This window comes from Diplotaxodon limnothrissa, linkage group LG19 (assembly GCF_057381915.1).
Source record: "Diplotaxodon limnothrissa isolate DT_005_m linkage group LG19, D_limnothrissa_male_GT1.1, whole genome shotgun sequence".
NCBI lineage: Eukaryota > Metazoa > Chordata > Actinopteri > Cichliformes > Cichlidae > Diplotaxodon > Diplotaxodon limnothrissa.
In genome coordinates, this window is record NC_140614.1 from 22,538,392 (window position 1) to 22,660,588 (window position 122,197).

Below are 122,197 nucleotides of genomic sequence, written 5' to 3' on the forward strand. Positions count from 1 at the left end.
TTTCAGCTTGTACATATTTAGCTATAGGTGACCCAACAGGGAAAATATTTAGCTCCAGTTAGAGAGAAAAATAAAACTTGCCTTTTAGACACTGTCAGCTGATATTGTGGCTGGCACTCTGCCCGGTGTCTTTGCAGTCACCTTCAAAAGGCTTTTGTGGTTTAAACCATAAAACTTGGGGAATTACACAGCAGATTCTTTGCTAGAGGCTCGGATTTCAGAGCATCGCTTAGAAACACTATGAAAAATATCCAACAGTCTGTCTTCATGTAAAATACCCAGAAGAGGGGGGGCGAGGGGGGGAGGTCCAGGTGAAGGGTAAATGCTGCACTCATGTGGGGAAAATGAGCAGCGCTTTTTTTCTTCTTCCTCTTTTTCCTCTGGAGTCATATGACAGGACACGCGCATCATTAAGTGTTGCGTTCAGTGCTGACGGAACGCTCACTTCTCTATGAGTCGCAGTTTGATGCACAGTAAAGCCACAAAGAAAATTGATTAGCAAGAAAGAAAAATTGAAAGCCAAGTAACTTCACACAAGTTGTATTATCTCGTGATTTTGTTAAATCAGTATACAGCAGCTGAAAGATAAACACAGACAAAAAACACAAGTAGTTTAACAGTTATATTTAAGTCAACTTTTCATGTAAAGTTGACTACCTGAGAACTAGACTACTTTTTCAGTTTTAGATTGTTAAACCTATAGGGAGAGAAATAATGCATGCCGTGCCTCAAATCATTCTGGGCAACACGTGGGATGCAAGGTCCATTGAAAGTTTTGAGTTTTCATATTTCCGACAGCATTTGAAAGCACCATCGTAACTTCGGACAGACAGCGGAACCAGTGAAGGAATTCGGGAGTTGCCAGCGCCAAGTTCACATACCGTCAAGAAGGAGGAGTTTTCAGGTCATCTTTTTTTTTAAAAAAACAAGGAGGGTTAACTGTAAGTATTTACTCCCTTGGAAAATATCTATCTACACTTTCCTCTCAACACAGCTGTTTCAGTGTTAGCGTTAGTTGACAAGAAAGCGGAACTAGCTAACTAGCAGGCCAGCACGTACATTAGCCTGTTTAAGAAATTACCCTCTCGGATTTTACCCTCTTTGCGATAGCTGAGCACCACTGCAAGTTTTCAGACAATGTAAGACAAGTTTAATTCGCTTTGATAAACTGTTTGACATTTGTCTCTTCCTCTTTTGTAACTTTTTCATTGCGTTTAAGAAGTTTTGTTTTGGAAACCTCTCGGCCCCAGTGATAGTGTAATGGGTGTGGGACACTGCCTGAAACTACGGGGGTTTCTTGTAATGCTTTTTCACCTGTTTATCAAGTGATCCACGTTACGTGGCCACTTGGCAGTTAACCACAGTCAGGTGTGTGGATACGTGTTACAGCAGGAATCATTAACCACATGTCGTATTTTCCTCAGTCTTCTGTCTTGAAGAATGCTTTTATCGTTTACAAATAGTTGAATCAAATGTCGCAGTTTAGGCTTTGCCTGTCTGGTATGATGTCATAGGTCCCCTTGTTTGTTATTAGTCAACCCTCCTACCCAAAACATGACACACTTTCCTCCTCGGCATAATAAATAGGTTGTCTTTATTCAAGACAGCCTGTAAGGACAAATCGTTGAACAATAGCTTCTGTCTGATTGTTTAAAGAAAATAAAACATCAAGAGTGAAATGAGGATATGTGTTCAACGTGATTGGAATAAGACGCCACCTGTGCTCCAATCAAATCTGGAGGAACAGGTTTGGGTAGAAGAACAAGAAACGCATTTCCCTGTGTGGTGTTTGCCACTTGTGCTTGGTCAAGTGAAGAAACTGCAACATGAATCGGTATGTTCTTTAGCCTCGGTTGTATTATTTCCTTTGTTCCTCTGAACTAACATTTTTCTGTTTGTATTAACTGTGGAATGAATTTAAGGGTTGGGTACGTAGTTTGGGGTGCAAATAAACAAAATATAATATTTAAGTCATATACTTAGTAAATCTAGTCACATATGTGGCTAAACACAGAGAACATTTGCTATCAGTTTATAAAAAGCTCTGCTTTTACTGTCACATTTATTATGTATCGCTGACATGTTCATCTGCCCTCATCGTGGCTATCTAAAGAGTGTAGGTGTGTAAAGGAGTCCACCTTCATTGTTATAGTTGTAAACTCACATCAGTGTCTTGCCAAGTCCAATAATCGGTCAGAAAAGGCAGTGAAGCCTGAGTGAATAAAGTGCACTCTTGTCCAAAAAGCAGAGTCAACAACATTAAATCCTCTGCACTGTCTGCCAAGTAGACTATCCGTATTTTGTTTTTTCTTTTTTCCTTTTCCCCTCAGGATGTTTAGGGGCTGCAGGTTTGAAAGGGAACTTGAAGTTCAGGGGTTATTTGCAAAACAGGAAAATGCCACTTGAATGTTAACAAGGAAAAGCAGATGACAGGAAAAATGAGGGGGGGAAAAGCAGCAGTGTTTGCATCTAAAAACTCTAGCCTTGGAGTAAATGATTCAGCTTTGTTTTTACAGTTTACTGCTTCTGCCCTTGACAGTACAGTGATAGGAAAACAAGCTTAATTCTTTGGTTATGATGAGCTTTATCTAATGTTGCCTTGTTCACCAAAGCTTGTCTGAGGCCATTACGCCAGTCATTTTTAGCATATCCCATGATACGAGACTGCATGAAGGTCACCTGACAAAGTAATTTTGTTTGGATTGGATTTGTATCTGCTAAACTCCTGCACGAGCTAACATCACTCATTATGTGATCCAAATTATAACTGCAACAATTAACACACTTTGTTCCTCTAAATGAATTGTACTGAAATGCACAATACAAGTTGGGAGACAGCTTGTTCCTTGTGTATCTTGTTTTTAGATCTCTAACAAACATAAGCATTTTCTTCTGATCTGTTTTCATCTGTCTTGTTTTGACTGAACTATTCATACTCTGCATTGTTTGAAAACTACAGAGGGCACAAAAAAAACAGGCAGTTTTCACACTTTCTGGGTTTTAGTTGCTAGACACGGTCAGCTCTTCCTGCTGCTGTTCACAGCTTCTTGATGATACTGCCTCATCCCTAGCCTGCTGTTTTTACAAATTGTGCATGATCATGAAATCTGAATGTTGATCTGAACAGAGCATGCACTGAGCTGGCAAACATGGACTTGTGCATCCTGATGTGACCAGCTCTGGAAGTTAATCACATCCAAGATTATAGCAGTAAAACTGGTAATGCCTTTGTTCTCAGGCATTACCAGTTTTTGGTGACTGAGTAACTGACAATGAAGCTTCTTAAGAATTCAGTGTTTAACACAGAGGAAGGAAAGTTGTTTGATTCACATTACAAGGCACCTTTTTTATGGATATATGACAGGACATGGATTTTATGGATGTTATACTGTTCTAATTAAGTTGATTTAGTGTTTCAGTACATATGCCGACCATAAAGATACTAGTGAGTGCACAGCCTGTTATCTTATAATCACATTTTGTCATTAGTTTCGTGTTAAACCAACCACAGAGAGCATCTGCTGTTATATAATTATTCTAATGTAGCAGCATAGCTGTGTTTTAGGTATTTATGCACTTCATTTTCACAGTTCTGTGTTAAAAGTAGCTCTGGTACTGACTTAAGATGTAAAAACTCACTTTTTATTTTGTTATATCAGTTTATGGTATCATGATTTTTCCTTTTCCAATTTTATTTAGTGATGTACACTGCATCTGTTTCATGCAGCGGGAGGTTGATGCATTTTGAAAATTCTGAAGAAAATCACAAGCTCATCACTTAGTTGTAGTCGAATAAGTTAACAAATGTAAATACCACCGTAAACCTCTAAATATTCCTTAAGGACTTTATTTCATGTGCTTTTTATAAACTTTTACTGGTTATTTCACTGAGCTGCAACCTTAAAATGTCTAATAATAACCAGTGATTTAAATTCACTTTTATGTATCGTAGGCAGGCACGATAAGTGTTTCCTGCTAGTTGTCACTATCCAGTCTCACGCCTCTGATTTCCATATCATAAGCTCCACATCAAAGTTCCCTCATTGTTGGCATACATGATTCTACTAGCCATCCCACTGCTAAGCTTTACATGCCTTATCACTAAGCCAGCTCTGTGTCCAGACTCGCAACACTCCTTCAGGGGAAGGAAAAGAGCCTGATTTGTTTGGATTTTGCATCTTTTCTTTCCCTCTCCATATGATGGATACAAACAAGGTGAACATTGATTGCACATTTAAATGCTTAACCTTTTAAATGCGTCCTCTATTTTTAGTAATGTAAAACACTGAGCCTTTTTTTTTCTTTTATTTTGTGGTCTTTCCAAATCTTAACAGATGGATTCATTTATCCTTATTTTTTAAAACATTAATTGTTCTACATTTATGGTTCACTGCTGTAAAAAATGTTGTCAAATCAGATTTGATAACTTTGTAGCGGGTTGTCAATGTGAGGAAACTTTCCACCACAACTTATCACAGTTTTTCTGGTAGATTTATCTACGAACAAGCCAGGAAACAAAGTAGACCGAACATTTAATGAGTTGTAATCTCTATAAGCACACATCTGTAAGCACAATATAAACAGTATCTGCAAGCAACATCATTTTGATACCTGAAAATATCAGGTTTCCACTTCTCCTATTCAACAGGCTTTGGTTAAAAGGTCGGAAACCATTGGTTTGTTTTGATAATGACTGGTGAACGGGAAGTGTGGCCTTGATATCCTTCATCTGCTATTGTCGATATTGTGGCTGCATCAGAAGCCTTGATATATCAGCTGTTTTATTGCAGGAAATTCATGTAAAAGAAGCTTATTACATATTATATAAGTTACATATTATATAACCATGTTTGTTTTTTGTTCTTTAAATTTTGTTAACACTTGCAAAGTTCACATGGCAACTGTGCTCAACTTAAAAAATAAGTTGCAATTTCATGATAATTGATGCACTCTGATGCTATTTAGTGACCTTTGAACTCTGCCCCTCTTGCAGGCCTCAGACTATTGAGCTCAGTAAGACGGGAGGAGCCTCCAAACAGGACACCAGCAACATGGATGACATGACTGTGGAACAGATGGCGATTAGGGCCAACCAAGTGACTGATGAGGTACTGACTCCTAAACAATGCATACTCACATCCATTGTGTCATCATCTGTCGAACTGTGAAACTTCCTTAAAGTGAGTTTGTAATATAGAGTTTGTAAATGTACGAATGTCATGCAGGGAAATGGATTATGCTGAAAGGGAGGCACTTCATAAGTTTGCTTATATGCTCTGTATATGAGCTTTTCAGTATAAATTTTCCTAGACGCGTCAATTTAATTTGGCTACAAGGCAAAACACATCTGCTGAATGTATTCCATTTACTTACCAGTATAAAGGACTAGTATATGTATTTGTAGGGTTGGGTAGGGTCAGTGTAGTATAAATGGTAGAAATCTGCCTAGAGACAAGCCAAGTTTATATAAAAATTAAATTAGTAATGAATGAATGTTTACTTGGATTCAAACTTAGCATTTCATTACAGCAGCCAAGAATTCCTAATAATTAGTTGTAAATCACATAATTCTTCAGGAAACTTCCCAATAAATAATTGGGTAATGACTTAGAAATTGTTTATCCCCAGACAGCATTCAATAAGTGATCAGTTTGAATATAAAAAGGGATTTTCATTGAGTGTCGCTTGATGACAAACCAATGCTAGGCATCCAGAAGGCTAGCATTGTAAGTCCGGGCAGCTATTACGTCCCGCATGCAAAACCACAGTTAGCTTGTGTGCAGGAGAAATAACCAGGGTCTGACTGAAGGTTAAAACTATCCACCAGCTAGCACCTATGAAAGTTGGTTTTTGAATCCTTAGAAAAGAACATAAGCTATAGCTCCAAATTTGGCATAAATACCCGAGAGAGATATTGGTCATCTTATTTTAACTCTGGCAGGAAAGCTCTTGAATATTTTATATAGTATTCATAAGTATAAGCAACAAATCTGAAATATTTAAACCACTAACAGTATTCATAGGAAGTGTGCGCATGCATGTGCCTGTGTGTGCGCACGCGTGTGTGTATAACTTTACGCCTAATTTAACCTGATAGCTCCCTTACCCCTCTGGTTTTGACAGTTTAAATGTTATCAGCTATATCTTAGTGTTTTATTATCAGGGAGATAATTGTTTAATCAGCACTTCAGGGTATCATATAATCAGCCATCTGAATCAAATGGAAGCAAATTAACCTGCTAGCTGGGCTTGTAGCTGTGCACTTCACCTTCATGTAATTTTTACTGTACTAATTATATGTGGCTTTTGTTTCTTTTTCTCTTTGTGTGCTTTCTGACTTAACCTGCAATCTTCTTTTAATCTTTCTTCTGTCTGCTGCTGCCTGGTTGACGTAGGAGAAAAGAGGAAGGGACAGGGCTTGGGAGGGTCCTTCTGCTAATGCTTACCACTCTGGCTTTGGGTAACCACTCATATCATACCTGAAACACTGTCATGCAGGGACTGGTAATGTGTCAGGGCATTACAGGAATTGGTTATAAGACCAGATTAGCTTTAGGAAGCTAAATATGAGGTGTCTTTCTAATATCACGGCTGTTTTGCAGTCAAAAAAACTAGGTTTAAAGACCCTCGAGGCTGTAAAATTAGTTAAATATTTGTGATATTTTCTGATAATCCTGACATATTGCAGCCAGTTAATACCCATAAGCAATTTTCTGCTTCTCTGTGTGTAGAATAACAACTGTCATGCACCTCACCTAACTTTACTTTCAATTAAGCCATTCCTAACAAATAACAGAAACACCTCAGGATTCATCTGTTTCTCAAAGAATTGTCGCAGCATCCCGATCTGGAAAATTTGGCTAAGACAGTGGTTTCAAGCTTAATTAGCCAAGTTCAAGGATTTTGGGAGACATAATGTAATGTTTATCCACCCAAGTGATGTTCTGGCTAAGCCAACAGAAACCTGGCTGAGCTCATCATATCCCTCTCGCCAATTCTGTGTTTGTCTGTTTCTCAGCTCACTGATTAATGTATTCAGAGCAAACATAACACAGAGAATGAGGAATCTGGTCCTCGCGCTCTCGTTAGCAGTTCATTAGTGATGGTAACAATGAAGTCGCATATGTGCTTCAGTCCTCCACTCCTCTGGATGCTCTGTTCTCTTCACTGCGTTTACTATTAATAGAGAAACAAAAGCTGTAACTCACCTGAACCGACTGCATTCCAGTTCACCGCCGTCACTTTGTGTCTGTGGGTGTATTTGTATTGTTGTCCACGCTATCCTTGGAAATCTTAAGCTTTTTTTTTTTTTTTTTTGTAAGCGTTATCCATCTCACCAGATGAAGGACAATTAACATATATATATATATATATATATATATATATATATATATATATATATTTATATTTATTTTGATTGGGTGTGCACATTAAAAAAGTGACGCCAGTATACCATGTCAGGATGCTCAAACATTTCAATTAACAACATACGACAGAAATACAGCACATCCTCACAACTGATTGACTGGAACAAGGAATGAGTTAGTTTTTCTTTAAGAATTAAAAAAAAAAAAGCCATAAGTTCAGAGTTGTCAGATTTAATTTTGTGTTGAAGGAGTCTGAGTGAATCAGTGTTCACTATCAGCTCTATTGCTGTTAGTGCATACACTTCTCCCCCAATGACTGCACAGTGCTGAGGAGCTTACAGCTGAGCAGTGCTCTTAGAGTGCAGGGAAATTAAATCAGACAGTATACCATATTAACCTACAGCTCCATACTCTTAAATGTGGTTTTATAAATTTGCTGGTATCTACTTTCATTTATCTGTGAATATCAGATGTGTAGCATCTTCCCTGTTTTGCTTATCACTTGCATCTTTCCACTTTCCTGATTTTCTCTCTCTCGTTCTCTCTCTCTCGTTCTCTCTCTCTCTCTCGTTCTCTCTCTCTCGTTCTCTATCTCTCGTTCTCTCTCTGTCTCTCGTTCTCTCTCTGTCTCTCGTTCTCTCTCGCACAATAATCAGTGTATCTGTTTACATTAGCAGTTAAGCAATCCAAGTTTTAAAACTATATCTATACTTAAGTTCACAGAACACTGCCCTGTTAGCTGCCTCTTATTTGTAGCATGGGATTGCACACTAATTGAGCCAGATAAACCAATGCAGCATAAGAAGTCTTAGGTGTAACTACAGTTACTACTTGAGTTTTTTCAGTCTGTTTACAGATTACTTTTAACTAGAACCTTGAATTCTCGTTACACTCTAATGCCTTCTGTTTGTCTTTTGTTTTAAAGTCACTTGAAAGCACACGGAGGATGCTACAGATGGCAGAAGAGGTGAGACTTTATTGATTTTGCTCTTGCCAATAAACCACTGTGATATATTCAGTGGAGTCTTGCTGTAGCAGCCAGACAGGTTTTGTTTTTCGTTTTTGTCGTAGGCCATTACCTGAGGTGGGATCAAGAACTGTGGCTTGATTAAGCATCCAGATTTATATTTTTGTTAGTATTTAAATGCCCAAACCCTGATTGGAGATGCCTAGACTGTGCTGTTGCTTTAGCAAAGCATTTGTTACTACCTGTCAGTTTTTTGGCTGAAACCAGAAATGTTGGTCCTTGTTCTGCTCTCTGAGAGAGGCTGTGTGAGCTGGAGGGTTTGTGTGCTTGAGCTGTAGACCAGAACAAGGACACAAGATAAAATGGCCACTTCCCTTTTATCCTAATTCTGAAATCTAACAAACTCTGTCAGTGCGCCCCAGGGCAGCTGTGGCTACAATGTAGCTTGCCATCGCCAGTGTGTGAATGTGTGTGTGAATGGGTGAATGACTGAATGTAGTGTAAAGCGCTTTGGGGTCCTATGGACTAGAAAAGCGCTATACAAATGCAGGCCATTTACCATTTACCATATTTTAAATGCATAAATTAATTTGTAGACATTTGACTTTTTAACTTGTTTTTCAGAGCAAACAAACAGGCGTCAACACAGTGGTGATGTTGGACCAACAAGGAGGTAGATGAAGATGTTTTTTTTCTGTTAAATATTTGTGGTATTATCAAGACAATTACTGGATGCTAATGATTAAGTTTAAGGAATTGCTGAGTCATTTGTTGATTTAAAAAGAAAAAAAAAATACTTGGTAGTCAAAATCAGCCAAAGAGCATAGCCTTTAATGACAGTTTTTTTTCTAATTTTGATGATTTAAGAGTACAGATTTCCTGATTAAAATTTTATTTATTTATTTTGCACCAAAGGAAGTCAAGATTGTACAAAATTTTTGGTATTTAACCAAAACAAAACATAAATTGCAAGAAAAGAATGTGTAAAGATGCTTGAGAATGTTATGCCAGTAGAAATATTTACTTTCTAGACATGAGATGAATTAATTTGCACCACCAACAGTGGCTGCAGGCACGCTATAGTGTTGTGTTAAGTTGGGGGGTTTACACATCTGAATTTGCAGCATCCAGGCAAATATATTCATTGTCGTACTGAAATTCACCATTCATAAAAATTGGCCATTGTTATACTTTTTATTTGAGTAAGATTTGCTTTAACTTTCGAGTGCTGTTGCAGGTTTATGTTCCATGCTAAACAATTGTGTATTTGTATTTATTTATTGCACTAACTGCAGTATTTTTACAATATGCCTCTTTTCTGCTGCAGTGGCCCAGTTATTGACCCAGTTTGAAAATTCCCCCAGGGATCATTTAGTATAATTAAATCTATTCTAAAAATGAATAAATCAAGGTGATATTTAAAACACAATTTACAACCGTTTTCTAGTGCATAGCAAGCAGAGTTTGACATGGTGTGCTGTGCCTGTCTGTTTTAGAACAGCTGAGCCGTGTGGAGCGAGGCATGGATCAGATCAACCAGGACATGAGACAGGCTGAGAAAAACCTTACCGACCTCTCAAAGTGCTGTGGCATCTGTGTCTGCCCCTGTGATAGGTATAGTGTATACTTGGAGCTGCCGAGAGATCTAAATCACTGACTTTTGGATCCATAACACCTTTTTTTTTTTTTTTTTTTTTTTTTTTTTTTTTTTGGTTTGTGCTGTGGTGGCTTGTATGTTCATTGTGTGTACGTGACTGTTTTTTTATGGGGGTTCACAATGATACAAAGCAAACACACAAGCAGTCTGTGTAAAGCTGAGAAAACTGCATTTTACAGTACAACCTGTTATTTTTATTTTGGTGTTGTACAAAAGTAAAAATTGCACTAATTTCTTCTATGCATGTTAAGTGACAATTGAATTACTTTGCTACTGTTTGCATTGACATAAAACCTTTCAGTTTTGCTCCTTAATACAAAAGCTGGACTTGGTTGCAGAATATTTGGTTGAATTTTTAAAAATTCAAAGCAATGCAGGTTGTTTGTTTTTGTTTGTTTGTTTTTTTTAGAATGAGAGGGCAGCACTTATCTCCCAAGCAGCATTTCTCCCGAGAATCTATAGAGTATTCTAAGTATTAATCCTTTAAAGGATACTAAACATTTACGTTTACGCTCTGGACAGTCCTGTCTAGAGCGTAAATGTATGTAATGTGAACTTTAAACGGCTAAGTTGTGAACATGGGGCTTTATTCATTCACATTTTCAAGGAAAATTAACAAGACCCTCAGAAAATGTATGTTTTAGCTTTGTGACCCTCTTGCTTACAACTCTTAAAATATTGAATATTATTTGCTTAAAGATCTCCACAATATCAGTGGTCAGTCAGGAACATTTCTCACGAATACTTGATTGGCTGCTGTGGCCCAAATGTGGCTCACAATGTCTGTGTGTGTTGACATAAGGAGAAAAAAAACTCTCTGCTTGGCAAATGTACATTTCGTGGTGAGAAGATTGCTGATTAAATTTGTGAGCATTTCCAATCATTAATGGACAGATAGGAAATGTGATGGTGTTCCAGCCAACTTCTTAATGTGAGCCGCATACTCATCTGGGCTAAATGCACTTAAAATCCTCCATGCAGCGATGATTTTGGAGTGTCACTTTGTGTGCACATTGAGATCCTATGATGGTTTTAACATGCAAAAAAAATCTTCCCAAAATGCTTTCACTTTGGAGAAGAAGATTCTTTGATTATCAAGATATAAGGTAGGGAATCCTTTGAGTTTCATGGCTATTACTGAACATATGTAATTGTTGCAGTGACTGAATTTAAGTACTTCTGCATTTGTTCGTGCATCCTGACACGCTGTTTTTTTGTTTTGTTTTTTCGCTCCAGAGTGTCATCAATCGAGAATGACTCACGGTATAAGCGTACCTGGGGTACTGGAGGAACTGAAGGTGAAAATGATGCAGATGGCTCAAAAGTGGTCTCAAAGCAGCCTTCAGGCGTCCGCAATGGCCAGGCTGCCCAGGTTAATGCTGCGGGACCATCAGGCCCATACATCCAGAGGTACTGTCCTGGTTATTTTATATTGCTAAAAGTCTTGAACTTTTTGGTGTTGCCAAAACTATTGCAGTCAATTTAACAGAACATATGTATACTTTGCATATGTATAACAGAATAACCAATGATGCACGTGAAGATGAAATGGAGGAGAATTTGGAGGCGGTCGGCAGCATCATTGGCAACTTGAAAAGCCTTGCTGTGGACATGGGAAGTGAGATAGACAAGCAGAACAAACAGATTGACCGCATCAACGACAAGGTAAAAACGGCTTAAAATCACATGAACCTCTAGTAAATGTGAAAAGGGGTCCAAGTAAATTTACTTTACTGATCCATAAAACACTTAGTTGCTGTTTTTTTTTTTTTTGTTTGTTTGTTTGTTTGTTTGTTTTCTACACTCCCCCCTAAATAATTTGAATTGTATGTAGTTGATGCTCATGTCTGCGTCGACTCATTGCTTCATATGATGGGCTGTTACCCCCTCATGTATATCAGATTTTTGTAAAAACATTCACAAACATGCATATGTTCTTACAGAGGAAGAGAATGGAAACTTACTCATAAAAATTTACAACTGATAATAAATTGCTACTTGGGGAAGGAAAAACAGCTGTATAACTGCCCCTTTCCACCTGTCTGTGTCTTTAGGCGGACATGAACAAGCTGCGCATTGATGAAGCAAACCAGAGGGCCAACAAGCTCATCAAATAGATGAGAAATCCCGCTTCTGCTAGTTTCATCAACCTTGAGCCTCTCTCGCCACACACACACACACACACACACACACACACACTGTATATTTGTGCGCATCTGCAAACATACTTTGCAAGTAAAAAGAAATTCTCTCATGAAGAAGTTTTGCCAGTAGTGTGCCTGCCCTTATCGCACTAAGTTGTACGTAGAGTGAAGACAACTTCTTGGACTGTCCACCACTATTCACACCCTTTTACACACATGCCTAGTCATGCTGGACCGTGAGAAACAGTGTGAGATACTTCAGTAAGTGGCTGACTGCCTATCACTGCTGTTTGATACCAAACTACATGCATGTAACCTTCACAGGGAGGGAAGTGGCACATTTGCTGCTTTCCGTTTTGTTGTTTTGTTTTTTGTTTCTCATCTAAGTCAAGAATGAGCTGTTTTGTTGATGTGACCGTTAACTCATCAAAACTGATGAGCTGTTGTCTCCATAAAGCCTCATGTAGTTTAAAAGGAAACATCAACTCTGGTCTGAAATGAATCTTACTCAAATCCTTATACATACTCCTTATCATTGTGTAATTAGGTTTATTGTATCATGTGTAATGCTTTGATATTATTTGCTTATTTAATTACTCATGAAGCAGAAATGACTTGCGAATAAAGTTCTCTTTAACACTTTGTTCCCATGCCATTTATGCCTGTTCATATAAAAGGGCTATTTAAAAAAATAAAAAATAAAAAAAATCTAATGTTGTACCTGAATGAAAGAATTTTGATGTTGTTACTACTTAAAATTTCTGATAGATGGGGAGTTAAGGTCATTGTAATTACTTGCTACAAAGAGATGACCTGTGGTTAGAAACATTGTATAGCAATCACTCGTTCTTCTTATGAGAAGGAAGGTCTGCAAGGATCATGAGGTCTGTTTATCATTACCTGCCCTGAAGCAATTAGTTTACTTCACAATAACACTGAACTTGGGATATGTAACAGTAGGTGAACTGCTCTCTTCTATGTTCACCGTTTCTTCACTTTGATCACAGTGTTGATGTAAATACTGTTTAACAGGATGACTAGAGGCAATTAATCTAATTTCTTAACTTTGTTTCCTCTTAATGGTTAATGGAGATTAGTAGCTTACAAGAGGAGACATAACAACCTGTGCAGGGCAATTTGATAATTGTGGAACTGTTCAGTTCTGAACCACAGATGAGCATTGTTTAACCTGTTGTGAGGTCTCTTTATGTGCTAGGTTCAGGCCAGTTGGTTACTAAAATCTTGGCATTTTAAAAACAATAACCTATAATAAAAAGTGGTGAAATCTGTAGGAACCCAATCAATCTTATACACGATGTACGGTTGTGTTGTAACAGCCGCTGCATCGTAAAATGCTCCTCTTACATGTGTAAATAGTTTTTACAGCACAGCTATGGTACAATATCATCTGACGATTGAAAGGAGAATTTAAATTTGTGTTGTCGAAGCTGTAGCCAGGCTGAGAAATCGTCGCTGGCAGCAAAAATGCAAAAAGTATACATGTAAGTGAAAGTTGTTAAAGGGGTAAACACAGAGGCACAATAAGTCCTGGTGGGTTGTATTAAGGCTCGCTGAGGAAAATTGGCCATTGATAAAGGGATACAATGTGCCCAAAGTATCTCTCGTATGAATCTTCTTATTTGTTTTGAAGAAAAATGCTAATTTGCATGCTGTGCTGCAGGCATATACCTACTCAGTTTGTAAGGATTGAAATGAACTGTTTTCAGGGCTTTGTATTGCTATAAGTGATCATCCTCAGCCTGTTACGTATGAGCTCGGATCTAATTAGTCTATTCTAAAGCTGCCTTGCTGTCTGGAAGCTGTTTATTCATTGTTTCACCCACAGCCACTGGAATGTAAATACAACAGTTTTGTGTATTTTAAATATGTTCATATGGAGCTCATCTTATCTGAAATTAGCTCGGTGAGCGGATGACTGCTCAAAGTGAAAATGCCTTCTGTTTCACGCTTGCCACTGTTGAATTGTTTATACTCAATAAATCTCTTCTGAAATTCAATTGAATGCACTTTTTTTTTTGATGTAGTGACAATAATTAAAGACTGCATTTGTTTAAAAAACAAACAAAAACAAGCTTGTATATTATCATAATTTTAATTTAACTTTATTTCAAAATGGTTTTTTTGTGTGGTTTTTTTTTTTTTTTTTTGTAGGGTCAACATTTTTGGATATTTTACATACCTGGAAAGTACAAAATGCAATTTTTAAAAACCACTAAACTGAAAAGGCAGGTAGGGAAGGTGTGAAGGAATAACTGTGGATGAAGGTGACAAAGTCGAAGTGTCAATCTGTAGATATATCGACCAACAGAAAGCATAGTGAATCTGTGGGATGCAAGTCTCAAAACATTTTGAGGTGCTAAAAAATTTGAGTAGCATGGTCACGATGTTCTGCTGGCACACGGCGCACAAAAGCTTCTGTAGTTTGTGTTCATACAGCCACAAGAAGATCATGGCTTTAACAATTGCTTTAATCTGTAGACAGAGATGCTACCATGTTTACTAGAAAACACTTGAGCTGAACATTTATCCTCCTAGATTTGACTTCCATCGCTTCAGTGAGGTCACTTGAGTTGGATCATAATTCGGGGACAAGGCAAAACGGCAGTGAGACTGACAGTCCCCATCCTGGCATCAAAGTATAAATGCAGATCCATGTACTGTACATACTTTTAATTGAAATGCTGATTTCTGTAATGGCTTTATTGTTGGAAATTCCCATATGAACTTATTTCCACTCCTTACATTCATATTAAAAACACATTCCTTCAGCTCCGTACGGCTACTGTACGATCCTTGGTTGGGGAGCATGCCTGGTCCTGTTGTGTGGTGTGGAAAAGCAGGAAAGGCTCATGCAACCCTTTGCTCTTCTAGACTTTGGCTAGTTCTATAAAACTTCAAATAATGATGCAGGCTCTTGTAAACTGCTTTCGTGAATAACAGCACCTGGTTTAAATTCTAGTTCATCCTGATGCTAACATTTTGTCGTCTTTTAGCATTTCTATTTGTGTAATGAATAAAGTCCAACTTGCAAGACTAGAGGGGTGTTTCATAAAGCAAGGACTGCTGGTTGAAGGTGGTTTTTTTTTTTTTTTTTTTTTTTTTTTTTTTTTTAAATAAATCAAGAGAGGCGTACATGGACATGAACACATAATGGGGGTTCTGGGGCAAATACAGTACATGTAAAAAGCCCCTAACCTCCCATCATGTTGTGCTGCTGCATGGTCTTATTTTCATAGTTGTTTTGCACCTCTGTGTAGTCATTTACCCCCTGTACTTTGTCTTTGATCGTGACCCATTTGTCAGATTAAATACTTGGCTTGTGCTTTTTTGTCTTCTTGACCCATATTTTTATTTAGCCTTATTTGGGTCAGCATGTTTCTGTAATTAAAAAGTACAAACCTGAAGGCATTTATCCAGTATCATGTTTTCACAAACCAAGTAGTAAAATTCAAAGATGGAGAAGTTCTGATTTAAAAAAAAAACATTTGCTTTTTATATTTCGTTACAACAAAACTTGAACTGCACTTGAAGTTTTAGCTTGAACTGCACAAAGAAAAACTACTCTCATGGGAAGCCGTGAAGTCATAATTACAGGTAAAGCCCTGCAAATGAACAGTTCAGTGTTGCAGATTTGATCCCTATTTTGTGAGTCTGAGCTCATCACTGACCTACAACTCCATAACAAAAGCTGTCTTTTGTACATGGCAGTGTTTGTGCTTATTTCTGCTTTTTTTTTGTGCATTTTAAAAGGGTAATTAAGATGATCTGTGACTGTAAATGCTATTGATTCTTGATGCATGTAAACCTGAATAACTACTGCTTTTCTGAGCCACCTTTATGAAGCACCCCTCAGATATTCCAACACTTTTTACGTGTGTCCCTACAAGCCAAATTTGAAGACAAACAAGGTAGGTCAAGTTGGTCTTGTTTGAAGTTTTAAGAATATGACAATAGCACCATATCAAACTAATGTATAGCATACTTCATGCATCTGCATATATATATATATGTATATACGGTATATGTTGATGGATAGCTCTGAAATTTAAGTTTACACAAGTGTTAAATATATTTCAAGCTGACAGACTGCCACAGTTCAATTGAGAATAAACCTGAATGGGTCCTTATTCAAAACTGACACATTGTGGTGTCACATGACCGCTCGTGCAATGTTGGTAAGCAATTTCAAATCAAGTCAATCATTCACAGTGCATAGAGCATTTAGTTTGCATAACTGCAGATATACTTGGAGAGTGTGTGTGTATATACTGTACAGCACTATGCTGAGGTTTTCTCATCCCCAAATCTTACATGCCATTTACAAAGCTCTTTAAAAAAAAAAAGAAAAAAAAAGGATTATTAAACTCTGGTTCTTTACGTAGCATTTAGTGCTCCAAATTCAAACAGCACAGTATTACAGTTCACAACCATTTGATAAGGCAGGTTATTAAAAGTACTTTTCAGTACTCTTGAGTCATCTTCATTACAGGCCTTCATGTTATACATGGCTATATCAAAGCATGCCTTAGTGAAACAAAAAAAAAAGACAAAAAAACTTCAGCTAAATTATCAAAATGAAAAGTTTTACAAACATTCTTTGGTTGTGTGTGAAGAGGAGCATTCCTGTGCTTTAATTTAATGCTTTGAATTTGGCTTTTCCTAAAAAGAACAAACAAAAACGGTGGACCATTGTAGACATACACTGGCTTAAATACAGGCAAAAGAGTGATGACTTTAACTACAATATTTATGGTAATTCTCACAAAATAATATAGAAAATCTAGTGACAAAAAGCATACTTTGATTGATTGTACACATAATACTTTCTCTTCCCAGGTTGCCTAGACAACCCCCTCCTCCTGATGGCCTTCCCGTCTCTTTCACTTCTTCTTGGCAAAGCGGCTAAACTTCTTCTCCTTGTCTTTCTTGGCAGAGCTGGGCTCAGGGAGTGCAGCTGAGGAGGAGGGAGGGGGCAGGCTCTGGGCTTTGGCCCCCGAGGGCCCCGATGCCTCCTCTGCTGCCAGGGGCTGAACGGCCTTTTCCATGGCCTGGCTCCAACGCTGGAGCTCTTCCTGAAATTAAACACACGCACACATCGCAGCAGCTTAGAAAGGCAAGTCCACCTCCAGAGGGGCAGTGAGTGTTTTGGTCTCCCAGTCTATTAGCATAAACAAGCAGAGGTGGCCACGCTTTTAACAATGAAACTTGAAATGCTGGTGAGGTTAAACTGGGGTAATGTAGATAAAGACAAACTCACTGTCAGCATTCTTATTCTGTGAGGCTTAATGATTCCCGTAGGGTAAATTTCTCACTAGCTGATAGTGATTCAGAAAGAAACACGAATAACCTCATTTATGTCACATTCTACAACCTTGCCAAATTACTTAGACATGGACAGCAATGCTAAACGGAAACAGTTCGGAAAATTAAATGCAAATGCGTAACTGCTATCTGTAGCATTGCAACCTGTGATTACTGCTTTACATAGGGTCAGCCATTATATAAGATGCCTTTTGACCAGAATAATTCAAGTCCAGGAGAAAGTCCGATGTAATTCAACTCACCTCGTCTTTACACTGGAACAAAAATTCGCTGCCATCTCCAAGCCTGTAAAAGGTTAAAATTATATAAATATTAGAAGCACTTATGTTTTACATTAAAATCGCCAGAATGAAATCATGTTAACATCCAGACATTTCCCTGAAATTGGCAAATAAGTGAAAAACTCTTTTACTGCGTGCCAAGTTTTGCCTGTCTGCGTATTTCTTAACAACCACTAGATGTTTGAGTGGAAGTCATGTTATTAAAGCAAATGCATGCTCTTTATTGCACATATGGTGCAATGAACCATGGTGTCAGATATTGCCATTTTGTCAAAGGCGCTGGCAAAATTAAGATTATGCACCAGTTGTCCAACTTGCACCTGGTTTAGCCAGTAATGATAAATAATTATTTATGGATGCTTGTAAAGGTCACACTGGGTGACCTTGATGTTTTCTAGCTCTAGAGTTGATGCGAGGGGGGATATTTTAATTCACACCATGATCTTTTACCAAACCTTAGCAATTACTTTTTAGTTGCTAACCTAACCCAGAAGCAAAAATAAAACAGTGGATTAAATCAACTGCTGCCTCATGGATGTCAAACTCCAAAGCCACCTCTTGATCCTTATAACACATGCTCTTCAATACTAGACTATTATTTCTCAACATCTAACAATGCCAGAGATTAATGTTGTAAAGGGGCCCATATGTCCCCAAGGCATCAGTGCTGAAGGCCACCTCGAGAGCAGCAGTATTTGACGCCCTGAGACAAAAACATTCGTATTCAGAATTTGTTAATATCAGTGCAGTGTTTCCTGCCAACGACTACCACACCACCCTAAAGCAGAATATATTAAATCCCATGTTTTACAGTTGCCAAGGTGCTTTTTTTCAGGCTTCTTTGATTCAAATAGGACTCAATCTTAAATTGATCTGCCTAGTTTATCCCTCTGAGGACTCTTCTATGTGAACCATGTTTGTGCATCAATGCTGTAGTGTGAAGCAGATTTGTAGTTTTGTTTGTTTTTTTCTGGAAGTTTTCTTGGTCTCCCATACTTTTTAATGTCTTCCACAGTTTGCCTTAACTATGATTTTCTTTTTTAATGGCTCTTTGGGTTTTGTAAATTGCAAGCTGAAAGCACATTGATATATTAGCTGCTTTGTAGACACCAGCAGTCTTTAGTTTCAGAACTTCAGTCAGCTGCTTAGGACAACCCATGGCTGTTGAGTGATACCAAAACTTTAAAAGTCAGAATTTAACAAACTCTGACAATTCCTTATGACAATTAATATCTAACCAGTTAGGATCTAAGACCATTTTATCAAAGAGCTGAGCAGTGCTTATATTCATTTGTAATTTGCATATAAATCTGTCTTGGCTGCCTGTTTTTTCCTTCATGAAAAATCAAGAGGCTGTGGTTGATTTTTAAAAACCAGAGAACCACACCAAGGTAAAAACTTGCTAAAGTAAACCTTCAGTGGTACAATCCATTCTGAGCAGAGAATTTAATCTATTCAACTAAATTCAACGTGTATTGATTAAGACTTGTATGCGTGAGGAATGTGAGTTTGCATTTAGCTTCTATCTCTTATCAGTTTAAAGGGAGCTTTGGGAAATGTTTTTTTTTTTCTTTTGCTCCCTTTGCAAATGTTAAATGGTAATACCAACATCCATATAACACTGTTAAATATAACACTGCAGTCAGAAAGCGGTGAGTTTAGAAACAGCTTACCTCTGTCCAAAGGTAAAGGAAGAAAATCCACTTTTCCGTATCTCTAAATCTGTTTGAATAACTCCCCATTTGAGTAATGGTTACTAAGCTGAAGAGGTTTTGGTGACAAAGGGCTATTTCTCAGCTGTAAATAGGACCGGGGGCTGAGGGGTGTATTCCCGATGTCTCTACTAACTTCCAGTAAATGTAATGAAAATTCAGTCGGATGAATTTTTATAGCACCTTTTGCTTCTCAAAATAAAGAACTCTGGAGAATACAAGTACAAACCACCTTTTCTTGTTGCTCTTAATAAGTCAATTTAATAAGGTCTTATATCGTATATTTACCTTTCCGAATAACATGACTCAGGTAAACCTATGATGTAATTCTTACCGTAGTTTGGCGACATGCTTCTTTTTCTTGTAGTTGGTGAGGATCTCCCAGTTGGCGTTGGTGAGGGGCAGGGGATCCTCGCCATGATACGTCGTTCCGTGGCCAAAGCTTCTGGCATCCTTATAGACTGAGAGCTGACCGGGCTTTAGCACACAGTACAAGTTGTTCCATGACCTGACAGCGAAGAAGAGGCAGGAGCAGGAAAAAGAGGGACTTTAACATCATTTCAGGTTAATTTCTGGCAAGAACACGAAATGAATTTCATTTAATCCCCATTAAAGAGCAGCTACCTCACCAATCCATCGAGACTTTATTTTGTGAACATTCATTTTAAATAAGCACTTATTGCAAAACAGTGGGTTGTTCTATCTTTAAATAGGAGTAATAATATTTTCTTGTAATGAAGCCCTGCAAGATCCCTGACAAAAAGCACTTTTATTGTAGGGCTACTTTTGGCGGCTTGTCTATTGAAAAATTGATTTAAAGCAGAACTGATCCATACTTTGAGTTAAAGTATAGATCTCCCTTTGCTGTTTTAACAAGTTTCAAACTTACTCGAGTTGGTTTTAATCCATCACAAGGAACACAAATTGTGCTGAATGGTCGGTTTTTTTAACGCTTTTTAGGTGTGGTGTGATTTCGAAAGCACTGTGGTCAGTAAAATAAGGAAAAGTCTCGATGTTCACCGTGACAGATGAACAAACATAAGCAAGTAATAATAGGCTCATAGATTTTCCCAACATAAAGAAAGGAAACAATGCCTGGAATAGTCAAAGGCCATATTAGAGACAAACACAGTGCTGTGGTCCATTTGTTATCTACCTATTTGAAGCTTTTTTTCCTGAGCCCTCTACATCATGTTTGCGGCTCAACATGCCCTCCTGCAGCACAGGCTGGCCTCTGAGGGGGTCCGAGGGCATGGTGGCTGCTTTCTCTGGTTCCTTTGGGGTCACCACCGAGACAGAGGGCTCCAGCTCCAGGGAGGCACTCTCTCTCATTTCTGACTCTAAGGGCACTGTCGAGTCACCGGCCATCCCCTCCTGCAGACCCGAACTAGGCTCCGCTTCACCAGACTAAAGCAAAAATAAATAAATGAGTTCATGAGAAAGTGAACTTGTCTCCTTGGAGAAGAGATGAGAGCTGAGTCAGTATGCTGAAACAGAGTTGACAACATTATAAATACAGAAAGCTTGTGCTGATTGAGTGCAGTACTAACCAGAGTCTGTTCCTCAGCAGTATAGAGCTGTGAAGATTCTTCCACAAAGCCCGTGTCTTCTCTCCTAAAGGAAACAGGGCAGCATGAGAGGACTTTTAAGAACAGCAGGTGTGGAAGTGTGTATGTGAAAGAAAGAGAGATCAAATGCGACTCATTGAAAGTCTGCAAAACATTGCATTTGGCTGCTAATACTTTTTTGCTCTGCACAATTTAGGGTATTAATATAAATACTTTCATTTTTAACAGACTAATTTCCTTTAACAGATGCTCACTGCAGTTTTTTGTATTTCTCTCTGGGGCTTAACAACAGAAGGATTGACTTAAAATTACACTGCCTTTATCACCAGACTTACACTTTGATGACACTGCTACCAATTAATACTATGCCCTCATGCATATAGAGTACGAACATGAAAGCCAGTGTGTTGTATGTTTACCTGCTTTCTTTATCTGAGCGTTGCCCATCTTTAATGAACTGCTCCACCTCCTGCTGCTGTTTTCGCAGCTCCAACAACTCCAACTGCAACACAGTGGCGAACAAGGATCAGTAACCTGGCTAGCTACAGGGTAAATGAAACACGTGAAGTAATCAAATTACTGTAAATCACGTGTAAGATTTTTGCATACCGTAGTGAGGCGTTCCAGTGCGGAAAAGCGTTCCTCCCAGGTGGCGGTGGATTTCTCGAAGGCCTCGTGCCTCTTGAGGAGCTTCTCAACCTCGTCCACGTTTTGACCCAGGTCTTTGCTGGTCACGTAGGGCTCTTGAGCGATCAGCCACGCCTCCGCCACAGAAGCGTCTCGCGCAAACTGACAGACCTCCAGCACTAGACGCAATGAAGCCACGTCATCATGAGAAGTTTAAGATATAAAAGTCTTTCTTTTAGATGTGTTCATATTATGCGGCGATCCCTCACTTGTAAGGTGAATGTTATGACTGGGGGGTGCATTATGTGACAAATTGGGGCATTGTTGGAAGTAAGCAACTATTTTTGTATCCTTGTTGTTAATGGAGGCTTCTGATGAACAAAAGCCTGGGAGCTACTTTCTGAGCTGGGATTTATATGCATGAGCTTTCACATATTTTAACCATATGGCCTTTGGGATATAAGTAAAGATTTTTTGTTTTTTCAAAGAGATAATGTATGTAAAGGGTTAGGGTATATTTTCTGGGTTGAAGTATAAGATAAGTGTAATATTACTCACAGAGCCGGAGCCAGTCCCATCTGTCATCCCACTTGAACATCATCTCCTTTCTTTTTTCCATCAGCTGCACCAGTTTCTCTTTGATCTGACACAAGTAGTATGGTCTCAGTTACATATCAGTATTATTAAACAACTCAGCCCCAAGACTGCCCATTATCCTCTAAGAATTAGTATTGTGGAGTAATTAACCAAATATTAAATTCAGGCCGGGGTCAATTGCTCATTTAAATTCTTTTAGCTTTTCCATTTCTAATTAGTGTTTGCTCTATAGTCTCCCTGATGAATGTAAGATGAGTGGAATTTTTTATTTCACGGCAAGCCAATTGGTTCCATTGAGCCAGACAAGAACAATCACTCCCAGAAAAGTAATTAAAGCTAATGAAAGCAGCAATTTGAAGCCCAGCTGAGGATGAAAAGGAGCTGTCTTTGCTGTTGAAGGCTCACCTCAGCAGAGTCTCGGTGCTTGCGTGTCAGCAGGGCTTTGCCGAGGTCGACGCAGTCAGTGAATTTGGCTCCCCTGGCTTCAATCTCCGAGCGGATCCCCTGGTGGTACTTCTGCAGGAGCTCAACGGATGAGACGTCCCTAAAGCAGAGAAATGATGGATGTTAAGTGATAACAGGTAATGCATGAAGTTTACCTACCTCTGTTGGTAACAACTGGAACTGCATTGTTGCAGTCGGCTCTGGCAGACTTCCAGTGTTCTCTATTCTAGAATATTATAGTCATGCTGAATATCTTTAGGAAGATGAATTGTGTCACATAAATAGGACAGAGCTATTATCTCTTGTGAACAAAGTGCCATTTATGAAAAATTAAAGCTTTTCTTCTAAAATCAGACAATAAAATATATCTTGCCGCATATCTGAATATTCCTCATTAAGATGATTCATCCAGAAGCGAATTAATGTGCAACACAAACAAATCCATTTGGAGCAAATGAGTAAACAAAGTAAATGTAAAATGCAAATGTAAATAGTAGCAGAAATTGTTTTACAAATATATTAAGTGAAAGACATACTTCATAATCATTAACTAAATAGATATGTTATTACTTAGTTGAAGTTGTTCTGTTCTTTTAACTAAAAAGGAAATACATGTGCAGAGATAAACCCCAGGAAAAAAAGCTCCACTTCTTTCCTTCCACCTCCTAAAAACAAATATTGGCACAGTTTTTGGTCTTCAGCTACCACAATCAGATTTTATCTCTTGTATACTTTATTTTCTTCTTCTACAACAAACATGCTACGGCAAGGGGGGGCCAGGACGCCAGGTCAGGGGGGAGATATCATCTCCTCCGAAATATCCGGAGACAGGCTCCGGGATTGGATATCAAGTCGAGTGTGAGAGGAACTGAAAGATCCAGCACAGCTAACCGAAGGCCAGACGGTCCTCATCTGACATATTTGATCACCTGGGCTTCTCCTGGGTCTCTATCTGCTGGATGATGCTCTCCATCCAGGCCATCAGGTCTCGCACCATGGTAAAGAAGCGGAACTTCTCTGCTGTGTCCACCAGCTCCGCCCTGCGTCCGTCGCTGGCATCCAGCAGACCCTTCCAGGCTTCCACCACCTCCCTCTCTGTAGTCTGAATATCATCTGCCTTTTCCCCTGCGTACTGGGCATGAAGCCTTGAAGCGGTTTCCTGGAACTGCTGAACCTGGAGTGAAGGAGAGGGACAAGTCAAAACATGGCTTTAGGGGTTTTTGTTTCCCTGATGTGAAGAGAATCATGTCAGAGAAAAATATTCTTTGCATTTCTTTTTAATTTATTATTATTTTATTTATGTAAAACTAGGAGGTTGAATGACTAGGGAACACTTATTTTTACATTGCTTCTTCTCTGAAATTAAGATTTTTTTATATATGAATATTTGCACAGTACGTTGAGGGTAATGCTGTGACTTTTAACGTGGTCAGTATTATAAGCAGTTTTTATTGAATTTTGAGAGGCTGTGACATTAGTTGCTACAGTGTGGTGTTAACGGGTTAGCAAACAGATGCCTATTTACACATCTGACAGACGCGCAGCAGCATTTGCATTCATTTGAAGTTGTGTTTGGAAATCTGGAGAATCCAGGCAAAATATCCACTGCTTTTAGCTCTGTTTTTATCCTCCACCAACTCCCGGGGGGGGGGGGGGGGGGGAGTACAGACCTTTTTAAGCCAAATCCTCCACTGTATTTACCAGTTTTTGTAACTTTGGATACTGTTTCCAAAGTTAGTGCTACTGAACCAAATAGAGGCCAAACTAAAACAGAAAGGCTTTCCTTATAAAATAAAATAATGTTTCTTTTATCTCCTCACTGTCTTGTTTATAAAAGAGCAGTTGCTGATGTCCTGCAGCCAGCATGAAACCTTTTAAAATCACAGCACGTCAATTTAAGGACATTACATGAATGATGTTTATGAATGCTGGGAGCCCCTTAGCTGTCTTCAAACCCAAATTATGCAAAGGTGCAAAAGATTTCAATGGCGTCAAAAGGGATACTGCTGAATGAGGCCGTAGTTCTGAGACACCTTTCACGTTACATAGATCGGTCTAACGTGCATAAATATTTTTATTCCTAGACCTTTAATTGTTATAGTCTCCTTCTTTGCAATAAGTTGTGGGCAGGGATGGCAAATTTAAGAATTACTATTTGCACAGCTTTTTCATTGATTCTCACCTTTTGAGAAAACTCCTCGCAGTTACCCAAACATTACAGCACTCTCTTCCCCCCTCTAGATATGAATCATCAAAGTTACCTTCTGGCCACTGCCTAGTGCGTTCCCACTGAGTAAAAGGCCCCTTTGTGTGTATTACCTGTTTGCCTAGAGTGGTGATGTCTCTCTCAAACGCGGCGTGCATTCTGTGGAAAGACTCTGCTTTGCTGAAGTCCTCACCCACATCTTCAGGCAGCTCTTTCTGCTTGTCGTGGATCTGAGCCACCAACTCCTTTCCATCATCAAAGTACCTTAAAGAAAACAGATCGATGTCTATCTCTTCAGCTCTGTGTTTATCATCCTACTTAAATATCAGATGTAGTCATCACGTTAGGTTTAATTCTTTGTGACGCTGTTATCGCATGCATATGTTTTGATGCCTTTAGTCATGCCACAGTTTAATACTGCCTAAATCAATCTATATTCACTTATTTGGGCATGTGACATTACAGGATTAGACACAAAAGCTTCTGTTTATGTCCATTCAGATTACTGGACATCTTTCAGCCTGTGGAGCGGTTTGTCAATACTGTTTTTCTTACTTGAGCAGTTCATAAGATGCTGTCAGGAGCTGGGCGCGAGTGTCGATGAGCTCCAGCAGATCAGCCCAGCTCTCATTGATGCCGTCCTTCCACTCCGCCAAGGTTGCCGCCTCACTGTGCCCGCCTTCGATCAGCTCGTCTATCGTCTGGTTGACCATGTCCACTCGCTCCTGACCCAGCATTCCCGTCTCCCGCGCAAAGTCTCTGAATTTATCCCTCAGAAGCTGAAGGAAAAAGATTGTTTTGTTTTAAAAAAAAATCCCAAACAACACAGAATTTATATGTGATTAAGTGATTGACTTCACTTCACCTAAAATCACTGAAAATGAAGTCAGTAAGAATGAACAAAAACTTTGAAGCTGTGGCAAAAAAAACCCCAGTATGATCAAATATATTGCACAGCTTAATAAATTCAATCTTTAACTTGATCTTCAGATTTAAATAGAAATTCTCAAACCATTTCACACAAGGCAAGTGAAAGACGTTTTAAATCGCTGTGAACACGTCCTTATGTTTGGACTGAAATAGGTTAAAAAAAGGTTAGCACTTAAGCAGAAAAGTTGGGGAAGACCACATGGAAGTGCGCTGCACTAATCTATCCCAGTGAGTGTAAAAACGTCCATCTGTGTCACTTGGATGAAAATCTTTCCCATTTTGTGGCCAGCCTGTCTCCCAGTTTCTCTCCCTCTATGTGCTATAATTCTTTGTATATAAAATACCGTGACGTGATCCAGGTCCTGGCCCATCTCCTGGGAGGATGCCACCACGTCCCTCTCTGAGATCCACTGCTCCAGGTCCTCCACCTCTCGGCTCAGTAGGAAGTGATTGAATGTGAGGTCCAGTTTCTTCCTGCGGTCCTCTGCCAACTCCTTCAGGCCCGCATACTGCTTATCTACCTGGCTCTGTCGCCTGATGATCTCTTCACTGCACAAAAGGTAAAGGGAGAGAGCAGAAGAAAATGAGATCTAGGGAAATTAGAAAAAATAGCTCACAGAGATTGAATTTAGGTTTACTCTAGATGAGGCATATGATTAAAATACCAATTTTGCATGGTTGTCATTCTTATCACACTAAACCACAACTGACTGGGACAACATGAGTGAATTAGCATCCTGACTAAGAGTTCAAATGATTTTCTTCAGTGTGTACAAACCCATCAGGGTGCTCCTCTCCAAACATCTTTTGGGCACGGTCAGCCAGCTTCTGAATGGAGTCAGCATAATCATCTACCGCCTGCTTAAGGATCACCTGGCGTTTCAGCATCAGCATGGCGCTTTGTTCATCCTAGAGAGAGAAGGAAAAGAAGAGTATGTTATAGTACTCCAGATGAACTCTCAGTGCAGGCTGCCACTTATAAAAAGTATGCCACCTTAATTAAAGGAAACTGAAACCATGTAATTATGTTAATGGATGCAGAACTGCTTGTCTTTTTTAGCATAATATGGCTTGTTTTAATTTAGATCATTAGATCAGATTTGTATATATCTGTGGTCTTCCTCTTAGCCTCACCTTGGCTTTCTCATCAGCGATCATGTAGAGCTCCTGCTCCCCTATCCAGGCTTCAGCCTCATCAGCGTCATTGTAGTACTGCTGGGCCAAGTTGGAGCCATTCAGCCGCTCTCGGCGCTTCACCATCTCATCCTGCAGCCGGGCCCATGCCTCCTCTAGTTCCTTCAGCTGGTCCGTGATACGTTCTGCCTCTGGTTTGCCCTCTGCGCCGGCGGCGATGGCCATTCTCCTTCCTCGCTCTAGTACTTCATCTACACGGGGCTGGTGGCCTTCGATCTCCTTCTGCAAAGTCTGAGGGACAAAAAGGAGATTGTGGACCTCAACAGGGCTTTTTGATATACAGAAACAAAGACTTGATATATTGTGCAGCCGACAAACATATATTCAGAAATATTCATCTGAAAATTAATTTATTACATATTATGCACCAAGTATACTGTAAAAACAAAGCAGATGGAGCTGAAACAATTAGTTACTTACTTAATTATGCCGAGATCTATGGAAATGATTACAACTATTGAGATAATTTTCAAGTTGCTGAGAGTACTTGTTGCTTTTCTTTTATCTTTGACCACTGGTAGTATAACATGACTAATTTTACCATCTTGCTTTGGGGCATTTTCCCTATTTTCTGACATGTTATGGAAGCTGTGATTTATAGACTAATTAAGAAAGTAAATTAATCAATGAAATGAATCAGTGTTACAATTTTTTAGCTAACCACAAGTTATTATGCAGCTATAAATCTCTACCTGGTTCTTCTTCAACAGCATTTGCACAGTTTGAAGATTGTGGCCATGTTCTTGTGACATTGCCAGGGGCATCCTCTCCTCAATCCAGAGCTGGGAGAGAGAAAAAAATAAAGGAAAAGTAGGTTATGATAAGAGGACAGAACGCAGCTGAAATTTGTGAAGAGATTTATAAATCTATGATGTATTTGTTTAAAAAACATCCATGACCAAGTGACTTCTATTGAATGTTTAACCCTTGACCAAATGTCTTAAACAGTCAAAATCCTTTTTTAAGCTCTCTTCAGCTGACTAGAGTGGATTAAGGCAGTGCAACCCATGAGGGATTAAACTGTTCTTTACACAAATTCACCTTAAGAGGAAGTTTCACTGTGAGAGCTAGTAGTTTTGCTAGTTCATACTTTAGGTTTGCAAATTTTAGCAAAGAAATAAACCTTAAAGTTTACGTTATGATAAGGTTTCAGCTTTGTGCGAACACAAATGTAACTCTAGCACTTAACGGCTTTTATTCTCAACTTCTGCTATCGGTCATTTTGTCAGAGTAGTGACTTTGAACACTTTGCTGTGAAAATGGATCCATGCTTACGAGCTCATCAGCCAAGTCTCTGTAGAACTGATGGACAGCTTTGGCGGCTTCAAGCTTGCCCTTGCGCTGGGCCAGTGGGGTGAGGAGCTGCTGGAAGTCTCTCTGCAGGGCCTGCTGCTCAGCCTCCAGTTCCGGCTGGTCCTCCCTGCCTCCGCCGTGCTTCCTGACAGCCTCCTGGAGTTCCTCCAGCTCCCGAGCTTGGTCACGGACCTGGTTCTCCATCATCTGGCATAGGAAAAAAACATGAAGATGAATAACCTTTCAAGCTACTAATCAGGATGTAGCAGTCGGTAAAAGTTAGTCATGCCATTTATGTATGAAACTGAGCTCAGACACAGTTTTTAATTCATGTAAATTTTCTAATATAAATTCATAGTACAGATCGCGCTTATGTTTACAATTTAGTATTTAGTGTAGCTTGTGTTCCAGTTTTTCTTTCAGACAAATGCAAAGCTTTTTGGAGTTTGTTGTGTTTAGATGCAAATAGTAAACACAAAGATGATCACACAAAATAAATCCTAAAGCTATAAAGCCTTCATTCCCAGTTATTTAATTCTGTTTAGTGGGGTGCTCGTGTGAAGAGGAACTGCAAAGAAAAGGCAGCATACAAATCTAAAGTGTGCAGAGCATGGTGCATTAAGAGACAAACCTGATGGTTTTTGAGCAGGATGTTGGCTTTAGTCAGGTCTTTAACATCCTCCTCTCCACTCTGTAACTGCTGTTGTAGCTCACCCAGCCACTTCTTCATGTCAGCCAGGCTCTGGTCGAAAAGCTCAGAGCGGTTGGCATCGAATAGCAGCCGTGCCTTCTCCTGGGTGGTGGACTCCAATTTGTCCCACAGCTCATGAAGTTTGGCCAGCTCCTCCGTCACAATTGGCTCAAACTCTGGTTTGAACTCCATCAGCTCCTGACCTTCCTGTACTTGCAAAAAACAAAGACGAATGTTTCTGTGAAGGAAAAACACTGTATGACTTTTTTTTAAATAAGATACATAAATTATCTAAAGCAAGTGGAACACTTAGTACATGAGTATATTAGTACCTGTGTACATTTCAGATTTTTATATGTTGACATTCAAAGAGAGTGAAATCTGCACACTCTGAGTGTCCTTCTTTTATCCTTCATACTTCTTTTCCTTTGCTTTAACTTACATCCTTTTTATTCCAATTAAAGTTATTTGTTGCACACTAGCTCCTAATAGCACATCACCCTGCGCTTCACTGAACATATTCAATTAGCTTGTGACAGATAACATTTCTGAATGTTTAAATTTTGCAATCACAAAGTGATTTTTGTTGCTATTTTCAGTGAACCGACCCTATATACTATATGCAAAATCCATCCATCCACTGGATAATATCTTCAGCATGTCCTGGCTATACACTCAGTAGGACATGCCAAAAACACCTCACTTAGGAGGCATTTTGATTCATTTCCTCTGTGTGAATCACCACCTTATCGTGGTGGAGGGGGGTTGTAGGCCCTAGGAGCTATGTTGTTGGGGCCGATCTGACCGTGGTAGTATCTCCAATGGCAAATTTGTCCTGGTTCAGGTGGCAGATGAAGAGCCATTCAGAGAGGTCATTCTGGACACATGCTCAGGGTAGTAGTGAGCGTCTGGTGACTGTCCCTTAACCCATGGCGCCTAGCCAAGCGTAGTCCAAATTATGTACCTGGGTTCACCCTCCTGTGGGCCCACCACCCACAGGGGGAGCTGTGGGGGTTCAGTCCATTGTGATTTGAGCAGCAGTCAGTCATCCTCATCTTCTAAAACTGTACATGTAATATAAGTAATATGTGATGCTAAATAAATAAAACCTAATTTCTAATCTGTGATAGGCATCTTACCACTTACATTACTTATTTATTGGAATAGCCATGACATTCACTGACTAAAGGAAGCCTTAATTAGTTGTTGTAAAATGCAATTATAAAGAGATTGAGCAGCTCTTAAGCGGAAATCATAATAGTTCAGTAATGAGTAGCGTTTAACTTTTACTGACCTGATCTACTTTGTTGAGCCAGTCCTTGTTGGAGGCCAGCTCGGCCATGAAGGCTTGATGTTTCTGCCACTTGGTGTGCAGGTTCCTGGCCTCATCGTATGATGTGTCTTGCGCTGTCAGCATCTTTTCATTGATCCATACTGTCAACTGAAGCAAGAGTAAGAACATCTAAGATCCATGCAAAAATGCCCACTATACTCTGGAAAGTCATCTAAACATTAACTATTGACGTTTATGCAGAAGCAACTTTACACAAGCAGGATTTACTTCATTATCTTTACAAAACACAGCATTTACCAATTAGTAAAATGGGACCTCAATTCTAAACATTAGGACAGGCAAAAGCACAGCGTTAGAATAAGCACAGCAGGATGTGCTTGGCAAATTAACTCAAATAATCACGAGATAAAAAGAGGAAAACACTGTGATGTCAAGTGCAAGTGAAGGAATAATTAAGCTAATAATTAATGTGCTAATTGATGTTTCCCAATGGCCAAATAAACTGTAAACTGACAGTGAACTTACATCTTGTGTGTTTTGCAGGAAGTGCTGCAGGTCACGGTTATCTCTGAGCTTCTCAGACACCTCCTCAGCTCTTCGTTTATTCTTGTCATGCCTGAAGTAAAAAAACACACAAAAAAAAACAAGAAAATGCATTAAACATACAGTATTTTTTTTCTCTAAGAAATCCCTCTGTGACACACTTCAAACAAGATGTAACTCACGTATCTACATGAGCTCTTCCTCCACCAAAAAAAACGGCTTCTCTGCTACACTGTGAAGAATACCTCTGACTTAACGATCAATATCCATTACTGCAGGTGCCCATCTACCAAGCTGAATTATGGGAGTTAATGGGAGTCGCTCCCATGCCCTCTATACACCGTCTTGTTGATGTCTTTTAATTGCTGATCTGAACAGATTAGATCAGTACCTGTGGTTATATTTTGAAAATAGGAAAATCCTTCACATTATAATCCTGCTAAAATCCTGAATTTCACATTAGATTTTTGCTTAAGTATCCATTGCTTTTCTGTACTTGTATGACTTTTCAGACTGAACTACATTCATTTAACATTCATAGTCACTAATTACTCTACAGATTAGGATTTTTAAATCATCATCAACTCCTTGATCCCTTCTAGAATTGCTGAAATCACGTGAAGCTCAAATACTATTATATCAAAACCGTATTTCTCCAATGCGCTGCCCTTCTGTCAACACTTCACTTGAATGAATGCTGACCAAAAACCATGCTGACTGACCTTTGCTGGATCGAGCCCATTTTCTCCTGAACTTTCCCAGAGTACAGGTTATTGTTGTCCACCAGTCGCTGTCCGCCCTGCAGCGCTCCGTCAATTTTGTCCTCGTTGGCCTCCATGGTGCTCACAAAGTCTTCATGCTTCTTCAAAGCCTTCTCTGCCCCGGCCAACGTGTCAGGTTTGTCTATGTGGGCTAGAGTGTACTCCTGCAATAAATCCGAAATAATTGTATTGGGAAAAAATAACCAGAAAAATGCACGACCTTAAGAAAGGCCGTGTGTCAGCACTGGGCGTTTGAACTGACCGTGTCCCATTCTTTCATATCACAAACTTTTAAATACTTGTAGGATCACTAACCCTTCATTAGCAACTCATCCCATGTGGTAACTGATGACTGTTCCACTTAAACACAACATTAAGACAAGCCATATTATTTATGCATTACCTGGTTGTTGAGGATCGCCTCTACTGCTTTGCCATCTCTCAAAAACTGCTGGAAGCCCAAAGCCTGGTCCAAAAAGTTCTTGCGGCTGTCCCACATTTTCTGGAGTTCATACCAACCACGGTCCATGCCCTTTAGCCTCTGGTCGAGCTGTTGGTATTGAGGATCGTCCTCCTGACCCTGGGTAACCTGAGCGCCAGTGTCCCTCACATGGTGAAAGTCCTCTTCGTGGTTGTTTATGTCTTCACGCACAGCATCGTGAAGGCTCAGCTGCTCCTCAGCCTCTGGCAGCGTGGCGGGCATCTCCTCTGATGCAACAGCTTTCTGGGTCTTGAAAAGCCAGGACTGGAAGTCATCCATGTCTTGAAGGAAGGTCTGCAACTTGCTGACCTCACCCAAAGAGTCCTCTCTGTCTTTCAGGGTGTTTTTGAGCATGTCCCAGGCAGCGTCCAGCTTTCCTCTGCGGGCCAAAATGTCTGCTGCATTCTCCGGGTGGTCCTGGGCCAACTGGTCAGCTTCTTTCCGCAAGAAATTGAGCTTGTCGTCGATGGCGGCTAAATCTCTCTCTATACCGAAAAGTTTCCGCTGGATGGTCATAACAGCTGCCAGGTCATTACCCAAGTCCTGCGTGGACTCAATCACCCGTGTCTTGTCTCTGATCCAGGCCTCTGTCTCGTCACACTCCAGGCCGTAGTTGTGCAGACTAAGAGCAGAATCTACTTTCTTTTTCTTCTCCTCTACCATCGCCTTGAAAGCCTCCCATCTAGGAAACAATATTTTATATAACAGAGGTTAATACTCCGTGGGTCACTGTTGTTATTAAAGTATCTTTGATAATGTTTAGTTATGGATGTGTGATTTCTTAAAATAAGGAAAGCTCATTTGTCTGTAGACAAATTTCTGCATGCCCATTTTTGCAGTGGTGTGCAGAGCTTGTTATAAACTAAAAAAGTAACTGGAAGTGTGAAGAATTTAACATTGCCTCTGTGTTCAAGTACTAAATTAAAGACTTCTTTTCGGAAATTTTGTTGAATGTCATCTTTGCATTAAAGTAATTTCAAAACCTTATACAGTATTAAATGCTTCAGATATGCATCTTTTAGCTTACGGCCATACCACCCTGAGCACGCCCGACCTCGTCTGATCTCAGATATGCATCTTTTTTGTTATTTGTCTCAGGTATAACTGTGAACTTCGTTAACGGCACCTCTTATTCAGTCGCGTCTGACATTCCTTGACTTCTTTGGTGCGAGGGTGTCTGCTGTCCTCGAGCTGTTTTGCCGCTCTGTTGACATCATCTACTCGTGACTGGAAATTTCCCATTTCTTGAGCTAAAATACTCAATCTGAAAACAAGAAAAGGTTGGTGAAAACAACATCTGCACAATCTACTGGATAAAAATACACGATTAGTAGATGTAATGCTATTTGCAAAAAATACACAGTTTTAATCAGACATGCAAATCTAATTCAGGAGTGATTAAATGCTTAAAATATAATTTGTCTGTGCACCTGTTCTGTACTACTTCCAAATCCTCCAGCTTCTCAGGCACCTCTAAATCCACCAACCACGTCTCCTTCTGGCCCATCCAGAGTTCACAGGCATCTGTCTCACTGAAGATGGTGTACAGAGCCATAGTGTCATCGAGCTTCTTCTGCCTCAGGTCAGCCAGGGACATGAGCTCCATGTAAAGGTCCTTGATGTCTTTCAGTCGTCTCTGGATATCTGGGGTGTTTTGCAGCTCCTCTGGTAGTGCGTTGGCCTGTTTGGACAGAGCATCAATAGTGGCTCCATTCTTGATGGCTTCGTTTTTCAAGTTGCCGTGCTTTTTCAGCAGCCGCTGAGTGGTGTACTCGTCGTGGCCGACGTCATCGCTGCTCATCTGCCTCTTAGCGTCCAGCAGCCAAGCCTTGAGTTCATCAGCATCTCCCTGAAACTGGAAGAATGTCTGCGTGTCCTGAAGGCTCTGTTTCCTAAATGCAGCCAGCTCTTCCAGCTGCTGCCACTGCTGCTTTAAGTCATCTTTGCATTCTTGAATCTTCGGGGAGCCAAAGTGTTTGGCCTCAATCATTTTATCTCCCTCAGCTAGGACCTGCTCAAGATGGGCACGGCGGGCTCCGAGCTCATCTTCAAAAGCACTGTGTTTGCTTTGGAGAATCAGCACGCTCGTCAGGTCTTTGCCATAATCCAGGGAGGAGAAAATTTGCTCCTTCTCCCTGATCCAGCTCTCCAGCTCTGTTACCTCCCACAGGAAGTTCCAGAAGCGGCGAGACTGCTCCAGGCGAGCTCTTCGCTGGGCAGCTAGAGCACAAAGTTCCTGGTAGCACAAGTCCAGGTGCTGCACCCTGTCCCTGATCACCTGGGGATCACATGGCTTATAGCCTAAGGAGAGAGCGAATGACAACATAAGTGTCATCTATGTCTATGTGCATCTATTTCAGCTTGTAAGTACTAACACATATTGCATGCCACTGATATTTATTGTACTGTGTCCAATCCATCTTATTGTCAAGTATATCTGAGGAGGATAAGAAGAAGAAGATGCAGAGATGAAGAGTAAGAAGAAGAAGGTAAAGATGAAGAAGCATCATCAAGGTGAAGAAGAAGGAGAAAATTAGTGGTTGGGTATTATTTGAAATGAATACTTCATAAAAATACCTTCTGCACACTTTCTCATGTTACTTTTTAAATAGTTTTGGACTTACTATCTCCATTGGCAAATTTCAGAGCAGCAGCACTGGCATTCTGTACCCTCTCTGCCTGCAGAGCAATGTCATTCTCCAACAGAGCATGTTTCTGTAACAGGTCTTCCACTTCCAACAAGTGTTTCCCAAAGTCAGGAGAAAGCAGACGGTCCTGCAGAGGAAAAGAAGCAACTTAATTCACTTAAACTTTTAATTTTTACTTTCTTCCTTTAAAAATCTTTTGCTCTTACCTTCATCTCATCCATCCAGCTGATAATGTAAAGCATCTCCTGGAAGATCCTCTGCAGGGTCAGATTCTTATCCAAACGTCCCCTTCGAGCCTTCAGTAGGTCCTGCAAATAGTCCCAAAGACGCAGGACGTTGTCTTTTCTCACATCAATCCGTTTGGCATCATGATAACGCTCCGAATCCAACTCCTTTGAGATGTCCACCAAGGCCTGAACACGCTCCTCGTATGCAGCGATGTCCGTCTCAATAGCATCATGCTTCTTTTTAGCCGCTTCCACCGCTGGCAGGTCATAGCCGAAGTTATCCTGAGGAGGAGAGAATGGAGGGTGCCAAATTATGGACAATTTTTTAACTAAAACGAACTAAAGACTTTTGGATTTAGACTGAAACTTCCGAACAAAAATCCACCATGTCACTCCACAAAACATTTCATAACAGCTTTAGTTCAGCTGCTGTGGGTTTACCTGGGCCACTAGTCTTTGGTTCTCCGCGAGCCAGGTCTCCCTCATGGCAGCCTTCCTGTCAAATCTTCTCGCCATCTGTTCCAGCTTCTCCTGTCTGATCAGCTCGTCTCTCAAGACACGCTCCCGCTCATGCTCCGCCCTTTCCAGACGCTCCCAAGCCTGCACATAGATGATGGGAATCATCATGAGGATTTGCAATCTGCGTTAGTCGGTCATCAAAACAACTACAGCAATTTCATACTTTAAGATCTGAAAATGAGAAAGCTTTCCTCATTTTCAAAGAGTTTAAAAGTGAAGTTCAAGTTCAGAGCACCCCTCCTGGAGCTGGTACGCTTTAAGTATTATGTGTAATGGCACTACAGGGTAGATATCTACTGATACACCTAAGAAATCTTCAACTTAGTTCAAACCAAGCTGTGCTTTCCTTTCTGTCTCAAAGTTCTTTTTTAATTTTCTTCAATAAAATGGCTTTTATGTTGTCATTTAGGAAAATACACAACAGGCTTGCAGGGGTAATTAATTTCATTTGTGTTTTAATTGTTGCCTCGAGCATGAACTTAGCTAAATTAATAAACTCTGTCCACCCAAGCAACCCCAAACCACAAAGATAATCTTCCTGTTACAGTTGATCTTCTGCATTCTGATTTGTCTCCAAATGGCATCCAGGCATCTCACCCTATTGATATCTGCAACCAGGGCTCCCTCTTTAGGTGTGTAAACTCTCTGGTTGTTGGCTCTCATTCGACTCTGGATGGTGAAGAGCAGCACTTCGAGGTTACCTTTCTCTTGAAACCTGAGAGAAAACAAGAAATTAAGTAACTGCACAAAAAGTACTATTGGACATCAGAGACTCAAAATGTGGTTTTAGTGTCAGGGTTACAGCTAGGGAAATCATTATGTACATTAGACGTCCTCACTAAGACATGAAAAATAGAGTGCAAGTGTGTGTCTGTGTGTGAGTGTGTCTTGAGCTCCTGATCCAGTTTCCACTGCGACTGTAATGCGTTGAAGCTGTCACTGACTCACTTGGGTGGCTTCTCTACAGTGCGGTAGGTGTTGAAGGCCTGAAGCTGCTGCTGAACGCCGCTGAGAGAATTTGCAAGTTTCCGGTTGTTCAGCACGACAATGGTCTGCTCGATCCACATCAACAGGTCTGACGACAGCGTCTCGTACTTTTCGATCATCTTCTCCGTCTCGATGGCTTGATCCAGAACCTGAAGAATAAATAAGATTAAGTAAGTGAACGGGGCAAACTCGCATAAAAAATGCACACCACACCTTCCAACTCACCTTTCCTATTCTCTTGCCCTCAACAGCGAGTTGTTTCATCTTGGAGAAGTAGTGGTAAAATGCCACGACGTAAGTGATGATGGACTTCTCATCTGGGTTCTCTGTGAAAACATCTATAAAAGAAAATGGAAAACAAGTCAAATAAGTCATTCCCGGCCAAACCAGAGACAATCACTCGTCTTCTTTCCAGGAAGCACAATGTTCACAGTCACTCGCCTTCTGGGTCTAACAATTTGGTCACACCAAGCTTCTGCTCTGCAACGTTGAAGGCGTTCTGGAGATTGTGGGTCGGATTGGATCTCTTTAAACTGTTATAGTCAACCAGATCAGGGCTGGGAGAGAAATATAGAGGGTAAGAGAGTATATTGCAGAGAGTGAGAGACTGAGCAGACGGATTTCATGTGTGTTTACACTTTAAAGCTGGAGAGAGTGGCTTTGCTATTCATCTCCCCTTACCGATGTTTGTGTATGAGAGCATTGAAGGCCATGCCATCTTTCCAGCTGGTGGTGAAGTTTGTGATGTTGATGCTGGGATATCTGTAAAACAGCGAGGAGACGTCACGGACTGAACAGGAGGAGGCTGCTGTTTAAAATCAGCATCTGGGTTTCATCCCACTTCTCAAGCTTTTAGTTCTGCAGTTTAAAAGCCTTGAAAGAAATGTGCTTTCTCAGAACGGCAGCATCTATTTACTCAAAAGATCACACTTTTTTTTAAGGATCTTGACAGACATAGCGACATAGATTCAGAGAATAACAGCTATATGCTAATAATAGCTGGATGCTAATAACCATACTTCAAATGAACATCTTTTGGGAGATACATTTGTTTTAAAGAGACTGCTCCCACTCGTGCCTCCACACCAAAAATGAAGACAGACACTGATTTGCTTAGTTTGTAAGTCGCGGAAGAAGAAAAGAGGTATCTGAGAACAAAGGTAGCAAAATCTGTCTACAGTGTCTTTTACACCATCTCTGTTAACTAGGCAGGGGGGATTTTGTTAACTTCTGCCATGTTGGGTTTCCTTTTTCCGCATCTACTAGTTGGTATAGACATGATTAGAGTTACCAGTCTACTCATAAAACAAACATTTAATGAGTATATCCAAAAACATCAAAGTACTCCTATGAGAAATATTATTTGTGGCTTAATTTAAAAAAAAAAAAAAAAAAAAAAAAAAATGAACTATACACAGCTGCACATTTATCTACTTTAGGTACTACTTGGTTTATTTTATTTTAAATATTTATTTTAAATATTCAAGGAGCAAATATTTGGTCATTTATTTAAATTTTGGCTGTAATTGTTTTATTATTCATTATATTTTTTCCACTGCTATAAAAAGAAGATTACTTTACATTTTCACTGTGCAGATGGGACATTACAATGAGCATTTGTAATTGTGCTTACTTATGTCAAACACTTTTTAACCGTAAAAAAATTAAACAAGAAAATCGTAGCTTATTTTTTCAGCTTTAAAGACTCTTAAGGACACTTTATGTGTCAGTTGTGAAATAAATTAAAAAAAATATGGGGAATTATAAGATTTTAAACTAATAAAAAGTCAGAAGCACATTCAGTTATTCCCAAAGGATATTTGCAATAGTTTGATGATGCCAGGAGTCACATGTAGCTCTTACCCTGCAGTTTTCATCTGACACCAAAGAAGAAGAGCATCCTTGGCTGAGCGTGTCTCCTTCTGGTCCGCCTGGCCCGTTTCCACAATGATGTCCTGGATCTGAAGAACAGCAACAAGCACAGCTGGATGGTAAATAATGAAACTTAACTAATGTGTCATGTTTGCAATCAAACAAGAACAAACAAGAAATCTGACTAATATTAATATCTTGCTAATGGGTTGCACCAGAAGGGAACAGTTTGTCAAAGTGGCACAAATATCACTGTGAAATGCATCATTTATCACAGCTTTAAGGGGGGGGAAAAAAAGAAGGGGGGGGGGGGGGGGGGTATTTGTGGAAAAGAAAAAAAAATAATGTAAAATGATACATCATCAGTGTTGCTGGCTGGATTCTCACAAAACTAGACATCGGTAGTAATTATTGAATTTCTTATTTTCCCACACAGTGGGCCAGTAATTAGAGCAGTGATGTGATCTGAGAGACAGGCCCTGAGAGAGGGGCGGCTAAATTTAGCCAGCTTTGGTTCTCCTTGGTTTATGCAGACTTTAAGATACAGACAGGACTGAGTCAACTCTTTTCTTTTCTGTTTCCTGTTCTTTTTTTTTTTTTTCTTTTTTGTCCTTTTGAAAAGGCTGAATAATGCAGCGGGCTATATTGTTTGAAGTAACATCTCTAAAAATAGAAGAGTTGCTGCCAAATTAAAAATAAATATACAGCCTCTCCAAGATGATAAAAGAGTCAAACAGACATGTTCTGATGCTTTGGATGCTCCTGTAGCAGCAGATAATAATGGCTGGAACCTGAAGGCACGGTTCTGAGGAAAAACAGATACTAACAAAAAAAAAATATATAACATTGCAAGGCAGCCAGCTGAAACTATCTGAGGCTGTCTGTATAACGCTGCATGCTGTATATGCTGTACACCCTGGCTTCACTTCAGTGCAAATGTAAATGTGATTAGAATGTAATTAAGATTCATTTAAATAAAAGAGACTGCACGCTGTTAGTCAGTGGTAGCATAATTAGAGTATAGCATATGAAGTACAATAACATACTTGAAGTGATTGTACTACTTATAAGATCAGCTAATCAGGTTTGATGAACCTTTAACATGCATGCTGAAAAAACATGAAGATTACGTGATTGCTGAAGTGTAATTCAATTTTTTTTACATATAATAACATAAAAATAATGATATTTTTATGATGTTATTATATGAATTATATAAGTCTTTCTGTCGTATAGTATACATATTAATGACACTAGTATTTTATATATATGAATATATAATAATTGCTGCCTTTTTTTGCGTTCTCTGTCAAAATGATCCCACACTGCTTCAATAATATTAAAGTCAAGATTCTGGGGAGGCCAATCCATGACTCAGTGTGTTCGAAAGTGTATTTTCTGGCATTTCATGAAGGATCCAAATCTGACCAAACTTTTCTGTGTTCATAATTCCATCTGTTTAGACAAGACCAAGAGTCCATAACACCTGTTATCACTGATTTTTAGTCCAGTTCTTGTGTTTCCAGCTTTGATTTTCCTCAGATGTTTAAGAGACACACTGCACACCATGCTGAGATATGACTGATAGTGCTTTGGGAATCATCTCGGTGGCACAAAAATGTTTTTTATGCCTGTCAGTCTGTATTATCAGTGGCATTGCCCGTGGATTCAACTAAAGAAATGAGAAGCATTTATATGCTTTTGTGATAAGCTGTGTTTACATTTACAAAGAATTGGTCTCTGTTTTCCTTTTCTTTTTCTTTAATCTCAATGTACACAGAAAGAATAGTCTAAAACAACATGACACAGACAATCACATATCCTAGGTTTACCTGGAAACGCAAAATGATGGTCCAAATGAGTCCGAGGATGAGGCGATGGTTGCCATCAACAATGTCATGGGAACCCATGTTCTCCAGGTGGACCCTTTGCTCTTTGAGGAACTGAAGAGCCTTGTCCACATTTTCCAAACAGTGGATACGCATCCTGCCTTTCGTTGGTTTGGGCTTTAAAGACCAGAACAAAAAAAACGATTTTAGGAGAGCATTTCAAAGAAAAATGAATGACTACAAGAGAGTTTTGAGTAATACACAGAATATAAAGAGGAATATAAACTGAAACAGAAATGTTTCTTACCAGTCGTTCACCAGACAGCACTTCCAGCAGTTTAATGAGCATGCGTCCATCCCGCAGGTCCAGGTAGAGGTCAGAGATGCGACAGCCAACCCGGGACAGAATTGAGTTGACCCATTTAGTGAAGGTCTTCTTCTGAACCGCCTCTCGCTCGTCTGATGAGAGCACAAAGTTAAGAAAGAACATGAGCCCCATGAATAATGCAAAATCCTCAGAGGTACAGAGGAGCAGCGCTGGAGCTGGTAGGGATTTACAGTCTTGCACAAGGGCACGTTAGACGAGTGGAAGCCTGGGAGGCTGAAGGAAGAACCTGGCAGGAGTTACAGAACATCTGCAAATCTGCTCCAGAGCCACAGAAATCATGCAAGTTAAATAAATTCTTAGTATAGGGTAAAGCAAAGGTGTATACTTCTGCTTCACTGCTGCTAAAAAACATGACGTTAGCATTGTCTGCAGCCAGCATCCACTCAAATTGTTTCCAGTTGTTAAATTCATCTCAGCTAATAATGTTGTTTCACACCGTACATCAAATCTGCCTCCAGGAAATATTATTACTTCAACAGCATAAATGACTATAAGACAATGAGACATTTAAATGAACTTCAACCCCTTCCAAATATTGGAAACACCACCAGACCTAAATTCCATAGAAAACCATTGCAGTTTTTTTAAACAGAACTATTCCACTTCCCCCTAATTTATATTCCTTCACCAACTTTACTGTATTTTAATTAAATGTGATTGGCAGACAGAATTAAAAGACCGATCAACCGGGTGCAAAACACTGTGAGCACCAACAAGAAATGTCACTTCAAAGGAAGAATCAGGCTCTGGGCCTCCAGGCCTGTGACCCGTATGCCGGTTCAGTAATCCATCAATATCCACCTAACAGAATCTTCATTAAACAATCAATCTCGTCAGCATGCTGCCCTTCTGGAGAAGACCTCCTCTGTATGACACAGCCAATATTAAAAGGCCAGTCCTATTATCCCCACTGTATTTGTACAGTGCATCTATTTTATTAGAATCCGAACAGCATGCCAATCAAACCATCCATCAAGCCTCTTAAAATGCTGAAAAATCTAAATCTGGCAGTTTTGACCTTTTACTTGATTATGGAGCAGATATTAGCGGTCACTTCTGCTTAAACTGGTAAATAGCATGACTGCTCATATGGCTTCATGATTTTTTATATAATGGAGGCTTGGTGTCTGCTCACAAGGGAAAAGCTTTACTGTAACTATCAATGCCTCCTCAGACATGATGCAGCGTATTTATGCCACGTGTTGTAATTTTGTTGAAAATGCTCCAAAAAGCTCGGGAATGGCAAGGCAGAAAGATGAAGATAGCATGAGCATCGCACACTGAGAGGTTTTTGGGAGGATGAGCGCTGCCCACATGGTGACACATCACGCTCACGCAGACACGCGCGTCATATTAAAATGTACGGAAGATATTCCTCCTACTCGGCAGCAAAAATAAAACCAATTTTGATGGGACCATATGGCAGAAAGACCCAATGTACTACACTCTGTTTATTTTATTTGTGGCCAAATGCACTGTGAATGGAGATGTGGGAGGTCTGAGTGGGTGTATTGCTATAAATGGGCATTCAGTGTGTTTCTATAAGACCTACCTTTATGACCTAAATATGACATATTACAGTGTTTTTTTTACATATTCACTACATATTTCAGTGTTATTTATAAAACCAACCAACTAACAAAATGTAGAAGCAGTGTATTAAAGTACAGTACACGCACCATGATTCAGTAGCTTGTATAACTACCTTTATCAACATTAACATGAAGTAATCATTTTCTGCATGACTTTGTAAGTCTCTCACATCATTTTAGAGAATTTTTAGCCAGTAATTCTTTACAATTTTGCTTCAGTTCATGCACTTTTGCACACAGACAGTATAAAAATGGATGTGGCCTCTGGGTCAGAAAAATGAAGCCAATGTTCAAGTGCCTTCTGCCGGCATTCTGTCTGAAGGCCCCTAGATGGCAATGGTTGTGGTTGCAAAAAGATTAGTGGTCCTATGCATGTCTATGGGAAAGGGGCTTTCTGTCATGACCTCTGAGAACACTTTTCTGCCGACTTTACCGACTCAGTCACTCGTTTTAGGCCATACTAAATAAAAATAAAGTCTATTTTGTAAATTTTTGTCATACTGTGCCATGTTTAAAATGAATGATCTGTGGTATGAAACCACCATTGGCTAACAAGTTATCAGTCACAAGCCATTATGCATAAGTCACAATCTGTACTTTCTCATCACATCCATTTTTTTCCAACCAAAACGATGATGGCGGAAATCCTCAACTCAAGGCTTCTGAAATATGGCTGAAATTACTCTTATACACTATGTGGGGTTGCAGGCATTTGTTTATGCATGTGTCTCTTAAGAGCCCACTACAACATATCAATCAGGTTGAGGTCTGGACTTTAACTGAGTCATTGCTGCATCTTGATTGTTTTTTCCTTTTTCCTTTTTCAGCCATTCTGCTGTAGATTTGCTGCTGTGATTGGGATCTTTGTCCTGTTGCATGATTCAGTTTGGAGCAAGCTTTAGCAGTCGGACATATGTCCCCACATGTGAGACTAGAATACTTTGTTATACAGAGGATTTCATTGTTGACTCAAGGACTGGAAGGTGCCCAGTATCACCCCTTCATCACCGTGCTTGACAGTTGGTATGAGGTGTTTGTTGTCATTAGGCTGTGTTTGGTTTTGTGTATTTTGGCAGACATCTCCATGGTGGCCTTGTCTATCCAAAGGGCATTGTTCCAGACGTCTTCTACTTTGTTCACTTGTAATTTCGCAAAACTAAGCTTTGCTGGCACATTCTTTTTTATTTCTGGCAACCATTCCAAACAGCCCTTCAGGTTATTTACTTCAAGATTTATACAAATCTGATATGTAGCTTTAATTATTTTTGCAGTTCCTCTGAGCACTGGTTAAGAAAGAAGATAGATGGCTGTTAATAAGTCACCACTACTGGTATCAGTACCAGTACCAGACAATGAAAAATTAAAACTAAGATAAGGATAAACGGACAAAAATGTTAGCAGTTATTACTCCATGAAAAATAACCTAAATCAGAAACTTTTGTACAAATTACTTTGCAGCAGGTAATCCATTCATAGTATAACCAAATACAACAAAGATTAAATGGATGTTCAGTGCATGAAATTATTTCAGCTATTGAGAATTTTATTATTTAAAAAATAGTCAAATTCTGCGAGAGTAAAAACCCCAGAGTCAAGTCAATTTAAAATTAAATCTTGCTTGGCATCACAATAGAAGTTTGTAAAAGGATAAATTGATTTAACACAGAGGATTTAATTGAAGCTCAGAGACCTGGTACACTAATTTAGACTGGATCAAGTAAAGCAGAAGGGTGATGCTTTTTGATTATACTGACCTTGATTTTACTCACAACTCAGTACAAATCCCCACCTCTCCCCTGCTTTTGTTTTATCCCACACATAGCTTCCTAAACTTTAGATCAGTGATGAGACATTCTCTCCTCAAGTCATCCCAGCTTGCACCACATGACTTCCCTTTGGCATGCCTGCTGCAGATCGCCCTGTTTATTCCCAAACCCGAATACAGCTGCAAACCACGGAGTGCAAAGGACTGCATCCTTAAGGACTGGTGTAATAAATGATTCAAACACTGAGGTTGTCGAGAACAAGTAAAGAACAGCTCAAGAGGAGGAACAAAAGAAGAGGTAGTAGAGGGAAGTTGTTAAAGATATTGATTTAAAGGTTAAGAAGGACAAAGAGGGGGGAGACAGGGAGTCTGCTAGGTAAACCTGTCAAGAGGACGAAAGGAAAAAGAGGGTGAGTCAGATCTGAAAGAAAGTAATGGGGAGAGTGACTGCAGTGTTAGGTTTAGTCCAAAGAGACCCATCCAAGAGAAGAGACCAAGACACATCACCAGCAGCATCTTCCCTACTTTTAAAAACCGCCCAGTGAGCAACTTTGAAGCAGCAGCTCGGTCTTTAGCATATCAAAGAGAAGAAATCAGGCGTTATTGTACGTAAAACACAAGGCGCAGCGGAGTACTGTAAATAAATCATGCTTCATTCTGCTCCTTTCAGCAGAACAACAGCACACACCGCTCGGCTACATCCACATGGATAACTGCGCCATGAAAAAGTAATGACAATTAAAACATGCAAAGCTCCATTAGTGGTGTCAGTGTTGATTTAGCACAAATGGTCACATCATTATCTGTCAGCAGCACAGAAAGCAGAGACACACACACAAAAAGGCTCGAATAAAAATAAAAACTGTAACAAATCCTTTCTGAACTATTTGGAGTGCTGCCTCCAGAGGGTTTTAGAGAGGAGAGGACAATTACAGTGCATCCCTGCGACGTGCACAGAGTTTTGCCGTATCACTTCACATCGGGAGACCTTGAGAGGGGACGCAGCCCACATGGATGCTCCCGGCCATTTAGGAAGCATGGGAGGACAACGGGGGAGGGAAGATGGGAGGGGAGTGTGTGAGGGAGGGAAGCTGTTGTTTGCATGCACCCCACTGAGCTGTCTCCAGATGAACAGTTCAACAAGCTCAATATGACATAAGTGCTCTGTAAAAATAAAAAAAGCCTTCGGCCCTCTTTGGGAAACTAAGTTCTGTTTAATCCCATAAACTCAGTTATGGGTTTTGTAGAGCAGCAGAAAATTATAATTTTAACCTGATTACTGACTCATGATCTGGTTACATCTGTGATTTTAATATTCGAGTATTGAGATACATATAAGAGTTTCTCTTTGCTGGTCTCAGAGCCGATTTACAATGTAATAAAAATTTGGAGCTTTTGCATTTATATCACAGAAAGTCTGCGTAGCAAATTACACTGAACAAAAAAAAGAAAGAAAAAAAATCAATCACATCAATTAAAAGTAATGAGATATCTATTGCAGATCCAATTAAAATTAATAGAGCCCTCTGGACATTTCATAGTCCCACAGTTGTTGAGTGGTTAACTAGAATTTACATTTCAGATGAAGACAAAAAGGACACCTGGGGTCAAAAATTACTAAGGAAGAAATTTAAAGTGTAACTGAGGGTATGAAATCTGGAGGGTGACTAAGACCAGATGGCTGTATAATAATAACAATAATAATAATAATAATTTAGTGTCACCACTGATGATTTTAGAGGCACTTCACTTTGAGAATATGAGGCCACTAAGCCTGCTGAATTATGACCTTCAAATATTATTTAAAGAATACGTGATTTAACACCATGAATTGCTGATGGAGAGCAGAATAAATTTGTAAATGTAAGTCAGGGGTTTCATACACTTGAGAGTACTTAATAATAGAGAGCTCAAATAGAGCGGTTTGCTGCTACATACAGGTTATTGGATAAGCTTCAATGTGCTTGCTCTGGAACCTTTTACCACAACACTTCCTGTAGCTTTTTGATTTCCTAGTAAATAAATATGGAAATAATATAACATATAGTTGCTGGAAGGGATGCACTTTTATTCTGGAGAGACCACTCACATAAGGAGGAATGTCACCGAGGACAGCGCTGTATTGATTTGCAGTGATCCGAACCATAACGTTGCATAAGAGAGCCTAGCTAGACACCCTAGCTCTACGGGTCATAGGTTTGGGTTTTCCATTTGCTTTTTGATCTTCTATATTTAACACGAGACAAAGATAGCATTTCTTCTTAAGTCCAAAAGTTTTCTTGGCTCTCTTGTTTCAAAAATAAGACGTCAAAATAAGGCGAGCTCAAACTCAGTCACAGAAAGGAGCAGGAATCGGGACACGCCTCCTCTGATTACTTACTAATATGGAATATGTTGTTATTTGTGTTAAAGCTATTGAGATGTTTGTCTGCGCCGTGTTCAACGACACGCCAACAGTAACATCAACTGAGGTCTGGTGGACTCACCAGGAAAAAGAAGACTGGAGCACCAAAATCCATGATTTTATGAAACTGAGCTGGAAGACGGTTTATTGGTCATTAATTCAGTTTTTGATTAATATTTCATTTTAACATTATTTATGTAGTTCAGCTTAAAAATCTGTGAAGCTAGTGTGAAATGCAAACGTATCACAGTTTGTAAACTGATCAATCAAAGCTATTCGAAAGCATTAATGTTGGATGGAAGTGAAACATGAACATTTAAGTCCAGCTTATAAATATAAAACTGGCTGTACTAATAATTTGTGATACAGGCTGAGTATAACCTTACTGTTCAGCTGTTCGTCGCCCTGCTGTTGCCATGCTATTAAATATTAAGTGTAAGTGCAGCAGTCATACTGTATGTCCAACTTCTTTCACTTCGCTTTCATTTTTTTTCCACTGGACTGCAGCTGCGTCTTGTCACGCCTGCATTTTGTCCCTTATCCAGCCTCCCGCCTGCTATCAGTGCAACCTTACTAAACACTCCTCTGTTTCACATGCTTTTACTTTGTAATTTCTCGTCCACTCTTTGACTCCAGCGAAAGCCCGATGACTTATTCATGCTGATGGAGTTTCCCTGTATAAAGCTTGATCCGTCTTTTCCCACAGTCAGCTCTTATTGAGTTTGGCCCAAAGGTCTTAGAGCACCCCGTTACATGACTGAGTCATGTCACTGCCAGCTTAACCTGTCCCGCAGCTATCATACTGTGCTTTATTAACAAGACTAACCAACACTTACCTCCTATTATCACATATTTGTACCACCAAAAACATCTCTAAATGTTGGATTGGGCTAAAAGCAGGCTATACTTTGGCAGATATATTCTAGGCAAGGCAAGGCAAGGCAAGGCAAGTTTATTTGTATAGCACAATTCAACAACAAGGTGATTCAAAGTGCTTTACAGAGACATTAGAAACAAGAACAAATAAAAAGCATGATTTAAAATTGAATAAAACAAGCAAATAAACTAACTAACTAATTAACAAACAAACAACAGTATATAAAATCAAAACAGATAAAATCAGAACAGTAGATAAAATCAGTAGTTAAATGTAAGTTTTGAAATTTAAGCTTAAAGTGTGGATTTGGTGCTTTATTCAAATGCAGCTGAGAACAGGTGAGTCTTCAACCTGGATTTAAATAAACTGAGTGTTTCAGCTGATCTGAGGCTTTCTGGGAGTTTGTTCCAGATATAAGGAGCATAAAAGCTGAATGCAGCTTCTCCGTGTCTGGTTCTGACTCTGGGAACTGATAAAAGACCGGATCCAGATGACCTGAGGGATCTGGATGGTTCATACTGGGTCAGGAGGTCATTGATGTATTTTGGTCCTAAACCATTCAGAGCTTTATAGACCAGCATCAGAACTTTAAAGTCTATCCTCTGACGGACAGGCAGCCAGTGTAAGGACCTCAAAGCTGGACTGATGTGGTCCACTTTTTTGGTCTTAGTGAGGACTCGAGCAGCAGAGTTCTGAATGAGCTGTAGTTGTCTGACTGATTTTTTAGGTAGACCTGTAAAGATGCTGTTACAGTAATCAAGCCTACTAAAGATGAATGCATGGACTAGTTTTTCCAGGTCCTGTTGAGACATCAGATCTTTTATCCCTGATATATTCTTGAGGTGATAGTAAGCTGACTTTGTTATTGTCTTAATGTGTTTTTCTAAGTTTAGGTCTGCATCCATCACTACACCCAAATTTCTCGCCTGGTTTGTGGTTTTTAGATGTATAGATTGAAGTTCTCTGGTGACCTGTAATCGTTTTTCTTTGGCGCCAAAGACTATTACCTCAGTTTTGTTTTTGTTTAGCTGGAGAAAATTGTGGCACAACCAGTCATTGATTTCCTCAATGCATTTACCAAGAGCCTGTACAGGGCCTCGGTCTCCTGGTGACATTGTGATATATATTTGTGTGTCATCTGCATAGCTGTGATAGTTTATTTTGTTGTTGTTTATAATCTGTGCCAGTGGGAGCATGTAGATGTTAAACAGAAGGGGTCCCAAGATGGAACCTTGGGGAACTCCACATGTGATACTTGTCTGCTCAGATGTGAAGTTACCTATTGATACAAAGTATTTCCTGTTTTCTACGTATGTTTTGAACCAGTTTAGTACAGTTCCTGAAAGACCTGTCCAGTTCTCCAGTCGTTTGAGTAATATGTTGTGGTCAACTGTATCAAATGCTGCACTGAGATCCAGTAAAACTAGGACTGACATTTTTCCACTGTCTGTATTCAGACATATGTCATTAAACACTTTGGTCAGAGCGGTTTCAGTGCTGTGGTTCTGTCTAAAACCTGACTGGAAGGCATCGTAGCAATTATTCTGTTTTAAGAAGTAACTGAGCTGTTGGGAAACTGCTTTTTCAATGATCTTACTTAAAAACGGGAGATTTGAGATCGGCCTGTAGTTGTTCATTTGTGTCTTGTCAAGATTGTCCTTTTTCAGTATAGGTTTGATTACAGCAGTTTTTAGTGATTCTGGAAACACACCTGATAATAAAGAAAAGTTGACGATCTGTAACAGGTCTGACTCTAAAGTCTTTGAGACCTTTTTGAAAAAACTTGTTGGCAGGACATCTAAACAGCAGGAGGAGGAGTTCAGTTGACCTAAGATGTCCTCCAGGTCTTTGCTGTTAATAGGTTGAAACTGTTTCATGGTGTTTAAACAGTTTTTTGGTGGACACAGTACATATCCTGGATCTGCTGTTGATGTACCAATTGCTTGTCTAATTTTTTGGATTTTTTCAGTGAAGAATTTGGCAAAGTCATTGCAGGCCATGGTCGAATGAAGTTCAGCTGCCACTGACACAGGAGGGTTTGTTAGCCTGTCAACTGTAGAAAATAAGACCCGAGCATTATGGCTGTTTTTAGTGATGATGTCAGAGAAGTAGGACCTCCTTGCATTCCTCAGTTGTAAATTATAATTGTGAAGTTTCTCTTTATAAATGTCATAATGAACCTGGAGGTTTGTTTTTCTCCATCTGCGCTCAGCTTTCCTACACTCTCTTTTTTCATTTTTCACCAGTGTGGAGTTTCTCCATGGAGACTTTTTCCTTCCAGAGATAACCTTCACCTTAATGGGAGCAATAGTGTCCATTACATTTAACATGTTAGCATTGAAGCTATTGACGAGCTCATTGACTGACCCTCTGGGCAGGTCAGGTGTTAATGGGAAGACCTGGTTAAAAATTGCACTACTGTGTTCAGTTATACACCGTTTTGTGATCACTGTTGTTGATATATTTGTGTGGGCTGAGATTTTACTTTCAAAGAAAACACAGTAATGATCAGACAGGCCCACATCAGACACAGTAACCTTTGAAATGCTCAGGCCTTTGGAGATCAGTAGGTCAAGAGTGTGTCCTCTATTATGTGTGGCCTCTGTTACATGCTGAGTCAGCCCAAAGTTGCCCAGAGTGTTACTCAGGTCTTTAGTCCCTTTGTCCTGAGGGTTGTCCACATGAATGTTAAAATCCCCAGCAATAATTACACAGTCAAAATCAACACAGATCACAGACAGCAGTTCACTGAGGTCATTAAAAAAGTCTGTGCAGTATTTGGGAGGCCTGTAAACATTAAGAAACACAACTTTGGATGGGGCCTTCAGCTGTAAAGCCACATATTCAAAAGACTGAAAACTTCCAGGAGATAGCTGCTTACATTGAAATGATTCATTAAATAGGATAGAGAGAAGCAGTCAGAGATGGGATCTAGGTGAGTAGGTTAAATCAAGCAATCAGTCTCAATGCAAAAATAAGCTTTTTTTTAAGTAGATATATAGCTGGTTAAACAATGTCTATGTGAGATTTGGTACATCTACTAAAGCTTGACCTTTCAACCAGATTTTACCCTAAATATCTGAGCACTACACTACTACAGATGTCTTCTAGACATCTAACTGACTAAAACATTTTGCTTACTGGGCAAGTGGATTGTCTGAGTCTTCATTACATGTACTTGGCAACTGCTGAGCATCATATTAATGCATATTTGATGCTCCCAGGGTTTCTTGATGCGTTCTCACTCAAAGGTATTTAGAGCAGCTGAAAAAGAAGCAAGTGAACTGTAAAGCCTGGCTCAAGCTTAAAGAAGACATTAAAAAATAATCTGAGAATCAATCCAATAGTGAGATTGTATTTATAATTAGAAAACAGCAGAGGATTAAGGGCTTGGAGAGAGGTGCATACACCACTGGTGAAAACTAAAAGGGTTAAAGGTCAGTCAAACAACTCAAAGACTGCTTCTTGTAACCTCGGCGGCAGACATACTTGACAACAGCGAGCATGTGTACATTTCAAAAGTAAACCAATAAACGTGAAACACAAATCTTATTCTGCCCAACTGCAGTCTTGGCCATATCTCCCTAATAGCAGGTAAATAGGAAGTAAAGAAAATATCATGGCGGATCAATACACATCTCAAGACACATCCCTGATTTGGGGAGGCTTCAAAACTTTGCTGCTTCACGTATCAGTTGCCTCTGCAGTCTGCAGAATCAGTCAATACTTGAAATCTAGCAGAGGCAGGGGGAAAAAAAGCATTTCCCCTCTCTGTTCCTGCATCGTCTCCTCCATTTTCTTCCACTCACTAATGCACTCCTGTCATCGGGGAGTTGGAGAGCATAGTGCAAGCTAACAAAAATCCACTGTGACGGCAGACCTCTCTTTTAAAACCTTAATAACACGGGCAGGGAGAAGGTAAAACCATCAGAGAAATTGATTGTTTTTTAATACCACCATTGCTAGTCATTCAGGGGAAAAGGAGGTTAGGAACGAAACGCACTCATACTTTATACTTAGGAAGAGTTTATAAGTGGAAAGGGCCGTACGGAGAATAGGTGGCACAATGACGGATATGTTTCTTGTTTATAAATAAAAAACAGGGCACATAAGAATGCGTAACAGTAGCCAGCCATGAATGGCTTTGGAGGGAAAAACATCACAACCTTTTTAGGAGTTTGCCTATGAATTATTCAAAGTCAAGTCAGTGAACAATTGGGGCAGAGCCACAGCTTCCTGGAAATAAATAAATTACAACCAAATACATTTAATAAAATGGCAACTGCTATGAAGTTTGCACTTACTTGCTGCTGCCTTTTTCCAGTTCTTACAACAGGATGACAAACTAGCCTCACACTTACTCAACTCGCAGCTCGACCTCCCTGCCATCTCACCCCGGCCTAACAAGAAACCCAAGTTGGGTAAGTGAGGGGCATAATTGGAAAAGTGTCTGTGAGGCATAAGAGGGTGAACAAACACACACACAAACACACACGCACAGCTCTGCCACCAGGACCCTGTACCTTGCAGCTGCCTGAAGCGCCCGTCCAGGATGGAGTTGAAGCAGATGTTAGAGGTGCTGTAACTCAGCCAGCGAGCTCGCTTCATACTCTTGGCCGAGGAGGAAGAGGAGGAGGACGAGAGGAGGAGGGGGGTGGGGGCAGGGGTAACATGGGGGCGAGAGGGCCGCTGACGTCTGGAAGTGCAGGAGGAGGACGAGGAGGAAGATGAGGAGAAAAGGGACAGCCCCGTGGGCGCCACGCCAAGCGGGACATGCAGGATGGTGCCGTTCTTTTCCGGGTGGTGCTCCGGCTGCTGCTGCTGCTTGCAGGTGCTTCCCCCTGATGACTTCCTGCTCTCGGGTCTCTGGGCCCTGTGGACCGGCGGCGTGCTCCTGCTCCGGCTGCTGCTCACGCTGACCCGCACAGGTGCTTCCTTTTCAGGTGGCATGTAAGAGCGACTGGAAGCCTCCTTGGCCCCTCCGCTGCTGCTCCGAATGGCTGTAGTCTCCCTGCTGCTGGCCTTCACGCTGATCTTGACCTCTCTGAGCCGGGGTTGGCTTATAGGGGCAGTGCGCAGCAGGCACGGGCTGCTCATCTTGACCCCCAAACAACAACAACAGGAACACACACTGCCTCTGGAGCCAGCAGAGGAGCTTGGCACACCACGTCTCTCTTCTTCCCAGTCTCTTGGCTCTCTGTCCTCCTTTCCAGATCCCTCTCACGTTCACTCCTGCTCCCTCCCTCCCTCCTCTTCCTCCTTCCACTTTTTCACTCTCCTCACTGCTGCCGTGGTGATGCTCTGCCTCCACTCTCAGGCAACACCAGAGCTCAGGCAGCCTTCAGTTCAGATCTGAGTGGTTTCTCCAGCTCCAGCCGCGCATACACTATGTTTCAATACATCCACGTGTTCCCACAAACCCCCTCCTCCCCATACCCAACACTCCCACAAAGTCGTGACATCGCTGAATGTTAACTGTACACATGGAGAGGTCGTTTTTTTTGAGCCAATAAACCATCATGAAACTGAAGCGTATCTTAAAGAAACGTGTCTTTTCTAAGCCAAAGTAAGACGCAGTGTAAACTAGTGTATATTCAGTACGGCCTGTATGTTCTTTGATGGCTTGCTGAGAGCATATTTCTGAGCTCACAAGCTGTAAATCAGCAGCGGGTGTCATTCACAGCCTCTCTCATCTCTTGCTTCTCTTATCACTTTCCTCCCTCCTTCACTCTCTCTCTCTTTCTCTGACAGGAAACACTTATTGCATTACAGCAGCAGCACTCTAACACAACATCACCAGCACCCACACAGAAGCCTTCATCACTTAAAGAGACAGCAGGAAAAGTAGTGCTTCTTTATAAACACAAAAAACAAAAAAAACAACAATCCTGGAAAGGTGGAAAAAAACCCATACTGGAAACCCAAAATATCAGCCGGCATCAAACCTGTGGAGTTTGTTTTGTCCATCCAGAGTATCAAATATTGAAAACTACTAAGATATGGGAGTTACTGAATCTAAGTTCAAATCACAAGTAAAAAATTTTCCACAGATCCACCGATGTACTGACATGTGCCTGTCGGCAAAAAAAGATGGCTTTGATGAGAGCGGTTGATGTTCATCGGCAAAACTGCTACTTTAATTGTTGTTATCCAGCCGAATTTTACAGAGAATTTGCCTTCTGTGTTTGCCCATTTTCTGTTTTTTGTCTGGCGCCTTCACTGCTTGAAGCAAATGGTTGTAAAATTGTTTGTAAATTTTGTAAAAGGAGGAAATTGGGTTAGACTAATGAGCCGCAGCAGTGAGAGAAGCAGCATTAACATGATTGAACATGATGACGGTAAAGCAGCTAAGTGACACCAGTCATCTGTGTCTGCAACATAATTCTCCCTAAAGCGGTTTTCCTTGTTGGTCGGTGAGCCCAGTTTTTCCACACTGGACTCAAATTGTATACCCACCCATAACCGCCTCACAGGAAACCATGCATTCACGCATAATAGATATCACACAGAATGTAAGAGCTAGTGTGTGCTTACACAAAATCCAGTCACAAGTTGAAGTTGTCAGCTTTTGTGTCAGTGATCAACTACATTGATCTGTATTGTCAAAGCCATTCTATTAAATATTTATTTTCTTATTATAGTGGGTCAGATTGCTAACTCTCCAAATAGCCCTCAGTTTGCTGAGATAAAAGGATCCTTTTAAATGTCTTTAAGCATATTTTTTGCTTTTATATCCTGCAGATGTTTTGGTTCAGCCGCTGCTGCCTTTGTATGACCGCCTGAAGTAGTAAATATTGGACTTGTGTTGGTCAGGTGGATCCAAAGATGACACAGGGAAAAGCTAATGTTGCTCAGTGTCTGCTGGGTGTCATTGCCCACTAACAGGTTTGTCATTTAAACTGGATGTGGTGATGATGTGTTAAATACTAGTGTATTTGACAACATTTAACATTTAAAAAATGCTTTTGTTCAAAGTTCATTGAGGACTACGTTTCAGTGTCAGCATCATTACAATCTCTTTAAATATCTTAAGCCCTTCCAGAAGTCTGAACTCCACAGAGATTAATTTGTGTCCTATCATCTCTCTTGTGCACCGACCATGGTGTTGACCCTCCATCACTCCCCTTTTGTGATTCGCTTCCTGCTACCACAGGAACACTGCTATTTAAAAACTCAGAGCAGCAGGCCCACAGGTGGGTCACAGCTTACCAGCTTAGCCAGAAATCCCAAAGATCTATGCTATGGGAGCAAGAGAGACAGGGCAGCTGTCCAGATCGGTCAGACACTGGACATTCAGGGAATGTGCAAGTGATCCCAGTTATTTGCAGAGGGTGTGGAGCAGTGTCAGGGCTCAGCTGCTGGTTGGGTGTAACTGTTAGATTCATCCATACACAACCAACCCTGGAGAGTGCTAGCAAAAGCCGTGGAGTAAACTCAAAGCTGACCTGCGGTGGGAGTTTTGTAATTTTTGTAACAGAAATCTGAGTGAAGGTCACAGTTTTATTCAACCCAACTAAAGTTAAACAGGTGCTCACCCTTTACAGCTCATCCTCTGTGCCCTTCTCTTTCGCTTTTAAAAAGACTGTCATCTCGAAAATCTGTCACCGAGGACGCAGCCTGTTTACTATGCAGGCACTCACCTGCGAGGGCCTTGATGCGCGAGCGCTCAAACAGCCTGGCAGAGCTGTTGTCATTGTCTAGTTCCTCATCAGAGAGGTCAAAGCGGGTGTTGATGTGGCTGTACTGCTGCGTGATCTCCACATTGTCAAAATCTGTGGTGGAAGTCATGGCGGCAGCCAGGGTGACGAGCGGGCGGGGGGACGGCTGGCGGCGTCCTCAGGTGGTCTGGGTGAAGAGGGAGATGAGCAGATGGAAAAAGCGGCAGGATGAACCCGGAATGCTGAAGGCGGCCTGAAACAGAGGGCAAATACACAGAGCATGATTAATAGAAAAAATGACAGACTGTAGGGTTTACTTTCTTTAATATTTTCCGCAAATTGTGAGAATTTAGTGCTTTTACAGTTAATTGTATATCATTGGGCTGTTGGCTGCAGAATGTAACGTTAATTTAGGGACAATATAAAGGCAATTTTCCAATCTAATAGTCTAAAAGATGTCAAAATATTATCTGCATCACAACCAGTGATGATATTTACAGTTAGTTGCCATCCAACTATTGATAAATTCTACTTTTATTCTCTGCAGTTCATTTTTTTGGAGAGGAGTTTAAGTTTCAATCTATACGAGGCTGTATCTATAACTGACACCAGAATTTAATTTGGGGCATTGGTGTGGTATCAGCTGCAGTTTTAGGATATTTTTACACAAAAATCAAATGTATGGCAGCTTTCAAGATGCCCACATGAGTTTGTGCCCCCTCCTCACAGTCTCCATTTTGTACGTGTGACTTTGGTCAACTGTCACAGCGCCGTGTGTCTGTGTATTCTTCGTGTGGAATGGCGGGTTGAAGGGCAACCACTCAGATAGCTCTATCTGGGTGCAGCATAGCTCTCTTATCATGCCACACAGGGGGAGGGGAACCCCCTGTACTGCAGAAACGTGACGAAACCGCCTTCTTTTGAATGATGCCGCTCACGTAGTTCGAAGTACGAACGTGTTTGTGTTTGCGTCTTTTTGTTGGTGAGAATAGTCATGTGAGCTGAAGTGAGGCGGGGAGTCTAACTTAGGTTAATACTCCATTAGATGAAGCATGGGGGTATAGAACATGCCAAAGTCCCCCTTTACAGCACAAATTAAGGGCGCATGCATTTTGCTTTTACTAACATTAGAGCTTTAAATGATGGATTACAGATAAAGGCTATAATCTGTAATCTGATGATAATAATTGTGGTTTTTGATGTGATTCTAAAGTTCACTAAAAACAGTAGATGGACTCCATCTCTACGAGATTATCTTCACTACTGGCGTTGTGTTATTATAAGTGTAATACTTTTAATAGTTTACCTACACAGTGCTCAGTATTTCATGATATTCAGTACTTTGCATCTTTATAATTAGTTCAATATTACTTTAAAAGGTGACAAACATATATATTAAAAAAAACTTAAACTGTCTCTACTGTAAGTATTTTATTTTACTAAATGTACTTTGACACAAATTACAAACTACAGAGGTTTGTTTGTTCAGTCCATTCAGAGAAGAGGCCCTCAGTGATGCGCAGTGATGGCATCCTACAGGTGTCCCTCCTCCTCCTGCTCAGTATCAGTCCTCAGCAGAGGGCTGTTATCAGCACAGGGATGCTCCACCCACCACTAGGGATCCCCTTATCACCTCGTGCACAACCTGGCCCGGCATGACTGCACGACGCACTTCTACTGCACAAACCTTCTCTAACACGGCGCACAAATTCATATTCACAAACTGTCACAAAGCTGTGAGAATCTAATCGTGTTTGGGGATTGACCGACTGCTCCATTTAGCTGCTGAACACAAATCCAAACATGTTTATACACGGTGATGCTGCAGTCAGTTCCATTTGGAGACATGCTGAACTCCTTATTATAGAAGGTCCAGTGACACAAAGGTCACAAGTTCTCTGCCTGCCACAGCATGTGTGTCTCAATAGCAAGGTGTCCTCTCGTGGTGTCCTTGAGTGAGAGGGAACACTCTAATCTACCTGCTTGCTCACAGAAGGTCACCCTGGAAAATGTTTTAAATATTTAAAAAATACAAATACACAGATGGAAACTTTATTATGCATAAAAGGCATGTGTGCACTGTTGCACTTCTTTTTCATTTTTCTAAAGTGATTTCATTCTGTTTAAAGTTATTTTTACCAATCATATCACTAAATTACTGAGTTTAAATATGACGGAAAATTGACACAGTTAAGTTCTGACGCCTCTACTAATAAAGCTTAATTTGATTCAATCTTTTTGTTTGGCTGATTGTGGATAGATTTCTATCACCTACAGTAGATAAAGACCCCAGAACATGTTCCTGTTGTATACAAATCATTCTTGTGACTGCACGCTGTGTGTTGGTGGGTAAGAGGTGCTGGATAATCTCTCCAAAGCAGTAAAATGTCAAGAGGGATGATAAGAATGTCAGCTGGAATTCCTTCAGATGCCCACATGTTGCATGACCTGGGTGCGTGTAAGTATATGCAACATGAGCTTGGACTTTTGTGGAAACAGCTCTGCATATAATGCCAGCAGAGGATCTTGGAAAAAATATTTAAAGGTGTGAATGAAAGTTTTACCTTTATGCTTGGCTGAAATTAGTTGGTAACCTACCTCTTACTGCACTTACTGGACCCCCTTTTTTTTAAAATAGCAAAACTACACTGTGAACAAGTATGTCCAATGCAAACATCAAATCAGCACTTGAGTTGAATTACAACTCTGCAGACCATTTTTCCAGCTGTAAGTAAATGTTACGCTGGTGCTTGCTCTGCACTCTGAGCAGAACAAAACATTAGCTGGCCATGCATTATTCTGAGCAGCACAGAGTCAGATGGAGAGGATGAAATAAGAGATGGGTGTGGTCGAGATGTGTGACCTACAGTGTGTTTGTGAAACTGTAGCGGCAGGAGCAACTGGACTGAGGAGAGGTAGGCCTGCGGTCCAGCTGAGAGTAAATCTGAGACATAAACACCAAGCACTCAGAGATCAATATGGAGTAAAGAACAATTACTTGCTTTTTTATATATAAGAATGAATACCGAAACCAAGACTAGAAAGGATATCAATCCATAAAACATAAGCTAAAAGAAGAAGCTCATTTCTTGTGGTCAGTGTTGTTTGGACTTCAACAGCACTGAGTGTGATCGTGCAAGAGGTTAAGATGAATCGATAATAAACTATTCCTGGAGTGTGTTTACACTGAAGTCCCTGCCTGGCCAGACAGAGCCACACATGCTCACTTGTCCTTTTAAGGGGAATAAAGCTGAACTTTCTTTGAGCAGGAAATGTGCCATATCTTTGCCTTTCAAAGGGCAGCAGACTGCTTTCAATCAAAGGTGGAAAAGGCTTTGCAAGGTGCTTTAACAAAGGGAAAACTAGCTCACATACTACAGTGGAATGTTTTCAAGCTTTGGCAAACGTAAGCGATGGAATGTAACGAAATACATATTTCTGGCGCTTTTCTTGGGTCACTTTTATAAAAATAACAACAGGCGTAAGAACCATGATACAACTTTAGAGTGATCTCTCCTAATATATTGGACGTGAAACTAATATGACATCAATAGCATTACCTACATTAAAGCACCGGTATTAATATGACAGGAAGCCCACTGGAGACACCTTCTGAGTACTTGTACTTCGGAAATGTCTAAGCACACGTTTCGGTAGCATTGTGCTCCTTTAAGTGACGGAAGTATACTTGAAGTATAGCAGACTACTTTTGAGCTAAGTGTTGCTACTTTTAGATTGTTAAATTATCTGAATAGTTCCGCAATACCTACTGGAAAGCGCAGTTTTGTGCGCAATCGCGCGCAATGGCCTATTTCTGCGCAAATTTAAAGACGCACGCCACCCTGGCTGTTTTACAGTAAAAGATAACAAATTAATAACTTGGGAATTTGTATATAGCTTTATTAAAACAATGTTTAGCGGTTTTATCAGTGAATATTATAACAACGATAAATCATCCAGAGCTTTTACGTTATTATTAAACATGACAGCCCGGATCAACAGGTACTTTGGAGGAAACTTAACCAACAAACAACTGCGAACAGTAGTCTAAATAAATGAACACGGCTCCGTTACTATTTGCACAAAGATCATTAATTTAATTTTGCAATGGCACATTAGTTTTGCCTTCAGTTTACACTTACTTGCTTCTGGTTTTTCTTCTGTCCGAAAGTGTTTATCTTTAGTCTTCTTCCTGCCAGTAAACCAGTTATAATCCCATTGACTCAGTGGGGGTCCTGGTCAGAGCGCACAGAGGTCTCCACAGCTCGAGGTGGGCACAGTCCTACACTGGGGACTAGGGAAAGGGGCTGAAGGCGCCGCGCGCTCCACGGTCATTCCTGAAAGCCAGGCGAGTGACCCACCCTGCAGAGTTAAAAATAAAGTTGGCGCATCCAGTACATGATCTGTGCGCGCAGGGGACGGACATTCCTGACAAGGGCTGGTGACTCTAAATGGCAGAGACACTTCTGATGTCCTGTGCAACGCCTCCTACCCCCACCTCAGTGCACTCCACCCCGCCCAGAAAGGGCTCTAATCGCGCACACGGCAACTACCCACCTACCTATCGAGACCCTTTCAGAAATGTCACCTCCAAGGTAGAGAAGAGAGGCCAGGACATGGAGAGTGGACACACCTGTGTGATGAAGTCAGAGTCAGAAGAAATGACATCAAAAAAGGAATAAAGCTCATTTGGAAACCATTTAAGCGATATAACTGCACCGATATAATCTTATTAGAAACTTCATTAAAGATATAGTGCAACACAATGTTTCTAACCCAGAAGCACACGGAGAAATATGTTTGTTTGTTTTTTTAATATCACCTTTCAGTACAACAATATCCAAAAAGAATTTCAGTCAGCACTAAAGGTAAATGTTCTGCTTGCTACATACAAGGTAACTAAAACTGAACACACAAGAGGTTTTGATGCAACAGTTTCTGTGTCATAAAAAACAAACAAATTATTTGAAAAATGGCTAATAACAACTTATTAGCAACAAGAAGTATGGCGCTTATAATAAAATACATACATATCACACCAGAAAAACATAAATATATATATTTCTTAAGAAATAAAAAATATGCTATTAAAAAAAAAAACCAAGAAATTATTACAAAAAGCTGTACGGAGGTTTGTTTTACTGACAATATTAAAATTGCAATCTGTAAGTCAAACTTTTGAGTTAGGCATCTCAAAATTCTGACAAGTTAAAATCTTGCAATTAATTTTTCCTGCTAAAGTTTTATTTTCCTTCAACCTTCCATACAGCTCCTACTGCATTTTTCACTTGTCTCTTTTTCTTTGGTGCCTCAGGGAACAGGTTTAGTTGAACTTTCAGAGTCAACATTGTCTTTTAATGACTCCGCATAACATGGCTTCATATCCAAATACACAAGACCCGGAATGTCTGAGAGCAGTCTGGCCTTTTCTCATCTTAATTTAAAGAACTGTACACATTAAAACAACAACCTTTTTACAATCCTCTTCAATTTTACTAAATGCATAAAAGGTTTTGTGCAAGCAGCCACAAACACAGCACTCCGAAAAACAGCTACATAACACATTCAACAGCATTTCAAACAGAAGGCAAGAGAAACTAAATCAATAACAGGCTTCAGAAACAAGTGGGAGGGGAAGACCTTAAAAACTCACCTCATGCAGAATCGGGGTACTGAAAACTATGAGAGCTTAACCCTGGAGCTGGATAATAGTCTCATCAACACGTTGCATGTTTGACATGAAGGCATGAACCATCATGTTCTGGTTCAAAACTGATCTGCCCTCATGCCCTTAAGAGTTGATAATAGTCAAAAGGTTCCCAACTTTCCTCTTCCTTGTTTTGCTACAAAACTTTTTTTCCCCTCGTGTTTTTTTGCAGTGAGCTGATTAACATTTGCAGCTACAAAACAACTCCTTACCATTCCTCCAGGTTTGCCTACATGGTGCTACTATAAAATACAGTATATAGCTTACATATCTTTCTTTTCCATTTGTGAGAATTGCTAAGAGATATTTGAAAGTCATATTCTGCTGAATTAATCTTATTGAATATGTGAGGAAATGCTGTAGGCACACAAATGTAGCGGGAAAAGGACTAAAGAGAAGTTTGTGAAAATTGTCTTATTTTGTTCTGTCTATCACTACACCGTGTTTTTTTTATGTGCATCTGCGAGGAAGCAGTCAAAGATGTACACTGGTGGATTTAAAACATTAACAGAACTGGCTGCATCTGTCAGTCAACATATAAAAGAAAGTAAACAGACAAAAATGTCACTGAGGAGGTAAAATGCCTGCTATTTATCAGGGGGATATAAGATTTAGAGGGGAAACTTAAGTGGTCTCAACCTGAAAGCACCTAAAAGCAACTGGCAATAACTGTAATGCCAAGTCATTCATTTAAAAACATCTCATCTTTGGTAAAACAGTCTTGAAAATATTCATGTGCATGCACAAATATAGAAAAACACCAATATTTTACAAAAATACCTTCATTAAGAAAAAAAAAAAAGCTGCTTCAACTTTGTGTCTGGATATAAAATGTAACAGTGCCCTTAAAAAAAAATCAAGTAAATAACATTTCAGGTGCAAATTCAAAAGACAGACCGACTCCGTGATGGAGAGGATCTAAGTGCTCGCTGCTAATGATGCGTCTTTGCGCGTCCCGCCGATTTACGAAGAAAGGAAAACGTCAAGATCGGCGATGACGGCTGCCTGTCGTCTGGCAACAGTGTTCACGAGACGGTGAGGAAAAGATGGAGTTCCTAGGTCCAGCTGAAAATAAACAGAAGAGGAAACGGAGATAACAAATGACATCCATGTAGTACAGCCTGCAAATTACACTCACCAGACACTTTGTTAGGTGCACCGTGCTAATTATGAGCTGGACCCCATTTTCTTTGTGGAAAGAGTCAACAAGGTACTGAAAACATTCTTCAGAGATTTTTGGTTCACATTGACATGAGAGCCACGCCTCACACAGTTGCTGCAGATTTGTTAGCTGCACATCCAGTGAAACAGCCATTAGAAGATGGGGACACACTGCGATCATAAAGGCATTGATACAATCGGTACCAAGGCCTCCTGAAGTACGTCAAGGAAATAGTCCCCACACCATTACACCACCAGCCCAAACCACTGATACAGAGCAGGATGGATCCATGTTTTCATGTTGTTTACACCAACACCACCTGAATATTACAGCAGAAAACGAGATTCAAACCTGGCAACATTTTTTCATGTTTCTACAGCCCAAAGTTGGTAAATCTGTGTGAATTGTAGCCTCAGTTTCCCGTTCTTCGCTGAGAGAAGAGGCACCTGTTGTGGTCTTTTGCTGCTGTACACCAGAGATGCTCTTCTGCATACCTTGGCTGCCTAAAGTGGTTACATTTGAGTTACTGTTGCCTATCTGTCAGCTTCTGGCCACTCTCCTCTGACCTCTGGCATCAACAAGGGATTTTTACCCACATAACTTTTTGGACCATTCTCTGTAAACTCTTGAGATGGTTGTCTGGGAAAATTCCAGTAGATCAGCAGTTTCTGAAATACTCAAAACAGCCTGTCAGGCACCAACAACCACGGCATGTTTAAAGTCACTGAAATAACCTTTATTCCCTATCCGTTTGTAGTTCACAGAGTTGCTGCCACGCGATTGGCTGATAAGATATTTGCATAAATGAGTAGCTAAATAGGTATACCTAATGAAATGTCCAGTGAGCAAGTTACTCAAACACAGCAAATACAAAAATACAATTATGTTTTCATTATAAAGATGGACTCTGAGTGAAGTCTGTCTGTGCTGTATCAGCTGCTCCTGTGGTAAACTTGGTGGAAGGTGAAAAAAAAGCTTCTACTCCACGAAACTAATTTCCCTAATAGTGATAAGCCTGCCAGTGGAGAGCCATAAAGTCATCCTGCTGTTTAGATCAGCACAATCAGCCTCAATAATCAGCTCGAAAGACTGATTTACTGGAAGTTAAAATGCATAGACTTCAACTCTGCTACCCTTCTGTTGGTTGTATTGCAATACACACAACTGCGCTATTACGTATATCTAAAAGTAATACAGTGGGAATATAGAAGTAATTCACTGAAAGATGTCTTTTAGGTATTTTGGCCTTTAAACGGCAGCCTCCAAAATGACCACAAAAAAGAAACCGAACATAATAACCTTCACAAAGGTCAGATTTATTCTTCTGAATTATGTGAACGCATTACTTTTGCACCCAGTGAAATAGGGAGTGATGCATGAGAGCCTGCGGATGTATTTCTGGCAAGCATATTTTACCTGTAGCAGGTAGATGACTCTGGTTACTTCCTTTTCATTACGTCTAACTGGTTGCAAGATCCAGCAACTGGGCAACATCTCCCCACGGATGGCGTCCACACTGGGCCGAGGGAGAGACTCCTCAAACACAGACTGCATTGCCAGCACGTGCAGGCCACCCTGCGGCAGAGAAAACAATATCAATAAAACAGGTGCCGCTGCACTCTTTTGATCAGCCGGGAGGCAAGTGTACACCGACACCAACAGCTGACATGATTTCCTCCACACCCACTGCCTCTGAGTCAGAGTGTTGTTTATGCTCGGTGACTTCTAAGCATGAGTAGTATCTAAATAGCATGTTTAACATTTTGTGGATGAGGAACATGCTGTTAAATTGTTGTTTGCACTACAATGTAATCTGGATTTTTCTTTGTCAAGCTAAAGCGTGCAAACGCTGCACATACTCCCTGAGCCTTACACAAGAGAGATGAACAGTAATCATGCACGCCGGCTGGTTAATGTTGAAGCTGTGCTCACCTGTTTGGACTGCGAGCTGATGCAGCAGAAATCTCGCGGCTGGCTGAGGTGACAGGTGGACGAATCTGTGAGAATGTAAACTAAACAAAAATGGAGAGATACGTGAAAATGATCAAGTATAGTCGATACAAACCTGGAAATAAAACAACTGGGGCAATGTAATAAAAGCCCAATACTGGAAATAGATTTACTACTATAGAAACAGACAAACCAAACAGCTCCTGTGCAAGGATTTTATTTGCAGTGTGATGTTTGAGCGCAAGGCTCTTTCTCAGACTTTCATGAATACACTAACGAGCCTACTCATAATCTTCACAACAAACCACACATGACATATCTCGCCTTTTTCAGACTTCCATCTGTTAAAAAGTAATAAAAATAATGCTAGATAGTGTAACAGAAGAGCGTGGACAGGAGAGCAGTGAGAGAGAGTGGAAAGACACACAGCAAAGGGGCTCGTGTTGGACTCAAACTCGGGCCGCTGCATCTTTATCTTCAATTCTTTATGTATATTTTAGTGTCTGACAGACTCTTACTTGTTCTTTGTGATTGTGTATGCTGTACAAAAATCAATAAATACAACATTTAAAAAACAAAGTCACATATAAAGAAAAACTACACTACAAACAAATCATGTACCTTCAGTACGTTCTACTACGTGTTTTAATTATCCAGCACCAATTCTGTTTAATACTGGGATACTAGACTGGTGGAAAGAAAGTTCACTAAATAAAATGTCATATTCACGATACAGTGATTTGATACTTTAGTTTAAATTCTACATGCTTGCATAAAAAACAAAAATTATCCAAAGAATGAAAACTTGGAGAACAAGAGGCCAGCAGAAGTAAAAAAGGCCTCGTGGTGGGCTGCAGGTATTAAATGAAAACACACTGCAGGTGTGAGAATGGAGCTGGCCGCGTAATAAAACAAACTTGGCAGTGATGAATGAGACTGTGCTGAACCACGCTGTAGTACAGATAGTTAATGGATGCAGATGCGTTCGCTGAGAAGAATTTGCAGGCTCTATTAACTGCGTAGCACAAAATATAAATAGTTTTGCTGTCAAGATAAAAGTGTAAATATTATATTTTATTTTTAAGATTTGCTTTTTAGCAAAAGCACAAAGGTTTTTGCAAGGTAAACGGATTGCACAAGGCCACCTTACACAACCATAATTCATCAGTTTTTCTTTCTGAGCAATGACGTTTAAGCAGTGTTTTAGTTTTTGAACTCTCTCAGAAAATAAGCATCTTACTTTTTAAGATGATGTTTTAACTACTAGCATTATAACAAATGAATGGATAGGGAGGAATGAAGTTTCAAGAAATCTCCTTAAAATTGTGATATTCAGGATAACTCAAGATTAAATATACTGTCATTAAAACTGCTGCCTATGAGGATGTTGGCTCACCAAGCTGAGTGCTGTCATCTAGTGGTCGTGTCCACACTGAGCGGACTGACTGATTGTACATGTGGCTCTTGGACAGCTGGGAGATTAGGTTCCACAGGCTATCCGGTGGTCTGTCCAGCTCCCCAGCCCCCAGGAAACCGTGGACAGATGGGCAGGAAGAGGGTTTGTAGTATGCCTGAATTCCCCGTTCATCTCCTTGGTAACTGGGTAAAGATAGACAGAGTTCATTTTCTAATAGCACATAAATGATTTTTGTGTTGCAAATTGTCTACTTGCTCAAAATTATCCTGGAGCAGGCACGGAGGAAATCGAGAAAAGGGGAGATGGTTGGAGAATGCTCACCTCCAGCCTGCTGCGGCTTTGCCCGTCACCAAGTTGCCAAAATCCCCTGAGGCAGCCAGTCGCACCTGTCGAGAAAAAAATGTCTTACTCACCTCAAAAACAAATGCCAGTGAGAATAAACCCGAAATTTTTATAAAGGACAGTTAATTACTATGTGAATCTTTCAACTCAAATACAAAATACTAATTAGAATGTCTCTCCTAGAGCACGTTTTTCTACAGCTGACTTTTCAGCTATATTACCTCAGCCAGAGCTCGACCGAGAAGACTGAATGTGATGTCCTGATAGGTTGTCGATATGGAAGACGAGGAGCCGACGGATGCTGTCCGCTGGCGTGTACAGGCCGGAGATGAAGTCATCAGAGGTTCAAACCCGCTGCTCTGTTGGACGTCTAATAAATCACATGATATTATTAGCACATTTAGATACAGAGGGTGTAAAGAAGAGGGTAAAGAAGTGGTGACAAACCTGGGCAATGATCTCATTTATTAGTCGCCATATTTAACAAATTGCCAAAGCTTCCAAGGAAGGCAAATATAAAGCCTGAAATAGCAATGATTTATCTGGACGTCTTATTGAAATAATAATTAATCATGATTATTGCCCAAATCTATTTGGGGTTGGTGATTAACTGTCCTGCTGTTACCCTGGGCTGACAGCCACCCTCTCTGTGTCTTCACACTCTGTGGAGCACAAATAGGAGGACGTGTCCCAACCTTCAGCCCTTCATTCTTCATGATCTGGACAGAAGAAAAGTTGAGCCTTTTTAGCTCAGTCTTAAATCTCAGTTTCATTTCAAATCTAATGTATCATGTAGCATTAATATACAGACCTGTCCTGTTCGAACTGGTCTGTTGCCCTGCTGTAGTTGGGTGGTGTTGCCACTGTTGTACCCTGATGTTGGTCCAGAGGAAAGACTCAGACTGGACCCCGTGCACAAAGTGCTGTTGCTTATCCTTGTCCGATGCCTCAAGTCATCCTGTCCGGCACACGTCACCTAGAGTCAAGTTCATACAGACAAAACTATTTATCCAAACATTTACAACAACATCTAAATGCTGCACAGCACACAGGATCCCCTCTATAGTCACTTTTATCATGATAAGATGAAGACCCTGGAGTTCACTGGCTGGGATCTTTAATTATTCTCTGTGATATGGATCTGACTGACCTTGTCTTCCTGAGATAGGGCCTGCTGCTGTAGCCTCCTCTTCTCAAGCTCAGTCCGTTCTCGCAGTCGTTCTCGTGCCTTTGCGATCTCCGTCCTGGCTTCTTCCCGAGCTCGACCATAGTCCCGCAACAGCTGCTCAATGTCAGATGGATACTGGCTTTCTTCCCTTGGAGCATCTGGCATTCTTCAGTAAAAACAAATAAGAGCCAAATAGATTTTCTGTTTACATCACTCCTGAAAACCTAAGCACGAAATGTGAGATTCAAGGAGCCCGTTGTGCTTTGATTTTGTGAAACTCAGCATCTCACCTGGCGCTCTCTATCACTTCTTGCCGAAGCCTTTGAAGATGCTCTTTGTGCCGACTGGGCATTGCAATAGATGCAGCCTCCTGAGGACGGAGGCGTGGGTGCTTGCTCGGACTCAAGCTACGAGCTCTCCGGTAAGTCTGGAGGCGCTCCTCCCTCTCCTGCCTCAAACCCTCAATACTCCTGCGATGCCTGAGGGATCCAATTTAAAAAACAGTAATGTCAATGAAGTCTAAGAGAAGACCAGTTTTAGAAAATATCAATGTATCCGCAGTATCAATTACGAAAGCGTTTTATGCTTTAAAAGCTGGCACTGAATGTCAGGTGAGAATATTATTATTATTTCTTTTGGATTTTTTAATTAGGTATTTCCACTTTGGTGTGTATTAAACATTTTAAAGCAAATCTTATGTCAAAATAGAGCATTTGTGGCAACTGTATCCTTACACATCATACAGCTGCTGTTTTGTAGAAGCAGAAGCTGGCGTCACAAGCTCTTCTTTGGACCTCGGGGACAACATCTTTAGCAGCGTGTCCGTCTCTCCCAGCCTGTAATGAAGCTTAGCCTCTGCCAGCTCCACAGTCAGTGGTGTCGGGTTCATGTTGAGGTTGACCGTCGCCATCACCTGCTCTCTCTCCTGTCGCAGCTTCACTATCTCCTTTGCCCTCCTGTCGCTCTGCGCCACAGATTCTGCATTTGAACCAAAGCTCCCGACTTCACCCCATTCGGCACACTCTCTGCGTTTGTTGTGCTCACTGGTCACAAATGTGGTCAGGTTTTTTGAGCATTTTGACTGTTGCTGATTGACCCCCGACCAGTTGGTGAACTTGTTGTGCATAGGCAGGTCCTCCGGGACTCTCTGATTATCTTGACAAGGAAACACATCGCTGACAGGTTCAATGTTCACAAGCACATCTGTGTTGCATTCACTGGGTGCTAGTGACATTATATCATCCTCTTGAGGTTGATCAGCCTTGTCGCTGAATGGAGATAGACTGTAGTTAAAATCCCCAGCATTAGGCACAAGTCTTCTGAAGTCTGATGCCTGCTGTTTGTGCACATCAGTCTGTTTTAATGTGGGGGAAATGTGGTTCTGCAAAATTAAACCATTTGCTGAAGTAGGCGTCCACTGCGGGGATGCCACCGGCCATTTGGACCCGAGCTTGTGGTTGTCCTTGTCTTGATAGTTCACATGTCTCCCATCAGAATCTGCATATGTTTCCATTGATGGATTTGGACTTGAAGAGCACTTATCTAATCTTTTAGAGCTTGTGCAACTAATTTCACTCACTTTCTCAAGTGATACTGATTCTAATTTGTCAGAGGAAGAATCACAATCCCGTAAGGACATCCGATTGCCATCCGAAACAGAAGGAATGGTCATGCTGTCATCCTCAGAGGGATGGTTTGTCTTTTGAGCCTTATATTTTGCAGAACATGTTACCGACTGTTTACCCTTGAGCCTCGTGCGTAATCTGGCTCCCACTGTAAGAATAGGAGAAGACGCACGGTCTGTATATGTGACCATTTTCTTCAGATGAGGAGATGTGAGGTGTGTTAATGAAGGGCTGTGATTTTCTTGGTAGCAGATTTTTGATGACCTATGGGTGATTTCAGGGACTGCAGTACTTCTGCGGCCCAGTGCTTCAGAGACTCTAGATGAAGCAGACCTTACACGCCTTTGACAGTCAGCTGCAGTCTTTGCACGAGCAGTTTTGAGAGGGTCATTCGCAGGCTGTGAGGAAACAGAGGTGTTAAACCTCAGGTCAGGCATACTTTGCATCTTTTCAACTGTGTTAGATTTTGTTTTTACCACACAGTGGATATTTTTGTCTTGAGAGACACTCACAGCATCAGAACCAATCACTTTGACTATGACATTGACTTCATGAGATTTAGACTTCTCACTGGGTGACAGAAGAACAGCAGCTTTCTTCTCTGCTGGAGCTACAAGCCTCTCAGTCTGGATCCCAACATCTGCAGCTGTCTGAGTTGAGCAGTCTCTCTTGGTGCCACCATTAGACTCGACGTAAGATGTGCTAAGATCAGAGAAGTTAATACTCCTTGAACTGAAACTGCGAACTTCACCTGTCCTCATTCCCTGGACGTCCCCCAGCAGGTTTGAGGTGCTGTTGATTAACTTAGAAATGTGAGCTGACATGCTTTCCATACTGGCCCAAGTTGGAGATTCTGTGATATCCACCTTGTTTTTCTGTGACGCGGGTACATCTGTGTTGCTCCTTTTGTGACGATCTTTCCTCTTCAGAGAGCTACAGTTCTTACCGTTACCCTGCGCCTGAAGCTCACGCTCAGTCTGAGTACTGTGTTCGCATGTCCTTTGTGCGTTTGTTTTGCTCGTCTGGCACTCTTGCTCAGGTGAGTAAACAAACATGATTTCATCTACTCGACCGGAAGCGTTGCCAGGATCGCCAGGAACACTGTTGACTGAAGAACCGCTGTCTGCTGTCAGATTAGCAGGGCAACTGCAGATATTCGCAAATGCCTGTTGACAGGGTGTAAGCCGAGATGTTTTAGTTGCTTGTTCTTTATAATCCTCCACACTACTAAGAGTACTAGAGAGTCCCTTGTTTGTAGCATATGTGCTAAGATGAGAATTAAATGGAGAGTTCTGCTCATTCAGACCATTATCGACACTGCAGCACCTTGTTATACGTTTCTCTGAGCTGTTTAAAAGTGGAGAATTACTGGATAGGTCAGCAGCACTTCCAAACGCTGGGTAGCAATGTTGGCCTGAGTCGTCTTCTTGCCACTGGTGAACATAAGGGTTGATGTCACTGGATGCAAAATGAATAGGGGAGTCTTGAGACTTTGGCACATGCTGTGGCTCCTTTTTGTTTGCATGCGGGCTAATTTGTTCAGTTTTCTGTGACACTGACCGAAGAGGTAAGAAGTGTCTTTTTAGCGTGTAAGCTTTACTAAGCTTAACTTCGTTTTTGCCGGGGTTTCCATGGGAAAAAGTCTTCACGTTTGATTTGTTTGCTCCTGCTAAAGTAGATTGTCCTGCATTGCTTTTTCTTGGCTGTCTGACTTCAGGTTTGACATCATTCTGAATGTCAAGCTTGACCCATTTAGATGCCAGCCTGCTGTGATGCATCCTAGTGGCGGCGTGGTCCTCCTCATCCTCGTCTGATGACTTAAGAGAGGAGTCAGAGGAAGATGTGGGACAGGTCCTGATGTGAGACTTTCTGAACCGCTTAGTTTTGCCTTTTTGCATCATAAGAGAAGAATTTCCTAACATGCCTCCAGTTGTGCTTTTCTTGGGCTCTTTGGCGATTACAGGTCTAAAACAACTTGGATTTTTAAAGCAGTTTTGCTGTAGCATTTTAGATTGTGACTCCGCCGTTACTGCTCGATTGTGTGGCACGAATGGTTGGGTCAAAGTCTCTTTGTCACTTTTCATTATGCAATCTCCACTGCTAATGATTTGAGTATTTTCATTAAATTTGGGATGTGACTCAGATAAATTTGGGGGTTTGTTTTTGCAGCAGCTCTGAGACGAGTTATCGGAATCAGTCTGTCGATAGCTGAACTCATCCTGTGCTGTGACAGAAGGTTTGCCTCCTGTTGTGGTGTCTCGTTCAACATTTACATCATGCCCAGCCGAGCCTTTCATGCAGACATCCTCACCACGGGGTGTGTTCTGGTTGCTGTAGCTTCTGTCTGCTTTAAACTGATGTAATCCACCACCAGCTAATAACTTCATGGCTCCAGATATTTCGCCACTGGTTTGGAAATGTTGAATCATCTTTGGCGTGTTTGGTTTGGGTGAATAATTATCTTTATTGACAACGTTCGATGCAGTTTCCACACCTGTGCGCCCCATAGCAGTACAGCTACAATTCACTTTTATGCAGTCAGTGGTGAAAAGTGTTTCAGGGCTTATTTGGTTAAGTTGTGGGCATGTCTGCTTAGCATTGGAAGCTGGGGGATCTGTCTGGCTGTCCGCTTTTTTGGAGCAAATATCAGTAATAACTGGATGAAGATTAGCTATTATTTCACGTTTGCCTGCATCATTAATTTGTTTTTGTGTTACAAAGGCATCACTTGCTGACAAAGAGTCGCTAGCGTGCTCGCACCCTGCCTGGCTGCACAGAGTCAGACTTGAGTGGATATGTGGAAGTGAGTTTTGGAAAACACAGCGGCTGAAGACCTGCTTGTTTAATGTTCCATCAGACACGCTATGAGCGCTGTCAAAGGTTTCCGTCACTTCAGTACATACAACCGTGCTGCTATTCCTCAATTCAGCTGCCATAGCTGAAGCCAGGTGCTCACTTTTATCCACCTTATTTTTACTTATCAGTAAAGTTTCCAGTGTAGGATGTCCACTCAGGTTTGTTCCTTCTTTCGCTTGATTACTCCTTTCATCTCGCAGATGTTTTGCTGTCCATCTACATTCATTACTGTTTGAAACAAAATGAATTGCAGATGATGACAAGGCATTCAGACTTTGACTCAAGCTCTTCCTGGCCCCATCACTATCCATCAATGTCAATTTCATGTGCTCTTTCACCACTTCTGCGATTCTCAGATCAATAGTGCTGCAAATAGCATCTGACTTGCATACGTGTTCTCCCCTTTCCTGGTTTTTTCCATGGTTATTCACTCGGGATTCTCTCTGTTCTGTTTCTACAAACTGTTCCTTTAGGGTTACACCCACCTTTTGGACTACTTTATTATCGCCAAATGAAATACTATTCTGTGAATCTTTTTCATGACTCTGAAGCCCAAACTGAGAGTCCTCAAAGACGCCACGACTTGGTTCGAGTTTCCCACTGCTGCAATCAGATACTGGCAATGCAACTGAAGACACTGTATCTTGTGTAACGCTGCCAACAACACAAACAGAATCACATCCTCTGCTGCTAGTTTCTACTGCAGGCTCTTCTTTATTAGAATCCCCGGTGCTATTATTGTCATCAGGGCAAATCTCCTCATGGCTGTCACCTGATGCACAGCAGAAGCTTACCAGCTCGCTGCTGTCCTGTGTATTTGGTATTTTCAAGCTGCCCATGAAAGTATCTTCTTTGTCTTTGTTTCTCTTCCTGGAATTTTTACAAGTTGATTTATCAACTTCCTGCTGTAGTGCAGTGGCCTGCTCAGCGTCTTTGATTCCATCCCTTATAAGAAATGCATCTTCTGCATTTGTAAACTTACACTGCTGTAAATCTCTCACCTTTTCTGTTCCACAATCGAGACTGCATACTCTTGCCTTTTCAGTAGAAGGTTTTAAGAGACTTGCAGCTTCAGGCATCTCAGCCAGTACTTCACGTGGGTTTGTAGGATTTGTGGAGAAATGGATTACTGACTGAGACAATGAGCTGCACATTTCATGGTCAGAGGACACTGTAATGTCAGCAAACATCATATTGGAGGAATCTGCAAACACCTGAATCAAATTTGATGTTGTTTGTGTGGTCTGGGAAATTTCAGTCTCCATTTGATCTAATGAAGATGCTGGATGCTGACTGTAACTGAAAATTGGAGTACCTGTAATAGAAGGATCTCTCATTTTTGCGGGTTCTCCTAAACACTCTGCACAACACCTTACATCCTTCTGATTATCAGACTTCAGGGCATTGTCTGGTGTTGTCAGCGCCTGAAAACCCCCCAAAACTTCAAGGTCGTGTTCTTCCACTTTCATGTTTACACCTTCAGTGCTAGTGGACGTAGAGCTATGGCTTCTAGATCCAACCTGAGAGCCAGACAGATTCATACTTGTCGGACTGGGACTACTGCTGCTGATCTCTGCGTGTCGGAACATAATGTTTCTTTGAAAAGGTAGAGAATCCCTCTGCATCCTGGGACTCTCTGCTGCATCTGTGGAGGACCAGGCATCAGTGAGAACCAGCGGGTTTTCTGGCTCCCTCACACTGCAGCTGCTCAGAGAGCGTGGGCTACTGGTTAAAGCCTCCACATTCCCAAAGTCCTGAGTTAATTTATGTACAGTGTCTCTGCCTCTAGAATCTGCTACTAATGAGCTTTGAGAAGAAGGCTTCATTGTTGTATCAATTTGTCTTGTCTTCGGGGAGCTTTGATGGCTCCAGTATGCCTCTATTGGGATTACGAGAGTTTTCTGACGGCTGTCCCACTCAAAACTGGTCTCTGCTGTTTTAGTGTGCAGCTTGGATGAATCAGTGGAATCCGTCACCAGTGAGTAGGTTGGTACCAGTGTCTGGCTAAATCTCTTCACTGTTGAGAATTTAACAGTGCTCTCCAAACTGAGTGAATCTTTAGACATCTGACTGTCTTCACTCTCTGCTTCGCTTTGAGCTGCATCCTCATGTCTCAGCTGCTCTGCTAGAGCTGTGGCATAAGCAGAGGACAGAGAATCAAGAGAGAAAAGGCTCTCGCAGTCTGATGTCCCATTGTCTTTGACTTCTCGCTCTTCCTCCCATCCAACCAGTCCATGCTGCTCATCGATCCATCTACTAGTCTTGTTCATCAGAGCCTCAGTACTATGCCACCGTCTATGTCTAATGCTCTCAAACAGAGTCCTTTGGTCAAGCTCCTCACACGAGACTGTAGTTTTAATGGTACATTTCCTTTGACCCATTTTGGTGTCTCTAAGGCTCTTGTCTCTTCTTTGTCTCCAGTGAAATTTACTTGTAAATTTTCCAAGCGGCTTAGGCAGTTGTCTATTCACACCTGAGGGAGGTTTTCTGAACACTCTGGACAGAGCTCTTTTTATCCTGGGCCCCACAGAACGAGGAAACGACTTGCTGATGGTTCCTAATCTGCTGTTATCTGCATGACAGGATGTTTTCTCGTGCATAACAGGGCCATTCTCAGAACTGGGTTTGTCTGTGGATGATCCTTGAAAGTTTTCCTTGCCGACTAGCAGCAAACTACATCCAAGAGGCAACTTCTGTGTACCCGTCAATTTCTGGTCTGACCTGTTCTTAAAAGACAGGTCTCGGTTCGGAAGCAGAGGTTTCCTTTCTGGCCTTTCCCGGCAGAGCTGGGTTTGTGGTCCCTCCTTGGCAGTCTGTGTGATCTTTTCAGGGGAGGTTACTCCATTCTGGTGGGGCTGATTTTGCTCTGAGAAGATAGAACCAGAACAACTTTGGGTCCTTTCCCGAGGAAGACACTCATCCGAAACCCACTTCCTGCTACCAGTCCAATCGGACGTTGTGGGTGAATTTAAAGTCAGGTCTGTGGATCTGTTTCTCTTGAGGAAGTGTCTGTTGGAGAAGGAGAAAAACAGATGTCTTAACAGTCAAGACCTAAATAATTAAAAAAACCTGAAAAACTGCTTCCTGAATCCTCACCAACAGATTTTACTGTCCCCTTACCTGAAGATGGGTGTGTTCTGTGGGTAGAGTCGGGACAAAAGATCGGATGAAAACGAGTGTCTACGAGAATCAAACGGTCGTCCTTTGACCTTTGAGGGCGATCCAGCCTCAGGAGATTCTGGGCTGTCTGGTCCTAAAGGCAGAGTCTTTTCCAGCTGCTGTAACTCTTTCTTTGCTTCCAACAGATGCTGCTTGCTGGCGATTCTCTCCAGCTGGTAACGCAGCCTTTTGCGCCGAATGCGGCTCTCGGCCCGGCAGAGAGCGTGATGCTTTAGCAATTCATCCTGCACTGCCTTCTTCCTGGCTCTTATCACTTGGGATGGACAATCCACTGAAACATCTTTCTGATCCCTGAACACATGGCTTGTTAACCTCTCCAGCAGGGGTGCAGGGAGGAGGTCTGCTTGAACTCCAGACTCCTGAGTGATCCTCTGTTCAACAGCTGTCAGGCGATGTTTCTCCTTCAAAATCCACTGCTGGACTGTTGATTAAAGACAGAAAGTAGGACATTTTGAGCACTAGAAATCGCAATCAATATGACTTTTGGTATGTCATCCTTTTTTCTTTTTTTTAAACGATGCAGAATTTCAGCTTGGATTTTGAATAATACTTGTGTAAGTGATGAAATGCAAAGAGTTCTCACTCTCAGTGTGCTGCTGTTGGAGGTAGGCCTGCTCCCTTTCTAGCTCTCTCTCAGCCCGTCTCTGTTCAGCCTGAATCTCCTGACGCAAACTCTCCACGAAGCGTTTCTGCTCCTCCACACGCTGCCTGGCAGAAGGCTCCTCACCGGGAGAGAAGCATGCACCCACCTGCTGTGGGAGATTCGCTTCTTTGACACTACAAAAAGAGATGCATGACACAGATGAAGCACAGACTGAGAAACGATGATGAAATAAGAGAGAAAAAAAGACAACCATGGAGAGTAAAACGATCATTTTACCTCACCTATGTGTAGTTTGATGTCTAGAATTTTATAGTTTGGTGGCAGAGAGGTTGAAAGTAAAGGATACTGTTGTGTTCAGCGTCTCATGAGTAACTAAGCAACCCCTGAGCCTGAATCGTAAACAGCTAACTGGGATTGTTCACAAGGGTGGGGGCTAATGGAAACATGCACTCCACCAAGTGGAAGGACTTATGCATGAATCTACAGGAAGGACACTGGATTTGTAATTCTTATCAAATATGAAAGTGGGGACAGAAAAATACCTGTTTAACCCACATATATTCACAGAGTGGGAAACATTGCCTTAAAACAGTATTTACCTGTTATCAGGGGTCACAAGGCAAAGCTCTGTGTAGGTGCAGGTCATGCCACCTTCACTGGCCTTAAAAGAAAAATTAATATTTTAGTGTTTACAGACAAAATAAGAAATGTGTTAAAAGGGAAATTCTGTGTATCATTAGCATTCAAGTGTATCACCCAATCATCTGCTCATCATAAATATTTTCATGATTGTCATCCTAATCAACAGCATCGCATTCGTTTTGGGACGATTAGCACCTACCCGCCTGCGTTCCCGAAGGACAGCTGCTTCAGCCGGGTGGTTGAAGCGGAACTTATGCACTCCTCCCAAGGTAATCACTGTCCCTGGAGACAGAGAGACAAATCTTTCATCATGAGCTGTGCTAAACCCATGGCATTGTGTTCATGGAAGCTGTGTGTGTGTGTACCCTGCATTTTTATCTTTAAGGTAACTCTGTAAATCTTTAAGCATATGTGCATTTATATTTTTTTCAGCTTTGCTGAATGTATATGTGTGTCGAGAACATCATTTTTTTCCCCTGCTTATTTGAAAGACAAATTGCTCACAGCATGTTCTTTTGATTCTTGGATGAAATTCAAGTTTCGTTTAAGGCCAGCATTAATTAAGCAAAAGGCATCAACTGCATTTGAAGTCATGAATTAGCTTTACGTGCAGCAGAGCAAAGCAGTAACTCACCAAAAGCTGATTTACAATATCTACATAAAAATAATCAATCAAATCACAAAATTGGACTCGCACAGCTCAAATCCAACATTAAAACTACAGATGGCACGATACCACTTTTTTATGTGCGATACCGATATCATATATTTGGATATCTGCCGATACCGATATGAATCCGATATAGTGTGTTTTTTAATCAATAAAACTGTTTTTTTAATATATTGCTGCATTTTGTATAAGTTCATACTCAAGTTTAAATAAACAACAACACTAAAGCTATTCTATTATACCTGAATGTAAAAAATACACTGCACCCAAAATATTTCATAGTTCAGCAAAACTGATCAATCTAATAAACTTAAACCTACTCAATCCTTCCTATTCTGGTATTTTAAAGAGTACTTAGCAGAAATATTAAGCAACCTAACTAACAGGGTTGCAAACTCCCAGCAAAAAAAAATAAAAAATAGGGAACCACCCCCCACGCGCCACCTCATGATGCTTAATTGACGTAATCAACCTTAATTTGATGCAGTGTGGGGAAAAAAATGCACAGAAATAAATTATTTTTCAAGAATAATTAAATAGATTCAACATCTTTCTTCAACAGAATTGCAGACTGCACAGATGGTGTCTTCCCAAAGGAAAAAGTAGTATAGCTTACTAGGGTATATTAGACTTAACAGTTACTATATACAGTAATGGACTTCTATATATTTTACATAAGCTTAAAACTTTGGGTGTAAGATTCAGATAATTATTTATTAAAAGCTAGACATTTTAAATGAGAATAAGAAAGAAAAGTATGTCTTTGTGCCCCCTTTTCCCTGTTCATGCCCTATTGGCCCCCTGGCTAAACTTTGCTAGATCCACCCCTGCACAGTTACCAGCCATCAGCTACGTAGAAAAAGATCCTGGTGTAGAAAGTAATATTAAATAAATTCTAACAACAGCTTATCAAGCTTAAACGTGCTGCTGTTGTTCAGCCGCTGGTTTCCTCTTTCTGGCGCGAAGTGGGCCAAAAACAAACAAGAGAGACGGACACGCGACGGAAAAGCCGATCAGCTGATCATTAATCAGTTTCACGATTGAAGTAGCAGCAGGAGAGGCAGTCGCTCCATATATCGGTTGTTAAGCTTAACGTGGGAATGCTTTACAAACATTCAGAGATGAACTTACACACTTGCTTTACTTCTCTCTGGGATAACTTCCTCGGAGATGAAATGCTGGTTTGGTAGCGAGGCTACAAATACACACAGCCGCTCTATCACGTGAGCACACTGCTCCGACGTGCTACGGTTATGAGCCGAGTTACGCCGTGTCGCAAGTTTTGTGAGGTGCTTTTTTGATATTTAATGGATCGGATTACATTTTTATTTCTCTCCGATATCCGATCCAGTAATTTACGTCAGTATTGGACTGATACCGATACGTAATATCGGATCGGTCCGTCTCTAATTAAAAAATAAATTTTTTTCTCCTTTTTGTACCAAGATAACCAGCTTCTGTCACATTATCTGGGGCAAACCTGCTGGGAACCAAAGACAGTATGAACAAAGTGCTCTGCTGAGGACATGAGCTGACCTTGAGCCAGTCTACAGGACTCTGTGACCTCTCTGTCGTTGAGCAGGCAGACACAGCTCGGCACTGGCCTGAGCGTCACCACACCCCCGTGGTTTTCAATCTCACAGCTGGCGCTGCCCTGCAAGACTACACACAGAATGCAGAAATGTTGTGACACATTTTGATTTAGAAAGCTGTACCGTTGCTGCTATTCAACTACACAACATTTACAGCATCTAATGCAACATTTAATGAAAAAGGGGCTTATAATACATCCACATCGTCATAATGTACCCTGCACCTTGTGTGCAATAACCTACATGACAAACTCAAAAATATACTTTGTCTGTATTGTATCATTTCTGTTTCCAGACCTCTCTTATCGCATGGCTTTAAGAGAATAAATAAATACCTATTTGTGGTTCTTCAAATTGGTCCTGAGGTCCAATGCGGGTAACTCCTTCCTGTAACAAAAAATATATTGTGAGCATGATAGCTCTAATCAAAATCCACATACAACACAAAAATATCTAAAAAAAAAAAAAACAAGCAAATATTTTGACACAAAATCTTCTGTGAAGGGGTTTTAACGTCTATTCTTTCACTTACCTGGAAGAAAAATAAATGTGATTTGTTTAATCTGAAGTCTTATCTAATGGGATTAAAGGCTTTCTTATTTGGTGTCAAGTCCACATGTGCTCCCAGGTGGCCTCAGTTCTTCACATGCAGGAAACTGTGTAATTGTCAGGCCTAAGGGTACGCTTGTCATTGTCAGAATCAGGACAGCTTAAGCTCCCCTGACTCCTAGCCTCAGAACTAAGAGCCTCTTATCCAAGAGAGTTTTATGCATTGCAGAAGGTACACGCAGACACACACACGTACACACAGAGGGGAAGTTGACAGGACAGTTGGAAGATACAGTGAAAAGAAAAGGCAACAGAAACGCACCTTTTCTCAAGAGTTTTTCTAGAAGTACAGAGAGAAATAGTAGTACAAGAAGATGAGAGGATTGGAGGGATCTAGTAGAAAAACAGAGGTGGTTTTAGTCAAGTCAGCTGACAAAAACAGTAACTTGAGATTTCAGAAAAGTAGAGCAAATGCAAAAGTTTGCATTCTGTTGTTTGTGCAAAAAAATATATTTTGAATGTTATGGCATGCCTGTAAATTACAAATACGTATCTCCTGGGTTGCAAAGACACTTGCATAAAAAGAGAAAGAATATAAACCCTGTATTTCCTTTTTTTTCTCATCATACCCTGAGGTGATAAAAGACGACACCGGTGCTGAGAACATCTCCATCAAGGGCAACGAGGTGTGGCTGGAGGGAGTTGATGAGGAAGCCGGCCCGGTCTCTGTTGATGTCCACACTGTACTCCTCCAGGAGCTCCTTCTTGTCTCTCCAGCTGTCTGACCAGTCCTTTGTCAGCTGCTCCACCTGCAACCCAGGAATGGGTAAGGGGAAAGGAATGTCAGGAAGAATGGGAGGTAGAAAACGTTGGCACCAACATCTGCTACTAATGTCCAGTCCTATAGATAGTAGTACTGAAAAAACTTCTTCAGATAGAATGATTTCTAACACTTGGTTTGTTTAACTGTTTAAGTTTCCAATGTCTCCTAGTAAGGCAGAACAAAAAATAAAATCCCAGTTCAGTTAGTGTCGGTGTCTAATCTTTGAGAAGATACATGGTAAATATTGGAAAAAGCAGCGACCTGATAAAAACATTCCACCGAAGTCACACTTGCTTAAAGTGTCAAAGACTCAGACAGGCAGATGCAAGCATGTGTGTCGACCCTGCGTTACCTTTAGCTCGTTCTGCAGCACGATTTCAGAAAGATTTCCATCCCTTTCGTCACTCAAGGATGGACTGGGATTACGTTGCTGTCAATCAAGAGAGTAAAGAAATGATCAGTCAACATACTGTGCAAAAGGAAAATGTCACACAGACATTACAATGCAATTCAGTCCTGCCCACCTAAGGGGATTAGAAATGTCACCAAGATATAAAACACTGTATTAAGGATTTGGTAGAAAAATGTGTAATGTGAGAATCTCTTTTAAACAAAGCCTTACAGTACTAAGAAGGATTTTTTTTTTTTTTTAAGGGAGTGAACGCAGCCGAGTGTCTCCCTGGGAGAGTTAGAGACACGCTCTAGCGATAAAAGGTCACCATACCATTTCAAAGCTGAGCAGCATGCTCTTCAGCCTGTCAATCTCCTCTCTCAGTTCCCTGATCAGCCGAACATTCGCATCCTGCACAGAAATCAAAGTGCACGTTAACCTAATCCAAACAATTAGATCAAACATTAAACCTTGGCATCTGACTCCAAACAGCCGCTAACCTCATTAACCCGAGGCTTGTTGACAATATTTCTGGCATGGGCAGCATAGCGCAGGGTGCTCAGGGTCTCGTTATAACTGCTGGCAGAGGGTGAGACCGCTGCAAGAGAAAATACACGCGAAACGCACACAAGCCAGCAGCAGTTAACGCTCACATTACGTGGCATAAGGTGGTCAGTTTTCTTAAATACAGTTTTAGAATATATATGAAAATAAAAATTTATTGTGGAATCACTCAGTTTGAACTCACTTGCAATCATAATGGTTTTGGAGTTTCCACCCAGACTGTCTTTCAAAAGCCATGTCAGGACTGAGTCTCTGTAGGGAATGAAGCAGTGCCTCCTCCCACCTCCACCTCCAGACAGCGAGCTGCTGTGGCTACCCACTGTGCTACCATCGCCCTCAGAGGCCACGCTGTTGATACTCTGGCAGCTGCTTGACATCTGTGAGTTCTGAGCTGCGGAGGTGGTGGCAAAAAGATTGAAGGATGTGCCAAAAAGCAAGCACAGGAGAGAACACAAGAGAATAGATGTGAATTTTGTGGAAGTTTATTCAAGTGAAATAAAAATACTAAAACATTTTATTTACCAAGAGCTGAAATGACAATGCCTAGAGTAACCAGAGACTTGTTGATGTTGGAGCCCTCTGTCAGTCTATCCCTGCAGTAGTGGGGATCTGCTCTCTCACTGGTAGACACAACAAAAACAAAGTATAACATCATATCAATAAAAAATGACTAAAAAATGTGTGAAATAGGGAGTTCAGCAAAGTGAGGGCAAGAGTCAGTATCCACTAGGGGGCACTTTTGTCAACGATTTGGGCTTAAACAATGCTGAAGGAGAAAAAATAGGGCACACGACAGCAGGAAATAACATTTTCACCTCCCAGCCAGGTCGACCAGGTTAATCTTGCTGACAGTTTCAGAAGGAAGGTTGTTTTCTAGGATAGCCTAAAGAGAAAAGACAAAAGTAAATAACCCAAAGTCTGCATATTGATCAGTGGTCAGTTATACAGTCGTCATACAAATTCAATACTCTGGAGTATTATGAGAATATCTGGAAAAAAGTAACAGCACAACATGCAGAGTCTGAGTGAGATGACCTGTGTGTACTGAATCGTAAAGATTGCATGGGATCTGCTGCTGGCATCATGGTTGTGGGTTGCTGCGGTGATGCGGTTGGCGATGCCTTCCTCCAGAAGGTCTATGGCCTGTTTGCAGTCTGAGACCACATGTGATGAAAGGTCTGATGGGAGGGACGCAAAGAGAATGATAATTTGTATTGGTCAACCCCGAGCAAGACTGAACACAGTCCGATTTTTATTCTACATCATACAAAACTTCTAAAAACATGAAACTGAATGGAGATGAGACAAAAAAGCTGCTTTGATTATTTGCAGGGATTAAAATGTTAAGAGGAAAGAAGTATAAAAAAGAGACACAAACAGGAAATGCATCAATCCTTGCTCCCACCATGTGCTTTTTAATATTTCCCACAGCATCTAGAAACAACAGTTTCTAACAATGCTCTACTTCCAGGCATGAATCACCAACTTAAAAAGCTGTTAAACATGTGCACACAGATCATCATGGAGCCTCTTGGCTCATCATTTAGCCTCTTCCTCTTTGTTAACTCTAAGCTGGTCAATACAAAGAGTTAAATTGTTTAAGGAAAACAGGAGTGGCAGCAAAACAGTGTTTGGATGGAAAAGCACTGAGGGATTAGAAGTAGAATTTGGAAAACCTAAATGGGATATGATGTGTGTGGAACTGCTTGGAACCACAAGGAAATGACTTCACTTCCTCTGGCCAAGTGGGATTTCTCCTGATACAGACAATGAGTGGATGTGGGGCTCTGAATACGGAGAGTCCGGCGGATGACAAGGAGAGAAAGAAATGGAGGGAACGAGAGGGAAAAGATGAAGAGATGAAGGGGAAAAGAGAAAAGGTGAAATAAAAGAAGCAACAGGAATCTAACAACTAAAAATAGATGTGACTAAAACTAAATCAAAAACAGAAGAAGACTTGTAACTTGTAAACAACACAAACAAGACATCTTAGAGAATTTTTTCTGACTTCTACTTGAGTGTGCATTCATGCAAGATACTTTTGGCTGCTCCCCTACTCACAAGGGGTCACTGTCTGTTTAATTTGGGAGATTTTTTGCACCGGATGCCCTTCCTGATGCAATCCCAAAGGGATTTGTGTCTCCTTGAAGCTGGTCCGTTAGATCAACATTTAGTGCATCATCACCTGGAACTGCTACGTCATGTTTTAAACATTGTAATGCAATTTGTTCATCTTGATTTTAGGGGTTTTTAATGTAGATTTATCATTCTTCTGTCTAGCAGTGGAAAGGAATGAAAACTCACCTTGTACATAGGGTCCTTTCTCAGGATGTTCTCTAACTCTCAGTGTGGCTTTCTTCTTCTGCTCTCCTCCCTTCAGCAGATCTCTTACACGCTCGTTATAGATCTCCAAGAAGCTGCAAGGACAGAGAAATAAGGAGGCAGAAGTTTAAAAAAAATCAGCTTCAATATAAGTTCAGCTTAAAGTCTTTTATATCCCTAACGTCACTTAGATGCACACCACATGTCTGGCTAAATCTACTCCATTCATTATCTGTATGTCTATGTCTTAAATTTTACTCTTCTGAGGTTTTTATTTCTGCTCTATTTTTTGAGAGCTTAGAAAACACAATAAAAGCTGGCTGTAGTTCAGCCAGGTAGTAATCATGGCTACCCGGGCAGTGTTTTAAACTGCTTAGCAAATCAAATAACTGGGAAACAGTGTGTATGCTAGAGAGATTGTAATCTTCAAATTGTAAAAAACCCTGTATTTTTCCTTGTAATAACCATACTGCAGCTTTGGCTCAAGTGGCGTGTACTCAGGTGTCCACTAATGGCAGGGTTAGTACTTTGATCCTTGGCCCCTCCGCAAACCAAAGTGTCCTTGGAGAAGACACTGAACCCAAAGTCTTTCCAGCCTGGCGCTCCGTCTCCACTGACGTGCAAGTCCATTTAACATTTATGAGTGAAGGGCAGGAAGAGCTTAAAATGAACAAATTTTCCCAGAGAAATTAAAACAGAAATGAATCCTGTTTTAATTTTGCTGGCTACAGTTTTTCAGCATAACTGCACCATAAACTCTTGTCTAATTTGAATTAAACTTCAACAAAAGGCCCAATTAAATTGATTAGAATCAGAAGACACAGATCTCTGCAATAAAGAAGTACCTGATCTCCACTCTGCTTGAGTTCTGCCCATCTGAAAAAGTGTCTTCAGACTGAAAGAGACCCTGGGAGGAAAGAAGATCAGCAGGTTACTTCAACCTACAATACTAGATACTCAGGAAGATGAATGTTCAGCATGTTCACTTCATTCGTGTCGCCACCTGAGTTGAGTATTAATCAACCACCTTACCTGACAAATGCGAGGAGTCAAGCCCATGGAGTCCTAAAGAAAATTGAAAAAAAAAGAGTGACCAACATTAACGTGTGGGCCACAACCGAAAGATTTATAAAACAAAGCATTTTCTGCCTGCGTAGCATGAGCTGGACCCTTCAATGTCCTTTATAATATTAACTAAGGCATGAAAAAAGTGCATCTAATATTGTGCAGTGATTCCAGGACTCTCCTCACCGGCGTCCCCATCATGGTGTAAGTCTTTCCAGATCCTGTTTGACCATAAGCAAACAGGCACACATTGTAGCCCTCAGAAGCTCCGGACAGTACTGACACACCCAGGTCCTGGAACACCTGAAGAAATTAACACATACACACACTCCCTTAACCAGAAATGCACAAAGAGTATGCAGAGTTAAAAAGCACACCTGGATTCCTCCCTTCCATCCCTTCGAAGATTATTTTAATAAAACAAGTAGGGGCTGCTGGGTTGTTTACAATGTAACTGAAAGCCCTTGATCTGCACTGCAGTTGTGTTTTACACGAGTATAGATTTACACTAAGGTTTCTTGATCACAATGCTGTGGCATGAGGCCAGTGGTGGGGAGGTAATGTTCCTTCCTGCTGATGTATTTGTGCAGGGAGCATGGAGGTCAGCTAATACTCAAGGTAAACAATTTTGCAGAGTGCAGATGTAAGAGAAACAAATGTGAGGGCAAAAAGACTGAAAAATGGCTGGGTCAGGAAAATAAACTTTGACTAACAGCAAAGTCCTCGGACAGGGGATCCCGGAAAGCCCCGCTAAAACAATCAACTGAGGCCTCTTGTTTTCCTTCTTACTGTGTCTGCATCTGAGCTCCAGAGCATGCAGATGACCAGCACAAGGCCAAATCTCAACTACTTGTTTTTATAGGAGAGCAAAGACTTTTCCTGAAACCTATACTGGCAAATGAAATGCAGTCATATCATTTTGTGTTTGCAGCAGAGATATAGTAGTGTAGGAGAATTTGCTATCAATCCAAACTTGCATTTTTACAAATTAGCTTTTTATTACTTGCATTTATGTCAAAACAGATGAAAATCTAAACAGATATACTATATAACAGTAATCCAGGATGTTGAGCCTCTGTCTTAAAATCATAGAGTAATAGGCAGTAAATACCAAATAAGGGTTGAATAACAAAGTCTTATAAACTGAGGTGAAGTCATTTCTATTTATATAGAATCATAAATCATGATTAGGCCTCAAAGAGCTTTACGATCAGCACAGCAAACAATCAGGATTTTAATCTTGACAACTTTCAACAGTTATTAAGATACTAATCTTACACAGTCATAATTTATGGACAAGAAATCTGTTTTCCAATGAGCATATGGCTATTGTGCAAAAACAATTAAGACATTATCTCAGCAGCTGGGCTCTTCTCAGTTGTTGTTTAAACTCAATAAACATATACAAAGTGAAAAATCCTGTTGCAGTACACCAATTCAACTGCTCCTGAACACAGGCTCTCTAAGCAGCCAATCACAGTGCAGAAAACCAATGCATTTAGGCATGTAGACATGGTCAAGAGGACCCGCTCCAGTTCAAACTATCTCTAGGCTTTACAGATAATGTAAAAAAAAAAAAAAAAAAAAGAGACAGACATCCAGTGAGCAGAAGTTCTCTGGGAAAGCAAAAACAACGAGTATTTGAGGCCAGAGGTCACAGGAGAATGACCAGACGTCTTCAAGCTAGGAAGGCGACACTAACTCAAATGCTGTAACCACTCTTTACAGTCAAGATATGTGTAAGACCATCTCTGAATGCACAACATGTGGAGCCTTCAAGTAGATGGGCTACAGCAGCAGAAGACCACAGCAGGTGACACTCCTGTTAGCTAGGAAGACGATACTGAGGCTACAGTTCACACAGATTCACCAAACATGGACAAGAGAAGACTGGAAAAACACTCCCTTTTCTGGCAAATCTCATTTTCTCCTGTAACATGTGAATGGTGGGGTCAGAATCCTGAATTTGGGGGATATTTTATTGGAATGCGTTCGACCCTTTAGTACCAATTAAGCTCAAAAGCTTCGCCTGGCATCATTATTATGATTCTTAGCGAAGCCAAACATCTTCTATTATGGGAACAGGCTCTATGAAGCAAAGTGGTTGTTTATCACTTATAAAATGTACTATACAGACAACTATGTGCATGCAGGTTAGATGAACAACGACTGGGCAAATTATAAATCACTTGATTGTTGTCCATTGTATACAACCGATCAATAAACCCGTTTCTGAGGACATGTGGCCTCAGCTGCAACCCAAAAGCTATGTCCAAAAGCAACACATACCTTTGGGGGCATTGGGAACCTGAGCTAGACCAGACCTGAGATGCACATTCTCCCCCAAAAACCATAACACACCCTGGGATCAGAGAGGGGTTTTCTTTCCCAGGCCCCCAGGCTCAAGTTTGGACCATGGAGACTGGTGGTGGGTACACAGAGAAGAGAGGAGGATTCCTCTCAAAGCTACCACAACCTCCAAAGATCAAGGAATACTTTTAACATGCCTCCTGTGTGTGTGCACACATGTGTATCACACTACCAACTGCTTTGACGATATGCGAGAACCTGGAGTTAAGCCTGTATATACTCTATTCCCACAATTTTGCAAGGCCAGATTTAAGTTGGATGTGGCTGAAAACTCTTGTGAAAGACTCAAGCCTTGTGAAAGTACTCTGAATGTATTCAGTGGTCATCTAGTTCTTCTTAGGACTGTGTGAGGTTGTGTGGTAATATTCAACAGCCTTGGGTTTTCTCAGACAAGTAAAATATTTAGCACTGACATGATGGAGCGAAGCTCACGCAGAGACCAACAGCATATCGTGTTATTGTAGCAAAAAAACAGCAAGAAAGCAAACTGTCAAACTTTTATATAAATAGTAAACACCTGCTTCAAATATTAACTAGCACCACATGCCACTTCTGAAATAAAAACCATGAAAATGTATGCAGCTTAAAGAAATGTACAGAAAGAGCCACATCCAGCTTGTAAAAGTGTTGCCATGACGGCTGGTTTTTCTGAATGGCCTCATAAATCACTCTACAGACACACAGGTAGAAATACCTAAATCATAATTTTCCCTCCAAATTAGGAATTGATTTTAACCATCTTTAGTGCAGAAGATCTTTAAGCTAACTTCTGTTCTTAAAACCTTTTGGGGTCTTGATAGTAAGAATATAATTTGTAACTGACTTTTAATATACAGTATGATATACTGTATACAGAGAAAGATCAAAATAATAGAATAAAGCCAAAGTAAAGTGTAATATTTGATACAAAGAGATCATTTGAAAGTAAAAGCACCTTAACTGTGCAACTGTAGCTCAATAACGGTTCTCATTCCTACAAATGCCAAAGTGTGCAGCCCACTTGGGTGCAGACCACCAAGTGTTACCCCCTGCCTCTTAGCTGAATGAAGGCTTAAACATGAAGACAAAAAGCACTGCCGCCTCTGTCTTGTCCTCATGGTGCTATTGAAAAACAGACACAGACAACGTCTCCCCTCTCAAACACAGAGAATCAATACAGTCCTTGTTAAAGTTGACCCTCTTAAATTCACTCTATGGGGGCTACAACAAGGCCTCTACAACAAGGCCTAGTGTCCCTCCAGGCTTAGCACAAAGAGCAGGAACTTTCCTTTAACTTTTCGCTCCTTTGAACCTGACTGTCTCTGTACTGTCTAGTAAACCATTACTATTGTTTTCTGTTTCTACCAAGAAATTTGTACTGTTTTTATTCAAAATTGACTATATATTGTAAAAACCACAAGAAGAAGCTCGACTTTAATTCAGCTTCTTGACACAATAACATTGTGTGTGAGTTTTGTCTCAACAGCCAGTGTCAGGAAATATTAAAGTGACCCCGTTGTTTGTCGCCATTGTCACACCAAATTAAAATCAGTAAACTGTAATTTGTGTCACTGTACTCAACCTGCTTCAGTGAACACAATGGCTTTCTGTCACAACCTACTTTCCCAGTTTGCAACACCCTGCAGCATTAGGATGCATTTCTGGCTTAACAAAGCAGGTGAGATATGAGGCAGATGGCATTTCTGGAATAAAGAAATAAGATAGAACTTTATTAATCCCTCGGGTGGGTTCCTCTGGGAAATTCGACTTCCAAAAAGCACAGCAACGACCGAAGTTACAGTTACAGAATTGTTATATATATATATATATATATATATATATATATATATATCCATAGGTCCCTCATCCTATTCATGTAGCCCCTTCCGCCGGGGTTACTTGCGTAGTAGCATTCCAACAACGCCCTGTTTTCGTCCCTTGCCCACCGATGCCACCCGAGCAGTGATCAGTGAGATGCTTGGCTACAAGTTGAACAGCCACAAGGGGCAGTACCCTCCATGGAGAAGGAGGCTAGAGGGCAAGATCAAAGTAGCACGGAGGGAGGTTAGCCAACTAACGGAGTTGCAGAAAGGTGCGACGAATAAGGTGCCTAAGAAATACAGCAAGCTGTCCATACCTGAGGCCTTGGAAACTGCCAAGCAAAGACTCACAGCCTTGGCCAGCCGCTTGAGGAGGTACACCAGAGAGATAGAAGGCAGGAGAATAAACCAGCTGTTCTCCACAGAACCAGCAAAGGTGTACTCTCAGTGGCAAGGGAACAATAAGAGAACAGCACCACCAAGGCTGGAGACGGAGCAATACTGGAAGAGCATATGGGAGAAGGATGCAACCCATAACGGCAATGCTCAGTGGCTAGTGGATCTGAGGGCAGACCACAGCGACCTCCCTGAACAGGGTCCAGTAACCATCACAGTGGCAGATATCCAAGAAAGGGTCTCCAGTATGAAGAGTTGGACAGCACCAGGGCCCGACATGGTTCACGCCTACTGGCTGAAGAAGCTGACTGCACTCCACGAGCGTCTGGCAGCACAAATGAACCAGCTGCTAGTTAACGAGAGACACCCGGAATGGCTAACTGAAGGCCGGACGGTCCTGATCCCCAAGGACCCCAAGAAGGGACCGGTCCCCTCCAACTACCGACCAATAACCTGCCTCAGTACTACATGGAAGCTCCTGTCAGGCATCATATCGGCTAAGATGAACAGGCACATGGGTCAATACATGAGCGGGACACAGAAAGGAATTGGCAAGAATACCAGAGGCGCAAAACACCAGCTACTGGTAGACAGAACAATCAGCCGAGACTGCAAGACCAGACTGACCAACCTGTGCACTGCCTGGATTGATTACAAGAAGGCCTATGACTCAATGCCCCACAGCTGGATACTGGAATGCCTAGAATTGTACAAGATCAATGGGACCCTAAGAGCCTTCATCAGGAACTCAATGGGGATGTGGCGTACAACACTAGAGGCCAACTCCAAGCCCATAGCACAAGTTACCATCAAGTGCGGGATCTACCAAGGAGATGCTCTGTCCCCACTGCTGTTCTGCATAGGCCTGAACCCCCTCAGTGAGATCATTAACAAGACTGGCTACGGATACCGACTACGGAACGGAGCAGTTGTCAGCCACCTCCTGTACATGGATGACATCAAGCTGTATGCCAAGAGTGAACGAGACATCGATTCACTGATCCACACTACCAGGCTATACAGCAATGACATTGGAATGTCGTTCGGACTGGAGAAGTGTAGTCGGATGGTAACAAAGAGAGGGAAGGTAGTCAGAACTGAGGGGATTGAACTACCAGAAGGCAACATTGCAGACATAGAGGACAGTTACAAGTACCTGGGGATCCCGCAGGCAAATGGGAACCATGAAGAGGCCGCTAGAAAGGCTGCAACCACCAAGTACCTGCAGAGGGTCAGGCAAGTCCTGAGGAGTCAGCTGAATGGTAAGAACAAGATCCGGGCCATCAACACATACGCCCTGCCCGTGATCAGGTACCCTGCTGGGGTAATAGGCTGGCCAAAGGAGGAGATAGAAGCCACTGACATAAAGACAAGAAAGCTCCTGACCATGCATGGAGGGTTTCACCCCAAGTCCAGCACCCTGAGGCTGTACGCTAAGCGGAAGGAAGGGGGCCGGGGACTGGTGAGTGTCAGCACCACAGTCCAGGATGAGACAAGGAACATCCAAGAATACATTGGGAAGATGGCCCCAACTGACCGAGTGCTCAGTGAATACCTCAGGCAGCAGAAACCCAAGAAAGAGGAGGGAGACGAGGAACCATCATGGAAGGACAGGCCCCTGCACGGTATGTACCACCGGCAGATAGAGGAGGTGGCTGATATCCAGAAATCCTACCAGTGGCTGGACAAAGCTGGACTGAAAGACAGCACAGAGGCACTAATCATGGCAGCACAAGAACAAGCTCTGAGCACAAGATCCATAGAGGCTGGGGTCTATCACACCAGGCAAGACCCCAGGTGCAGGCTGTGTAAAGATGCCCCAGAGACAATCCAGCACATAACAGCAGGGTGCAAGATGCTAGCAGGCAAGGCATACATGGAACGCCATAACCAAGTGGCCGGCATAGTGTACAGGAACATCTGTGCCGAGTATAACCTGGAAGTCCCGAGGTCAAAATGGGAGATGCCCCCAAGGGTGGTGGAGAATGACCGAGCTAAGATCCTGTGGGACTTCCAGATACAGACGGACAAAATGGTGGTGGCTAACCAACCGGACATAGTGGTGGTAGACAAACAGAAGAAGACGGCCGTAGTGATCGATGTAGCGGTTCCGAATGACAGCAATATCAGGAAAAAGGAACACGAGAAGCTGGAGAAATACCAAGGGCTCAGAGAAGAGCTGGAGAGGATGTGGAGGGTGAAGGTAACGGTGGTCCCCGTGGTAATCGGAGCACTAGGTGCGGTGACTCCCAAGCTAGGCGAGTGGCTCCAGCAGATCCCGGGAATAACATCGGAGATCTCTGTCCAGAAGAGCGCAGTCCTGGGAACAGCTAAGATACTGCGCAGGACCCTCAAGCTCCCAGGCCTCTGGTAGAGGACCCGAGCTTGAAGGATAAACCGCCCGCAGGGGCGTGCTGGGTGTTTTTTTTTTTATATATATATATATATATATACATACACACACACACACACACACACACACACACACACACACACACACACATATATAAATACAGAGACAAATATAAATAAAATATACAAAGGGGATAAATAGAATAAATAGGAATAGCCTGGAGACTGAAATTTCCAGGCCAAGGCGACAGCAAATGTGCAGGCTTGATCAACTCCTCAAAACAGACAGAAACTAAACACCACAATGAACAGGAAGGTCGCTGCATGTGCACGCGCCCATGTCTGCATCTGACCAGTTAAGTGGCTGCCGAAACAGCAACCAAAACAAGGACAAAAGCGTTGCCCTCTGAGGAAAAACAATCTAACAATGAAAAAGCAAAATATAGATTTCATTCTAAATGAAGGAAACACCGGTCAGAGTCACTGTCAAAACACAGTAAGCAGGAAAGAGGAAAGCAGAAGGGCTCCAGATCTAGCAGAAGCTAAATCCCTCTCTTCAGTGTGGAAAAAAAAAAAAAACATTATCAAGAAGAATATGGAGAAAAACTGCCTTCAGAGCCTCCAGAGGAAAGATTACTTAAAATGCAGATCACATAATATTATTTTTATCATCCAGCTACGCAGGGATGCACTAAGTGAAACACTTGGTTGTGCAAGAATAGACTGTGCACACCGTTATCTCTTAATAAAATGCATTTGCGGCCTCAAATTATGATGAAACTTAAGCAAAGAAATGTTACATTAAAATGGTGCCACGTGATATTTACTACAGCTTTTTTTAAACAAGTGGTGAGTCCTGTCTAGTATCTATCTACTAAAAGTTTATATAAGCAACAGACCTAAAATCCTGAGTTACCTCATGCGCATCAAAGTAAGCTGGAGCAGATCTGTAAAACAAGAATCTGGCTGTTTTTTATGCCAGAGATCTGGCAAATACTGTGTTCAAGTTTGTTTTAAAACACGGAGCAAAACTAATTTTTCCCAAACACAGAGCCTAGTTTGTGGCTTGGTAACAAACTAGAAGGGAAAAGTGGTGGAAGGAAATGAAGTGCGTGAGAAAGGTTGACGAAAAAGCGATTCCTGCACAGAAATACAGCAATACGGTTGGAAAAAAAGTCATGGAATAATGCCTCTGTAATGAGTTAAGTCCTGTAATCGCTCACTGTGGAAGTGCCAACTGCTGGTCTGGTTTTATGTGGCCTGCTTTGCGCTAAACCCCAGAGAAGTATTTATGTGTAGCGTGTCTGTGTGTAAATACGTGTAAATGTCGTCAAGGGTGATGGCAAACGGCCAGCAGAGCGAAGCATTTAACCACATTTAAAACTTTGGCTTCTCGTTGCTTTAGCCGAGTGTGACGCAACCAAAAGGATCGGGCAAGAGGGGCGTCACCAACAGCAATGCATAGCTGAGAGTCTGCATGTGAAAATGGTTTTACTCCCAGTTTTCTGTCCAGAGGTGGACAGCTGCAGCAGAGATAAGGGTCACTCAGTTCCCGTCCTACACTTTCCAAGTGGGTTACACAAACACAACAGCTGGGCCCTGAGCAAAACTAAATGCCTTTGTTTAGACATGGGACAACAACAAAAAAAAAAGATGTCACAGGAGATCTTTGTCCTTCCTGCAAGGAATCTGGGTTTATAGAGTTAGATTAGAAAGAGAGAGAAAAGGGAAAGGGAACATCACAGAGAGGAAAAAGGGAGCGCGAGGACACGGGCAGCAGAGGCTGAATCACAAGCAGCAAGAAGAGACACAGAGGAAGCTGTTTGGCCAGAGTTCAACAACGCTCTCGTTTGTCACACTTGGACAGAATTTGTAGGTCAAATTAGCATGGAAGAGCAGAGAGGTTGTATGAGAGGGAGGGGGAAAGACAGAGATGTGCAGGCCAAACAGATAGGCTGCTCTTCATTACTCAGGCATCCCTACACATGATGAAGGGCACCAGGGAAAGAAAAGCAGAGCAGAGGAGGGGAAGTGAAGAAAAATGAAGGCAGGGGGCACTCCAACAGTGTATTTCACTTCATTTTGCCTTGACTTCTGATGCAACTACTGTGGCAAAGGCAAGGCTTAACACAAATAAATAAAACCATATCTGGAAAGAGTTTGGGGACTTGCTGCTCCTCCCCCTCATATCGCTGTTAAATAGGCCAAAGCAGAACACTGTACAGTGGACCTGCATATTACAATCTTTATGGGAAGCTGGGAATTATTTCTGCAGGCTTCAGACTGGTGGGAGCCTTGTGTGATATCCCCCATGGGTAGGTTAGAGTGGCTCAGTATATAGTCGCATTTACTAGGGACCAGACTTATGCAGTATCATTACAGATAGGCTTGAAATACACCAATATTGTTAGCTCCCCATTAGCTTTTATAGAGTAGCAGCTGCTCTTCCAGAGGTCCACACGTTCACACCACACTTCATAATACACTAACATATCAATGTTGTATGTCTACTATAAATAAAACAGTAACAAGTGTCCCATTTTAAATAACACACACACACACACACACAAGGTTCTTTCTACAGCAACTAAAGTGTGCACAGTGAACATGTTACAGAGAGGAGGCTCCATTTGAAGTTTACAGTTGTCTTCAAATGACTTCACCGCATCCTTTGTGGTACGCTTCTATGTACACACTTTAACTCGTTGTCGTAAATGATTCCTTTCATCTGCTTCCCTCGCTGATAGAAAAAGTGAGGGCAGAGTATCCATAAAACACAGGTGCTCACACTGCACCCATATGGCATAGATCTCAGATTTCTATGCTGACATCATGTGGTCTATTTGGTGCCATGTTTGTAGATAATTCAAACCAGCCTGAAGAGGGCGGTTGGCTGTTGCTTCGGCCGACTGCTCACATGCGTGTGAAGGATTATTCCAATGCACAGAGAAGCCATTCTTCCCCTCGCTCTGCAGCACCACTGACACACAGACCTAGAAACACTGCTGCCATATTTAAATCGCACAGCACACTGACAAAAGTCAGAGATACAGATGACAGGGAGGGGAAAGCCCCTGCAATCTGAGTCCATTAGGCAATCAACAGAAAACCTTGTGCTCCGAGCTGAATCCTCAGCAGTGACGTTGTCACACTGAAATTTGACTGTGAAAAATTGCTTAGTGAGGCAGCTGTGAGTTTGGCAGGGGAGAGCTGGGGGGCTGCAGAGGCACAGCGGACCCCCGGCCCATATCCCCTCCTCCTCAGCAGCATTCCCTCTTTGTCTCTAATCACTTTCTCTTGCCATTTGTCTCTATCCAAACTCAAATCCGCTGCTTCTCTTTAATTTTTCCCTTCCATGTTTCTTACAGACCGAAGCAATAAACAAGCTGAGGGGTTTGTGGTAATAAATAAGGGGGAAATAATATTTGTTTGCCTAATATCTAAGCCAAAAACAAAGGCACCATTTAGACAAATAGTCCCACTTGTTTTGCTACATTAGCCAAACAGCTGGCTTTCATTATGCATTATAAATCTCTTCCAAAATCTTACCCTTCATCACCGGGCAAAGCCATTCTCATTCCTCCCTACTCAGCCTTCTCCTATAAACATAAATATTAAACACCAAACCTCCCGACCTAAAAGGTCAACTTTTTGTGAACAGTCCTCATTGAAAAGAATCAGATATAATCAGATATAAGACACTACATTTCTGTCTTCACTCTTCACTATAACCGTGTATGAAGCTGGAAGACACTACAAGCATCTAGTGTAAACTATCAGTGATGCATGGACATGTACAGTGGACAGCACAGAGCAGCAGGCATGTATCCATGGGGAGAGGAGAGGGGAGGTGGGAGTGGTGAGATAGTCCTGCTGGACTGGAAAAGCAGGAGTTAAGATCCAGTTTCTCCATGTCTCATTCCCCCACTGTTTCAGATTGTCTCAGTCTCCTGGGAACTACACTGCATGCAAGGCAAAGTCTGTTTTCCTGCTATGAAAAAAAAGTAAAGTATGCAAAAATATAATTTGCTTGAGTAGAAACTATGAGAAATCCAGCACTGGCAAAAAATAGCATCACCTCATTAAGCTAGGAAACAAAAACAACAAAATCCATAGGGGTGACGTTGGAGCAATGACCAAAATGTAATGGCAGTTAAATGAGGTAGCACAACAGGGCATTGTTGCAAAGTTCGGTTGCCAGTTTGTTTGGTAACATAGTTACGACTGGTTTCTGAACATGTAAGTCTACCTGGCAATGCGCCATTAATCATGGTTCTTGCCCTGCAGCATGCAATCAGTCTTTTCTCCTTTTTACATCAGGCCTTGTGTCATCAAATCCATCAGAGAAAGACTCAGTTTAAACATTTTCAACTATAATGTCTGATCAGTAAGCAGCTGACATGACGATATACATAATCTATTGAGGAGACAATGCTTTGGACTCTAGTTCTGGAAAGGAGGTCAGATTTAAATCCAGCAGCTCAGTCCATCACTGGTGCCCTTTCTCCCACACCAGGCCATCAGAGGAATGTCTTCAGGCCACTGTGACTGGACACGATTCCGCTGAGGACACAAGCAGATAAAGCCAGAAGCAGAGACAGGAAGAAGTGTTGTGTTGTCTATAGTTCTGTGCAGTGTGTGGGCCATTGGCACAGCCCAGTCTTTCTCAAACACATACAAAAGCAGTACTGACAAGAGTGGAGTGCAGCACAGAGGGCGTGGCAGAGAAGGAAACCCCATTAACAAAGGACAGAATAAGTGGACTGGCTCTAAAACCAAAGGTTTTTTTGTTAAGCTTTTGCGCTAAGTAAAACGTGACGGAAAAAGAAATTCATAATGAGACAAACCTATGTGTAATAAGAAAAATCCATATGAGGAAATTTCCTTGAAAAATGAGCACTACCTCGTCTTAATCTCAAGCCCATCTCAGGTTCCAGTAACACTCTCCAATCAAAGCAGTGCGAAGATATCTAATCACCCAGTCACAGTCAGGACATGAAAAGCAAGCCGACTCTAGCCATGCCATTTCTGAGGCAAAGAGACTGCAGGGTAACAGATGGAGCTGATATCACGTCCCCAGAGTGGCCGTCTGTGTAAAAACATAGAAAACAACACACACCCTTCTTGTTGTGGTTTGTCTACAAGGACCGTGCTTCCTCTGGGTTCTTCTTTTGGAGATTCGGTTTGCCCAGAGTCAACTTGTGGCCAAAACTTGGATCAGCGCACACACAGTGTCCACCCACAATAGTGCATGTAATATGGCACGAAAACAAGAAACAGCTTTGGGCAATGCTGCAGTGCAAACAACTACACATCAAACCAGATCCTGTTCACCAAAAATACATGGATATTTTTATCTATTAGACTGCATTCAAAAGTAATACAGTGGGGCAAAAAAGTATTTAGTCAGCCACCGATTGTGCAAGTTCCCCCACTTAAAATGATGACAGAGGTCAGTAATTTGCACCAGAGGTACACTTCAACTGTGAGAGACAGAATGTGAAAAAAAAATCCATGAATCCACATGGTAGGATTTGTAAAGAATTTATTCGTAAATTAGGGTGGAAAATAAGTATTTGGTCACCTCAAACAAGGAAAATCTCTGGCTCTCACAGACCTGTAACGTCTTCTGTAAGAAGCTTTTCTGTCCCCCACTCGTTACCTGTATGAATGGCACCTGTTTGAACTCATCATCTGTATAAAAGACACCTGTCCACAGTCTCAAACAGTCAGACTCCAAACGCCGCCATGGCCAAGACCAAAGAGCTTTCGAAGGACACCAGGAAAAGTTTTGTAGACCTGCACCAGACTGGGAAGAGTGAATCTACAATAGGCAAGCAGCTTGGTGTGAAAAAAATCAACTGTGGGAGCAATCATCAGAAAATGGAAGACATACAAGACCACTGATAATCTCCCTCGATCTGGGGCTCCACACAAGATCTCATCCCGTGGGGTCAAAATGATCATGAGAACGGTGAGCAAAGATCCCAGAACCACACGGGGGGACCTGGTGAATGACCTGCAGAGAGCTGGGACCAAAGTAACAAAGGTCACCATCAGTAACACACTACAACGGCAGGGAATCAAATCCCGCAGTGCCAGACGTGTTCCGCTGCTGAAGCCAGTGCATGTCCAGGCCCGTCTGAAGTTTGCCAGAGAGCACATGGATGATACAGCAGAGGATTGGGAGAATGTCATGTGGTCAGATGAAACCAAAGTAGAACTTTTTGGTATAAACTCAACTCGTCGTGTTTGGAGGAAGAAGAATACCGAGTTGCATCCCAAGAACACCATACCTACTGTGAAGCATGGGGGTGGAAACATCATGCTATGGGGCTGTTTTTCTGCCAAGGGGACAGGACGACTGATCCGTGTTAAGGACAGAATGAATGGGGCCATGTATCGTGAGATTTTGAGCCAAAACCTCCTTCCATCAGTGAGAACTTTGAAGATGAAACGAGGCTGGGTCTTCCAACATGACAATGATCCAAAACACACCACCCGGGCAACAAAGGAGTGGCTCCGTAAGAAGCATTTGAAAGTCCTGGAGTGGCCTAGCCAGTCTCCAGACCTCAACCCCATAGAAAATCTGTGGCGGGAGTTGAAAGTCCGTGTTGCTCGGCGACAGCCCCAAAACATCACTGCTCTCGAGAAGATCTGCATGGAGGAATGGGCCAAAATACCAGCTACTGTGTGTGCAAACCTGGTAAAGACCTATAGTAAACGTTTGACCTCTGTTATTGCCAACAAAGGTTATGTTACAAAGTATTGAGTTGTATTTTTGTTATTGACCAAATACTTATTTTCCACCCTGATTTACGAATAAATTCTTTACAAATCCTACCATGTGGATTCATGGATTTTTTTTTCCACATTCTGTCTCTCACAGTTGAAGTGTACCTCTGGTGCAAATTACTGACCTCTGTCATCATTTTAAGTGGGGGAACTTGCACAATCGGTGGCTGACTAAATACTTTTTTGCCCCACTGTATATTCAAGAATTTTAGAGCATTCTGTTTGGTTAAATTTTGATTGTGGATTTAAAGGTCTGAACTGCAGGCTTAACATTACAGAAAGGTTATGTTTGAGGCTAAATGATAGACATAGACTCTGGTGTTTTAATATACTGTGTAGATGCTTACAACATAAATAACTACCACCAATAAGTCAGTGAGCAACCACCTTTGTAAAAATAATGACTTAGGATACCATGTTATTTGCGGTGAGTAACATAATCACAGTGAGTTAGGTCATTACCTCCTCCTGCGATGCATAGTGAGGGTCTGCGCGATCCACCGACCAGTAGCAGTAGTCAAAACAAAATTCCAGAAGCTTCTCCCTGGAATCTACAGCTCCTTCTGTCCGTCCATCCAACTTTAGGAAGGAGATAAAAGTGTAAGACATATAATTAGTCTACATTTAAGATACATAAGTAACAATGCTTACCACAGTAAAGCAGCACGGCCAGTAAGTACTAAATTCTACCTTATACAAATAAGCATAGTGACAGACTTTACAGCGTGCATGCTTTTAATAACATGAAAAAACAAGAAAATGAAACCAAACATCCCAGTCATGAAGTGAGTACTATGGACATTGTTTATGAGGCTCTAAACAACAGTGTGGAATTGCAAGCAAGCTTTTTCCATTCATTAGCAACAAGCTTACTCCTACTCCAGTTCTTTCTTTGCCACAGTGCATTAACACTGCACAACTTTCTGCTTACTGCAAGTGAATCCTGAACTGAGGAAAGACAGCACAGCAGCATTTGCATTCACTCGTGCGTAACAACTGCACTGGAAAAGTCCAGCACCTGAACAATGCTTCTAAGTCACTGCCTGCAATGTAAAATAAAAAAATCATTACAATTTACTGGGGATCCAATGAGTCTCTGCTACATCTGCTCATGATAACATTTGTGTTTTATTATTGTTCTTGCACTTAATTTCCCAATCTAATATTTTGCCTGTGGTTGAAAAGGTAATAATTATATTTATGTCATTATATCATTTAACTTAAAGTAGACCTACTAAGCTCATTATATTTTCTTATACTGGGCCTTGGTACAGCCAGCTATCTGAAGGGCTCAATCATTTTCACTCCAGTACATAAGTCCGACCATTTTCTAACCAGTGCTTTAAATGTCACAAAGACTACTTAAAAGTAATGACAAGAAAGCTTTCCCGAGAGTGTTCTGGGTTTGTTGATGAATAAACGTGATCAGTCTAAATATTGACTTCGTTAGTTCGTTAGAATTGCACAAACCCTGTTTCTGCTTTATATACTGTATCTTCATTTACATGAGTACATGTTTTAATAAGACACTGCATCTATTTAATGTTTTTTTCCTAGCAAAATATGAATCAGGGGTTGTCAGGATTTTTGCACAGTACTGTATATGAGATAGCATGTTACTATTATTATAAAAGATTATATCTGAACACAGTGGCTTTGAGGAAGGTTATTTTTTCTTTCTGCTGTTCTAGGTGAAAGTAGTCCTTGTTGGGGTGAACTGATAAATAGATTGAGAAAGTTGCTGACATTACATGTTGTGTTTACATTTGTTCAGATCAGATTCCATTGTAATACAGCACAACTACAGCTGGTTAAAAAAAAAAAAGCACCAAGAAGGGGGCTGGAAAAAGAGTCTTGTAGGTAGGGCTGCTCAATTAATCGAATTTTAATCACGATTACGATCTGGGTTTTCAACGATCATTAAAAATGACTGAGCCGATTATTAGCCCCTCCCTCATTTATCCGCGACACCTTAAAGGCCGGTCTGTGAAAATATTGTCAGGCATAAACCGGTCCGTGGCGCAAAAAAGGTTGGGGACCGCTGATTAAGAGGACCTGAGGGAAGCTCGGAAAGCTAAGCAAAAGTTATTTGGAGAGGAGAGTGACTGCCGTTGGTTGAAAAGAGAGGTAAAAAAAACTTCAGTGGTGTTGCACACTATTTTATATTATTTTTTAAAGTCATTGTTAACCCTTTGGTCAGAGCAGCATGCTCCGTTTTGTGTAACTATTTTTAAATCCCTGTAGAACCTGAACCGTGTAAGCTAGCGCAATAATTTGTTTTGCATATGAAACCGGAGGAGTTGTACTTACATCTTATGCCATCAGCTTGTCCTAGGTCACGGTTTCCTTCCACATATAGCTTTGCAAAAATTGCATAAAAAGCGCTTGCAGCAACAAAAACATAATATTCCAGAAACACGCTTTGCCGATCCGATCAGCTGTTCGTAACACTGTTCCCACAGTGTAACAGAGGTCAGCGCGATCACATGTCCGCCATTTCCTGGCCGAAACCGGAAGTGACGTCATTTTCGAGGAAATGTAGTTGTTTTTTTTTACTTGTAGGCCTTAAAAGCCTATACTGGTCATGTTTGACTTTTCTGAATAGTTTCTGGGATGCTTAGAACTCGAATTGCACATCTGGAAATAGTTTATTTTGATGCACGTGCTGTTTTCTTTGCAAATTTGCATCATAGGATTGTTTTTTCGTTTTTCCTGCAGTATCTCCAAAATAAAACTATGAAGACACTCAAAATAAATTTCTTGTTGTTGTAAACTTTTTTTTGCAACTTTTTTGTATTTAACGTTTTGAGGGATAAACCTCTTAAATTTCTCCAAGTAGAAATATATGTAAAAAAACAAAAACGATTTTCCATTTTTTTGTAGTTTATTGCACTTTTTTGCAATTAATGTAGTTACTGTGGACTTGATACATATATATTATTAAAATATGGGCTATAACAGTTGTATAGCAACTTGAAATGCTCCCACAAATGGCACTACAACATGTAAAAAAAAATATATATAAGCTCTGGCGGACTTGGTTCTATAGTAGGTCTTAAAGGGTTAAATAAATATCGTCAAATAATCGAGATCTCAATTTCAGTGAAAATAATCGTGATTATCATTTTTGCCATAATCGAGCAGCCCTACTTGTAGGTGTAGCCCACTCTATCATCTGTGTAAGTAATCGTTTACTGACTGCAGCATTAGGCAGCACTAAGCCCTGGGATTCAATTTTGTTCACAGCAATTGGGTTGCCTGAAAGCATGACTACTTAACCCCTGTGCACTGTGAGGAAACGGACAATGAACTTGTAGTGTGAGGGATGAACTAAGAGCAACACCAGCCCCTGGCAAATCTCCTGAACGACAAAGCTCCAACAACTTATATTAAAGAAACCTGACAACTTGTAAAACATTATCCTTTACTTCTTTCTTGTTTTACACAGGCTAATTTCAGTAGGTCTTTATAGGTTGTTTCACTTGCTGTTTACTGCGACTGAAATCCAGTCTTTATTATTTCTGTCTCAAACGCTCCAAAACTGTCCCAGTTTCCATAAATAATTATTCCCATGAGATCTGCAAGAGCCGTGGGTTCACGATCCCTTTCCAAGGCAGAGGGAGGCCATATGTGGTTTGTCTCCTGTCACATCATGTGCAACAGATTCTCTAGTCCACCACCCAAACCTTCTTCCTGAAAGCATGCATTTAAAACAAAATGCAAATAAAGAGAAGCATTTCTTTAAGATTAAATGTGAGTTTCAAAAATGGTTTCAAGCTGAAAGTCCTTTATCATTTTGAATCATAATAATAGCTGTTGTTTCCACAGGCTAGACCCTTTAAATAGAGCTTTCTCACTTCTATATTAGCTCATACAGATATTCCAAATCAGAAATAAAGTGTAACATTTTCCATACTGAAGCTGTAGAGACAGCATTAGACTGTCTGCAGGCAATGCAGCTCAACCAATCAGACATGCCTACTCAGCTATATGACACAGCAGGTTGGTAATGTGGTGAAAGTATCAGCTTACAGGACTGTAAGCTCACAAAATAATTAGTTCCAAATGTCAAGAACTTCAATGAAACCTCGAATAATAACTCCAGCCACATGCCAGATTCACATAAACCCCCCTAATTTAACAGTAAAGCTACTGCATGGTGTTTTTATCTTTCAGTTTCTTCTTGGAGATGTTTGGGAGGTATCTGAAGTATGACGTAGTTGCGCTGTTGTTTATATTTGTGCACCGAGGGCTCAGACTGCATGTGTTCGACAGGAAGGGTCGCTATGCTGTGTGTGTGTGTGTGTGTGTGTGTGTGTGTGTGTGTGTGTGTGTGTGTGTGTGTGTGTGTGTGTGTGTGTGTGTGTGTGAGCTCAACACATACTGTACAACAAACAGAAGCAGCTTAAAGGAGGGGGGAAAAGTTGAACTAAGCCTGTAAACATCCTGTTGTTGCTATGTGCAACTCCCATTCTGTCACACTTGTATACAGGACTACTCACCTTCACGTTTCGGATCTTCACAAACTTATCCTCCACCCGAACAGCTAGCCTTCCTCCATCTGCGCTCTCCCTGTGAGTAAGAAAAGAAAAAAAAAGTGTATGCTTATTATTATTATTATTAGGTGTGGGTAACAACTGAGAAGGTTGATGCTTCCACTAGAGAGAAATGGCCCTACGGGATGCTATCAGTACTGACCAGGATCTCACACCTCAAATGCAAACCAGACAGAGCTTTAAGAACATTTTCACTCTAAATTCAGAAGCTGTATAATCATCCTATACACTGTTTCAAATCGGTTTTAAAAATCCTCTTTTGCTGCAGCTGATATAATTCAGAGAGTGTCGAGATAAATTTACGCTGGCTCCACTCGCCTTGAGGCCATCACATGACAATTAACACAATGAATTGTGTGTGTGTGCGCATGTGATCCATGAAATTGCAACACAAGTGCACCACTGACCAGTCCCAGATTCAAATGAAAACAGACCCCGACATGCTCTGCAAAAACTTTGTCTGAGATGCAGCTGGAGCCGTTTCCACAAAGTCCAGAGAGCACACAAGGGTTCTGTGAGCGTAATCAAGACCACTGTGTCATCCGTTGTGTGCGCTGTATGTGTATGTGTGTGCTTCAGCAGCTGGACCAAGCAAATCTGATGCAACACAAGCAAAACTGAAGGCAATCACAATACGAAGCTGAGAGGATTTCGATCTCCAGGAGTGATAATGATGGCAAATGCTGCCTGCAGTGGCATCTAGCTCCATCTCTGTGGTGGGCTAGGGACACACGAGGCGGCTGTTGTAAATCATCCCCCTGTGCTTCACCACGTGGGACTCATTTTGCCAACCCCAGCAGCGGCCCAACCCAAAACCACCAACCTTCAATCTTAGGCTCTAAACAGCGTGTACATGAGGTGGTTGGGGACTGGAAAACAGTAAACCTTGCACAAAAACGTGTTTTAATACAAACTTAAGATGAGCTCAGGCTGACATGTTTTGTTTTGTTTGTTTTTTTGCATATGTGAGATGTTGCCCACATTGTCAGGGGCACCTACTGAATCCTGCCAGTCAACTAAAACAGAAGAGCAACACGCTCAAATGCAAGGTCGAATGAAGAATGCAGACCTGGCTGGTGTAAATGTTATCTCTGTTACACAGCAGGTCCTTATTCAAATATATAGAGGAAGGAAATACATCCTTCAAAGCGATGAGCAAAATGAGGGTGTCAGAATCCCAAATCAGGAAGGACAGATTTGCATGACAGTGAACATTTAATATAAGAAATTCTTTTGTTATGTAAAACACCAGGAAGACCAGCTGAAAGAATCATTGTCCAGCCTTTCATAGCCTGAATAATGCTTTGTTACGGTACTGTAGTGGCCTCTGAGGTTAAGCAACCCAGCCAGAGTTCAAAATAATTAAATACACCACCATGGAACTTGTCTGAAGTGTTTCTCCAGACCCCCTCAAAATAACAAACTGCATTTAACATACTGTAGCAATTTCCTGTTGATGTAAATGGCAGCTTTTAAAACCTCCTGGCGTGTTTTTGGTAGTTCCAGCAGATTTCATAGCGCTATAAAATGTAACAAAATCTTCCCACCTAAACATAAAGCGGAAAATTAAACCAAACCAACGTGTTCATTCCAACTTTCCTGCCTTGTTTAAGGTAACAAATGCCTTAAAAAATATGCATCACATTTCCATGTGATCAAAGTGAAAAAGGTTTTTGTATGGAATATGCATAACACTGTCAGACATAATGGAATATAATGACTTATATGATTGTAGCTAAAAGCCACGAAACGAGGCTTTAAGCAGGGGTCAGTCAGAAATGTAATTCATTCACTTCCTGCCTGAATTTAGACATATTTCCTGCATTTTTCTACTACTACTCAGCTCTACACAGGCTGATTTAGTAGGCAGTACCCCTGACAGCCACAGTTGTCATCATTCAACATGTGCACCACTCATCGTTTAAACCACGGCGTTGTACTGAGCTAGCTAACGAGCTAGTTTAACGCTCGATTTCGATTTAAAGCAGCAAAACGGACAAAATAGAAGCAAAAGAGGGCAACATACGAAGTATAACGCCTTGTTGAACACACCAAGAAGCAGGCAACATTGCATGGTTTTAAATACTGGTAGCAGCACTCCAGACACAAAGAAGCAATAACACAACAATAATAAACTATTAAATTATGTTGTATTAGCTGGATAAGCTAACTCGGGAACTTACCTCGCGTTGAGAGGTCGGACTCGAATCGCAACTTTTACGTTTGCCATGATGTGTGTTGTTGTTTTGAGGGGTTTTACACGCAACTCAGCAGCTGTCCAAGTCGGACTTAGTGTAAAATAACGGTTTTAATGTGAGCATGGTGAACATCGCTTCATATTTCTCCAATACAGTGGGGCAAAGTTGTCCGGTAAGCCCCCCCGCTCTTGTTCAAGCCATCTCCCGACTTCTGATCGAGAATCCGAACGTCTCCAAAAGTCTCAGCAGAGAAGTGAAACTTCCTGCAGGGCAGACATGGAAGGAGAGGGAGGGGATGCTGCTGGATACTCCTCCCTTTTAGCCACATTCAAATCCTTTTTTTTTTTTTTTGCATGTCTGTTATTATTTAAATTTCTCTACATTTCAAAAGGTCTTTAAATTGAGTTTCACATTGATTAAAAACACCCCCCAAAAATCTGCAGATTATTCAAGCTGATAAACTTTATTTTCTTTTTCATTACGAAATTGTATGTTACTCATTGCAAACATGATAATACACAATAAACACTTAAATCTGAATACATCACTGTCATTTAGAATTTAAACTATGCGGCAACATTAAAAAGAATATCAGTTTAAAAGCAGCAGGGAGTAGGGCGCTTGTTCAACATGAACAAAAACATGATCACAAATGCTTGCATTTATGAAAGAGACGCAGTCACTAGTGAAGCGGTCAACAGCAGAGTGAAAGTGCTATACTGAAATGAAGACAACAATGTGTCTTACACAAACGTGACTTTTCTAATTTTGAAACTTGTAGTATTTGTTATAGATTTTACGTGATAAATATTAATAACGCAATTTTTTTTTTTTTATGCAAAAATTCCCCATTTCATTGCCCAGTCTTCTTCAGTCTTAAGCGTGAATCTACTATGACTCCAATCTATGCATCGTCTCGATCTTTTGTTTATTGTTTGCCTAAAGACACAAGCATCAATCCAGGTTTGCCTGCAGGAAATTCCTTTGGATCTAAGATGAGATTGTGTGGTCCATAGATGTTACCCCTGACTGACGGGGTTTTCTGGTTCTACTTGGCACCTTAGTTCTCGGTTTGCAGCTACAGAACCTAAGCCTGAGGCTTGCAAAGCTGACTGTTGACTCTCTTTGACGGTCTGTGAAGCAGAAAGCTAGTCAGCAAAAAGAAGTCACTCAGAACTGTGTACCTCTTGAACAACACAAGCAGATGTTACATTAAACACTGTGGCGAAAACACAATTGCGGCGGGGAAACTGGATAGTACTATTGCTATCATGTAGCTCCCTCTACTGTCTGATGTGAGACCTGCAGAATGTCCATGTGGCTTTGTAACTCCGCCAGAGGTGAGACGGGTTTCACGGTCTTTAACTTCAGCTGAAAATTCGCTATCTGCTCCTAAAGAGAAAAAAAAATGACAAGAAAATTAGAACAGGAGAGCAGAAAAAGCCAGAGGTCAGATCATTAGTATTAAGAAATAATTCCAAAGCTATACAAGATGACAAGAAAATGAAGCTTCACCACAGGTAAGGCCAGTTCTGTTAGCTTCTTCCAATGGGATTTGACCTCTTCTTCACTCAATAATCCTCTGTCCACCAGTCTTCCAATTACAAACCGGTAGTTCTTCCTCTAAAAAACACAACAAAAATAATAAAAACATTTGCAGAAAATTAGAGATTTCAGTGTCAAATGACCTTAAATTAAATAATTAGAGGTTATAGAAAAAGGTTACATTTTTAAATATGTATATAAATAAAACTGTTTAAGGAACACTGGGCCTGACAGAACTGAACAAAAAAAAAGAGGAAGAATTCAAAATGATGGAGAATGCTGGAGGCCAAATCTTTCAATTCAAGACAGGGACCGTTTCACATGTCATTCCCCTCGGCCTTGTTTCCAGTCTGTTTACTCTAGAAAGCAGACAGACTGGAAAGCAGGAGTATTAAAATCCACTGGAGAAGCAGTGAAAATAAGTCAAAGAAGAAGAATCCAGGAAGGAAATAAATAAATAAAGTCTCCATCCAGTATAAACATGCTATAAGTGTTTAGGCGAGTAGGTTTGAACAATTTATAGTAAAGAAACTTTCAAGAAAAGAAACATCAACAGAACTGTTCCATTTTGCCGACACTGTTCAGTCTTGTAGATTTTTAACACATTGAAATTGAAAAGGAAAAAAAAAATTAAAAAAAATAAAACGATGTGTGTTGCACACCTCAATCTAATGTTTTTTTAGGATCTATCCAAGGACATGTATAACAAGTTTGATATATGTTCAATTTGACTGTCATATTATGATCATTAATACATCTATATCATTCATACCTCTGTGTCGCTGGCCTTCAGCACAGCAGTGACTGTAAGTGGGGTAAAGAGCAGGTGGATGGGGGCGGAGGAACAGCTGTCTTTCTCCCACAGCTCAGCGAGCTGCTCCAGCAGCGCTGTGACAGGAGGCTCTGACCCTGAACCATTACCAACAGCATCCCCGCCACGTCCGCTGCACTCTGACAGAGGCAGCACCGGGAGCTCTGCCGACACTGAACAGATACACAGAACACATTCTCAGGTCTGTCAAGGACGTTTCATAATGTTTACATTTAAGAAGCAGAGCAATTTTGAATGATGAGAGTTAAACACTTAAAATCTCACCCAGTTTGCAGGCCAGTAGGACACTACAGTTCAGAAGCATCTGCTCTGACAGTACATTCAAAAACTAAGCAAGAAAAAAGAAGGAAGACTGTAATTAACACTGGGAAACGACTCATCAGTAAATTCGGTGTAATTTTATGACACTCGTCTCTCTCTGACGCACCTTTCTGCAGGATAATGTTTCTCCCACTTTTTGCAGCAGTGTTAGGAGCTGAGAGCCAGTCGGCAGCTCCTTATCAGTCCTCGGGCCAACAGCGATGCTCAGCAGTTCCTACATTAAAAATTAAACCCTTTGAGTTCAGACATATCGTTGACTTTTACATATTTAAGATCTTATTTATTACATGGACTTTCTAACATTCTGGTGAGGCACACTCGTGATTTAACAGTAAACTGTGTGACATAGTGGGGAAAAAAAAAAAAGAGAAAAGAATCACAAATGAAATGTTGTTATTACAAAGCACTGCTGGACAAAGTACTAACACAAAAAATAAAAATACCTTCATTTCAACGATGATGTCAGAGGGCAGTGAAGCACTGTGGTCACAGTGGGGAGGACAGGACATCACTCTCTCACTTCCTTGTTTCCTCTTGGGAGTTTGTGACTTTTCCTGAGGGACCAGCTCAGCCACAGTTCTGTCCACATCAGAGTCTGGAGCAGGTGGACTACCAAGAGCCTTCATCACGCGGTCATACCTGCTCTTCCACTCCCGTCTTACGAGTGCTTTATAAGAGAGAATTATAATGAGAAATTTATGGAAATTAGATATCCTGAGAGTGCTTCTCTCATCTACAATGGAAATTATGTTCTTAAAATAATACCGGCATCACAGAGAGTTTGAGGTCAGTTCAATGTTTTTGTACGCTTTAGTCTGGAGGCTTAGTTAGTAGTAAAACAGGCCTAAGTCGAGCACAAAAAGCTTGCAAAACTACTGCCCTGCCATAAAATTCAGCCTTTCCTTCATTTACATTCATTCAGCAGTTCAAAGCAATCAATGCATTCATGTTCCAGTGGGGACTTCCCAAAACTGTTTTTAAAAAGTTAAACAAAAACACAAAGACTTGCAAATCTTATAAACCGAAATTTTATTCAAAATTAAACATTTAAAAAAGAAAAATGGAAGAAATTGTTTGAATTTGTAAAAATGTAAAATTTAAGGAAAAAAAAAGAAAAAAAAGAAAAAAAAAAAAGTCATTTGAATTGGGTGGCAGGCCTACGTCTCCAAAAAAAGTTTGGATAGGGCCACATAATCACTGTGCATCATATTTTAAAAACAGTTCATCAACCCCATCTCCTACCTGGGACTGATGTACCTGTATGTACTTTTCAGCACTGATGGTGCCTTTCCAGCTGTGCAAGCTGCAAAATCCATGGACACTAATGCACCCCCATAACCAACAGAGATCCAGCCTTTGGAACTGAGCACTAATGACAAACTGGATGCTCCCTCTCTTCTCCTCATTGCAATTTTAATCCATCTGACCACACAACAGTTTTCCACTTTGCCTCAGTCCATTTTAAATTAGCTTTGGCTCAGAGAAGACAAAATGTTCTCTGGATTATATTCACATATGGCTTCTTCGAGAAGGCTTGCTCGAGGTCCACCTGTCTGTAAACAATTCCCCACGTAATGTTTTCTGGAACTCTTCCTAAACTCAAGAATCATACCCGTTTTAAATGCAGTGCTGCCTGAGGGTCCAAAGGTCAATCTCAGTTAACCTATTAGGTTGAAAGATTTTCTTCCAGGTGTGTCCTTTTCAATACCACTCACTTTCCCAGCCTTTTGCTCCCTGCGCCCCAGCTGCCATACCCCCATGTTGCCGCCATCAAATTAAACACAAGTGTATAAATGCCTCTAGGGATGGGTACGAAAACCAGTTCTTGTTGAGAACCGGTTCCCATTGTTTCAATTCCTTGGAGTTGTTTGCCATTTTTGCAAACGATTCCCTTATCGATTCTAGTCGCCCCGAATTACATCACCACGTTGCGGAACGTTTTGCAACTTCGTTGGCTGAAGTTGCAAAACTGGCAGGAAACACGGCGCCTAAGCGGCTCAAACGCTGAAAAGTTTGGTCACACTTTACGAGAACGGATGACAACAGGGCAACTTGCAATACTTGCAAAGTAGATATTTCAATTAAGGGAGGAAACACTACGAATATGCAAAAGCATTTGCTCACAAAACACGCGATGACCTTAAATGAATGTCGTGTTTTTAATTCCGCTCCGGACTCGTGAATCTCAACCCAGCAGCAGCGGTAACGTTTGCACGTCCTCTCCCGTTAATGCGGCAGGTAAATAATCAACTAACAGTGCATATTATGTTAGCGCGATCTGCCTTATTACAAAACCTGCCATTACTGTGCATTTAGGTGACCATGATGAGAGAGACAGACAGAGTCTGGCTCAGATGCTGGCAGTTCTCGCTGCAGTCTACCGGTAGCGTCTCCTTTCAGGCCAGGGTAGACGAATGTCACCGAGCAGTGACTAAGTTTGTGGTAAAAGGCTTGCACCCATTTGCCACAGCAGATGCCCCCGATTTTCGGTAAGTGAATGTGTTTAATTGTAGGCAGGGACATTACTGGATATTCTTGTGTAATTGCTACTGAAGAATATTTATTTTATTATTTTACATTTACAATTTTTTTTCCTGGGGACCCTGTGACACCCCATTGAAGAGCCGTAGGCTGTGGATCTCTTAAGATCTCACTGTTGGGTTTGTAAGGCCATGTTACTCCTAAATTTCTATCTTGTTCAAAGAGAAGTTCTAAGCTAAAAGGAGAACGCTAAGAGAATCGAATTGTTAAACAGAATCGAAAATGGAATCGGAATCGTTAAAATCTTATCAATACCCATCCCTAGATGCCTCTCTAGAATAAATATGACATTACATTTTGTCTGTGTCTGTTGAAGTATAAGCTAAGATTTTTGAAAGTAAATAAAATGAACAACCGGTCATTGGATCTCCTTCCAATAAATAGATAAATAAAAATTATAATCTTCTTCTGCAGACATGCAGAAAATGCACATCTGAAACAGCTCTATATTTAAGTTTCTGGGTGATCTATCCCTTTAATTAATTACCTGTAATGTTAGCCGAAAGCCAGCTGCAGGCTTTTTCTGTTGCAAGACGTTTGGTGATGTTTTCCGAAGTGGCGAGTACCTGCGTAGAAATTCGAGTGTAAATATCCAATTCCAAACTCATCCACAAAGGTTTCTCAGAAAATTCTTTTATTAGCTAAAACTCTATATTGCTGTAGTTTGTTGTACTTATGTTCTGCTTCCTTTTTTTTTCTTAAACCAAATATGTATTCTTGGACTTACAGTAGGCGAAGTCTCATGAGGGAGCAATATTCGTATGGCTTCAGGGCTCTTCTCACAGCAAAATCTGCAAGCAAGAGGGTGTTTTCTTAACTGAAAGTGGCACCTTGTAATAATTCCCAATCAAATCTATTCACGTAACAAGAAAACGGCTGGGCGCTTGTAAAATAAGCTCTCGTACCTGGTGGCTCTTGCCAAAGCCTCCAATCCCGCATCACACAATTGAGCACAAATGGAGTCATTCAGTTTTGATGGATTTGAGTTTGGCGACCCCAGTCCGTCTCTCAGCATCTTTTCTCCTCGTCCCACCAACTCATTTACTAAGGTAGCCCTGCGGGAAGCCCAAAACGAATAACACAACTGTAGAAAAATTACATTTAAAATAAAATAACAACGATGCTCTTAGTAAGTCTTGAGCAGATATCTATATAACATTTAAACACAGAGTGGTAAATTTACAGCAGTTGCCACTGAAGTGCTGTAAAACAAGCTGTTGGACAGTCTCTAGCCTCCTAGGTAAGCAACCAACCAAAGCTGCAGGCTGATTACAAACCATTCTCAGAGTCACTTTCAATTGGAAAAGGATAATCTAATGGAAGGCAGGTTAAATAAAAACAAAGGGATGTGAAAGCTGCAGTTAATTTGCAATCTAGTGGCTTAAAAACCAGCTTACTCTGAAAGCTCCACAATACTCACTTCATATGCTTGACAGCATTGGATCCAACCCTCTCAGCTACAAATTCCACAGTGCGACGTAACGATGGAGGCTGGTTGTGAAAGAAGGCTTGCTCGAGGTCCACCTGTCATATTCAAGCAACAGATTTAAATACCCCACACACAGGAATTATTGCATTTAAAGTCCTGTTTGCTGTGCCGCTTGGTTATTCACCTGCAGTTTCTGCTGTGACCTGTGAGCTGCTGGCATGTCCTTGAGCTCAGCAGACGTGGGAGTAATCTTGCGGATAATTCCTCCGCTCTTGGCTGTGCTTCCGGACACAAAGGCAGCCAAAAGCTTACGAAATTCACCTGAATGAATAAAAACAAGATGGATTTATCTAAAGAAAGCGCGTGTTGCTGTCCCTTGGCTCATCTGTGGTGAACGTGTTGAGCAAACGTGAACAAAGCTGTGCAGTTTCTGATTAAAGGACGGTTTATTTTTCAAACTTCTTAATGAAACTCGAGTCCACCAATGACTAAACAAAAGGCCAAACAACCTATAAGAACTGTGCCATTCTTGCACTCGCTACTCTGCATCCAATCAAAGGGCAAAAAATCCTGCAAAGATTGAGTCCTGTAGATGCAAGACTTTAAATTTAATGTGTCTATGGTTAAGAATAATCACACCAGTACAACAAAAAAAAAAAGAAATTACCATCCTCAAGACAGAGCTTCACTTTAACCAAAAGAAAAGGACATGCTAGTCCAACAACCCAGCTCCCCATATGCAAATTAAAAGACACAAAAATAACGTGAGGACCAGCCTCGAACCTACAGATGAAATGACAAAGCAGTTTTGTTATGAAAAAAGCTCATAACCAGCCCAAGAGAAACTCTATAAAAAGCCAAGAAAGTGACTGATAACATACAAAGTAATTCACTGTAATAATTTTTACTGTAATTGTAACAGCCAGCGACAGACACTCTTTCTTGCAATTCAAATACTTTGTGAGACAATCCATTTTATTAGTATTATTTTTTTAATGCTACTACCAGTAAAAAAAACACACTGAACAGAAAAAAAAAGAGAAAAAAAAAAAAAAGATCAAAACCTCACAGATAAACATACACGTGTAGATGAATGTGCGAATCAGCTGGCTGGTTGTACCAAACTTGTGACTCCTTGTTCCCATGAATCTCAGTAATAAAGGGGAAGGTAAAGACTCCAATGTTAATATGGCTATTAAACCATCTAAATTAAGGCATGCAGAAATAAACAGCTACTATAAATTAAGATAAGAATACAGTGCCCTTAAACCCAATTTAAACATAAGATTTACATTCAGCATTCCACATTTCTACTCACCAAGAAATGGACAACAAGTATAAAGAAGCTGCTGATCCACCAGAGGAATACAGTCCTAAAAAAAAATAATTAACAAGCATATAAAAACAAGTCGTTTTATGGACAAACACCTATTAAAGTTTGTCACTTACAAGCCCTGCCACATTTATGTCGCTTTCTTCCACCTTGGCAACCTCAGTAAACTCACTAGTGAAGAAAATATCCTCTGGAATCACTGGAATCTACACAAGTTAAACACAAGTTCAACTACATGTTAGCATTACGTATAAATAAATATTATTCTCAGGCATCATAAAAGTGTTAAATAGATCTTTGATTCATGATTGGTGAGTCTGCTGCTCACTGTATAAACCATTACATAAAAAACAAATCTTGCCTACACATTGTAACTCACCTGAAAGAGCCAGCCTAATACTGACACCATCAGTAGCTTATTTAGGTAACACATTTCTTCACATCGATCAAGAACCAGTTTCCTGCAAGCAAACAGGAGACTTTTTATTTTACTATATACACATACCATTTACCTGTACTGTCATAACTAGTTTACATGCATGCATATGAAGACAAACCTATATAGGAGAAGCAGTGTGCCCAATGTGGTCCTGTAGCAGAGCAGCCGAGGGCCGATAAAGTCTAGCATGGAGAGGAACTCCACCAGCCAGGGAACAGTGAGGATGGTGTGCCTTCTCCTTATACTGTTTCTCAACACAGCACACACATCTAGCACTGGAACACTCTGTGGGACCAAGAGGGAAAGAAAAAGAAAGAAAGAAAAAGAAAAAAAAAAGTAGCATGGCATCAAATATACATTTATATCTGTACTGCAGATGTACAGGAAGAAAATAAAAGGAACTGAAACTACTTCTGACTTTTACATACACCATTTAAAAACAGGCCTGAACATTTGGTGCAATAAGTATTTGTTTCGTCACCTTGCTGCGCAGGGCTATAGCAGTATCCTGTATTTCTCTGGACGGCTTCTCGGATGTTTGGTAAGGCAGAAAGGAAATGAATCCCAGAAACTTTGCTAGAAGACGAGCTAGGAGCAACACAGAGGAGAACCGCTGCTTCTCGTCCTAAAAAGGATGAAATAATAAACAGCATAAGAGCTCATCTTCTTAGAGTGGACAGGTTTAAGAAAATGAGCTCTCCAGGTAAAAATACATTGCTTCAAATAAAAAAGGAAAATACAGCTGTAAAGCATTTTAACAAAACACCCACAAGAGCTGCAGATGCAGATAACAAAATACCTGCTGCTCCATGTCTCCATCTTCCTCCTCCTCCTCTTTGTCCCGCTCACAGATGGAAGCAGGAGGGCTCAGGATGGACACCTCGTCCAGCTGGAGTAGCTGCTGGCACAAGCTATCCTGCAGGTGCTGGTTCAGCTGGCAGCTAGTGCACAATATACAAAACAGATTATAACAACATAGTCCATTAAAAAAAATTAAAGAAAAAAGTTTAACTAGTAAGAACACAGGAAATTTATATGAAATTTAATATTTATTATGCTGTTATCTTTTTACTTAAATGTTGTTGTCTCACCAGCTAGCAGCCTGCAGGAAGTCCCTGAAGAACTCTTGGTAACCAGGAAAAGATGGAGGTGAGCACGGGCCAACAACTCCGTGAGGCTGAATGAGACGCTCTTCAAGACGCTTCAGGCGCCCCAGACCCTCAGCTCCCAACATGCCTAACAAGTCAGCATCAGGAGCATCTCCAGAAGTGCTGTTCACTCGGGGACCTTTACACATCTAAAGGAAAAAAAAAAAAAAAAAAGGTCAATTTGAGACCTTATTGGGCCAAGTAAGAAGAATGTCACGTGGTGGCAACTTCTGCAATGAGATAGATAGCTTTTGTTAAAATGTATGATTTACCTGAATAAGCTGCTTCAGGAACAGACGCGCAAAATGAGAATGATTTCCTGCAGAAGTCATCTGACTCATCATTCCTCTGAAGTAAAGACAGAAAAAGATCCTTTATTACATTGAAATCCTTAATTTCACCCAATTCCTGACCATGAGGGGGAGAAATAAATAAATAAATAAAACACTGCTGTAACTAACTGGACTTACCTGATCCTATTTCCAAGTGCAGTGTCAAAATTCCACCCGGGTTCCTTGTGAAAGTCCTCCCACTCTCTCAGCACCTCATAAAAAATATCTCTGTGAGAAGAACAAAAGAATCAGGTGATTAAGATAATTGATGAATGGAAAAAATATACTTGATCATTAATAAAATTAATTCAGTGGTTTTATTCAACTTATTTCAGTTGAATCCTTAATTCACCAAACAATCAAGAAAAGTTTCTCATCTCACAATTAAATCTACAAATTATCCAACTATAATATTTCAACATTGCGTTTGCAATTTAAAGCAGTTCACCTCTATAAAATGGACAAAAGCAGAAATGTACCTCTGTTTTTTGAAGATGTGGAAAGCCTTGTCACTGCTAAAGTTGGACCGGTTGTCAGTATCAGGTTGGAAAGGGACCGAGTGGATGAAAGTGGACACTGAAGGAGAGAGCTGAAATACATTCATTTTATTTTTTTTTAAGTGAAGATGGGTCAAAATAAGAATCTGGATTAACAACATAGGTTGGTAGTAATGTTAATAACATAGCATACAGCACTGGGAAAGATTTAAAAACACAATAAATGTTTGCATTTACTTCATCAACTGTACAATACAACTCTGTTACCTTGGCCGTGCTTTTATCTTGGGCCTGAGTGAGTAAGTCCCTGAGATGTGGAGAGAAAGATGCCACCCGTTCATTCTCTGCCAGCAGTCGCAATGTGCACTTGTCCAAATGAGCTACCAACCTGATAAATTACAAGAAGACATGGTTACGAGTCAAAAAGTTAAGAATGTTGAGGAGTCGGTTAAGTGGAGAAAACAAAAGACACTCACTGAAACTGATTCTCCAGGACCTTCACTGCAAAATACACACAATTGTGTACTAGTCTTAAATAACATCTTTCGAGAATATCTGAAAATTTGAAACAGATCGGGACCTTCAACACACACACACACACACGCAAATATGCAATCCTAGTATTTGTAATATTCCGTGACTGCACACCTGAGTGTGAATGAGCTGCACACAAACTTTCCTGTTCATCGTCATGAGTGTGAGGGGACCGAGACGTTAGTAACTGCATCACAAAGAAGAGCTCCAGGAAAATGTTTGGTACGAGGTTTTCTGAAAACACATAAAAAAATTTTTTAACTAATTTAAATGTGTTTAGTCTTTTTTAAATTTCTTTCATTATTAATTACTCTTTAATTACTTAACAGAAACCTGTTGACAGGCATTTACTAATAGCTGTTCTTCATCTAGCAAAATTGTTTGTACAAGTTCATTTTATCCTCATGTAATTGTTTTTAGATAATGATCACCACCTTGTGGTCATTTACCAGAGATGCAGGTACTATACAGCTCAACCAAAAGATCCAGTTCCAAGGAGAAAGTGACTTTGGATGGTTCAGGACAAGTTGTCTGTTGTTCTGGTGTAACTTTAGATCCTGTTTTAAGCACTGTCTTGGTAGGGGTGCATGGTTCCAAAGAAGACGGCTGAGGAGAGCCGACCTGCTGGGCACGCTTTGTCCTAAAAACAAGAAATTCCTGATCATAAAACTACAAAGATAAACTGAGATGTGGAAAAAAAGATACTTCAGCTGGTGCAAAAACAGCTGAGACTGTTATACATATAAGAACCTGAAGGGGAATTTTACTCTAATCCAGAGTGTACAGACGATTACCAACAAAATATGGATTACACTTCCATCATTCCCTGTAAAACACAGCAAAATATTACCCATCTGTAAGTAATATGGCACCCACTAGCAGACATGGATTACTGGCCAATCCAAAAACTAAACACATTTTCCCCACAATGCACTCAAATCTGTTTGACCAAATCGAGGAAAAGTGCACTTACTTTTCCTTTTTAAGCAATTCCCTTTCTTCCTGCAGACTCAGAGAACTGCCCCCTGTCATCGACCCCTCGAGTGGCACTACTCCTGACAGGGGGCTGGATGGTTTACTGAACGGGGTGGAAGTGAAGCAGGTCTTTGGTTTAGAGCGTGGCCGCTCTGCACTTACTGGTGTCGGGTTTATTCTTCTAGTTGGCTTAGATGCCCTGAGGAATAACAGAAGTGGTCAGATTGTTTGAAAATTACATGTTCAAATCTATATTTACGACTCTACTTATGTTAGACTTGTGCAGACTCACGCAGGAGAAATGGGTGAGGAGCCAACAGGAGGGAACTCCTCCAAGTTGTTGAAATTGAGCTGACCTACAGATGGAGGTGAAACCTGCTCAATTATCCTACCATACCCTTCTCCTCCTCTTACTGATCTCCTCCCCCCAGTCTCATCAATATAATGCCCTCCACGTCCTCGCCCCCCCAATGACATGTTGCCACCACTCTTCTTGCGGCTTTTCTGGGACTGGAAGCTAGGGCTGTGCTGAAAGTCAGGAGGAGAAACCATGTAGTCCCCAAGCATGATCCTTTGCCCACCACGCCGCTCAGATCCTGAAGGCCTGGAAGCAGGGCTCCATGTTGTAGAAGAGGAGGGGCTGCTGAAGGCAGTGACCCCGCTCAGACAGTGAGATCCTTCAGGTCCAGGTGACACAAATGAAGGAGAAAACAGCTGGACGCGGCTCGCAGCCCGAGTACCATTTCCACCACTGGCAGACTTGCAGCCCCTCTTTTCCGAGAAAACATGGGTCTGTGCAGCAGGCCTAGGGCGGCTGGGAGTCTTAGCTGGGGTGGCGGGGCCATGGGTGAGTGCTTGACTGCTCTGCTCTCTCAGAAAATTTAAAAGAAAAGGGACGAACTCCTCTTTGTGAACTGTCAGCCCGAGTTCACTAATCGACAGCTTGTCCTCGTCCTGTTGAAGAAAGAGACTTTAAGTGTTGGAAAATTGGATCGAGACAAGCGCATCAACCATCTATCAACCATGAAATAACTCAGATCATCAGCGCGATTAAATCCTAGATGCATCCCAAGATAGTAGATATCCACGCAATTAAATTTTCTGGATAGATACAGTTAAATCTCCTAAGAAAATTATTATCTAACCTAGCTAACAACGTGCTGGCTAATTTATGGCAAAACCCCACATCTGTCTTAAGAGAATGAAAATAATAGTAAAATTATTAAGTAACTGTGGTAAATTATGACAGGTTTTACTGAAAACATTTCTTCTGAAAAAAGGGAAGCTGACAGCTACCATCTTGTCTGTAGTCGACCTGATCTACAGCTAACGTGGCTCGCTAGCACAGCAGCTAAAAGTTTTGTTTACAATTAGTTACGAGCTGTGTCATCACACAGAACAAAGTAAGCGGAGATAAAACGCAGATAAATGCTCCTCTCGTGATAGTATTACCCGTTTCAGACCTACCCCTGCACTCTTTAGCCAGTCCACCACCTTAATAATATCCACTTTGTGTGATAGAAGCGATTCCAAAAGAGCCGCCATTCTTGCCAAGCGCTGCGCGGCTGAAGAACTGAGAGGAAAGGGGGCGGGGTTAGCCTGTGTACGCATGCGTGTTGCAAATTACGTGTGCCAACCACGTGTGTTTGTCATCTGAGCCTTCAAGAGTCATTCAAGGACCGTTAAAAGGGCCTGCTTTCACATGTCATCCACACACTAATAATAACAACCTAAATACAGTCCTTTGCAAAAAAAAAATAATCTCGAGTCACCACTCATTTTTTAATATTTCGCTTCCAAGGAGGGAGACTTTCTCAAAAACCTTTTAAAGTGGTGTTGCGTAATAGTTTCCTGGGCTTTCTGAAAATCATAGCATGGTGTGCTGTGTTGCCTTAAAATAACCTGAGGAAATTGGAAGTTTTTGAAAAGTATCCTAAAAAGTATCCTAAAGTCATGTCCTATCATGCACTTCCTTTTGGAAAACATCTGATTGATCAACGTCTTCGCTTTTCAGCATGACAATGATTCCGATAACACTGCCTGTGCAGTAAAAACATACAATGAAACACTATCAGTCGCGGACTGGCATCGCCTGGACCTCAGCATTACCGAAAAAATGTGGGATCATGTTGACAGAAAACAAAAGAAAGGGCAGCCAGCATTCAAAGAAGAGCTTTAAATACTCTTCAAATAGCCTGAATAACTATTCCTTAACACTACTTTACAACTTAAAAAAATTAAAAGAAAACCTCGGGGTGTGTTGAAAATGCTCACATGAAGTGTATTTTTGCCTCACATACTGTATTTCTACATATGTTTGCAACTTACAATGAATCGCTACACCTACACTACCAGTCAAAATTCTGGACACACCTTCTCATTTTTCTTTATTTTTACTACTTTCTACATTGTATATACACACTGAAGACATCAAATATATGGAATTATGTAGCAAAACAAAAATGCTAAAAACTCTAAATATGTTTTATATTTTAGATTCCTCAAAGTTGCCACCACTTGCTTTGTTGACCACCTTCTCTCAATGAGCTTCATGATGTAGTCACCTGAAATGGTTTTCACTTCACAGGTGTGCCTTGACAGGGTTCATTTGTGGAATTTCTTGCCTTCTTAATGGGGTTGGGACCATCAGTTGTATTGTGCAGAAGTCAGGTTGGTACACAGCTGACAGCCCTTATTTGACAACTGGTTCACACCGTGAAGCATGGAGGAGGAGGTGTGATGGTGTGGGGGTGCTTTGCTGATGACACTTTTGGGGATTTATTCAAAACTGAAGGAACACTGGACCAGCATGGCTGCCACAGCATCCTGAAGCGACATGTCATCCCATCCCATCCCATCCTATTTGCTTTTAGTTGGACCATCATTTATTTTTCAACAGGACAATGACCCCAAACAAACCTCAAGGCTGTAAGGGCTATTTGACCAACAAGGAGAGTGATGGAGTGCTGCACCAGATGGCATGGCCTCCACAGTCACCTGACTTAAACCCAGGCGAGATGGTTTGGGATGAGATGGACCGCAGAATGAAGCCAAAAGGGCCAACAAGTGCTCAGCATCTCTGGGAACATTTCAAGTGACTACCTCATGAAGCTCATCGAGAGAATGCCAAGAGTGTGCAAAGCAGTAATCAAAGCAAAGGGTGGCTGTTTTGAAGAATCATGACGAAACATATAAAAATGTTTTGAGCTATTTCACACTTTTTTGTTTATTACATAATTGCTTGTGTGTTCATTAACAGTTTCGATGGCTTCAGTGAGAATCTACAATGTAAACAGTCGTGAGAATAAAGAAAAAACATTGAGAATGTGTCCAAACCTTTGACTGGTAGTGTATTTTTTATGTTCCTATAGGGGTGTCTATAGCTATATATATATATTTATTTATTTATTTATTTAATGATTGAGTCTAAATCTTATTGTATTAAGATACACACAGCATTGCTGACTTTGAATGCAATCTTCAAAAATTGTGATATATTTTATTTAATTTTGGGACTAATTCCACATTTCCATTTAGAAAAACAAAACAATGAATAAACCCTTTTTACTTGTTTTTAATTTTCAATGTAACCTTAAAAGCACAAGCAAGTAAAATGTTATTAACTCAGTTACTTTTTTATGTTTTGTTGGATGCTTTTTTTTTTTTGTCTTTTTCAAAAAAACAACAGCTTGAATGCCCAGTGGTTTTATTTCAATTAAAAAGAAGCACTTTATAAATTAGCAATTTTAATATGCGTATCCTTGCTCAGTGTCCAACATTTCAGGATTATAAACAGGAATCTGTCACAAAATTCTTTCTGCATGCGGAATGAGTATTTTATTTGTAACCAGTTTATAAAAATAAAATACAAAATAATTTGAAAACAAAAAGAAAAAAAACACTGTACAAGGCATTGATATGATACAAATAATAGAATTAACATAAATAATTACAGGTATATACAATGCAAAACTCCCGCTTGTTACATTCTTTCCTTGAGACTGTACAGTTACATTTCAAAACAACGACATACATTACAACACAAAAATATCAACCATTGAAAAAATCCCAACAACTCAAGTGAAAATGACAGATGGGCAAATTAGCAAAAGTCACAATAAATAATTTCTGTCAAGTATTTATAAGCAATTCAATATCATGACATGAGAAGTGTACAAGTGCACACCAAAGCTTTTATTAGTTTCCATCTCACCTTTCAAAATAAAACAAAACAGCTGGCTTTATTCTGTTGGTCTGTGGCTTTGTGTAACCACAAAAAACCCCCAACAAGCTACTATAAATATGACACTTTCTAATAGCGAGCCACTGTTAAAAGTGACAAAGAAAAATCTCATCTGGAAGGTAACACTAATCCTACGACTACACACCACTTGTGAGATAATAATATTAAAACCCATGATAAGAAATCTGATTATCTTTTAAAATCAGCAGCACACTGTTTAGTGTCTGTCCTTCCCTTTCATTGAAGCCCGTTAGGATATATGTCATATTTGTACGATAATGATATTATTTAAATAGTACTTTCAATATTTTACAGGTATATATTAAAAGTCTGCACAACAGCGTTCTGAACTTCGAAGCCTTGAAAGAGGGGGAATTCAAAGACTGCTCGCTGGCGATGTATAAATTGCACAGCCATTTGAAAGCATACAGCTATCACACTGCAAACACACCTTGAATACGGCACCCTGAAATTCTCCAATTTCAACCAGTCGATCAGTAAATGGTCCACACATTCTCACAGTGGAGCGCTCCGGCTCTGACACAGAAGTCTTTCAGCACTGATTTCAGTGGCGAGGGTTTGCATGGTAGCACATGCCATTTATAGACCGTGAGATAATAGAGAGAGAGAGAGAAAGGCTTGGCTTGGCCTAATACTGGAATGATCTCCAACACAGACAAGGCTCAGTCATCCCTCGCTATGCACAGAGGGGCAGAGAAGAGACATTAAGGCGGCTGACTGACTGAACGATGTCTGCCTTCAGGATGAGTCATCATAGCTGCTCTGTGAGGCTAGCGTAGGTACCTGCGAAATCTACATGAGTCAGACGAAACAGCATTGTTTAATATCGACAGAAATAAGACGCTCTCATCTCAACTCAAACTGCAAAGTATATCAAAATATTTGGCGATGTGGTTTGTGACTGTGACTACCATCAGGCTTCAGCTCGTGAGTACAATGCAAGACTGTAAAATGCAGGAAAGTCTGTTCTCCTTTTATTTTTGCATGTCACTACAATTATATGCAATGATAGAATCATCCCAGGTCGGTGCAGAAAACTAACATCAGGTAAGAAAGCAAGTTTTTAATATGAGCCAGAGAAGATTTAGAGATTCACCTAACAGGAAATGGCCAATGTGGTAAATGCTATATAATGATGAGTGTTATGCGGCTTTTTACTCAGTAGTCGATTTGGGGGGTTTTCTCTGTTGAGCATGCAAAGAGAAGCACTGGAAGGAAGCTGAAGTTATTTTACAGTATCTTACAAGCAGAGGAGTGGGAATAGGTTGTGGAGGAGAGCTTCAGTGAGGAATCCTGACTAAAAACTGAACACAAACAACACTCTGGCTTCTTTACCTTGTGCACAGAACGTATACTGTATGTCGTTATATAAAAGACATTCTCCGGTGCGGGAGAAACGGGAACGGAAAAAAAAAAACATTCTCGCACGTGGAGGCATGGAGCATCGTTTTGGTGTGAGAAATATGTACATATGGCCTCCGTTTTCAATAACATTTGACAAAATTCTTTTTTTTGAGGTCTGAAATTCACATTTGTTCAGAGTTTTATCTCAAACACTGGCCTGGTATGTAGACAGGACAGCTAATATTTCCTGTTACAAATAATAGCTACTTTGTCCTTAAGTAAACTGCTGCTCAAATTATGTTTGATTAACAAACATTTGTGTTGCTACCTTTTCTACATAAATGAATGAAAAGGGTTGTCTTATAACCGCTGGCACAAGTCTGTTTTTTGGCTCTTGGTTTTTTTGTTGTTTTTATCTTCCTCCGCTAATTACAAACACACCAAAGTGAATCTTCAAGCTGCCCGAAGTGCCAAGGCACGCGCTACGACGAACATCAGTGCACCTTGAGTCGTTTAAACTTACTACTGCTACTAAAACATCACAAGTCTAACCTCTAATTCCTTCATTCCAGTGTGACATTTCAGATTCCCTCTCAGCAACACAGTAGGCACAAAAAGGTGTGAGTCCTCACATGCTTTACATGACTGATTGTATAAAGGGTCGCTTTGAGCGTTCCCCTCATTTTAAAAACGAATGCACGT

General features: G+C 40.9%; 4 protein-coding genes across 7 annotated transcripts; 1 reads left to right on the forward strand and 3 right to left on the reverse strand.

The window, feature by feature from the left end:
- The first annotated feature begins 813 nt into the window (after positions 1–813).
- On the forward strand, positions 814–14,127 carry snap23.1 (synaptosome associated protein 23.1). 3 transcript variants are annotated; one of them, XM_085342711.1, is made up of 8 exons: positions 814–941; positions 4,994–5,108; positions 8,293–8,334; positions 8,959–9,007; positions 9,831–9,948; positions 11,228–11,401; positions 11,512–11,656; positions 12,046–14,127. In XM_085342711.1, exons 2-8 carry the CDS (start codon positions 5,052–5,054, stop codon positions 12,106–12,108), a joined length of 648 nt encoding a protein of 215 aa, XP_085198837.1. In that variant the 5' UTR covers positions 814–941; positions 4,994–5,051; the 3' UTR covers positions 12,109–14,127. The 3 variants fall into 3 exon arrangements, with proteins under 3 accessions (XP_085198837.1, XP_085198836.1, XP_085198835.1); XM_085342710.1 differs by lacking the exon at positions 814–941 and adding an exon at positions 949–1,139; XM_085342709.1 differs by lacking the exon at positions 814–941 and adding an exon at positions 1,161–1,834.
- A 172-nt stretch (positions 14,128–14,299) lies between these two features.
- Positions 14,300–59,298, reverse strand: sptb (spectrin, beta, erythrocytic). Of its 2 annotated transcripts, XM_085343326.1 has the most exons (37): positions 59,009–59,298; positions 54,849–55,119; positions 40,490–40,641; positions 40,186–40,359; positions 38,345–38,442; positions 37,163–37,243; positions 36,923–37,038; positions 36,707–36,819; positions 36,443–36,630; positions 36,092–36,209; positions 35,417–35,575; positions 34,955–35,257; positions 34,725–34,875; positions 33,531–34,401; positions 33,227–33,364; positions 32,023–32,782; positions 31,581–31,783; positions 30,841–30,931; positions 30,316–30,462; positions 28,962–29,228; positions 28,313–28,537; positions 27,730–27,819; positions 26,978–27,268; positions 26,622–26,752; positions 26,188–26,392; positions 25,469–25,692; positions 25,027–25,177; positions 23,637–23,881; positions 22,669–22,807; positions 22,225–22,309; positions 21,649–21,845; positions 21,459–21,541; positions 21,022–21,085; positions 20,628–20,878; positions 19,806–19,979; positions 17,721–17,763; positions 14,300–17,228 (listed from the first exon to the last, which is right to left on the reverse strand). In XM_085343326.1, exons 2-37 carry the CDS (start codon positions 54,994–54,996, stop codon positions 17,037–17,039), a joined length of 7,068 nt encoding a protein of 2,355 aa, XP_085199452.1. In that variant the 5' UTR covers positions 54,997–55,119; positions 59,009–59,298; the 3' UTR covers positions 14,300–17,036. The 2 variants fall into 2 exon arrangements, with proteins under 2 accessions (XP_085199452.1, XP_085199453.1); XM_085343327.1 differs by lacking the exons at positions 54,849–55,119; positions 59,009–59,298 and adding an exon at positions 51,732–52,479.
- Positions 59,299–60,060: 762 nt separating this feature from the next.
- On the reverse strand, positions 60,061–104,199 carry stard9 (StAR-related lipid transfer (START) domain containing 9). The gene is made up of 32 exons (XM_085342426.1): positions 103,947–104,199; positions 101,710–101,779; positions 97,670–97,786; positions 83,682–83,798; positions 83,463–83,495; positions 83,276–83,337; positions 82,413–82,525; positions 81,144–81,286; positions 80,924–80,991; positions 80,631–80,728; positions 80,293–80,499; positions 80,045–80,142; positions 79,878–79,955; positions 79,506–79,583; positions 78,960–79,139; positions 78,117–78,168; positions 77,726–77,851; positions 75,719–75,801; positions 75,477–75,538; positions 74,857–75,050; positions 74,214–74,694; positions 67,347–74,102; positions 66,903–67,091; positions 66,595–66,778; positions 66,256–66,420; positions 66,070–66,163; positions 65,666–65,814; positions 65,424–65,488; positions 65,082–65,284; positions 63,668–63,747; positions 63,152–63,310; positions 60,061–61,638 (listed from the first exon to the last, which is right to left on the reverse strand). The coding sequence occupies exons 1-32, from the start codon at positions 103,991–103,993 to the stop codon at positions 61,537–61,539; spliced, it is 10,653 nt and encodes a 3,550-aa protein (XP_085198552.1). The 5' UTR covers positions 103,994–104,199; the 3' UTR covers positions 60,061–61,536.
- A 614-nt stretch (positions 104,200–104,813) lies between these two features.
- On the reverse strand, positions 104,814–117,498 carry cdan1 (codanin 1). Its single transcript, XM_085342370.1, has 28 exons — positions 117,355–117,498; positions 116,180–116,841; positions 115,886–116,086; positions 115,362–115,552; positions 115,027–115,146; positions 114,855–114,933; positions 114,646–114,766; positions 114,361–114,470; positions 114,020–114,109; positions 113,822–113,897; positions 113,493–113,698; positions 113,201–113,342; positions 112,883–113,026; positions 112,520–112,686; positions 112,342–112,423; positions 112,079–112,168; positions 111,948–112,002; positions 110,814–110,950; positions 110,621–110,724; positions 110,106–110,255; positions 109,928–109,991; positions 109,688–109,766; positions 107,103–107,326; positions 106,766–106,873; positions 106,603–106,666; positions 106,279–106,490; positions 105,477–105,584; positions 104,814–105,353 (listed from the first exon to the last, which is right to left on the reverse strand). The coding sequence occupies exons 1-28, from the start codon at positions 117,496–117,498 to the stop codon at positions 105,231–105,233; spliced, it is 4,053 nt and encodes a 1,350-aa protein (XP_085198496.1). The 3' UTR covers positions 104,814–105,230.
- Positions 117,499–122,197: the final 4,699 nt, after the last annotated feature.

Coding starts and splice junctions, on each gene's coding strand:
- snap23.1 (XM_085342709.1), top strand. Junction 8,335..8,958: donor TGCTACAGATGGCAGAAGAG/GTGAGACTTTAT, acceptor CTTGTTTTTCAG/AGCAAACAAACAGGCGTCAA. Junction 9,949..11,227: donor TGTGTCTGCCCCTGTGATAG/GTATAGTGTATA, acceptor TTTTCGCTCCAG/AGTGTCATCAATCGAGAATG.
- sptb (XM_085343327.1), bottom strand. CDS start 52,305: ATGAGCAGCCCGTGCCTGCTGCGCACTGCCCCTATAAGCCAACCCCGG. Junction 36,631..36,706: donor AGGGCAAGAGAATAGGAAAG/GTGAGTTGGAAG, acceptor TTTATTCTTCAG/GTTCTGGATCAAGCCATCGA. Junction 25,178..25,468: donor GCATCTTATGAACTGCTCAA/GTAAGAAAAACA, acceptor GTTTTCTTTAAG/GTACTTTGATGATGGAAAGG.
- stard9 (XM_085342426.1), bottom strand. CDS start 103,993: ATGGCAAACGTAAAAGTTGCGATTCGAGTCCGACCTCTCAACGCGAG. Junction 80,143..80,292: donor CAAAACCATTATGATTGCAA/GTGAGTTCAAAC, acceptor TTTCTCTTGCAG/CGGTCTCACCCTCTGCCAGC. Junction 79,956..80,044: donor ACAAGCCTCGGGTTAATGAG/GTTAGCGGCTGT, acceptor ATTTCTGTGCAG/GATGCGAATGTTCGGCTGAT.
- cdan1 (XM_085342370.1), bottom strand. CDS start 117,498: ATGCGTACACAGGCTAACCCCGCCCCCTTTCCTCTCAGTTCTTCAGCC. Junction 112,424..112,519: donor ACACTGCTTCTCCTATATAG/GTTTGTCTTCAT, acceptor GTTTGCTTGCAG/GAAACTGGTTCTTGATCGAT. Junction 106,491..106,602: donor CCTACTGGCCTGCAAACTGG/GTGAGATTTTAA, acceptor GTATCTGTTCAG/TGTCGGCAGAGCTCCCGGTG.